This window comes from Plectropomus leopardus, chromosome 18, assembly GCF_026936395.1.
Source record: "Plectropomus leopardus strain MGB_pleo_1.0 chromosome 18, ASM2693639v1, whole genome shotgun sequence".
NCBI classification, from domain to species: Eukaryota; Metazoa; Chordata; class Actinopteri; order Perciformes; family Serranidae; genus Plectropomus; species Plectropomus leopardus.
In genome coordinates this window covers 7,623,773-7,767,951 of record NC_142193.1, presented here as the reverse complement: position 1 = coordinate 7,767,951, position 144,179 = coordinate 7,623,773, and the positions used below count along the sequence as shown (strand labels likewise).

At 39.2% G+C, this 144,179-nt stretch overlaps 1 protein-coding gene across 2 annotated transcripts; it reads left to right on the top strand.

Annotated features, from left to right (window-relative positions):
* The first annotated feature begins 47,964 nt into the window (after window positions 1–47,964).
* shisa6a (shisa family member 6a) lies at window positions 47,965–142,341 on the top strand. Of its 2 annotated transcripts, XM_042505523.2 has the most exons (9): window positions 47,965–48,081; window positions 48,598–49,517; window positions 54,808–54,965; window positions 66,488–66,583; window positions 67,013–67,081; window positions 128,024–128,086; window positions 129,080–129,100; window positions 131,030–131,158; window positions 138,033–142,341. In XM_042505523.2, the coding sequence occupies exons 2-9, from the start codon at window positions 48,958–48,960 to the stop codon at window positions 138,635–138,637; spliced, it is 1,701 nt and encodes a 566-aa protein (XP_042361457.1). In that variant the 5' UTR covers window positions 47,965–48,081; window positions 48,598–48,957; the 3' UTR covers window positions 138,638–142,341. The 2 variants fall into 2 exon arrangements, with proteins under 2 accessions (XP_042361457.1, XP_087925386.1); XM_088069260.1 differs by lacking the exon at window positions 129,080–129,100.
* The last annotated feature ends 1,838 nt before the right edge of the window (window positions 142,342–144,179 follow it).

Below are 144,179 nucleotides of genomic sequence, written 5' to 3'. Positions count from 1 at the left end.
ATGACCCACTCTACCTCTGAGCCATAGCTTATAAAAGTACCGGGTTTGTCCAACATATCCACCTCCTCTCCCAACTACCCTATAGGCACCCTCATGCCCCTTAAGGGCAGCATTTCAACCTGACGCTGTCCTGCTGCGTTTGAATGCATGAGACAGGTTCTGTCTGGCTGTTAACTGGATAACCACAGTGAATATTTTTGTTCAGTTATGCATGTCGGTCAGCTTCTGGGTGCGGACTAACAAAATAAAGCCCTACAAAGGCCAAAAAATCCAGAGGCCGGTGACTTTTTGGCCCATGTTTTGCTGGTTTTTTTTAGACAGGCATAAATGATAAGATATTCACAACTTAAGTTTGAATATCTAAGTTCAATGTAAGCCCATGCAGCCAATCAAGCAAGGCAAAATTTAAATGTGGTAGGCAAAGTGAGACAAAGACAAAGTCAGTCAAAGGCTGGTATTAGCTGTAATTATTTACAATGAAGGTCACCCCATTATTCAAATACTAATCGGCAAATGCATGCACAGATTTGTGTGAGCAGACAGGTGAGAGTCTGTGAGGGGGAAGGGGAATTCATATCTCATGTCATGATCGTTTCATGTAGGCTACTGTTGTTAGAGAGGAGAGAGAAAGAAAAAGAGAGAGAGAGCAAGATTCCCCTACAACACAAAGGGCCTACAGCAGGTTGTCTATCTGGCCCTGTTGCTGCACATTCGCAGGACGCAGTGGTTTCTATAGTATTGACTGGTTTATGCTCAGCCTGGGTGTATGACCTCTGTCAGACTGCCATCTGATGCAGAGTTCATAGGACATCAGTCAGACGTCTCTACTGAAACATATCCTTGGTCTGGTGTGTAGGGTGTCTTCCTGGAGAATGTCATTCATAATGCTGTCGTGTAACTACACAAAGCAAGCCATGACGGCTGTGGATCTGACAAATGGTCTAATTAAGCAGAAATGCACACTGTATGGCTTTGGCGGATAAATAGATCCATTGGCAATTAATATCCCAAAATCTGACATTTTGGCCATTGATATTTCCATTTGCTGGACAACTACACGTGATACTGGCCAAAAGCTGGCATGTAACATAAACTTTGATGCAGAGGAGATTCCAGCTGGCAACCAAAGCAATACACAGGCTATTCTCACAAATGGATCATACGTTTTTTCTACCAAAAAAAAAAAGCACTGAAATTTGTGCTTATCCAACGCATTTTGAAAGGCTGTGATCACATGACCAATGAGCTGACAGGAGTAAACAAGGAAGTAGTCCTGAGCAACCATGAGGCATGCTGCTTCATGGTTGCAGTGGTAGATCAGTTACGAAACACCAACGTTACTTTGTGTCATTTTAAGGTACATTATTGTCATGTTACTTTTCCTAAACCTGACCATAGTGACTGCACTATGGTCATCCCTAATTACATAACTGTACATTAAGGACATGACGTCATTCATGGGGTGCTAATTTGTATGATGAACTGTTGTGCATCCATTTTCGTAGGATATCATACAAACTGATCTATGAAAATATGTTACAATACATAACAGATATTGGGCCTTTGAGAAAAGGAGCTGCTAGGAATAAAACATCTTGAAGCTGCTATTTAGGAATTGAAAGAAATGATCCTGTGTGGCTAGGGGCCCAATCCTAAACCTATGAAAGTCTTAAATAAAAAAAGCTTTATGTAAATAAAATTTAGCTCTGAGTTGATCTTATAAGGCAAAAACATCGGTCCAGATCCTCACTCCAGACCAAGAAGAAGCTCATCACAGATTTGACTTAGCATTTTCCATTTAAAGTCTGCAAGTTCTTTAAGACAGCAGACACATATTTAATTTAGCAGAAACCTCAAAGGAGCTGTTAGGACTGAAGAAGAAAAGGTGTTTGTTTACACATGCTGAGACTGAAACGGTTGTTTGTCAACTAAATCACAGTGTCAGGAAACACTGACGACCTAATTCAAATAAAGAAGAGGCAAATTAAGCTAATGTAATTTCAATAGCTCAACTGCTCCACGTCTTAGTTGCTTTTCGATAAATTCCCGACCCTGCTGAAATAACATGAGCCCCATTTAAAAAAATCGAGCTAAATTAGCTTTTTAGAATAGCCATTCATCACTGAGTTAATTAGCAAACATTACATCCGCTTCCACTTTGAAAGGAGCAGTTGGTGAACTATTTATTATCAAATGATTCAATCCAGTGAAATTAAAGAGACTCAAAAAGGGGCTTGTACTCTTCCACAGACTTTGAGATAGATTTGCACAAAACAAGACAGGAATTTCATACATTAGAATAAAAAGATTCTTTAAAAACTTTTCTCCAGCACTCCAGTAGATCCATGCCTCAAAACTGAGCCACAAAAACATGTTTCAGTGCAGCTAAAATAGTCTGTTGGCATCAGATATTTGGGTTTTGCTGCCCTGCCGTTGATTGCATCTCTGTTTTTTGGTTTCACAACGTGCTCCCGCTCTGATGTTTCTCAGGCCGCCTGCTGTGCATCCTGCTCTGATTTGTTATCTCTGAGAGAGGATCCCGAAATTACAAGAGCTGTTATTTATTTATTTATCTAGCCCTTCTTCCATACTGTTGCTTTGTTTCCCAAACTGACAAACATATTAGAGCTAATTGTATACGACCCGCTGACAGCTGTCTGAAATAATGAAGCCTCTTTTCCTCACATTTTCTCCCCCAGGATGGCCTCTCACTCCTGCACTTCGGTCCACATCAAAGTGCCTTATCAGTGCAGAATCTGGGGCTGAAGGAATTATTGATCACACTGAGAGCCCGCGCCTCCATATTTACCGCTCCTGCATTGAGGGGGAGATGGTATTATGGAGCCAAAAGCCATGCTTTCAGAGTCAGGAGACAATGGTCGGACACTGGATGAGGTTTTCTGGGTTTGTTTTTTTATGTTATTTTAGATATTTTTTTACAAAATGTCAAGGTACATGAAAGAGTGAAATATGGCCGTAATGGACTATATGTATGACATGATTGCTTGTAAATATGTTTGATTATTTGGTTCCTAAATAGCCCAGACCGAGTTAATAATTTGTTTCAAGTCATGGCCAAAATGACTGAGTTGACTTTTAATTTCATTCTGAGGAAACACATAACATATAATGTCAAAAGTTTTTGATTTTTACTTTTGAACCACCTGCAGCAAGAAATAATGACAGCTCTCTCAGTAAAATTAGTTGATTTAGAAATAATTTTATTCAGTACTGATGTTCTTGATCCCCAGAGGATGATTTATAAGATGTTTTCCTACGAGCCCAGTTTAGACTGCTTTCATCATGCTGTGCTTTGCCTGTTATCCCCCAGCAGTGCTGTCGATTGATAGGTCCACCATATTTACTAAAATATCTCAACTAGTATGAAATAGATGCCATTAATTTTTTTTTTACAGATGTTCATGCTCACCACAGGATAAATCCATCTGAATGGTGATCCCCTGACTCGTCCTCTAGCGCAACCACAAGGTTGACATTTGTGATTTTTAGTGAAATATCTGGACCAATATTGGATGGACTGCAATGAATTTGGTACAGACATTCATGTCCCCTTTTGGATGAATTGTGACAACTTTGATGATCGCTAAATCATCAGGACAGAATTTCATTAGTTCAATATTTTGCTTCATGATCAGATATCTAATTTCAAACAGCCTCATTTGCACTTTGCTACATGTGCTATTTAGCAAATGTTTGCATCCCACCTCACTGGACAAAAACCCGATAACATTTGGCTTTTTTGTATTAATGGAATGAATACACATACTAATTTTGGTTAAAAAAGGGTATAACATTGTCATCATGGTATATTCTACTTGCTAAACATCAGAATATTAGCATTGTCATTGCGATCATGTTAGCATTTGGCTTAAAGCCTCTCTTTGCCTGAATACAGCCTCCAACCTTTTGTTGACCATCTGACCTGTTGTCTGTGGCCACTATTAGTTAACAAATTTTCACCCACATAGACCAAGGAAATCCAAATTAAACAGGCAAATAGTGATGAAATATAACAAGGACATTCATGCTTCCCAGAGGATAAAAAACTTTCAGTTGTGAACATTCATTGTGATTCCTCATTAACACAACCTAACCTAACCTCTAACCCAGATTGATAAATTAATTTCTGTGTGAGCAGCCCGTTAAGGCATGATGACCTCCACCTGTTCAGTGGCAGGTGCACTGGGGATATAAACTGCCTTTGAATGTGGATTTAATTTGCAGAATGTGTAAATGGAAAAATTCAAATACTGTAATTGTAGTATTTCATGGCAGGTTTATTGAGTTGTGGTCTTACAGAAACCTAACACTTTGTATGCGTCATATTCAATACAGGTACTATTTGTCTTTTATTTAGCCAAAGTTTGTCTTAATGGTCTTGAATTAACTCAACACACCCCACAGCTTTAACCCCGGGGTCAGTGATCTGTCCAAACACTGTGGTTCACCCATATATTTATAATGAAGCTGACTGATGCTTCCATGTGTGTGCTGGATTAATGCGGCCCAGTGTCATTTGTTTATAAATGGAGATTGGCAGAAGAGGCCCTTGACATCTTACACAGTAATGAAAATGTAAATCTGTAGATGATTAGCCATAGAGTTGGCTGACAAGGTATTATAATGGCCTTCAGATTATAATGAGGTTATGTTAATAGACTGCGGTACAGCAGTGATATACCTTACCCTTGCTGTATGATGAGAGATTGATTTCAGGCAGTTCCCAGTGTACTGCAGATATTCCATATGTAGGTTGTGGCTTACAGATCTTTTGGTATAAAAATCTGTTTATATCACAATGTTTGGTTATTTCTTCAACAGTCTGGCATTACAAATAGGCCCGATAGGACAATTACTGTTTGAGAACTACTTGCTCATGTTTGTGTCATTTTTGTAGAGGAGCATGCATTAGGATCGGTAGCAGTCCAAATCATTGCTAGTTTATTTGATGCATGAAACCACAGTTTTTGGTTAAAATGCCAGAAATTAAACAGTCAAACAAAGACTGTGGAATGATCATATGTCGGGACAACTGTCAAATTCTATTCTAACTGTTAAATTCTGACAATGTACCACAGATACATTCACAATAAATCTATGGGTTTACCCAGATGAATGGGCTAGCTCTCTGGACCAGTGTTTATTACATAAACATACATTGTTGACCAACACATTTTTATCCCAAGTCATCACATATCGTTGCTTTGTTAGTGTACTTTTACGTATGCATATTACACTCTAGGTATCCTCCTGCGTCTGTTGCTCCAGGACACTGCAAGATGCCGGAATGTGAACAAAAGCACATGGGCGGGATTGGGCTACAAATGACCAGGTGGTTCCATTTCAACAAAAACAGGTGTTTAGGGTTAGGAAAAAACATCATGGTTTGGCTTTACAATCATACTGTCATACTGGAAGAGAACACAGGGCTCCCGGGTCAAAGTCTGGTGTTAGTTGGACCCATCCACCACTGCTCCCACCACAACCCATAGGGACCTTCCAGCTCATTATATTACCTTGTTACTGGCAGCCTTTCAACCTGTTGGTCTTTGCTGTTGCATTGTATCATATGGCTGCAACTCCTAAAACCTAAGTTCTGTCCGGCTTCTTTATCAACTTACATTCTCTTTCCATGTAATATACTGCGGCGCCAGGCTAGGCGGTGGCATATCATATCAACACCACAAAAGGTTTTGTCCAGCCACATTACAAACAGACACCTCCCATTGGCGTATGAATGCTGCAAGAGGTGGCTTCTTGCGTTGAGATCTTAAAATCGAAATCACTTACGATTCATCAGGTGCTCTTTTCTGAACTTGACATCTATATTTTCTCTGTGTAAGAGCTGATGTAGCTTAGAAACCTTGACATGCCAGCTAGTCAAGAAGCAGGGTTGGTAACAGAGAAGGTTTGGGGTAAAATGCTGTCTGCATCTGTAAATAGTCTCATTTTTAACTAGAAAAGTGTAGTCAGTAGGGTGCAGATCTCTGCCAGGTGGTTGCCTAATTCTTGTAATTCCATCACACTGCAGTGCATTTCAGAGGTATTCCAGAAGCATCCCAGAAGCGAATAAAAATACCTGCCTCGTCTATTTTTGATGGAGCTACAGCGCTTTGCAAACAGCAGATCAATTTCTCCTCCTAACAGGCATGCTATGTGAGACAGAGATAGCCTACAATGTTATCATGAGGATAAATGTATTTTTAATAACTAAAACGCAGATAGAAATCTTTAATCCATGGTGTTGATAGATGAACCCTAACAATATTAACTATGTCTGTAGGTCACAACACAACAAAGTAGGAAATAAAAAAATAAACACAATCAAAACATAAAACATATAAACAAAAACAACCATTTTACTACAAAATCTGCTTACTTACTTACTTACTTATAGTAGAAGCACATTTTTCAAGAGAAAGAAATCAACAAAATCTGTGAGTCCTGTTACAGTATGATGCAGTGTGGATTACCTGCTGCTTAAAAGGAATGTTGACTTGTCTTAAAAGAGACAATGAAACTACAAGCGGTCCTTGAGCATACAGTCATAAATAATAATAATAATAATAATAATAATAATAATAATAATAATAATAATAATAATGCATTTTATTTATAGGCCCCTTTCAAAGTGCTGAAGGACACATTAACAAGCAGATATACATCCATACATCATAAAGGCAAACAATCATTAATAAACAATAGTACGTTAAAAAATAATTACTACACAAAACCTGAAAAAATTGGGTATAAAATTATCATCACAAGTCTTCATCGGTGCAAATATCAATGTGTGTGTCACCATTAAATAAGGCCACATATGCAAGCTAGAAAAGATGTGTTTTCAAAAGGGATTTGAAGGTGCAAAGTTTGTCAATTTTGCAAATGTCTTGTGGCAGAGAGTGTCTAAGGCGGGGGGGGCAGAATGGCTGAAGGCTGTAGAACTCCTGGTAGTCAAGCAGGCAGATGGTGAAGTGAGTTGAACTGCAGAAGAAGATCTGAGAGTACAGCAGGGCATGTAGATATGAAGGACTTCATAGAGATAGAAAGGGGCCAAGTTTTTATGGAGCCTTAAAGGTGAGAAGCAGAATCTTGGAATTGATATTATATTTAATAGAAAGCCAGTGAAGTTGCTGTAGCTAAAATCTGGACCAACTGGGGTTTATGAAGACACTTGAGAGGAAGAGGACGGAAATGCTATATTCAATAGGGGTTGAAACCAAAGTGTGAAAGAGAATAATAGCGTTGTTTGGTGGAGGCGACGGGCAACGATTAATAATATTAAGTAGATGAAAGTATGCAGACCAAGTAACATGTGTGCCTTAATGGACAATGTACTGTCCCTGTTAACTTGAGGAGAAGGAGCTGTCAATGGTCAGAGCAAAGCTATGCAGTTAAGCCAAAGTAGTTATATTACCCCTGTACACACAAAAAGTATTAGGTGAATGGTCCAGTGAGAGGGGCGGCATGGTGGCGTTGTGGTTAGCACTGTTGCCTTACAACGAGAGGGTCCCTGTGCGGAGTTTGCATGTTCTCCCCGTGTCTGCGTGGGTTCTCTCCGGGGTCTCCAGCTTCCTCCCACAGTCCAAAGACATGCAGTGCAGGTTGATTGGTGACTCTAAATTGCCCTTAGGTGTGACTGTGAGCGTGTATGGTTGTCTGTCTATATGTGTCAGCCCTGCGATCGTCTGGCGACCTGTCCAGGGTGCACCCCGCCTTCCGCCCAATGACAGTCCCCCCCCCCTCTCCGCAACCCTTACAAGGACAAGTGGTTGCAGAAAATGACTGACTGACTGGTCCAGTGAGATTAACAGAAAGACAGTCAGATACAATCACTTACACACAACCAAAAACATAACACATTCTTTCTCCAAACTCGTCACATGGTGCCATTTCTCAGTGAAGTTCCACGTATATCTATGATGTTTTAGGTATCCTTCTGTGTGTCAGCTGTTTAGGATTTGGGATGCCGTTACTGGGATGTTAACAAATGCACATGTGGTGGGATGAAGCAGCATGTTCCCAATGTTAAAACAGCAGCTGTCATGATGGTTGGGATCAGGCAACAAGGTCAGGGATGGTTAGATTTAGGCTAAAGAGACACATGGTAAAGTGTAGAACACACACAAACACACACTCATCTACACAGGAAGCGAGCTCAGAACTTCTGCACAATAGTCATTAGGGTAAGGGTTAGCAGCCATCTACTTCCCCACGCACTTGCCCTGTGAGTCCTGTAAATATAAGGACTCACAGTCCTTATATTTCGTGATTGAAGGCAGCGTTATTACTTGATGCTGTCCTTCAGCGGTTCATGTGCGGCCAACTGGTTTCATCTGGCCATATTGTCAAGTGACACCGCCCCTGCGGATGCACCCACAGTCCACCAGTGTATGATAACAACACCACCGGTTCTATCCAACTGCTTTCTCATCTGACGCCGTCCGTGCATGCAGACACGGAAGGTGGCTTTTGGCGTCACACTCGTACGCCGAAAGCAGTGACAAAGTGGCATTATTTGACAATTTCAGAATGAAAACGGGTCAAAATACATGGTCCCCTTCAGGATTTACACCTGGTGAAACAAAAACATTTTTCTTAGAATTCAACCAAAAACCAACAAACTTTTATGTTCTTGGTGATATTTACATACAGCTTAAGCACATTTATTCATATTTACATTTATTAATGCATTTAGTAATTTGTGCATCAGGATTTTATTCATGTACAGTATTTCAGTGGGAAATTATTAATTGATCAATTTGTTTACTAGTTTTTAGTTTTTTTTCTTTCTCTGTCTTGCATCATTGTGTGTTACTGTATATTCTATTGACCTTTCACCATAAGGGTTTAATATATTTGTGAAAATACATCTACATGCCATCCATCCCTCTGCCCCGTTGTCTCCACAGACTCAGTTTCAACCTCGCTGTTTCACTGCCAAACCTACCTGTCTAACTGAGCTTTCTCTCACTTTCTGTGGACCGAACATGTATTTGCATTTTAAGATGTGCTTAGTCCATAAAAGATTCATGAGTCCAGACTGACTATTCACACAGAATTCAGGAGGAATCTGGCTCAGACACAGTGTTATAGTCCCAGACATTTTGTCCATATACCGCGTCTTTTAATAAGGGAAGAGACCCAAATTGGAAACTGTGGATTCAGAGTTCGAAGTATAGTATAATGATAAAGAAAAAAAAGTCTTTAGAAGTTATAGAGAAAATGTCATGCTCTTTCCCTCCCCTGTATTGTGTGGAAGTGTATTATTTATAGGTACTCAGGGCAAGAGAAAAGAAATACAACCCCATTCATTACCTGTAAAAGTTGAGAAATGTCCCTGCCACGCTGCAGAAATACCCTGCAGAGTGTGAACAGTGTCAGAATGAACAGCAGACTGTTTCTCACATGGGGCATTTTCAAAGCACTGTATCTTACTTTATTGATTTACAATACGACAAATCATTAGACAATCAAGCTGACAGTCCGCTGCCTTCATGCCTCGTGTACCCAATAGGACAAATCTCTCATCAATCCAGATACTCTTCAAAAATATCCTCATTCTCTTGTTGTAACTCACTTTTACTGAGATGATTTTCCTCCTCTCAGAAGATAACTTGAGCGAAAAGGAAAGCAGGGAGGCATTCTCTGAAGTACATGTCTGCAAACATGGCAGTGAACTTTAAAAGTAATTTATTCAGCAGACAGGAGCTGAGAAAGATTGATGTTCATATTTCATCCATCAATGGTTTTCATAATTCACTAGCCTGGTGGATGGGTGCTAGTCAGAGCTTGTCAAGAAAGCTGTGGCAAGTACATTCTCCATTCAGCGGCCTTATTGATAATCAAATCTTACCAGTGAGCATGTCTCGTGGTACATTATGATCGGAGGAAATGGTGGTATCTGGGGACAGTCGGAGGGAGAGGCAGCGATGCCAACAATGCAGTCACTGACTCCTCTACAGTCTGATACCCCACAAACTGCCATGATGTCACGTCCTAGTGACAAATGTTACCAATGTTCAGTTAAAAGTCTAATTGAATACATAAAAAATTAACACTGTCAATTAAATAATTCAACGTGATTAAAAAATTGCTCCCAACATTTCCTAATATTTGGCCAAGGATACCTCAAAGGTAACAGGCAGTAGGTGGGTTTCCATTATAGATTTGCACAAAAATTAAGTGATATTTTCAAAATGTCGATAAAACACAATTGCAAGATGACTGCATTTCCATTGAGGGATATTATGCAACTTTTCTCACAATGTTATGCACTTCTCCTTTCGTGATAACATTCCAAGAAGCATAGCGATGGATTTTCAAAACATTAGCAGGTTTATTTCTTTTGCAACCACCACGCTAGCCATTATTATTTCCAATCAAAGGCGACGTAGGCATGTTATGTGAGCAATAATGGAAAGAAAAGCCCCTTACACGTGGGAATGGCCATGTATGACGGATTTCTTGGAGGTGATAGTCCACGATTTCACAGAGGAATTGTGGATTCAAAACTTCCAGATGATTCACTTAACTATTGAAAAGTTATGTCATTCAGTAACACCTCTTGTAGTGCCTGCTGCATCATGCCAAAAGGAGCCACTTCCTACCAACAAGCACATAATGTGACCTATAAAAGCATGCAAAGTGTCGTCATCGCAGACTAGCAAAATATTGCTTTTTCAAATTGCCTAAAATACCACCTCATGCGAGCGTAAAACTTTTTTTTTTTTCAAAATTGACGTGTTTCAATTAGGCCTATTTTGTATTTGCAATTACAATTTCTGCAATTTGAGGATTATTGGAAACCCACCAAATGTAAGTCTATGATCTGACCTGAAGGTGAAGATTAACTTCTAGTTTTTACCAAAAATAAAAAGTTGTAGGGTCACAGAAACCAAAAATAAGGTTGCATTGCCATTACAGGGCTGAATTCTTAATTGTGATTATCTCCCAATCTTTCTGCCGTGTTTATCACCCATATCTGACATCTGAGTGCAAGGATCTCTTCCCTGAAATGTATCACATTGAACAAAAAACAGCACATATATGTATGCTGACCAAAATATAAAAATCTCATAGTTGCAAAACAGGCATTTAAGGGAGAAGGAGTTAGGGTTTGTTTAAAACATTTTAGTGCAAGCTTCATCTACAGAATGATCGCCACATCAGACAGGTCCAAGCTGTGCCATATGGGGCCCATTTTTCAGCCCAGCATTTCTTGCTCACAGCACTGTACTGGCTGTAAGTGCAGCCTCATAGAGCTGCTTGAGTGGCTGCAGACTTTTGTTTAATGATCAACACATTCATTTTGATGTAGTCAAAATGTGGTATTACACAAACAAAACCAATCTTAGCAAACAAGTATTTCTCATTATCAAACAGAAAATGAGTAAGAAAACTGAAAAATTTTGCATGGAAAAATGGGGGTGAAACAAGAAAACATAGAACTTGAGAATTCTACAATCCATATAAATTATTGAATTCACTCTTTTTATTTATTTACTTCACTATTTATGTATTCAGTTATATGTTTGACTATTCAGACTGCCTATTAGTGTCACCTCTGGGACTCCATACCTCACCTACAGGGAGCAGTCATCCCTGTTGCCACTTGTAGGTAAAGCATAATTCTGGCCCACATATCAGTTAGTATCAGAAATGTCTAATTTCAGGTGAATTATGGAACAATTACAATTCAGAAAACATCTAATTAGTTGTTTTCCTGCTTTTCAATTTGTATCAGTTGAAATGCTCATATTGACATTCTACAGACTTTCTTAACCTGCCATAAATAATTATATAAAAAAACAATCATCAAAATGCAAGGAAGCCCAGGACTGTCAGTTAATATTTAATGAGCAATATGCAGTTTGCGGAGAGGAAAATGGAATTACTGATGGAATTGTTTTCTCCCCTCTTAATTTCATAAAGGGCACAGAAAGCCGTCAGGAGATGACGCTTTCCTCAGCTAAACCCGGATGTTGTGAAAATGAGAAAACTTTGCAAGGAAAGTTATACTTTTTCTCACGTCTCAGAGACAATCAGAGGTCAACGTTCAGACCGGAGCTGTTGTTGACTTGGCGCTGCTGCCACACAAGCTGCCTGGGTTTGAGTTTCATATGTTCACCAGCAGCCTGTTAGTTACAATCAGCAGGTTTCCAGCTACCTGGGGATTCTCATACATAAAGCTGCCTTAATGCAATTCCCTTTGACGTTATATGACTAATTGCTTTCCGAATGTTCTGCCCAGACGCTTGTTACAATTTGTAACAGAGCAGATAAATTCTCTATGTATGGTAAGCTCAGACAGTGCACTACCTCTAGATGACCACGGCTGACAGCTTATCATGGCCCACAAGTTTTGTTTTCCTCGTTGTTCACAGTTTTGACAGGGATGGATGTCTCACTAAGGCATGGAAGACAAATGATGACAAATCCTATCCACAACACTGAATATCCTGCAAACTGCCAAAGATTCTTTGGATATCCTTCTGAGGTATTTTATTTTCTGCTTCATTTTATCTCTTGTTCTCAATGTACCTTACTTTTGAGAGGATAGATGAAGATGACAGCTTTTAATGATATCTTTTAACAATAATAGGAGAGGTATTCATATCCAAGTCCACTGTATACCATTTGACAGGAATCATTGTGTTTTTGTTATCTTAGATTTCTTTCTACATGCAGAACAGTTCCTCCCCCACAGAGTCCGCCATATTATTCTGTAATAGCCCTAAACCTTACCATGTGCCTCTTTTGCCTAAACGCAATCACCCGTGACTTTGTTGCCTAATCCTGACCATCATGACGGTTGCATTGGTTGCCATGTGCTTATTTTGTGTAAACATAAAGACTGCTGCTTCATCCCTCCATGTGCATTTGTTGACATTATGGTAACGGCACCCTGGAGCATAATAAGCTCACATAGAGGGATACCTAAAATGTCAAAAGTAGACGCAAAATCAGAAAGTCACTGACAGAGTACTTTGGTGAAGCTCCACGCAACTGCTGAAGTAAAAAAAAAAAAAAAGCAAGAAAATCTGTGTAGGGCCAGTGAATGGGTCAAACAAACTCGAAAGACTGCTGTCCATCTCCTGTATAAAACAAAAATCAATCATGGTATTTCAAAAATGCTGTAGTCTGCTAGCATGTCTTGCACACTATGCTGGTGACATGTGTCATGTGACATTGCATCATGTTAATAACAAATAAAGTTATTCTAGGCCATGGTGTTTTTCTCTATATCTCACCACCTGCTTTCATTGCCTTAACCTATGGAAGTAAACCTAAAAGTAATGTTTTTTAACCTTCATTCTGAGTTTATTATTTATATGCATATAAAGAGCAGAAACTGTACATTTCCTGTGAAAATTGAAGTTTATTTTTAAAGAGGCAATGCATGTAACAAGCACAAATTTACAGGCTGTCACTAAGCATCCAATACTGATGCAGGAACCCCTCCTAGCATGTCATATTTTGACATGATGGGCCACTGACCAAGTATCAGTATCTGAGGAGTTGAGAGTGAGAATAAGTTGTAAGAAGAGGCAAAAAAATCACTGGCACTAGATTTTGTGTTGATCATTGAAGTTCTGCTGCATGTTTTACGCATTGGAGACGTTCAGTCCTGCAACCTTATAGTTAAATGTCACTAAACCTTCCAAACTTGACCTTTGAGACCTTGCCCTGCAGAAAGTCTGATAGACATACATGCTATGACAAGAAAGAAACAAAAATCAGGCACACTGTTGATACATTTGGGGACTAAAGCATTGCAAACAAAATTAGTTCTTTCAAGGTAAAAGGGCTGTGTTCCTCATACTTTGTCTTTCATTTCTGGCACTGGAAAAGCATGTGTAACTTCATCAAAATCACCACTCTTGAATACCAAAAGCACACCACCTACATGTTTAAGTTGTTTACGATGGTAAACAAAAACTGCATTTATTTTTACACAGCTTTAATCATCTTCACCTCTAAATCTTCCACCGGCCGGCTGTGATAACAAAGCAGTTTCGGCTGAAGGCATGATGGGCTCCAGCTGCAGTGTGATTGTGCTCCTTATGGACAGAGAGCCTCTCTTACAATGCAGCCCAGACCATTATACATTAGACCTGTGAAAGAGGCCTACAGCTACTTCTCAAAGCTTAATTTGCACATTAATTCTTGCTGACAAGCGTACAGATAGCCGGCGTGAAATGGCTCAGAAAATGAACCCGGTGAATTTCTTAATAGGCCCCCAGCATGTAAAAATATTACAAGTTAATGGAACATCGTTGCTGTTTATTTGTCCCTTTCAGGCATCCTACACACTTTGGTGCAAATATTAGGATGCAGATAAGGGATGTTCAGGATTCTGGTGGTTTATAATGTGGGTAAATGTGGAAATAGTAGATCTTGTGTGTTTCTGTGACATATTTATTTAAATTTGATTGTTGGTGAAAACTGGAGAGACTTATTTTTCCAACGTTTTCACACGTTTGGTATGCATGTCCCCACCACAAAAACAGAACAGATGATAATCTGGCATAGCAGAAAACCTGAATGAGTCATTTTTTAACTGTAATGATATATGAATAATGTATAAATAATGTGCATAGCTACTGTCACGTGATTTGTGGACGGCTGTTTTAAAGACTAGAGACGTCTGGTATTACTACTGTCGCCAACTTGAGTTCTTGAAACCAGATGTGACCATATTTTGTGACCACAAAGGACAGACAGTCTGTCACTATGGTTAAGTTAAATGGTTGAGTTATTAAAAAAAGTAAATTCTCCCCAACACCTCAGCCTCAAGAGACCAGTCAGTGAACTGCAGTTTTTTGCATTTCTAATCATTTTGGACAAGACCAACAAACAAACTAGCATTTTCTGTAACTTCCTGTTGTGCTTAATTTGGCTAAACATATCCATATCTTTCCAGTGGTGCACCCTAGGGAAGGCCAGAGGGGCCATGCTTTGGCAAAACCTAGGTACTTTAACACTTTAACAGCGTAAAGAAATTCCTGAAATTCAGTTATGGTTTTGGCTTTTGGTGGGGTACCCTCATATTTCCAGAGGCCTCATCTGTCCACCCATATGAAAAAATAAAAAATAAATAAACAAAAGCAAAGAATGACGAACCAACATCATGCAAACAGCGCCTTTTGAATGTCATCATGGCTCCAACACATTAGATGGAGTTTATAATTGAGCTTATGGTGATTGGGGGAAATAGTTTAATGACATCTTACCACATTCTCAGTCACTTCTAATCACTAGTCTTCAACATTAGATGGTATGAAGCAGTTTAGCACCCTGGCGTCAATATTGTGTGCTGTTGTTCTTATGCAAAGTGACACATAAACTTAAGTTAATGTTGACATTACTTGAGCACACTATAGCCATGAAATGGAGCGTAGTTGTTCAAGTCGATGGACAGTTCAGATATGTTTTTTAATGCTTATTCAGTCTTTGTTTGATAAAAGAGTCTTTGCTTTCATTTGTTTCCCCTCATGTTCTCAGTTTGGACAGAGATGTGTTCTCATAGCTGATTCTAATTCAGTTACAAGTTCTTAACTGAACACTCCAATTCTAACAAATCACTAATTGAAATATTTTATTTAATCTTCTTTTAGAGTCAAGAGTTTCAATTCAGTGAATATGAAATTATTTTTTAAAGTTGTTAATTGACAAAACTAATTTGGCTGCATTCAGATTTGATAAACCGACTCTGAACCCTCAGCATCTACATTTGCACATGCTTTTGAACTCCACGTCTGTTTTCATAGCTTAAACCAATGAAAGTTCAACCTGTGACCTGAAGCAATATAATGTAATCATTGCTTCATAATTAAAGTGTAATGTGGTGTGTTTCACCCTGTTCTTTTTAAACCAGCTTCTAATTTATACACAGAGGCACAAATTGTGCAAAGAGCCATTATATTAGCCATGCTTATTACGCCCACACATAGCTCATTCATAATTAAGCTGCATATCTTAATAGCTCCAGTTGAATTGTCTCACTTTACTGTGTAGATGTTTTATGGGAGAGGGGGTGGAGGTTGAGTGGGTCTTCCCTTTATGTTTCATTAATATTTGCACATTTGATGACTTCTGGTAGTTTGAACACGGGTGAAGAATTAAACTGTTAACAAAATGTCAAAAAAAAAGACAAAGGCTGAGGAAATGAGGAAGAAATCAGCATGCCAGAACATGACAAATAAATAATTCTGGTTATTCAAAACAAAAATCTTCCTTCTGTTGAGTGATGCTGCTAAATAAATCAATGTGTTTTCCTGCCTGATGCTCTGGGGTCTAAACCAAACCTCTAAAACAAAACCTCCATTATAATTAAGAGATGTTTGCAACCAGCCCATGTATTCCCTCTGATTAAAAATGTATCCGATTCTTGTTTGTGCATCTACCTGCAAAGTCACACTAAAAAGGCTCTTCCTCAGCCTGGCAGCCTGGAGATGCATCAAGGCAGCAGCGGCCCCGTACATGAATACTATGAATGAAGTTGGGAATGGAGTAATGGTGTAGGAGGAAGGGAGCAGCCTCTGGGCCTCATCCCGGAATTCATCTCTCTGCTATCAGTCTGAGGAAGTTGCCCTTCAAAGCTCTCAGGGGGTGAAGCTGAGAAGACACGCCGATAGATAAAGCCAGCAGCTCTATTGCACCTGTCATCCGACGCCCATCACCGCGCGCTTCCTGGAGCAGCGATAAAGATGGATGAGGCTGCCATGCAAGATCCCAGCCAGCCAAATCACTAGTCAGAACGACGCTGATGGAGAGCTTGTTGAAGAAGATAGGAGTGCTGTCTATCTCACACAGGTGTGTTTACACCCCCCTGTTCTCCATATGGATCCTTTACCAGACTGACATCAGTACCTTGTTTGCAGAAGCTCTTTCATATGAAGGGTCTTTAAGTTGGGTGTGATCAATATACAGCAGTGGGTACCAGTAATATGTTATCCAAACACACAAAATAAAAGTTGGCACTGTACGTTTCTTAACACAACGGATGTGTTTACTTTGTACGTTATTTTGTAGCGGATAGATTGAACCAACACTGTGGTCAAAACTGGAAACCTGACGCAACATTCACTTGTGCTCAGGTGCTTTTCACAAGTATTTAAACTTTTGAACCCTGAGAAAATTGACTGGATTTATTTGAAAATGTGGAGAAAAGGCAGAAAAAGTCTGGCAGATTGGAAGCAATTCATAGATTTAAAAAATTGTATTTTAAAAGGCTAAAAAAAAAGATATGTATAATTATTGTAATTATACAATTATAACTGAGTAAACTGTTACTTCTAAGCAGTTTTTCAAACAGTTCACTTGTATGTTTCTTTTTAATTTCCTTTTCATTGTTAATTTCTTCTCAAGTTGCTAACTGCCTTCGAATGTGTTTCTGTTGTTGTGTTGTTTTTTTTTCAAGACATCAAGCCAGTTTGCTCAGATTTTAAATTGTTAAAGTTTGGCCAGGAATAGGCACAAAATCCTTTTGGTTACAGTTGGGGAAAGATCATGTTTTGGCTTGAAACATACACTTGTGGGAGCACAATCCTAACTGGAAACACAGCAATGTCTTGGTGAAAAACAACTGCTTTTCATGGCACTATTGTTACAGCCTGGCTTTGTAACAAATAAAGGGAACACATATGGAGTTAAGACAAAAGCAAGGGGTTTAATTTAACAAAACTTTTAGAAATGCAACTATCTTAAAACTAACAAAGGGAGCTGACCGATACCCATTCTGTCAGATACACTGAAATAATAGATAAGGAACTAAAATGCAGCAGAGGAGAATTTCAAAAGCAACATGACAAAGTGCCAGGGAGAAGGAGTCTGTCAACAGAAGTCCAGGACGGGAGGGGCTTTATGGAAACCTACAGATAGTGACCAGCTGCCTCCCGTTCCCTTGATTAACCTCCAGCCAGGAACCAAGGAGGGTGAAAAGGAGAAGTCATAGTCTCAATCGCGGCCTTATTGGTTGATTGCCCACAACTGCAGACCAGATTTCATTGCACATGCGCTGTACCCCAATTGTGTGATGTAATTTGAAACCTCTCCTCTTTTGACCCTCCTTGCCAGGAACCAGGAACACTTAGTGTGTTAACATGCACAAATAGTCTAGTTTTTGCCCTCATTCTGAAGAAGATAATATTCCTGCTAGGCTGTTTACATGGGCAATGAAAAAGAATATTCCACCATGCATACTCCTATAATACATGTCCTGACATGTCATTTATTACGTGAAAATATGGAAAAGTATAACAGCTGAAGCTGCTTGTCATTTTGCTTCTTTTCTTCCCCTATTGGTTTTTTTTGCTACTGTGGAGGACTTGTCAGACCATACAAGCTCAGCCTCCTCTTTACTTCCTTGAACAACTGTCTTGAAAAGATCCAGCCTGTTCTAATTACAAACTCATAAAATAGCACAACTCTGTATCAACAATGTCGAGTAAGAACCCAGCCAGACAGAAGCAGTTTCAGTGTTATTATTTAGAAGTGGACAGCCAGACGGCACCTGCAACTCCCGCCCAATCTGCGCATGGGCAGCGTCACTTGACAATGTCAGATAAACCCTGGGGCTGTTACACCATCACGGCTGGAAATGCAGCAATAAAAAAACAAGTGTGTTATGGTAGTATCTTTATTGGAAACATTGCAACGGGTTGCTCAATAACTTCACTTTCACTGAAAACAGTGAAAAAAATGCAAAAACAAGAACAAACCATGTTTGGTGGCTGCGAAGATGCCTGAAGATGCAGCAATTATTTATTTAAAAGGTTTTGCTGTTTGTTGGTGTTGAAAAGTGTTCTGCAGATGTCTGTAGCTTAGCAGGTGTCTATATAAATTGTATTTCCAGTCTGGTAAAAATTGCTATGAAAGTGATAAATGAGACAGAACTACAACCTCATCAACAATACTGTAGTTAAGCTGGCACACAGGATTTTAAAGGACCTGATGCATATTCTGTATGATGAATATGAACTTTTACCATTTTAGGACAAGCAGATACAAAAATAACTGTTTTAAGTACTCTTTTATCCCAACATGCATAACATTAAATGAACAACTAGTTAAATCTTAACTGTGGAGTGTTTTAGAATGCAGGGTAAGGAGGTCCAGGAAAATGACTGCCTGTTTTGTTTTTTTTTAAATAGTTTTATAGCTTACAGGTTTTTTTTTTTTTTATATAGTTTTACAGTTATTCATTCTCTTATATGCCCATCCCCTTACTTTAACTAAAGAGCAATCTTCTTCATAAAATGCCTTCAGGATTTTTTTTTTTTTATAGGGTACGTGCAATCTCCTCATTTTCTATTTTAATTGTTTATCTATCCTTCTTTTATCTCTACTGTCGATGTGTATATTTTTTGTCTTTTTGGTTTATGTTTTATCATGTACTCTGCTGCTGCACCAAACAATTTTGCCTAAGACAAATTCCTTTTGGGACAAAAAAGTTTATCTTATCTTATCCCCTCCACCTCCTGATAACAAAGTCAACTCATACACTACGTCACTTAAGAAACGCTGATGTGATATGAGTGAAACACACAAATCTAATGTCTTAGTGGTTTGCATGTATAATGCCAACATTTTCTTCTCATGACTAAGCTGAAAAATGTCATTTTTGCCCGTTTTAAAGACTCATCTATGCCAAAAAGGCAAATCTACGTGACCTCAATACGGGAAACAAGATGTGGCTCTCTGCTGCGGCTCCAGTTTGAGGTATAGCTTCACATAAACATCTGACATTTTGCACCTGAAACTGATCACAGTATGCTTTTAGGCATAAAATAGGTGTTTAGATTTTAATTTCGTCAGTTCGCTATGATATGTAACTCAAGTTGCAGAGACAAACACTCAGGTGAAATCAGAAATACATCATAATCAACATCACATCTGCAACACAAACATCTTTCAATAAGCAATATTGTTTTACTAATTTGTTTTGGATGAATCAAGTCTTAAAACCTGCACAAACTGATTATTTGAGGCAAGATAGTTTACATTCCACACAGCAAACATACTGTTACTCTTCCTCAGCCTCTCAATTTACTTGTTAGTCAGCGGGATGATTAACTGAGATGTACTGGCAGTAATTTGCCACTTCATCACTGTCACATCGGTAATATGAATTCTTGTTAAATCCCTCTCAGGTTATTTTCATGCTGCACATATAACATGAGGCTGAATTATAATCAAACTAGTTTTAACTCAAACAGCTGGCTGGACCCAGAATAACTAAAAGTCTGATTGAGATCATTAGAACAACAATTTTAGAGCATGCTTTTGGTGGTAGGGGCTTGCATAAGTGGTTTTCATAACTGGCCTCAAGCCAGCAGTTGTTACTATTACAACTGTGACTCGAAATGAATTTTGGGTCAACGGACCTGCCCAGAATTGTTTTATGTCTGCTTTGTATCAACAAATTAGTTCAAATGATTCTTCTCACTTTGTTGTGTCAAAAGCAGTCATGCACAATGACCTGAGCAGCTGTTTCCTCAGGAGTAAAGTTTGCTAATTGGATTTAGATGATTTATCAAAGCTGTTTTTGTAAATATTAAAACTGAACAACGATACTTTAATAAAAGTTGAGAATGGCCTTGTGTGTGTGTGTGTGTGTGTGTGTGTGTGTGTGTGTGTGTGTGTGTGTGTGTGTGTGTACACATCCCTGCCTAATAATGTGAATGCAGCACCATTGATAAGCTGCTTTCTGTCTACAGAACATCTGGCCTGACCTTGTATTGCAGAGCCGACTAAATAAGACTGAATGATAATGATGTTTTCACTGGCCCCAGCGCCCACATTAATCTCTATGAGCAGGTGCTCACACAGGCAGGCCTGTGTTTACCTTCGGTTTGTTAGCATTGTGCTAGTCATCTAACTGCTGTCTTGGGGCAGCGCTGTTTATTCTCCTCACATAATACACTGTGTAAGCTGCACCGTGGCACTATGGAGCGAGCAGAATTGCAGACCAATATTTGAGTCACATTAGAAAAGGTAATAGAAAGATGATGCACATTCCTGTCTTCTATGCAAGCATTTGTACAGTAACACATGTACCTGTAAACAAATCTTAAAAAAAAAAAAAAAATCCTTAAAAATAGTATTTTGTTCCATTAATGTGTGGATCTCTGGGTAAAGAAATCCAATACCATTGATAGTGAATCTTTTAGGTGAATGCATATGTAAGATGGCTGCAGTTCTACAATGTATAATACTGCTGCCTTCAAACAGGGTTATATTGTGCACTGTTGCGTTATCGCACCGTGTGCATTTGTTGACATCATGGCATTCCAGAGCGTAAGCAGCTGATGCAGAAGGATGGCTAAAATGTCATAGGAAGACAGGGAAGGTCATTGACAGAGTGGCACCATGTGACGAGTTGGGGTGAGAACATGTTGGTGGAAATCAAACCTTACTTTATGACATTTTTATTACCAGGTTATGAGAGCGTTGCTTCTCAATATTGCCCAAGATCTCAGTTTGTTTAACTTTGCTCCACTCTACTTTTAAAAGCTCAGCAAAAGAAGTGTGTAGGCGAGGCTACACATCAGTACAGACCTAAAATGATTCAATTCAGGTAGATATGTTGGTCTCTAGTGATTGGCTAAGGAAATTGAATCCCCTTCCCCCATGGAAATCAGTTACACAATGGAAGGAATGTCAGGCTTAAGATGTTAATGGAGTGTAACGAGTTCACAGTTCTCATATAAGGCGAGTGTCTCTTTACATATAACCACAAAATCCAAATGTTGTCATTCATAGTTTTGCTTGTTGTTTTTGTGTTGTCACAGTGACTGTAGATCCATAAAGTTGCAGTGGATGGAGAATAGAGGGCAGGGTGGAACTCTGCGCCTGTCCTGGTTCTGCCAGCTCACTGTGACAAGGAGCCACATTAATCAACCCCATCCAGTAGACAAGGGGAGAGTCCAAAATTAACGTGTCACCAGATTTAGCCCATTTTGACGACAGAGAGGTTATACCCCACCCTCTGCAGGAATACCCTGGCCCAAATATCCATCCGTGGCTCAGAAATCCTTCACTGGTGTTAAAGGTTAAGGTAATTTGAAAATAATTGGACTCTATCACCAGACTTGTTTGGATAATGTTAGACATAAAATATATTGCTGAGCATGTACGAATTTAGGAAGGTCAAATTAATTTATTACGGAAAGCTAATTAAACAGACATTAATCTATTAGAGCTCCTAGTTTGACTGGCTGATTGCTGCAGGCAGATAAGGTCCAGACACCTTTGCAGGAGACAGCCTCTTTTCACACAGGGAGACAATGGAGCTCGCTGTATTGATTCTGTATAGATTCAAAGTTCAAGACATAGAAAGATCTCCGCCCTTAGCTGCATACTTGTTTTGGGGGAGAGAGCATTGCAGCAAACTAGATAAGATTGTTAGAGAGTGAAATGGAACCCAGTTAGGCTGCAGCAGGAAGGGGTTTTGCGCTGGTGATGCTGTGGTTTGGCTCTTGTCCGCAGACCCCGGCTCTCATCCCACAGGCCGATACAAGATGTAATTTTGTCACACCAGATTGAGCACCTCTCCGTTGACCCTATAGGCGGGCGGCACTCTGTTAGTTAGAGAGTGCAGCCATTTATCAGCCCAGGCGATTTCTTAAATGAGGACATATTGGCAGGTGCCCAAGCACTGTGAGACGGGGATGAAGGCTTCACGACAGCTAAGAGGTGACAGCAGAGATCTCCTCTGATTTTCTTTCAGGAAAGAGGATAACAATTTGTAGCTGAAGTCTGTAAATGTATGTGTTCAGGAATTTGCATTCAATGCACTGTCGCAACACTATGCCGAATGCATTTTAATTAAAAAATGAGGCCCTGAGAAATACACATTGTAGAAATACAAATGAAGGACTGTCATGTCATAGGCTGTCTGTTCAAATATGATAACAAGAGATTTCTTCTGTATACATCAATAAAGTCGCCCTGATATCAATTATAATTCTTTTTGCTAAGGATGCAGTATAGCTGCAGTCAAACAACACCGCCCAGGCAGTATAATGAGAGATGGGACAAGCTCACCGATTAATTTATAACAAAAGAGTCAACAAAAGAAAGAGCATTGTATATCACCTGCTGCAGACAAGATAAGTACAGGGTCTAAATTATATTTGTTGAGATACAAACATAGATGGATTACCTCTCTTCCCAAACAGTGAATTAAAATGCAGCATATTCACCTCAGCAGTCGCCTCCTCCTGCTGCAAAAACTTTTTTCTTCTCCTTTAATTTATTTGCTTATTTATTTATTTATTTTCATTTAAGCAGGCAGCAGGATGGAATAATAAATCGTCCTCTTTGGTGGTTGGTTAAGACTCATTAAAAATCTCTATAAAGCATTGGAGCCAACCGAGACTGTGTACCATGTGAATAGCCTGCAAAATAAATATTGTGCCTCAGCCATATTTTCTTTCAGGGATTTACATTAATAAGATAGTGGGTGTGCAGTAATCAGCTAATGGCAAGCCTTGGCCAGGGAGAGCTAATAGCAGTGAGGTTGTGCTACAATTAGTAGGCGATTGCAGGCAACAGCTGAGATGCTGGGTTACTTCAGAGGAGGATTGAGAGACTGTAATGAGAAACCATTTTTAAGGATTGCTTTGTTTAAAATCTAACACTTGCCGCAATTTGTAAGCAACATGCAGCCCAAGATATTTGCAAATTGCACACCTGTTATCTCTGACATCTGTGGCTGTATTAACAAACACTCTGAGAATACTCACAGAGGACTCCTAACTTAGCCTAAACATTTTTAGCAAGGGGTAATTTGGGAAAATTCTCACAGCAACTCTGAAACTCTGAGCAAGGAGGGAACAGCAACTTGTATCTTAGTGAGGAGGTGTGGTTGACCCTGTTGCGATGATAAGTTTGTGTAACAGATGTGATAGGCTGTCACAGACACACTCTTCTGTGAGCCAGCAAGGTGTGGATACCCAGTGGAAATGGAATGAGCCAACACGTTTTCATTCTGAACATGTTAAATATCACCACAGTGATTTTTGGCGTAACATTATGATGCCAAAAGCCACCTTTTGCATTTTCATTGCAATGTAAGGTGCATGAGGTTGCCTTTGGAGGAGGCTGGAGAGTGGTGGATGGGTCAAACAAAGCCCAAACTTTCATGAAGTCTGTGGTTTGCTTCCTGTTTGAATGTTTTTTTTTTTCTACACCTTGCCTAGTGCCTCCTACCCTAATCCTATACATCTGTGCCAGCATGTGCTTTTCTTGACACCCAGCATTCGTTGCCAAATGCTGTTCTAGCCTTAACACAACCACATGGAGCATTATCCCACCATGTGTTTGTGTTGACATCACAATAGCGGCTGGAACATAAACAGAAGACGCAGAAGGATACCTAGGGTGTAATATATAGACGCAGAAGTCACAAAGCAAAGCGGCGATATTTGACAACTTGAAATGGGAAGGTGTTGAAAATTCTTAGAGCAACTCTAAGCAACGAAGGGACAAAAACTTCTATCTTAGTGAAGAGGTGTGGTTGACAAGGTATGATGCATTCTTTCACCAGATGTGATTGGTTGTCACAGACATGCTTTTCTGTGAGCCTGCAAAGTGTGGACACCCGGTGGAAATGAAACAAGCTGCACTACAAGACTTTTAAAGTGCTGTTTGTGTGATCACTTTATTTCTGGTGTTATACTGTTTTTGCGTTGGGTGGGAAATGTGTAAGTATCCCTCATAAGACCATTTGGCTTTTGGAGAATATTTCTCCGACCTCTTTGTCTTTCTGCCATTTTCTCCTCTGATTAAGAAACTATTAAGCCTCATGAAAGTCCTCCTCTCTACTCCAAACAGTTTTTCACCTTAGGAGCTTTGTTATGTTCTAAAATGCTTTATGAATAACTTCTATCTTTACCAGGATCTAGTCTCAACTTTAAGGGCAAATTCTTAGAAAATGTCATAATTCTAAAAATTTTGTCACTATGAGCAACTCTGTACTAGGATGCTTTGTAAGTGCAGCCCCTGGATAGCGATAACATATCCTGACTGAGACTAAGACTGCACACTAAGTGCACTATGATCTCAATTTCCTTTAGTTTGGTGTATTTTGCACTAAAGAAAAGGTTCTTCGTTTTCAGACCGGTCACATAATTCCAGCCCATCCAACCTTTTTAATACAGGAGTTAAACAAAGAACCCAACTGTGAGCAGAGGACCTGACCTCTATTCAAAAGGACACCATGTAAGCCCTTGCAATAGAACAGCGTGTAAAAATAGCAGCCTCCTGGCCCTCCTAACTAATCCCACATTGCTGCGTTTCTCTAACATTTCTGCACTTGCTAGTTGGTGGATGAAGGAGAAAAAGAATAACCAAAGTGAAGATTTTACTCTGACCCAATATTGCAGTTGTTTAATCATTAATGTACTACAGGCATTCAGAATCTGATCAGATTTTGATCATGTTGCCAATGCTTAGGTGGACACCAAGTGGCCACCAGTAGCACAAACTGGTAGACAGTAACAGTATGTACATTTACTTAAGTACTGTACTAATGTACAGTTTTTATGCATCTGTACTTTACTTGAGTATTATTATTATTATTATTATTATTATTTTTAAAATCGCATTACTTTGACTCCAGTAACTTTCTATGAAGACTAAAGTTACTTGTTACATTTGCTTTTTTTCCTTTTCTAAAATGCAAAAGTCCATAAACTGTGATCCTGCAGATCTGCAAGTAGTTTTCCAATTGGTGTTCCTGTACCTACACCTCATGGATGCGCTACTGAGATTGGGCAGCTCATCAGTACAGACAGGTAGAGAGGAGAGGTCATCAAAGAAAGGTATTTTAAGCTGTGTCTGTAAATATTACTTTTTTGTCTGTTTGCTTGCTTGTATAATCATTTCTTTCTTTTATACATGTTCGAAATTAAATTAAAGTCAATTTGATTAAACGCAGCTACCGTCACTGCTGAGGCCTGTTAATGTGGATGTTTTAATGAGTTTTATGAACAAACTGTACAGATTCCGATGAAAATTTTTACAATTTTATGCAAACTGTGTTTGGAAAAAACAAGTCAGTTGCAATGAATTTTTGAATGACACACTAAGTTGAAGCATTCGACCAGTCTTGGAAAATATTTGCAAGTGAATGATGATCAGAAGATTTTTATTTTTTATTTTTTAAATGTAAGACATGATCATGATCATGATCATGTAAGTCATGATCATGACCTTTGTTTGGAACTTAATTGAAATGAAAATTGCGAACTATGAATGTGCTAATTTAAATCTGCGTGAACTGAATTTCGAGGTAGCTCTTACTAAGTGTGAACATGCACAATGCTGTCAACAACTACAGTATTGGTTGGATCAGTTTTGATCAAGATATGAATATCCTCCAGAGGATGAATCCTAATGACATTTTGGTCCTCTCTTTAACTTTAGAGCCACCGTGAGGTTGACATTTTTGATTTTGGTGAAATGTCTTGACAACTATCAGATGTGTTGCCATGAAATTTGATACAAAGATCCATGTTGCCCTCAGGTAGACTTCTAATAACTGCAATCAAGTCAAATAGCAAATCAATTTGATCAATACTTTAGTTTAAGACAAAAACACCTGCTAAATAAATAACATGCCCCATCAGCACAAATTTGAGTCTTAATAAGCAGTTGTTAGCATGCAAAACTGGTCAACTAAGACTGTGAGGATCATAAACATTAAATCTGCTTGTTATGGACTTGTTAGTGTACTGGCTTTTGCTTTTAACTCACTCTTAAAAATATGGTTATTTGTGATGTAATTGTCATGTTTCAATGCAGTACCTACTTTTGCACTTATCGAGCTCATAGCAAGATCTACCTGAATATACATTAGCTGATCCTTCTGCATTAACTGCATTTTTCTTCTAAACACTAACAGTCCATCCTGCTGATGGAAGCCTCGTGAAAAGTTTATTTCCTTTTGCCTTCAAGTCTCCAGGCTCATGTAAGCTTGTATGTGTTTGTTTATTAAAAACCCCAGTGGCTACACAGCATGTAATACCTACACTCTCTGGGTACCACACTATAAAAAACAGTACATGAACCAAATCAGGGCCTGCCAGTGTTAAAAGAGTGGCCACGGGAAAAGTAGAGACGAATTTAAAGAGAAAACAGTAGAAAGAACTACGTGTTTTCCTTCCTTTTCATCAATCTAAGCTGGTGCAAAGACGGAACAACAGGTTGCTACCTTCAGTCAGCAGGGAGGGAAACTGATTCCCTTATTTCCCAAATCTTCAACTTGGCTTTTAGGACCTTTTGGACCTGACCTCCTTAGACCACAAAATTAATGCTTATCATGAAGACTGCTTAAAAACCTTTGCAGGTATGTGGTCACTCTTTTGATTTAGCCATTAATACAATGAGCGCATAAGAGCGTGTCTTAATGACAATCGGAGCCAACAGAGTTATAGATTATACAAATTTATAACTTGGGCATCTGCGTCACTTCAGCTCAGATTGGGTGATCTTTATTCCCGACGGTAATTGAGGGCAAGACAAAGTCATTTAATGTCAGACCTCCAACTCACCAGAGTGGAGGCTAGAAGGGAATTAAATCTGTTAGCTTTGCATACATAAATTATTAAATGGTAAAGTTCACTTTGTGATGTTTGAGTTTGCATTATGTACTTTTAGGTTTTTCTCCCTTTATATCAAATACAGATCTCTTAAAAATTCTGTCACTTGATTTGGGTGGATGTGCAGCAGAAGTCTGCTGCTTCCAGTGATGAATGAGGACACAAAGCAGGGTTAGGAACCACTAACACTCAGAGCTTTGCCTTTGCTCTCTCCTGGAGGGCTATCAAGGACATTTCAAAGATGTTGTTTTGTTATTATTCCTCATCTCTAGACTGTGTATTCTAGTTTTTCTCGATCTCCAGAGGGCCATATCAAGGTGGCAGAGGTACAAGCCGTGGTGCCATACATCCGTCTCACATTAAAATACAGAGAGACATTGCCTTTCCTTCCCCATCCCCTTTATGGTGGATTAATGATTTATTGCTCTGGCTTCTCGCTCTTCTCATCTTACTTGGAGGGGGGGCAGTTTAACAAGCACGCTCATTTTCTCCCCCGGCCTTCAGATAGTCCTCACTCACAGAGAAATGTGCCATGGTGCCACTGTGCGCAGCACAGCTGTGACCCAGTTCAGAGACTTTTTCACCAGAACAGCCTCAGCGGGGGAGCAGAGAGTTCCAGCAAGAAAACCAAACCCAATGGGCACAACTCGCACGGCACGCCGACCCAAAACCACAGTCCTGCTGCTCTCCATGATGCTCTGCCACGTGCACCACAGCATGCTGATACTCACACCCAGTGGACAAAATAATGTAAACGCTTCACGAAAAAGGATATTGCATCAATATAATTACCAAACACTCTAATATTGTGTAAGTTGGGTCATGTAAGGTTACGTGTTTACTCACCCTGTGTTTGGCTGATATAGGCTGCTCCATGATGTGGAGATACAATGTTTCTTATGTGCAATCTTCAGAATCAATAATTTTCTTACCTGTTATCCAGCAGCAGGATGCATCTTCAAAACAACTTCCAAGATTCTACTGATGTGTGTCTGCCCAGAATGATAAAATGTTTGCTCGGGGCATAAACCAATGTCTAAATCCAACATTTCCATAGACTGAACCATTCAATCACCCAGCAAGCGATCCATTGCCAGGGGGGATTTCGGTTAGCTTCAACTTGACCACTGTTCCTGTTTGTTCAAACTAGACTCCAGACCTTGTCCATTGCCATATCAAATATAATCCATTGTTTCCAATGCTTCTGCAGTTTGGGCGTAGATTTTACGCTCAGTCGATTATCTCCTGTAGCCTCAGGTGAAAACAGTTTTTCAAGAACTGGTCAATTTTGCAATTTTGGCCTTTCTGCCTTCATAGCATCTTCTTTTAAACTAGTGCAGCATTTCCAAAGCCTCTTCTTGAGTACCACTAGTCCTGTATGTTTTAGGTCTCTTCATGCTGCCACACAGCTGAGCTAAATTATGTCATCAAGCAGCTTTAGGAGTTCCTAGCAAGTTAATCATATGAATCAGCTGTGTTGGACCAGGGGGAGATCTAAACAGACAAGTGAAGAGAGGTTTTGGAAACACTGGATTAGTGGAAAGAAAATGTCAAAAATACACATCCATGCATTTGTTTTAGTTCAGATTTCTGTTTTGCAATTGTATGCAAAAAGTGCATTTTAATTGGATAATGCATCATTTGTATTTTTCAACATAAATTTTCAGAGAACTTGTAATACAAAAGCCTATTGTATTAATGTAAGTAAACAACTGGGGAAGTTGCATAACAATATCTATTAGTTGCCTGTAAGCAAACTGTTCATTTCACTACCATAAGATATCTCTAATGATGCTTGTGTGTTGGCAGTACATCCAAACATCACAAATGTGTCGAGTGCAGCTTTAAATACTTACTAAGTCTACCTTGCTTGAACTGTTGTGCTATTCAACCTAAACAAAGCTGTTATATTCACAGGCGGTTAAAGTACTGATTGATTGTTAAAATGCATTTTTTTTTGTGCTGATCAGATTCATATTAAGATTAAAACCAACCAACAAATTCAGCGGATACCTTTAGGATACCCTTTCACTCCGTACCAGCTTGCCTTTATTTTTATGACATATACTTTTGGCTTTATTTTTTAGGTTCACTACTCAGAAGAAAACTTTTCAGAGTGCACATAGACTTTTGCAGCCATTGTATTAAACTGCAATAACCTTCAGGATGTTCTCGGTGATTATGGGTACTTTGGTGCTGCACCAACATCATAGCCATAATCCCAGGCAAGAACATCCTCCTGGGTATTTTTGCTGGAGGCAAAAACAAACTCATAATCAATACAGTTTGAGTGTACACCACTTATTTGCCTGTCAGGCAACCATAGAAGAAAAAAAATGTGTATCTGCTTTAGATATGGTGACTCTATCTCCGTCTTGCTTCTACTGCCAACGTGCCATATTTATACTTTGATATGATCTCTGTATGCATGTATGCATGACATTTATATTCCTGTCTATCATACTATCTCTTGAATAGCATGTAATTTCAATGTAAACACAGCAATCATCTGCCGAGTGACAGGTGTATCTTGACAGAGACATGAGACTGGAATGAGCAATGTGACCTTTACAAGAATATTAAAGAGCAGCATTTGTATAAACCAGTACTGTATTTCTTTCTGTTTTTATAGTTACATTGATGTGGTACAAAAATAAATATATATATATATATATATAAATATATATATATATATATATATATATATATATATATATATATATGTTCTATCAAACCTTATTATAACCATTTAGAACTTTGCCAAACATTTTAAAATATTTGAGGGTGCCCATGGCAGAGGCTGATAACCATCATAATCCGCCGCTATCATACGATCTTAATCAATTAGTTTTAAATGAGCAACCCTCCATTCCTTTGCAAAGCAGTGGGTCTTTTTACTCTCCTGGGTATTTCACTCGCACTTTCTCTCTCTTTTTAGGCATACAGATGGGTTTTCCTTCACTAATTTATGGTCTGCAGTGCTCGAGTCTCTGAAATAGCTGTGAAATGGCTTTTTATTAACTCATTTTATTCACAGCTTTATCTTTTCAACCTGCACAATAACCTTCAATCTCTACTGAGTGCAATCACCATAGATCTAGTGAGTGACATGAAGAGTGAGATACGCCTGATCAAAGTTTCTATTTTATCTTTGTGAACTAAAGCAGTGGTTTCCAACCTAAATTAAGCAATGTTAAGTTGTGATCCACCATCACAGGTTGAATATGAGTTGTGGGCAGTGTGAACTGTTTTGTTTGTTAATTTGTATCTGCAAGATTAAGAGGTCTATCCTTACAATTCTAGGTTGAAAAAAAGTTTTGAGTAGCTTTTTCTTGAGTTTTTCTTCTCTTCTCTCTCATTAGTCATCTTGCCACCTGTCAGCTTGTTTTGACACCTACACCTACACCTAAGTTAGTAATTCACTGGACAGTTTTGGAGGGTTTATGAATTAGCAGCAGCACTGGACCTATATATGGTAGCTGAGTGGTGATGAATTGTCTAAAAAAGGACCAAAATAATAAGCATTTTGAAGCTCAATAAGTTTCTATGTGATAGCTTTTTAAAAGAAGAAACTGAATAAATATGTAGAGCAGGACACAAACTCAACACAAAGTAGCAGAGGACTTCTACTGACAAAAGTGGAGGCATTACCACCACAAACTGATGCAGAAAAGGCAGACAGACCACTGTTCCCGGCTGAAAAAAGCAAGCAGTTCCAGACCATAGACTGTTGATTTACATACTGTACATCTACATTACTGTAGATTAACAAAAAGATGGACATAGCTACCACGATGTCACCCACTGGTTTTTGGGTACACCTGTCACTCAAATGGCCCTGGCCATAAATCTACATAACTTCAAGCTAATAAAATGAAAACTTTTTTGTATGTTTGTTTATTTTTTGTTTGTTTGTTGTAAACGTGTATTTCTGCAATGAAGTTGGGCATTTTAAGTGTCTATGAAGAGTGACTCGCTTCTGGAGCCAGTCTCAAGTGACCATCAGAGGAACTGCAATTTTGGCACACATTGGTTTCTTGTTTGTGTGTTTTTTTTGTTTGTTTGTTTGTTTTGTCATTTTTCAGCCCTGGAGGTTGCTTGTTTGGGAAATCTCCAGCCATGGTTGGATTCCTATTGAAAATTAAAATGTAAAGATATATAAATTCTCAGCATAGTTGCTACATATAAAACATACAAATGTTGCTAGTCTATAGTTGGCAGAAATGTAACATTCCTACATTTATCCTGGTGATTTTGATCGGAAACCACTAACCTAAAATCTAAAAACAAGGACAGTGGTATTCATGTTAACACTGTCCTTGTATTCGTAAACCAAAGTTTTCATCAGATTCTATAGAGCTACTGTCTGCTTCAGCTTTGAACAAACAGCAATTTTACCATTTGACAGACCATTGTACCAGAAGTTAGCATATTTTCATGACAAGTGATCAATATATTTCTGGGTTAGTTTTAAGCCTTTCTAATAATCACTGATGAACCCTGTCACAAAACTGATCCAACCATTTTTCAGTGATAAAATTGATGTTATCAAAAGTTATAAATGTATGTCAAGTGAATAAAATAAGGTCCAGGTTGAAAAACAAACCTGTATTTAACTTTAAAAACCAAGCATGGTGTTTTTGCTAACCCTGCCTGATTTTTTCTCTTTTTGGCCTGGCGTTATTCCACCAGGACTGTTAGCTCATCTGAACCAAGCTGGTCAAACACAAAAAGAAAAGGCCTCCCCGAGATAATAGACCTGTTTATGTGATTGTCACACGTAGCCAGCCCACCTGGGAACGATGCCATCAGCGTGGGATGTCCTGGTTAGGATTCTTGTTCAATCACTGCTCTTGGCTGCTGCTCGTGTTGCCTGTGGCATTTTGATCGAATGTTTTCTATTCACACACAGAGCTCCCTTTAATGGCCCTTTTTCATGTGACAGTGATCTATATGCAGGTAATTACAATTGGCTATGATGGATAGTGCCGTCCGATTTACAATGATTATCCTGAGATTAAACATGTTTCAGAAATCCAAAATGTCAAAAACTATTACAAGGTCACAGGACGAGTTGGTTCCACTGTTCTAAAGATCATAATATAGTTAAAAAGATATGACTGCACTGCTAACCAAAAGTATATTAATGTCTCTTTGATGTTACAGTTTAGATCATTTGATGTTTGTGAACAGCAATGCTCCACGTGCCATAAAATTCAGACAGTATGTACCTTATAAACCATGTGTGCCTTGTTTATGATGATTAAATCTCTCAGCATGGCTGTCACACTGTGGAGTGTGAAAACACACTCATTTGATGTTTAGTCAGACAGGTTTCACAGGCCTGTCTGACTGACTGAAGGCTGCCAGAACAGCGATGGATGCTTTATAGATATGATGCCAAAGCCAGCGAGTCTTCTGTCAGTGTCTGCAGGGGAGACAAAATTGAGAAAATGGATAAAATATTGCCAAATGCCCTTTTCTGTTAGCTAGTTAATTTTCCCATTGGCATACACTCTCAGAAAAACAAATGCAACTAGAACCATATAAGGTTCTTATGCTAGTGTCCATAAGAGAATGTTTTTGGTCCCATCCAGAGCCGTTTCAGAGAGTCCTACAAAGAACCTTTCTCTGGTGTAATGAGGCCACCCAGAACCCTATCTCACCTCTTTTCCACCAGATTTGCTCTGGCTCTTGAACTGGTTTGATTCAGGATTCTTGGAACCTTAGTGGTATCTGGCAAACCAGCAGGCTTTTCCACCAGTTTTGCATGAAACCAGTGTAATCAAGGATGTGTCATCAACGAAGGGCAATGCAGAATATACAACAGAAGTAAACAGTAGTAGCAAGATGATGGATCACCTTGTTCATCTGCGAAACTTGTTCTTTCATTACAGAAATTTTTTTTACCAAAAAAACAATCACAGACCAGTAACTCAGTAATGAGAATGCTGCATGCTGTTTTTGTCTGACAATATCGCACTTGACTTCTCAATTGATGCCTTCTCGTCATCCTGTTTCCAAATACGACACATCCACTGATGTCCCGGTTCTCACCCACTCAAGAAAAACCTGCTACATTTTGGATCTGGATGAGGACCAACAGGTATGGGACCTAGGATGGAACTGGTTCCCTATTGGTGAAAGAGGAGTATCTGGAGGCTTTATGTAGAATTTTTCACCTACTAAGGGCGCTAATTAGAACCTACCACCAAGGTTTTCATCGAGAACCTACTGGGGTGATGGAGAAGTCAAATGCAAAAAATTTTCAGACAAATAACCCAAAACCGGCTACCCATAAAATAAATCGACATTAGCAGAAATCCCAGATACATCTATATTTAAAAAGTTTCATTTAACCACATTAAAAACATTTGAATTTTAGAGTGAGGATCTATTGGCACTCGTGCTTTTGACATTTTTTGAAGAAACCAAAACAGTAATCACAAACTGTTGCACAGCTATTGCACCCAAGTTTGTACATACGCCATGCATTTTAAAAGGCTATGATCACGTGACCAGTGTGCCAATGGGAGTAAAAAGAAAGAAGGACGCAGTCATGAGCTGTCTTGAGGCAGGTTGGGGTGGTGAATGGGTCACAAAAATCCAGACTTTCCCCAAGACTTTCACCTGGAGATGCGTGTTTGGAACTGTGTGAACTTTAAATGAATTTTAAAATAAGTGTTTGCTATACTTATTTTCTAAAACCTGACATGAGTAACTGTTTATTGCCTAAACCTAGCCTGCGTAACTGTACGTTAATTACACAACTGTATGTAAAGGGCGTCACTGTCGTGCTAGCATTTTAATAGGATATCATATGACCTATTTTATGAAAATACATTGGATTTTTTGAGTAAAAAGGTTTTTAATGAAGCCCATAGTCTTTCGTAGAACCCTTAAAGAAACCTTTCTTCAAAAAATAATTTTCCAGGATTGGGAACCTTTATTTCTTAGAGTGATACAACCCCTGTTGTGTATTTTTTGTCTCCTTTTTAGACCCTCTAGAGGCATTTATCTAAACTGTCATAGTACAATTTATTCTAAATTGACCTCCCTTGTTAAATTAAGGTTATGTAGAAAATAAAAATAAAAATATTCTCAAGGTTGTTCTCTGAAAGCCTGGCTGGGTTCGTGCCAGCCAGGCAGGAGGAAGCCAAAGAGTTTCCTGAACTAAGAGGACACCCGCCAGAGAGACAAGGCCTTAAAGTCTAATTGGTCTGATTAGAGGGACTCCTAAGCCAGCACTTCTGATTAAGTGGAGTGATGGAGGTGATAAAGGCTGACTGGCAGGTGGCGCTGGACCATTAAGTGTGCAAAATGAAGCAAAGTTCACTCCCGGCTGGATGGAGATTCTGTCTTATATTTTATCCTCCGGGAGCGGTGAGATGTGACCATATCAGTCATCATCTTTTGCTCCGTGCGTCCTCCTGCTACAGCCATTCATAGACTGACACATGCTCAAAGTGTGAACAGAAGCAAGGGCAGAGACAGGAACATTTCTGCTCCAAGAGCTACACAGTTTCCTCCTCAGCCAGAGTTTAATCACCTCATTCTTTTTCATTCTTTTGTGTTTACGCTGCTGGACCCAAACATTTTTCCCCCGCACCTTCTGCAATATGCACAATTCAATATTTGTACTTACTGTATATAATAAGCAGATTAGATTTCATTTTCCTTTGGAGACACACCAACAAGTTAAAATTCAGTTTAAAAACAATAACTGCAAGAAAGGAGAAAGCAGAGACACCCATGTAGCTCTGCAGGGCGTGAGCTTTAACTGAGTTTACAAAACGCAAAAAAAGTTGCTCCTTTCTTCAAACTCTGATGACGTATGGCTGTTTTCTGTTCTTTAGCTTTAACAGATGTGCCTCAGCGTGTTCAAAGTTCCCTCTGGCGTCATGGAAGAACACTCTTTACAAGTCTCCACACTCTGTGCACACTACACAGAACACAAAATATGAAAAATAAAAAGTATTATACACATTGTAAAACACAAGGGGCATATTTTTTTGTTAAAAGCTCATGCCCCAGCACTGCCAGACTTGCAGTGTAATTTAGAGACACAGGTCTTGATAAGGAATTAGGTCGTTTGTGCTGGGTAAGTAGAAGGCAGCATATGCATGGAAAAGAGAATATTATAACTGCAGAGAAAACGTTATGCTAATCCTCACTCCTAAACAGCACGACATTGGATATATTAGTATGGACAAGTGGAAATAGCATGCTTCAGCAGGTGATTCAACAATAAACATCATGTAGATTTGCACACAAATGTAAAGGATGTGATAAAACCAATCATTTTTAAATCTGTTTTGGGTGACATAACAATAAACTTCTGAAAAGGTGGATGTGGAGATGGAACTTTTGAAAAGCTACTGTACGTGAGCAGCATCGGGGGCAGAAAGTGTTTGCAGAAATATTTAGGTAGAGCTTGCAAATAAGAGGTGACGCAGCACCACAACAGGGCAAAACATTGAGCAGAGCACTGAACACCAAATAGGCCCTGTTCATTGACTTAATACTTACTAGTGGACATAGCTACCGTGATGTCACCATTGCTTTGGAGAGGTTGGAGCTGTTTGTGAGTGAAGGGGAGGTCTGACTCATTAAGCATAGCACTGCCTAACTGACAGCCTGTCACCTCAAATACGCATATCTTTGGGCCTCAATAAAATACAAACAGGTGAGTTTTATAAAAAATTCATTTCACATAGAGTTGTCATGGATGTTGCAATTAGCTATAGAGACCATCCTATACCTTCCCGTGTTTTTTTGAAAAAAATCAAGCCAGTTTGTACAGGATTAGAGGGCTAAATGTTCTGTATTACAAAAGCAAGACAAAAAACACCCTGTGATCTAAGCTAGTATAAGGACATTTTGATGGGCTCACAAAATCTTCACCATTTACCTGGCAGCCCTGACGTCTAAACTTGCCTGACTCGACAGCAGACCTGCATTATTGCGAGACAATATCCCAAAAACCAAGTTACACAGCTGCACTGTTCTGCAGCCCGATCGCCTGGATACAATATCTCTGAATGAAGTCAAACTCCAATCTTGTTTGGAATGAGCATCAGCCCTTTCTCCTCTTTTTAACAAACACTGTCCACTAACCATGAAGAGGCGGAAGAAGGCTTAAGAGATTCCTCTTCTCATAATACACGTCAAGTCCTTATTGCCTTTGGGTTATTAAAAGTAAATGTTATATTGACATTTCAATCACACGGCCTTATTGCTTTCTCCGAGACACTGACTGTGAACGCTTGTATCTGAGGACTTTTTCTTTGGTCCTCTGTTTCAGTTACATGCAAAGCTTATGCTGCCAGAGCAAAGGTCATCTATAGAGTCTCGGAGTGTTTCTGTAGCCTGCCTTTACTCCAGATAATTAGGTTTTTATATATGGAACTCACAGTTTAGAGTCTCTGGGGAGAATGGCTACACACATAGCGTGGAGAAAACTTTATGTGCAGTGGATTTTCCTATTTTCTGCGTCTGCAATGCAAGCAAAAGATGAGAGTCTAATTGGAAATCTGTCATTTTTTTTAAAGCAAGAATGTGTGTTTACGAAACCCTCAGCGTCTACTCCATCCTTAATAGACCAGCGGTTCCTCTTAGTCTCTGCCCAGTGACAGTTTCCAAAGCTGTGACATTTATTTCCAAATGGTAATTGATTCAGAGGAAGCTGTTAGTATGCAGCTACAATTTAACAACTCCCCTCTTGCGGGGGTTGGGGGAGGGGGAGGGATCAAGCCCTGGAAAGAGACACGTTTTTCTTTTTTTTGTTGTTGTTTTGCTGTTGTTTTCAAGGCAACCCCCTGTCTCTCGAGATGGGAGACAAGAATGAAAAAAAAAGAGAGGTGGCTTGTTTTCTACGTTTTGCTTCAGACACACACACACACACACACACACACACACACACACACACACACACATAGTGCGGAGGGATGCTGCTGAGGCTGTTATTGATTGGATGCCACTGACAGAATGGACTTTGTCACAGGCAGTACTCTCCACTCAGGCTGCAGGCTGTGTTTACTGGTGCGTCTTACCTGCGAAGTCGAAGCACCAACACCAACAACAACAACACGAGGGAGCGACAGGCAGCAGTAATCCTCCCCAGATGCTGTCAGGCCTGCTGAACAGAAATAATGGCATTGCATCCAGCGCGCCGACTGCACGCAGGCCTCGCAAAATTGCCAGGGTTGTCACTCATGATTAGCACTCGTGAGCACTGGCCACAGAGCGTTACAATTATGACACACTTAAGGAGAACAAATGAAGCGATGATTGGCCATATAATGTGACCTCAAGCGACTGTCATCAGGGTTCATTCTACGTACTCCGCTGTGCGTTTCCCTTCAACAGCTGCTAACGCGGATGAAGGTAATCACTTATGGTGAAAAGCGCTATTAAGAAAACACACCAGACAACCTGAGCAGAAAAAGAGCAATCGTTGCGTCCAAGGATTACTCCTTTCATTAGAGCAATCTAAGGCTCATCTTGAAAACAAACAATCGCCCCAGCATTCAATTTGAAGATGGCGCTGGAGCAGAGGTGAAATGAGTTTAGCACCACAATCTTAGCTAAACAAGACAAATGCAGTGTTTTCTACAGTTTGCACCCTTTAATCTAGTCTCCCCTCCCTGATCATTAGTGCTGCACAAGTGATGAAAAGGAAGAAATCATCAGCTCTCAAGGCCTCTGTTTCCTCTGGTGTCTTTCATTACACTCCATTTTCTCTCGGAATCATGCAAACCAGCATGATACAGATGCACGATCATGGCCAGAAGTTTCTCCTTTACTATGATAATAACATTTTTTATTATTCGATTTTTGACGTGTGGAGCAGAAATATATCATTCTGCTACCATCTCCTGCTTAAAGACTCGAGAGCTCGCTCTTTAAACTGCACTTTATTCGCCCACCAACTCTGACGGCCAGATGTCTTCTCATAAATGCGTGTTTGTTCGTCACAAAACACCTGTGATGGTGTGATGCACTCAACACACACACACAAACACACACGGTCTGCTCCTCGTCTTCTGTTTCAATATTTACTTGAAATCATTGATCTCCTCTGAGAAAATCTCAGCAATTTTCACCTCCTTCTTTCCTGCACTGTGGTTGTGTACTTAAAGTTCACGCCCCGCTTTAATGCAACATCTCAAAAAGAGACATTTCAGACAAACAGAGACACTAAAAGTTTTAATTTCCCCCGACCCTCCTTTGCATTCTTTAGGAATTCATTAAGTATTCTTTAAGGTGTGATTCATCCAGTCACTCAGGTCCAAATTAGAAGTTTAACTGTATCTTACAATCCCCCTCTATGCATTGCAAAGCAGTGAGGTGTGTCAAAGAAAGACGAATTACAGGAATCAGTGCACCAACAGGTCCTCTCTGGCTGCTCAGCTTTACCCAGTTTGATGAAAAGACAGAGATGAGTGCCTGAAACTTTCTTTTTTATCTGTCTGGTGTGATGGCTGCTCCTGATCCCCTCAGACTGAATTACAGGAACAAAACTTCTGTGAAGATGTTCAGTTTGTTCTGTTCTGCCCATAGGATGCTATCATTATGTAGGACATTCACACACTGCTAGGATGCAGACAAAATATTATGAAAAGGCTGCTCTACAAAACAGTTTGTCCATTTTCTTCAAAAAATAAAGCACCCAAATTCGTACATATCCCACATATTTTGAAAGGTTGCGATCAAGTGACTTTGAGTCGTTTTAAACTTTTTTCTTCGCCATGTTTCTTTTTCTAACTGTAACCACAGCAACTTTTGTTGCCTCAACCTAATGTCTGTAATTGTACACAAATTACGTAACTGTACATTAACAATGTAACATCATTCTTTGGGCACATTTTTGTAGCATTTTATATGAATTGTTCTATGAGAACGTGTTTAAAAAGAACAGGTAATACATGGGTTGAGAAATTAGACCCTTGTCAATTTGGTGAATTTGGTCATTTTCCGAAAGAAAACCTACAAAACCTTGAAAAATATAATGTCCCCCAATCTTCAAAGCATTGTGGCTGTCAAACATTGTAATGTATCCTTGAAAACTTTTCATTTGAACTCATAATAAGGATCTAATGCTCAAAAGTATTCCATTTGTTTTAATCAACATGGAGCATCTCCAAAATGTTCAAACTCTAAAAATGCTTATCGGTGCAATATATAATGCTTGGCCACATGCTCAACCCAAATCAACCCAAACTGTTTCTGTATGTCTCTGTAAAAGACAAGCTATGGCTCCTTAACAGACACACGTTTGGTGCCTAAAACCTGCTAAAAACACAGCAGTGACTTGCTAAAAAACATGTTTTTTGTTGTTTGTTGGTCTCAAACAGTAGTCTGCAGCTTGGCAGGTGTCTTATCAAGGCTACAGCGAGATAATGAGGGCCAGGTGACAGCAGCCTGATGAACAGGTGAAACAAATCAGGGCGGGGCAGGCCATCACCATGGTGGGAAAATACACAAATAGGGGAAGTAAAACAAGACACATGAGGAGAGAACCTACAAAATTAAACAGGAATAAGACTACACATGAATGAGTATCATGGAATAAGGAAAAGCACAGTCAGAAAACCCAGAAAGCAAAGTCCTAAAGATATGACTACAAAGAAAAATCCCATGATAATGACCTGTATCAGGAAAACAGTCACATATGAACCATATATTGACTCTATTTGGAATGTTTTACAGAAATGTTTGTGTTGTCATTGGTGGAATAAAAATACATTTAGCAAAATAGCCAACGTAAGATGTTACCAGTCTTGTAGAAACATTATGAGTTCAGTCCTTTCTTGCCAGGAACAAGTGGATGGAATGGTGATGAAGGTCGAGTTTCGGCCATTTTTTGCATTCTAAAAAGTTTTGTCTTTTAAAACAAAAATGCATTAGTATGGATGTAGCCTTTGTGTTTATTGTGCCACTAACATGGGTTATAAATTACACATTATTGGCATGCCCTCGAAGCAGCTCTGCTTCTTCATTCTCTAACGTTGTAACATGATCTCATCCTTAATTGTCATATTTTAGCTCTTGGGCTAAAATATTTGAATAAGTCAAGAGTCTTGTCAATGAATGTTGGCTTTACAAATACCCCTAACCTTGCCGCTAATCTGTTTTGGATCTTCCTTGACCTTTGCAGGTACTGTCCTTAACCTTCCACACTCGAAGCCTAACTTGAGCTTGGATCGTCCCTTTAGGGGATATCTTAGCGCAAAGTTTGTGCATTATTAGACAATAAGTGGTTCAAAGTGCATTTAGTCTCACTTTGTCAGAACCCAAAAATGTTTATAGTTATTCCATGCGATCGTGCCAGAATGTGAAATAAAAAGCCAGTCGTAGGTGATGGAGGTTGGTGAGGATGCAGTTTTGTTTAAAATCAGGATAACGGCACACATTTCTTTAAGAAAAAGTCGCTCCTGGAGGATATTTATAGTGTTACACTTGGTTCTTCAGCTGGAAAGTGACAGAAATAGTTATGTCAAGAACGGAAAAAGATACCTTGAGAGAGAAGGTCAAATCTTGGCTCTTTACTCACCTATGCACATCTGTTTAAAGTGAGTGTGAATAACATATTGTTGGCTTCTAAAATTTACAGAAATTGTTGGTTTCCGCTGCTATTTAAACAATCTGATGGTTATTTACATGTTTATATAGCATGTTTCAGGGGTTTTTTTTTAGGTACACCAAGAAAACTTCAGCATCAGTTTTCTCAAGGATCATTCTCTAAAAAAAAAAAGGTCAACAAATTTGAGCTTTTTCCTTATTTACATAGTACTTGGTAAATAATTCATCAGATCTTCAGGGGCTCCTTCACATGGGAATAAAAGTCTTGGTGACAGGTGATTCGGTATAGTTGAACACGCTCAGTTCGAGTGAACTGCCACCCTGTCAACACTTTCCATATTATCTTTTTACTGCAATGTTTTGTTCTGCCTCAAGAGATTCTAGTAATTAATAAATAACATTTTGCAAGTAAAATTGTCAATCAAAACTTTTTCTCTCTCTCTCAAAACCAAGTAAAAAAAAAGCAAAACAAGTAAAAAGCTCTTGTGACTCTGGAGTAATTGTACAGATTTAATGGAAGAAGTCATCGCTGACATAAATATGTTCCAGGCTTCTTTTTAAGTGAACTGCAAAATGCTTATAAAATAAATAAACCACAGGTAAATAGTGCATAAATATACTGAACAAAAATTTAAATGCTTGCTTTTGCTCCCATGTTTCACAGGTTTAAGTTAAAGATGTAAGAGTCTTTCCATGCACTCAATTGATTTATGTATCTTAAAGTTTGGTTGCAAATTTGTTCAAATCCGTGTTAGTGAACACTTCTTTTCCAAAATAGCCTCTTCACCTGACAAGTCAGGCATATTAAGATACTGATTAAACGGCATTATTGCTATATGCCATGGAATGGTCATTATAAAAGGACCGTATTAAATGTGCCGTCCGTCACGCAATACAACAAAAGTCATACATATTCAACATATTATCAGCATTATACCTTTAATAAATCTTATTGTGACAATAGAGTTTTTTTAAATATCATTTTTATTTTGTGATAGAAATATGCTTATGCAAAAGTATTTCAACTGGGCTGAAAACCTGGTAGCAGTATGCTACCAGTAGTGAAGAGGTGAGAAGTCGTGACAGAACCACTGCCATGAAAAGTGATAATATGAAATAAAAGTTGCTACAAGTGTGATGGGGAAAATGCCTTTATGAAATGAAAACAGACTTTCCCAAAAGGGCATTCTGAAATAATAAAGAATGAAATGAAAGTCCAATAAAACTGAAAATAATTGGAATAACATTTGACATCAGTGAGTCCAATTTTAATCACTTTTTAAAGAACTTCAAAAGAATCATTTTATTTCTGCAATTACAACAATTTGAAGGTATTTATTTATTTTTTATTGTTAGTTATTCATTTATTTAATGTTAAACACATTGGGTCCCCTGCCTTTTATGTCCCCGCATTAACCTCCCACTTATCATTCTCTTTGTCTCTTGCTTGTACCTTCAACAAGCTTTAAAATATGCTGATAACTTCAAAATGCTGGATAACTCTGCAGACCTATGTGCTTGATGTAAAGTAAAGCCTATTATGGGTCCACTTGAAGTCAAGAGGCGCAGTATGGAGGATCAGTCCCTACAAGGTCGACGGGATATGAGCAGCTTGGCCCCTTTAGTGATACACAGTCACACCAAAAGGGTGTTAATATTCACTTTGCATCGAGTGTTGAGCTTTTGAAACATATCGAGACTGCCTGGCTCATTAACAAAGGCGACGGAGCGGACCCTTGAACAGGGCCAGTGTCAGAGGATAGCAATTCCCCTCTGCACCAGAACTGGGGCAGACATTTTGGTTGGTGCTCTGAGCTAAGCCAAATCAAGACCCACATAAAATCCCTGATTGAAAGACAAAATATAGACCATCTAGATACTAGAGAGAGAATGTGGGGCAAATATCCGTGATACTAATCAACGTGACAATTACAAGGCAAGTGCTTTCAAGAGCCTTCCCACAGTGATGTAAAGAGCTGTATTACTTTCCTTACGTGACTGTTTGGCGCCATTGCCATGGAAAGCCGCCTGCGAGATCTTGTTGTGTCATTCATTATTTAATTCTTCTGTGGAAATATGGTCTCATTATTCTTCAGCCAATGTCGACCCCGTCGTTACCTGTCAGCGCGTTTTGCTGAGGCCAGCTTTGCGCACTCAGAGCTGTTAAACACTAATGGACAATCGCTCTTCCCTTTGTGCTCAACATGCCATCTGATGTGCCATTTTGACTGACAGAGGAATGGAGGGCCAATTTGCAAATGCTGACTTCTAGAGCATCTAGTGTGGAAAGACATTCATCAAAAGCTCCGTGCCCTTTTTCTTGTCTCCCTGTCATATTATCTGTACGGTGCTGTCAGGGGCACCACCGAGTTGATCACACTTTATTTCTAAGGCCTGGATGAGTGGATGGTGTAAAGTATTGGCGGGCAATTAATATCCACTTCCTCTCGTGTCTGGGATATGAAATTAGCAGTACAGTCCAGAAGTAGAACCAAAGTCCAGAAGTACAAGTAAAAATAAGCCAAGAATCATTATTGAAATAACTTTTCAATTCAGCTATATAAAGTTCCCCAGGGATGACGTTTTTCTGTAGGCCAACACAGAGGTTAGCTTCACCCCAATTCCCTCTTCAAAATTCCTATGGAATATGTGACAAACTAAAATTTATGAAACTTACAAATTTTGTTCAGCAAGATAATCTTCACAAATTAACACCACTTTTAGGATTTGTGGGGCTTAAATACAATTCCCAGAAGTAAAAAACTAATGGTAGGCTACAAATGAACCATGACTGCATAACTTTACATTTTCATCATAATGAAGCTATAAAACTGTGTTCAGCGCGGTATAGCGTGATGATACTCTGTAGCCTCATTTAGCCACTTGTTTGCAACCATCCTTTTTAAGACGCATAAAAGCTTCAAATTTTGTTAAGTATTCACCGAAGTATTTTATGTAATAGAATAAAGTATTAAATTCTTTTAAGTTTGTGTAATATCAGGCATCTAACCAAAAACCCATTAAAATCTGCTGGCTTTGGGGGAATTAGAGATGCTGAAATGCTAACTTCCAAAATTCCCAGATTTTGGAAGTCATTACCAGGGCATTCAATAATACAAAGAATGCAGAAACCTGTGGTATCATGTGTTTTCCTGACTTATTCAAGAAACTCCAATCTTTCTTACATCTAGAGAATTTCACCTAAGGATATATTAGCTACAAAGATGCTAGGACAATGTTTTTTTTGTGACCCTCTCATTTCAAAATATAAAGTCAAGTCATAACTTCTAATGAAAGGAAACTGTTATTTTATGAATTGTAAGAACTTCAAGCTCAAAACAGGGATCTTTGATTACTTGATTTAATGTTTTGTCGAGACCCAAGGAGGTAAAAATATTGAATATTGTACAATGGGTAAAAGGATACATGCCTTGAAAGAGAGAAACTACTTAATGTAGCAGAAAAAAAAGTTTCATTCTCCTGTTTTCCTTGTTCATCATCTACTTATGATTCATCAATGTCCATCAATTTCCTATGTGTAGAGTAATTTAGCTTAAGATTTATTAGCTATAAAGACACTTAGACAAGAGCTCCCAATTGTTTTGGGGGAAATGGTTGAAAAAAAGGTTTCCCTTTGATACCAAAATACAAAATCAACTCACATCTCCTAATAAAAATTAACATATTCCTAAAAGCTATGAGAACTTTGAGCTAGAAAGAGGGTTTTTATGACTTGTTTTAATGCTTTATAGAGACCCAAAGAGATTAAAAATAGCCAATATTTTACAAGAGCTAAAAAGATAAATGTTTTAAAAGAAAGAAACTACTTTACCCTTACTTTACTTTCCCCCCAGAATTCTAGTGCAGAAACAAAAGATTCCAAAGATACCAAAAATAGCAGGGCCAATTTGAGGGAAATGGGTTTAAATTTATACACAAGACATCTAGAAAATGTCTTATGTTGGAATAATGCAGCCATAAAAAACATTAAGCCTTAGGTTTCAATATTTCACTTTCACTTTAAAGCAGAGTAAAACTGAATATATGTAACACGTCCAGACAGTGTGAAATAAGGTGGATTTAACAACTGTAAAGCTACTGAAGAGGAAAAGATATGTACAGCGTGTACTACAGTACATATCGAGGTGTCAAGTAGCGATAAAACGTCTTTTAGCCAATCACGAGCAAATTCTACAACTGCTACCAGATTTTGTTGTTGTCAGGTTCGGCAACTTTTCATTTAATGGGGCAAGTAAAATTTCTTTGGCTTGTTGTGCTCATTTGAGCTACTTTTTGTAGCATTGGGCAGTTTTAACTCATGAAAAATTAGACTACATTCTGGTGTGATAACTTCAATAAAGTTAAATGTTGCGGGGAACAATAAATATGATCACCTTGCCCCACTGGGGGCTACATGATACCTCTCTGCTATAAAGGTAATAACAGCAGACCTTGGTCAAACAGCATTCACCTTGATCAAATAGCACTCAGGCTGGCTAAGACAAATAAATCTTGGCAGTGGTTTTAGTCTGCACACCAGATGGATGAGCTTTGACATGCTGGATAATAACTGAGTGAATGAGGACGGTGGAGTTGAGGCAATGACAGCAAAGTATTTGAAAGTCAATTTGATATGGTTTCCTCTCGCTGTCAAATTACCTGTCTGGGATGTTTTAATGTGCTCATTTTTACCATCTGGTACGGCCAGATTTACCAGATTCAAACACATTTGTGAATACGATTAAACCTCCATCAAAATGAAAAGACTATACCTTATTAATATCTGTCTTCCACTCCCAATTTTCTCCTTGTAATGCCTTTGTGGAGATGGACTGTTGCAATATGGAAGGAACTGATAAATTAATTGATTTATAAATGAGCTGAATGTTGATGGGGGATGAAACAAGAGGGTGTGTTTAATGTGCCTCTCAAAGACACCCAGTCTGTGGAGCAGCGTAAGGCCTCAGAGGGCTGACTTATTTTTTTTTTTGTCACATCAATTATTCTGTTATCAGACTCAAAATTTTGAGAATACCACCAATATTCTAAGATGAAAGTGTTGGAGTTTTAGAGAATGTGAAGAAAATAATAGAACAAAGTCACTAAAAAATTGCCTACGATATAAATCAGAATCAAACATTCCAAAAGAATTCCAAAAGTGAAGTAAATCCTGACAAAAAAAAAAGTATTTTTTCAGATGAACTTCTAAAAATAGAACATCAGAGAATAAAGTTACAATTTTGATGCTAAAGTCAAATTTAAAAAAAAAAAAAAAACATGTAATAATTTCAGATTAAAGTCAGTGTGATATTTTTCTTTGGCTTTTGAATGCACTTCATTTATTTTCTATTGCAAGATAGAGGACAGAACACTGACAAAACAAAACAAAACAAGAACTACAGGTCAGATAACAAAAATTCCACAAGGAAGAAGCATGTTGATTTTGGTTTTTTGGTTGGTTTTTTTTGTGCGTGCGTGTGTGTGTGTGTGTGTGTGTGTGTGTGTAGCTAATGGGGGGTTATGTCCTTGACTATGTATAACTGTCCAAGAATTTAAAGTTTGTCCACAGTGAAGAGTGACATTTTTTTGCAGCTGGGGTGAATTTGTTTGCATTTATTTCTGCTGGATATTGATCATTGTGTCCAAAGTCTGTTCCTTTCAGCTGCCTGTCCTGATATTAAACGTGTTGGTTTTGTTTGGAATGTTCGCGGTGGAATGTGATGTTGTTGACTGTTTCAGGTAGTTTGAGCCATTGTATCATGATGTCCTTGGCCATTTTTTCCCATGTCCTGGTTGTTTCGGAATGCTGGCTAAAGTATGATTGTTCCTCATGCTGTGTGCCTAAAATCTAGGATTGTCTCTTTCATGGTTTTGTGTTCAGCAGTAGCAGGGTAAACTAGGTGGTAACTGTGTTGATTGAGTGTTATAGTGATTTATTTTCCTGTGTGAGTGTATCAATCTGGTCCTGACTCTTTTCGAAGTCAGCATGATTTTGAGGGTTAAGTGATTTTCGAGGGGAAACGTTGGATAAAGTAATACAAAAACATTACAAAATTTCTTTATAAAAAAAAATCACTTAAAAGATTCAAAAGTCTGCCATTATTAATAATTTTCAGAATTCTGACCAAAGAAGAACAAAAATCATTGTTAACTATATAATAAAAAAACCCAGAAAGGTCAAATCAGATTTTTTTTTTTTTTAATAACGGCATCTACACTGAATAATACTCACTTTTACTTTGAAAGTCAGATAGAAAAAAAGAAATCCCAATTGGCACCAGACACTTTAAGCAACCAAATCCTTTTCCTTTTCACTTCCACTTGCATGGCATTTGATTTGTAATTCTAAAGTAAACCAGCTCGGGCATGTTTAACATTTGCGTGATCCCCCACCACACACACACACACACACACACACACACACACACACACACAAACACACACACTACAACACAGTGGACGTGATTGGTGACTTGTGAGTGGATGCAGCTTGTGTGCGCACTGATGCGTAAATGTACACCAACAGCAGCGCCTCGCCTCTTACAGAAAACTTCTAATACACTGTTATCTCTCAGTTTTTTCCACCTCCACGAATTATCGAGTGAAGCCTGGAGGCATATGACCAAAGCACGGGATGGTGGGGCGAGATGCCGATTGATAATTAACTGAGGTACCTGAATCGGTGACGTGGGTGGAGGGTAGGGGGTGACGAGAGTGAAAACGAGAGAGAGAAAGAGAGGAGGAGAGAGAGAGGTGGAGGGAGGCGGGCCGGAGAGGAGAGAGAGGTCTTGGCTCTTGTCTTGCTGAGGCTCTTTGATTCAGTGGCAGTGGCTGAGACAACCCCGTTACCGGCCACCGTTAACCGGTAAGTCCTCCTCATCCTCTCCCTCTCTTTTTCTATTTTTAATTTTCAAAAAGTCTCCATTTTGATCTTTCTTAAGAAAAAATAGAACTTAACGCCTCGTTTCAACGCAAGAAGCCGGATAAAGGAAAGTTTATGCGTAAAATAAAGGCAAATGAGGCGGAAAAAAATGCTCCACAGCGGATTTTTTTAATCCATGTGCAGTTCAGGACAAGGGATCTATTCTCACGTTAAACCAGTTTTATGTTAGAAGTGAGATCAAAATATATAAAAGGTCGAACCTTTTCACTTTTTGACGCGGACGCGCTCCAAACACCCAAATGGAAACTTGGGCGCTGTCCATGGTGCTGAAAGAGTTCGTAGGTTTCCATTCAGTCCAGTTACTGCGAATTTTTGACCCGAAATGTCTTTTCTATGATGTTTTCTCAATATTTAAGTTTCTCATGAATACTTAGCCTAACATAAAGTAGACGTTTTACCGATGTAATACTTCTGTACATGCCTTTCTTTTTTCCACAGTATAACTACGTGCTTCGATCACACTCAAGATCAACACCTCACGGTAAAGATTTCCTTTGAGGACATCGTGAATTTTTCACGTCACTGCAGCCGAAATCCAAGAGGACATTTGGCCAAAGTGAACTTTTATGAGAAAACATATGTATTCTGCATGACAGTAAAGTCAGAAGATGCTTTGTGTGTCTAATGAGCGCAAAATCTGCCACTCAAAGTCCGTCAGCTTGGCACATAAAGGAGTACCTGCGATGAAGAAACCCGCAAGAAGCTCCACGCGGTAAGAAGTGGAAGAGTGCTATCTAAGAGAGAAAGATTAGACAGAAGAGAGTGGAGGCCAAAGAACAAACACCAGCGCGTCCTCAAATGATGGGGATAAAGCACCTTCTGCTGCTTTTGATTTACTTAGACCCACTGAATGTCCTGTGCGCCGCCACCGCCAACAAAAAAGGCAAAATCCTGCCGAAGAGGATCCCAAAGTTGAAGGAGGTCAACGGCAGCACCACCGCGGTCCCGCTGGCCGCTGCCGTCCCGGGGAAGATCACCCAGGTCCAGGCTCCCACGGTGCAGCACGACACCTGCCTGGGCTACTACGACGTGAGCGGGCAGTACGACAAAGAGTTCAGCTGCAACAACACCGACCACCGCTTCTGCTGCGGCAGCTGCTTCCTGCGCTTCTGCTGCGCGGACCGGGGAAAGCGGCTGGAGCAGAAGAGCTGCACCAACTACAACACGCCGGACTGGATCAAAACCCAGCCCCCCTCACCGGCGCCAACAGGTGATACCTACGACCCGGAGCTAGACCAGACCAACACCACGGTGTACATCAGCTGCGGGGTCGTAGCGCTCATCATTGCCATTGGGATTTCTGCTAAAGTTGCCTATGATAAAGCCACAAAGCCCCCTCAGGAAATGAATGTGCATAGGTAAGATTTTTCCTTTTCATAGATGATGAAACATTTGAAAAAACAATATTTGTGCAGAGCAGACTTCACACTTAAGTAAACAGCATGCCAGCCTTAAGTTGGCAAGCAGATTTGGGGCATAAACACACCCATATATGTTGTGTTTGAAGTGTGCTCACTGCATTTCTGGCTGAACTACAGGTTGAATTATTATTCAGATTGTCCATACTCTGTTAAAAACTGTAGAAAAATGCTATCACATCACACTGCATATATCTCCTGTCTGGCACTCATCTGAACACCTTTTTCTATGTATGTGTGGACTGTAAAATTGACTGTTGTTTCCCTCCTTTGGCCCTAAAGTGAGAATCTCTCCTGGTGACTCACTTGAATTACAGCAGCCTACATAACTTATAGCCTCAATATCATGGGTTCGGACATACTCGTGACCTTTAACACGTGCCATTATTCTCCTCCCCAGAGCCTCCCTGTCAAAAAATGTCAAGATTGTATACCTTTCTTTGGTACACATCCAATTCTGTGTCAGTCCCAGGAGGGGGAGCGGGTGGTATTCTGTGTCCGTTCAACCCCAGAGGGATAGAATAAATGCCACTGAAAGCCATTATGAGTGATCATGTTCATCCTGATGGGAGTTGTCTCTTCTACAATGACTATATTTTTTTTAATGCTCAAGGCACCAGCGATGGTCACTGAATTGTTCGATGAGCGTTAAGGCAACACAAAAACGCATCCTGTGGCCATTTCAGTCACCAGATGAACAAATTGCTATAAAGTGATGTTGGGAAGAAGGCAACATTTTTATCACCATCATCAAAAGACCAATTGGTTTTGTAATGCATATATATATATATATATATATATATATATATATATATATATATATATATATATATGTGTGTGTGTGTGTGTATATATGTATAACTACTGTTATCTGCACTTAGATAAACCTCCCAGGGAATCTTAGATGTACTGCATCTCATTTTGCTACAAAATCAACTCATATTTTCAATTTAAGGGCAAAATTTGGCTTTTGAAAGAGTGCTGGAGATAAGCTACGTGGTAGTGTAGAGTATGCTCTACAGTACAAATGGTTCCAGTCTCGTCAGAGTGACATGAGCTTAGTGGTGCATTTAGAAAACATTTATAAACTATACTTGGTTTTCTGGATTGTGTTAAATATTCATAATAATAAGTTGATGTGTCTTTAGGAGTGTTTGGCTGTGTTTTGATCAGATTTGACTGAATATTCCCTGAGAAGGGAAGGCAAATAACCTAATTACTGTCAGAAGATTTTTTTTCAAATTGTACCAAATTTTGATTGGTCTACAAGTATGTGACATCACCTTTTGTGACTGAGCCCCGCCCACTTCAAACCAGTGAGACAAGCACAGCAAAAAACAAGAAAAAAACATGGCATGGAGCTTAACTCAGCTTTTAAAAGGTAGATGAATCTTGTAGCTACAGCTGGAATCATTCAAAGATTACTTGATTAATAGAAAATCTATTTAATCACTGATTGACTGTCATTCTTAAACCCCCAAAAAAACAAAAAAAAAACAAAAAACAATCGTTTAGTGGCTCTAGCTTCTCACATTTTAGGATGTGAAGCTTTTTCTTGTCTTTCATTACAATAAAATGAACATTTTGGGGGGTTTGGACTGCTAAACTGACAAAGCAAGCAATTTACAGATTTCAACTTGTGCTGTAGGAGTCTGTTATGGATAACAACTTTACATCACATAGACCAAATGCTTAATCAATAATAAAAATAGTCATTAGTTGCAGCTCCACTGATAGCACTTCTGACATTAAGTTTAGCTTAGTGTATTGTGTGGAAAAGCCTGAGGCAAGATGTGAGTGTGGTTTTTATTCCTTTTACTTATTGGGGATCGATACATTTTCAGGGTGGCTCAGGATGCATGTTTTCATCCTGGTCACTTGGGTTTTCTCCCTCAGTTCAATCACAACAAGCTGTCTCTTTGTGGTACACTAGTCTGGAATTTAACTGTCCAGGCTGTCTTGTGTGATGCATGTTGGGGTACCCTCCAACCCCACTGGAGCAGGTACTGAAATTGTATAAAAAATTATAAATGGGTTTTTAATTGGGGTTAGGTCTGACTAAAATGCACGCATGTTTTCCACCCACCTGTAACCAAAGAAATCACAGTTACTTAGTCATTGCTCTTATCCAAGAGTCACTTGAGTCACCTGCCATTAACTGGAGACCGTTCTGGACAGAGCAGAGGAGGACGTTTTGCGTTGATTTAACGATATGAAAATAACAGAGCATTGTTATGCCTCTGTCATGGAACTTTGGCACCTGCTGCTTTGAAAATGTCAAAGGAGATTACTCAGCTTTCAGAGAAATACATCAGAGACAAGTTCTTGATTATGAAAAATGTCCAAATTCAAGCTCTGACAACACAAAGGAGCTTTTTCAGTAGATCACTTATATATTAAAGTTAAGCTCCAGTGATTGTAAGTGCCTTTTCAGAAGCTGGCACAGTCAGCTTTTAATATCCATAAGGACTCATGAGACTTTATAATGTAGTGTTTCATTTGAAAAAACACAAAGAACAACAAAGTTCATGATGCAGCACTTTTTCCATATCTGCTCCGAGATGGTGGAGTTTATGTCTTCTTACTGCGCTGCTATCCTAGCCATGGGGTGTACTTTCAAGTGGATCTGCTTAATGCCACCACTTCAATGTGAGCGAGGCCATGAGAGTTTAGCGAGAGGTCGATTAAATGAGGAGGCATGGCTTGCTGGGTGCTCAATAGTGTTTTTTTCCGTCTTTTTATGATTTGTTTATTTTCACTGACCATTTGGCACATAGAGCTGTCGTAATGATGTCTGCTGGAATAGACCTCAGAGGCTGGCAGCAGACATTCATGCTGACAGGCGTGACCAAAAAGAAGTAGTGGAACATGGGATTAGCTTTATATTTGGCAAGGGTCTGCTCTTAAAAAGTGGGTGCTTCTCTAATGTAATTTAGACTCCTACCTCTGTTACTGAGGGGAGGACTGTGAGCAGAATACTGAGCTGTTGGCAGACCTTTGCTGTTTGGTCTGTGACCTTCACCGAAACACAAGAAATGCAGAGTGAGAGCTAAAGCCAGTGGTTTGAACAGGGTGTATTGATCACCTTCTGCGGGGCGAACCGAGATGCAATTTATGTGGGCTAGGTGGTGAGAATAATGCTTTGTTCTGCGATTGCAGGAATAAGAAACTGAGTTAAAAGGCATGGGTAAAAATAGCAGTGGAAAACTGAAACTTCAATACAAAAGGGACAAAAAAAAATCTCAAAGTTTGTATAAGAAGTCTACTCTGAGGATTTACTATTAGCCGATCTAAGCTTATCAAAGAAACACTGGTATCATCAAATATGTTGGACAATAAAACACAAGGGTTTGCACAGAAATGCCAAAGATATGTTCAAGGTTTTCAGTGTCATGAAATAGTTTGACCACTAGAGAACAATCGTGAATGATGACAGTTTTAGTTTTGTTGTGCTTTTGATTAGACCTATTACTCCAACAAGTACCCCAACCCATTGGACCATAAAAGGCGTATGTTCAAACCTCAGAATACGACCCACAAGAGAATATCCTAAATTAGCACAACCACTAGTTGGTAACAGACTAGCTCATTCGACCATATGGGTAATGTTAAGAAATGGTCGAGGTTGCACCAAAACTTTGTAGTAAGGTTTAGGCAACAAAACTTGTTGGTGATGGTTAGAAAAAAATCTCGTTTGGGCTTAAAATGAGTATATCTGTCAATGTAACATAATGTAATGTGATGGAACGCAACATGATGACGTACATTACTTGAAATCACCAAAAGGACATTTGTGACATGACTTACATCAGTGCATATATTTTATTTTTACAATAACTCTGGTGTCACGCGGCACATGAACAGTTTTTTTTTTTTTGGATGAAACTCCGATGCTTATTTAACCCATCTGTCTCCCCTCCCTCCAACCCTAAGCGGACTTTTGCACTCTTAATGCTACGCCACCTGACACTAGAGGTCACCGACTAACATCCACGTAAATATGGGTTGTAATCTCTGCTGGTCGTATTATATATTTTTGTGTGAGTCCACCTCTGGCAGAATTTCTTATTTTGTCTGTGGCCCACAGGCCAATTTTAAGTTCCCCCCAAGAATAAAAAGTGACAGTATAAAAATATACAATATTGCTATCCTGCTGTTAAAGATTAGTATTTTAAAAGTGTTATGGTCATTCCTCTTAGAGGACAGAACTTCATGTGGAAATAGCAGACTTATGTTTCTCTGTAAGTCAATTTAAATATGGCATTCCCCTAGGGTCCATTCTTGGCCCATTGTTGTTTTCACTCTACATGCACCTTATCACAAGGGTTTTATGATATATAGAGTATAAAAAAGAATGATCACTGGCCAATATATTTTTAACAGATGTTTTAAACTCTCAAATAATGCTTTTAGTATCAACCCCAAATGCATGATTTATCAGGCTCATTAGGATTCTAAACAGTCACAGCTTTTCTGACAAATAGCAGTGCAGTTTCCACAAGACTTGACAAAAGTCAAAAGTATTTTGTACTTCTGTTGTTTGTTTTCTAGATCTTTTATTATCTTTTATTAAAACATATGTTAAAAGTCTGTTCCCTTCTTGCAAACTGCTGCAGCTCCTGCAGTACACGACATAGCAGCCAACTGGGACAATGCAAAATCAGGTCGCCTCTGTCTGCGAAAAAGAAACGGCGAAAGTGTGCTCATCCTGGAAGGGAAATGCTATTAATATACTGTATATCTCCCAAAGTCACAGAGTTATGGAAAAGTGGAATGTGTGGTTGCTTTAGGTTGACATTGACACAGTTAAATTGCCCTTTCATTTCCTTTAAGGAAACGCAGAGCCGGCACTCCATCTCACAGGCTGACACTGTGCCTCCAAAAGTTGGAAATTGGTGTTGGTGAAATATTGTTTTTATTTTGTGGCTTCAAAGAACACACACTGACTTAACTCTTAATAAATGTGCCTTGAGCTCGAGTCCAGCACACATAATAGTTCCTGTCTGTACCTTGTGTACTGTGCTATTGAAAGTCTAAGTCCCTTGTGACTCAAGGTGTAATTAGAATTTCCTCTATGCCTTCCTCCATACCTTTATGATTCAAATTGGAGCGGCTAAATAAATAAGGAGGACCTTTAGGGGTATGGCAAGGAGAATAAAGCAAGTGTTTGTTAATTGGGAAACATTTCAATTGTAACATTTGTTTTTCCATTGGTGTGATTTCTTTCCAGAGCCCTGGCAGACATTCTGAGGCAACAAGGACCAGTTCCAATATCTCAGTATGAACATGAAAACATTGCAGCGATTGATGGGTCACCCAAAGACGAGACGCCGGTCAGAACCTCGAAGAATCACTACACACCTGTCCACACCAAGGCATCAAACCATGGTATGTAACACTACTTTGCTTTTATAAAGATCAATAGCTCCAATTGTAAAATAGAGCAAGGTCTAGTATCATATGTGTAGCATTCTATTCATGCCCATTTAAAAATCCAACTTTATGTTATTACGATGGTAAGGACCCCCATCCTTAATCTGTCACATTCTTTGATTGACATCCACTGAAATAGATGGACGGGCTGTGAATCTTAAGCTCTTCCCCTCAATCTTTCTTAAGAGGAAACACATAAGGAAATATATAGCGAATTAAATGCAAGGCTCTGGCTGAATTCTCATCTCCCTCACACTGCGGTCCCATAAGCCTACTCAGCATTGGCTCAAAATTGAGATGCAAAGTATCATCTTCTGCGGGAGACGCAAGCTTTTTGTCCAGAGATAATTCTGTCGTGCTACGCTGTTCCTCCTACTTTTATCCGGTCGGTCTCCAGATCCCTGCTCCAGGGATCAGCTCGTTTGCTAACTGCCCTAGTATGGTGTCCCAGATTCAACAGTGTTGTGTTTCACTCTTGTGTCACCCTGCCTCCACCCTCCTCTCCGACACCACCACCACCACCCAACATGGAGGGAATGTGTCAGAGCAGAGCTGATACAGACTGTACTCAACTGCAAGATGTGAGCAACTTCTCTCACTTTCTTGCAGCAGAATGACTTTTTAAACCCATGTGAACAAGCTGCCCAGATATTAGAAGAAGATGCTTTTGCTTTGTTTTTATTCTACCAAAGAAAAGTAGATTACTCTATACTTGGTCAGCAATCCGGTCTGAAACAATCTCTTAAATTCATGTCTGCATTATACAAAGAGTATCATTTTTATGAAAATAATGCTTTGTTCTCTACTCTCTATTGGTAAATCTAACTGCTGATGTCTGAAGACTTTAAACTTTTTCAAGTCTCAAACATAAACTAAGAAAATATTAACATTTTGGTGGTTTTATTGTATGATAAACCAAAGCAGAGGTCAGGTCAGTTGTGCCAGTATCCATTGTTTATAGAATAGTAATTCAGCCTTCAAATAACATTATTTATGGGATTGACTGACTGAGTGACAAGACTGTTCAGAAAGTCACAGAATCCTGGAAGTTAAGGTTTGTTTGCAATAGAGAGCCCAAGGGATGGTGATTTTCTGCAAGCTGATGGGGAAGTTTGCATTGCCCTGGTTCCCTCATCAAAAAACCTATGGGAATTTTCCATTGGATTTTGGATAAAAGCAGAAAATAAGATCTGTGGCAAACAACTGTGTCTGATACTTACAGGTTTTGTTCAGTAAAGCATCTTCACAATTTAACACTGCATTTTTTATTTCTGAAGTCTAAATGTAATTGCCAGAAGTAAAAAGCTAAGGTTGAGCAATGAGCAAAGTACATTATGGTCTCATGGCCACCACAACAAGCTGTAAAGGAGTATGTGGCAGCATTTGGTGTGATGACTTTCTCTAATGTAATTTAGCCAATCGTTAGCAACTGCCTTTCTTAAGACACACAGCAGACTCAAAGTTTATAAGTGGGATATTTACTGACATATATTATGTTGTAGAACAAAATTTAAAAATCTCTTTAACTTGAGTTAACCACAGATCTTATTTCAGGCATCTAACTAAAATCCCATTCAAGAAAACATTGACTTCAAGACAAGGAAACCAGGAGTGCTGAAAAGCTAACTAATTTCTAGGTTTTTTGGTTCATTCCTGGGGCTCTCTAAGAAGAAGAGGGCTAGCCAGAAAGGTAAAAACCACTATGTCTGAAAATAAAGAGGTCCCACCTCTGTAGAGTGGATTATTAACTGCAAAAAATGGGCAAATGGGCAGCTGCCCTGAGGCCCCCAAACCATCAGTTCATTAATTCAGAGATGATTTAATTTTCTTCTGATTTTGTTTGATAATCTTGCATGCACCACTAAAGCACATAGTGAACTAAAATGATAGGGACCTATGATATGCAATACCTGCTGTAGTAGCTGTTGTTAAGGGTCCATCTTTTAGGCTAAAGAAGAGCTGAGTAACACACAGGGAGTGCAGAATTATTAGACAAGTTGTATTTTTGAGGATTAATTTTATTATTGAACAACAACCATGTTCTTAATGAACCCAAAAGACTCATTAATATCAAAGCTGAATATTTTTGGAAGTTGGAGTGGGGCTTTTTTAGTTTTAGCTATTTTAGGAGGATATCTGTGTGTGCAGGTGACTATTACTGTGCATAATTATTAGGCAACTTAACAAAAAACAAATATATACCCATTTCAATTATTTATTTTCACCAGGGAAACCAATATAACAGCTCAACATTCACAATGATACATTTCTGACATTCAAAAACAAATCAGTGACCAATATAGCCACCTTTCTTTGCAAGGACACTCAAAAGCCTGCCATCCATGGATTCTGTCAGTGTTTTGATCTGTTCACGATCAACATTGCGTGCAGCAGCAACCACAGCCTCCCAGACACTGTTCAGAGAGGTGTACTGTTTTCCCTCCTTGTAAATCTCACATTTGATGAGGGACCACAGGTTCTCTATGGGGTTCAGCTCAGGTGAACAAGGAGGCCATGTCATTAGTTTTTCTTCTTTTAGACCCTTTCTTGCCAGCCACGCTGTGGAGTACTTGGATGCGTGTGATGGAGCATTGTCCTGCATGAAAATCATGTTTTTCTTGAAAGATGCTGACTTCTTCCTGTACCACTGCTTGAAGAAGGTGTCTTCCAGAAACTGGCAGTAGGACTGGGAGTTGAGCTTGACTCCATCCTCAACCCGAAAAGGCCCCACAAGCTCATCTTTGATGATACCAGCCCATACCAGTACCCCACCTCCACCTTGCTGGCGTCTGAGTCGGACTGGAGCTCTCTGCCCTTTACCGATCCAGCCACGGGCCCATCCATCTGGCCCATCAAGACTCACTCTCATTTCATCAGTCCATAAAACCTTAGAAAAATCAGTCTTGAGATGTTTCTTGGCCCAGTCTTAACGTTTCAGCTTGTGTGTCTTGTTCAGTGGTGGTCGTTTTTCAGCCTTTCTTACCTTGGCCATGTCTCTGAGTATTGCACACCTTGTGCTTTTGGGCACTCCAGTGATGTTGCAGCTCTGAAATATGGCAAAACTGGTGGCAAGTGGCATCTTGGCAGCTGCACGCTTGACTTTTCTCAGTTCATGGGCAGTTATTTTGCGCCTTGGTTTTTCCACACGCTTCTTGCGCCCCTGTTGACTATTTTGAATGAAACGCTTGATTGTTCGATGATCACGCTTCAGAAGCTTGGCAATTTTAAGAGTGCTGCATCCCTCTGCAAGATATCTCACTATTTTTGACTTTTCGGAGCCTGTCAAGTCCCTCTTCTGACCCATTTTGCCAAAGGAAAGGAAGTTGCCTAATAATTATGCACACCTGATATAGGGTGTTGATGTCATTAGACCACACCCCTTCTCATTACAGAGATGCACATCACCTGATATGCTTAATTGGTAGTGGGCTTTCGAGCCTATACAGCTTGGAGTAAGACAACATGCATAAAGAGGATGATGTGGTCAAAATACTCATTTGCCTAATAATTCTGCACTCACTGTAGTCTAAATTACTTCATTTTGAACATATATATCGTGCTTAAATGTGTGTCTCACAAAATACATTGTACTAAAACATGTTACCACAATCTAATTTTTGCTAAATAACAATAAGTAGCTACTAGGATGAGAATGGGGAGGTCATTGAGAGCCCACAGTTAAACTGTTCCTCAGGGGCCCCATAGATTGTCAATTTAGCACCACCTAAAGGAAAACAAGGAAGATGATGTCAGCATACTAGCCAGACTGATTGGCAGCTGATTGCTGAGCTGTGATTGTAGACAACATCTAAATAACCAATATACCAAATCATGTACAACCAGTTTTGAATTCCACCCCTTCAAATCATCCATATACAACCGTGTTTGAAATACATATTTTTTTATTCCTTTGTCCAGTGTCTGTAATGTGTCTGCTTGATTTATTCATTCATTTTTTCCCATTTTTCTGAAGTGATGTAGCAATTTTATTGGCAGCAGCAGCAAAGTGTCTGAACTTTGAGCACATCTCTGAGGATGTATGGGATATACAGAATGGAATTCTTATTCAAACTCATTACATGGCCTTTCAGATTTGAAATAGTAAATAGTACTTTTGTCCTTGTTCTAATTTCTTTGCAGTCACATTTTGTAAACTTAATATTTTGGTCATTGGCTGCCAAGAGAGAAAGCAACATTCCTCTGTGTGATTCATTAAGCCACACATTATTATTTTGTTCATAATACAAAGTGCCCATTGCCCACAGAAAATATGTCTTACTCGTCCAACCTGTGTCATAGCAGCCTGCTTTTGTTTGCTGCGTGAGTAGCAGTATGTCATCACATTGCAGGGGTGAATGCTTTTGAAAGTAGACGGCATCAGAGAGGAGGGTGCAGGGTGTCCAATAGGGGATGGAGGCACTCCAGGGAAGACATGACTCAGATTTTATGACAAATTCATGACGGTGGTGTGGATTTAAAATAGATGACTTTGTTCATTTTTCAGTGTAGAAATGGTCAAAGCTCATTATAGTTATAATTCAGCTTTTGGATATTATATATCTAGCTCAAGCTGTTGGAATTTATAGTGTCCATACTGAAATTTTCCTGGATGAACATCCGACTGCAACAGAGTATGTGAATGTGGTGCAGGTGTGTGTCTGTGGTTTTTGTACAAATGCATCTATTATAGGGTCTGCTTGTATGAATTAAAGGTTAGACTGCAAGAATAAGGACAGTTTTGAACATTTTGTTCTAAATCCTTTAAGTGACTATTCAAGGGTTAAAACTTGGTTTTAACGCTAAAGTTAGGATTAAGGTTAGATTAAAGAAAAAGTTAAGACTTATGACAAAAGACAGAAATGCTGAGGTTCATATCATTTGAAAACTTCTGCCATACACAAAGCTAAAGAGTTATCTATTGAGGAAAAAAAATCACTCAAATCAAATCAAATCAAATCAAATCAATATATTAACACATTAAGGAATAAATAAATAAATACAGGAATAAACAGATCTATAAATAAATACAGACTTAAGTAAATGTATGTGTAACTAAAAAAATGACAGAATATATACATGCAGAAAAAATAAATGCATAGACAAAAGAATAAATGCATTGATAAATGTTAAAATACAATTTGAAATAAATAGTCAAAAGTGGAAAATTTAACAGGATATGTTAACATCTTAATTTATTTCTATATTTGTACAACCACAATTTCTATTTCTGTATTACTCTGTATGTTAATGAGGTAACGTCTGCATGTCAGTCTTATTTTTGCATCCCTTTCAGCATTTATTTATTCTTCCATTTATTTATTCATTGATACTTAAGGCCCTTTTTATCCCCCAGTCCCCCTTTTTAAATGATTAAAGGGAGTTAACAATATGCAGATAACATCTGTATTTATAAAAGTTAGTATTTTGTAAAAGCAGAAAATAAGGAAAGCACAGTTGAGACCTGAGTTGTTTATTATAAATGCTTTCTTTTTATACTTTTTTGTAGCACATGTTTTTTTTTTTATTTTAATTTTTTATTTCAGCTACATAAATGATAGACAACTGGCCACTTAAAAAATCTTAGTATGACGTTTTGTAATTGAAGACACCATGGTTAAATCAAGGTGACACGCTTTCAGTATTTGCTCTGCCCTTGAGGTGTTCATAAATAGACAATTTAGGTAAATAAAACGCTTTGCATGAAAAACACATTTTCAATCAATAAACATCTCTAAATCCCTCTTGTGAAGGGTGCAGTTCACCTCACTGGAAGCAGTGGGCATGTTTTCTTTACAAGTTCTTTTTTCAGGGTTCGTACTGAGGTGAAGGATAAATAGTTGGGAAAAAATGTTCTATGAATCACATCTATTTTATAAGATGGCCCTTATAAAGGAAACCAGCAGCTGCAGCGATTCTCTGGTCTGAAACGATTTCCTGGGTCAGAGCGACGGATCAGAGTTAACGAGAATAAGGATAAATCTGAACAGATTTTTGATGTAGCAGCATAAAGGAGTTTAAAATATATCAGTGCTGTCAGTAGCCACGCTCACTTGATGGTGTCAAATGCATGTAGCTCATTCTCTCTTTGCAGTCCTTTTCATCACTCATTTTTATATGCTTTGTAAGTGATAAAATAATAATTACAATTAAGCCAAAGAGAGCAATTTTATAGCATTTCTACGGAAAAGGAAAGCATTAGCCCAAGGGGAAAAAACAATAAAAAGAGGCTGATGGCATGCAGCAATGGTGGATTTCTGGATCTGAACCCAAAGCATCAGCAATATACAATGCGAACCATTCCCACTCGATGTTCCAGAAGAGAGATTATACCTAGATGAGATGCTGATGAAGTGTGTCTTGGGGTATGGATAGTACTTCTCCAGAACTGTCCTTGAGTGGACATTATCACTTCAATTTCCCAGAGTTCTGTTCTCTCATTTTTGTGCTCTAAAGTTTCTATGGTGCTGTGAAAATAGGCGACAAATGCCTTCCACACTTTGCAGACAGAGAAGGGAATAGTCTCTGTAGGACACTCACGGCAGCTGGGTTCATTTTGAGTTCCAAAACCCTGCAGAAGTTGAGAATGAAATGACAGCACACCAACTTTTATATTTTCAAAGAATGACGTCATGTTGCATATGACAGTGAGCCTGGATGTCTCGGTCTGCCTGTACAGTCACGATTATAGACTGTGTTTGTCTTGATTTACCTGAAACCAGTTATAACCATTTACACTCTGCAAATCATCTAACTCAGCAATAAAGGGAAGATGCATTTTGTTACCCAGGATGTCAGACTGTTGTTCAAAGATTTCCCTTTTCTGGGTCTAAGTGGCCCCAGCCATGAAAAACAGGCCCAACCAAAAGAACAAAAAAGTATGTTGAAAGCAACGTGTCCACACACAACAGTTAATATGACACCTAACCAACAAGCTCCCCACAAACAACATTTAGTTTTTAACATAAAGTTATGTAGGTTGGGTTTAGACAAGTCCAATTAAATTGGTTAGGTTTATGAAAAGAAACATGGTGACTATTCACCTTAACTTGAAGTTTACTCAGTTTCACATGACCATGAACAACAGTTTCCTGGGGGAAAGTCCTGTGTTGTTGGACCCATTCACCAATCCAAGCCTTCTCCTCCTATGAATGTTAGGGCTTAATACTACTTCCTTCTCTAATCCAAGTCCCCAGGAACAGCACTGAGCTTTGAAAACAATTTTATATAGTGGCCAAAAGTGCAATTACACCATCTGCATCCATCGTGTAGTGCTATAGGGGCCAAAAATACTTTTTCCGCATTGACTTATACTGTCTTTTAACTGGCACACGTAAGCACGAGCACGAGCACGAGCACATTTCCCCCATTTTAGCCTCACTTCACTGGTTGCCCATACATTTTAGGATCAGCTTTAAAATTCTTTTATTTACTTTTAAATCCCTAAATGGTCTCACTCCCCCCTACCTCTCCGAACTGCTGCAGCCTTACACACCCCTCCGCTCTCTCAGGTCAGCTGATTAGCTGCTCCTGAGTGTACCTAAAACTAAGCGTAAGCTCAGAGGTGACCGTGCTTTTGCTGTAGCAGCTCCTAAACTATGGAATGATCTGCTTCTACACATCAGACAGGCCTCCTCTCTGTCTGTTTTTAAATCCCATCTTAAAACACATCTCTTCTCCCTGGCTTTTTAACATCATGTGAGATGTTTAATGTATTGTTATTTTACTTTATTGCTCATTTTATTTATTTATATGTATGTATATATATGTATATATGTATATATATATATTTGTATATATATATATATATATATATATATATATATATATGTGTGTGTATATATGTATATATATGTATATGTATGTGTATGTATGTGCACGTGTGTATATATATATTTGTTCTTGTTTTATGTCTTTTAATCTGTCTTGTATTTTACTTCTGTACAGCACTTTGGTCCACTGTGGTTGTTTTAAAGTGCTTTATAAATAAAGTTGGTATAGTATGGTATGGTAAAAGAGACGTCTGTAAATCATTAGATATGTTTTTTTAAGTGCCACAACCCCTGTAACATGACTCTTTTCACTATGGGGATTTGATCCATTTGGCTCGATATCATTTCCAAAGTCTAGAATAGCTGCACGATTAAAATCTTTTTTCCCCACTGAAGTTAGCAGACTGCTAAACCTGAATAAAAAATGCTATATGGGCCCCACAATGCAAAAGTTGCAGAGAAAGGGATTTTTTTGGCTTCATCTGCTACTGAGCAACTTTCTTAGGAGTGAACGGGGGCCAGCCACCAATGCTGTATCTAGGTCTCTTAATAAATTCATGCTTCAATCCCGTCATCACATTGGTGATGTGTTCATAGCTATCCTGATTACATGGGTTACAAAATAGTGGCTAATCAATATGTGGGTTACATAGTAAGTGTGGTGCATTACTTTTTTTAGGTATACATATATACCTATGAACAGTGCATGAGAACAGCCTGGTTAAGAGGGATGTATTTTTCCATAATGCCATCTATGGAAGAAGACTGAAATGTGGCTAAAAGCTTTCAAAAAAGTACAATTAGTAGACCTTAACAGTTGTTCAAGATAAACCCTGTTTTTAATACATGACCCCCTTTGACATTAACTCCTACCCTGTATGAATGGAGTGCAGAGCACTTGGGTCACTAATTTAATGACTGTTTACATTTTCCTAAAGGCCAATTCAAATATTACTTTGTAAATTTTACTTTAATCAGGAAATTTGAGTTTTTATCTCTGAAATAAAATAGTTCCTCCTACATGAATACAGTGATGAAAAACTTCAATATTGTGGTTATTTCCTAAAAGAACAGACATATCTTTCTCATTATGTAGTGAAGATAAGGCAATTTTGAGGAACATTTCCAGAGATAATAAGGGACTATAGGTTTGTATTACCACATGGGAGCAATTTATATCACAGTCAGTGTCTCCACTACCTGCTTTAGCTCCATGGTGCTGTCCTTGGAGCATGTGGAGGTTATGAATCATCAGCATTTCACCGTGGGGGACATTACACAGATATACGCTACTGTATCATCTACATGGACAAAACACTGTGTTTGTAAAAGCACTAAATGCAGGGAAAGATAGAGCATCAGTAATCAGTTTAAAGTCATCCTCTGGGTTTGATAAAAAGAAACAAATGTCTCAGGCTTGAGTGTCAAACTTTGGTGCATGCAGGATCCTTGGAGAAAGAGGCATTTAACTGTTTGGCAGTTAATGTGGAAAAAGGGAAGAGAGGAGAGGGTTGATAAAAACAACTTTTTTTGTTCTTTTTGCTGTGTTCGTCAACACGGCATTCTTCTGTTTCTTCCTAAGACTTGTATGTGATCGACAGGACAATCGAAAGCTGTCAGGGTGTTAGCAGGCACCTTGTTTTGCTCCTTTGTGTTCAGGCCGCACTCTCATTTACAGCACTGGTTCGGAGCAGAGTTAACACTGATGTGGTACAAATTGCATTACAGAGTGGTCTTTTAACACAGGGGAAATCCAAAAGGGTGGATACCAGGGGTGTGCTGGCATCCTCAAAGATGGGAATTTTAAATCCTTTCTAAAATCAAGTGTGTCCAACCCCAATCACCTTCCCTCTGAGGATCCAAAAGCACCACAATTGTATCTTAGATTAAATGTAATATTTCACTTAAGGTTTGATAAATGGGTGATAGAAAAGTTGTGAAACCTGCAGAGTGCATCTCTGGCATCCTTAAGCAATACATATTGATGAGCGGATGATCCCACCTGAGAGTCATCTGTGCCATTTTAGCCGTGTTTAGTATTCTTGTCATCTGTGGCTACTCCTTTATTAAATGGCAGATATGACTGGGGGAATGAATACAGATCCTCCTTTGTGTTAAGGCCCAGTCACATCAGCATTTAAACTGATTGTATTTTGCAGTGAATTTGGATGGAGCTGCCACAATCAGTGGGTTTACTAGTGGGGGCAAAGGAAATACATGCTTGCTTTGAATTCAACTTTGTGCTGTTGACCATTAGCAAACTGTCTTCTTGACAGTGTTGACCTTTGAGGCAACGGAGAGCTAGATACTCTTAAATGGCACACGCTATTGTAGTTTATGGAGTTGTGTAGCTGCTTGCTCCTAGAGTGATTCCTCCCATTCTGTGTCACTATCTAAGTTTTGACTGCATTTTTGAGAAATCGTGTTTTGTCCATCATTTTGATATGAAGGATGGGTCAAATACGACTTTGCCTGACCAACTTTGGCCATGGAGAGGGAATGTGAATAAGTTGCATTAGCAAATGAAATTATCGTAATTGAATTTGTGAAAAACATGGCATCACAATTGCTGAATTCATACAAAATTGACCTAGAATCTAAAAGCAAATAATTTGAGCTACAGATTGTACTGTCAGTTCATTTCAGCACCAAGGTCATCACCTTTGACCCGCCATTAGCAGCTTATGCCACAGAATTTTACTCTGTGACAGAATGTGTCTGTCTGAAATGCACCTTGAATGTCATAGTTAACCTCAAGGAATAAACAGCCAAGTACTGAGAAGATAAAAAGAATCAATGTCAATCATTAGGCAAAAGTGTTACTTTGTTCCTACTATGTTTACGGTATCCAAGCTGTTGGCTTGCCAGTGATAGAAACCCAATAACTGGTGCAATCCCAATGTTGTCAGTCCAAATTCCAATGCCCCATTAGTCTGAAAAATGTCCCATTGGACCAAAAGCCCATTTCTCCAAAAATACCCCCGTGCTACTAGTTTCAGTTTCCCAGCAGCATTCAAGCCACCGATCTCGGGTGTTTCTTTACCAGCTTTTTGCAGCTTTTCGTAGCCGCATTCTAGGTACCAATCCTGGGTGTTTTTAACCAAGCTGTCCCTGCTTTTTCAGTAGATTTTGTGCCACCAAACGTCTGTGGCGGTTTTAGGGCAAAACATGATCTTTTTCTAACTATAAACAAGTGTTTTTTTACACCTAAACATAACCTTGTACATTCACCACAGCATTGTTAAGAAATATAAAGTTACAATGGATCCACTACAAAATAATGTACAAATATAAGCTGTAAATGTATCTTGGGTTTAAAGAAATGTACAATTTAAACATTATTTATGGCAATTGGTTTGTCTAACTGCAAGGAGTGTGTACTTTTGGAGAAACGGGACACAGGAGCAAAGAATGTTTTCTGGATGATGGTGCTGTTGAAGAAATGGGCTTTTTGTCAGATTGGACATTTTCAGACTAATTTGTCAGATTGGACATTATCAGACATTTTCAGACAGTCCACCAATTACTAGCTCTGCTAGTAGTGTGCATTACCAAGCCTCTAGCATCACCTATTTCAAAACACACCAATGAAATTCACTCCACGACTTTCTGGTGTGACTACACATTTATGCAAAGAGAACGACAAGCCCTACTGCCCTCAGATATTTTGCTGTAATATTATTTTCCCACAATTTCTTGTCTCACTAGGGCACTATGGCAAGGAAAACCTGCGCAGCGGAGGCCAAGACATGCACAACTTCATCTCCTCTGGGTTTGTGACACTCGGACGTGGCCACTTGAAAGGTAATGTCCATCCTCGTTATGTGTTTTCCGCTTCACAGTCTCCTGAAAAACAAGCTCAGAATAATAATCATTGCACTGACAAAGCTACTGTGTCATGCTGTCGTCGTCTTGCTGCCAAACAAGTATGCACAGGACTGTGCAGTAAAAAAACAAATAATGTGCTTGTGCTTGTTTTCAGCTCAGTGGAAGTTGGACAGTACAACACGTAATGGCTTGAAGTGACATCTTGCAAAGTCCACACACACATTCATTAACTGTGATTAAATCCACACTTCCAATGACAAAGTAACACTTCTGCCAGTGTGAGTGCAGCACGGCACAGTAGTAGATTCCCCTGCCATTGTCCTCCTTTGGAGTTTTAATGAATCCGAAGCAGTGTTGGAGTGAGAATGAGCCGTAAACAAGTGGCCCATTGTCGTGTTTTTACAGCGCAGCACTCCATAGACGAATCGGGGCAGATGTCCTGGCAGGGCGATCTGGACATCCCCATCGCGTACGGTATGTTTTCCAAATGTTCCGCTTTCTGTCGGAGTAAAAGCCACACACCTGCTTTCTGCTCGCACCTGATAAGAAAAGTCATTCACACACACACATTTACACACACAAAACAGTCGAGTGCCCTTGGCCGATAATCACAGCTCAGTCATTGGGTGCAGAGTGCTAGAGTCGTGATATTTTATTTATTTTGTTCTGTTGGTGGTTTTGTGAGCCAAACGAGTTCCACTGGTGGTTGTTTAGCGAGAGCTTTGAATGAATGCAATGGCCATACAATTTATTTTGGGGACTTTAATTGACAGGTGAGGGTGTCAGACATTGATACAGCAACTGTCATTAACAGTGTGAGTCTTGACAACTGATAAAACACATTTTGGTGTCTGCAAGGTAAGTGAAAGTTTGATTTAGTGTCTGTATGATTGAGTTTTATGTATTCATATTATGTGTTTTCTGTGATATCTTTATTCACAGAGTTTGGTTGATTTTATCTTCATGATATTTGAGCATACAGTTTTTGTTCAGCCATGTGTGACAGTGCTCATTCTTCTGTTTGTTGTTTAGGCTTTAACTTGAGTAAGAAAGCAATCAGGATCCAGATTTAACACACATTCATCACCCAAAAGCACTCCATGGACTGAAAAAGCCATAGATGTGTCTGAGTGACATGCCCTGGATCTCCCTTTTTTGTAAATTAATCTATGCAGTTTTTGTAGCTTCGCTTTCAGATCAGGTTCATTATTTTGGACCCATGAAGACTTCTAGTTTATTGCACACAAGTTACTTTACTGTTGCTGCTGGAAGTGACAAATATCCAGAGAACTTCATGCTGAAAGCTGTGTCTCCTTAAGAGGTCTATTTTATTGAACCAATGATTGTAACCTGACAGCTTTATTTTGGAGTCTTTGTGATATAGAGCGACAATTTCTGTGAGTAGAAATTTTGCAGCGGAAATGGGTTTGCTAGATCATAAAATATGTCTGCTGTTTCTGAAAAGGACTTCTAAGCCTTTTTTTTTTCAACTTTCTCAATGTTCTTTCAACTATCAGCAATCTCCACCAGCATGCATAACCTGACGTGGTGAACACGAGCAGTTCAAAGTGACCACACACAGTTCTTGTGGTTTTCACCCCTACATACTCTAACATTTACATGTATTTCTGCTTTGTTGCCACATTGCAACAACACACAAATGCTGCCTGTATCTACCCCAAAACAGGTTAGAAGGGCTCTTGGTTAAAAATCAGGTTATTTATAGATAATGATTCATTTGCTTGGGACTCGTATTATTTCTCGACCTCTGGTAATTTGTACTAATTGTGGAGGTTACGTGTCATTTTAAGTTTATGTCACAGAAATCTACCATGTCACTAACTTGTCAAGTGAAAATTTCTTTGAATATGACCCACCATGTTGGGCCAAACACAGACTCGTGATAATAGCTGTGTGTGAATCGGCACGAGCCATGTTAAATGTTATCACGACCTGGCTCTTCAGCTGGACAAAAAAAATCAGGAGAAACACATAAAGACTAACAAATAAAGTAATCCATTAACCAAAGAAAATGGATTAAAACAAGTTAACAGGTCACACAAGTAAGTATGAAAATTCTGTAGCGTGAGTATTGTATGGAGTGGATGCTTTAAGGGTGTAAATGTATTTATTTTTTTTTAAAAAAGGAAGCAAAGACACAAAGCAGAGAGGTGCTGAGGATACCTTCCAGCATGGACGGACTGCTGGTTTGTCTTATGTGTGCTGGGAGCTCAGTGGGCCCAGGTGTGTCTCATGCCACTGATTGCACTCAATCAAGTCTGCTGCTCTGGAATGAGAAAACTCAGCACAAGCAGAGGAACCCAGCAGAGGGGCCATCACATCACTCAGTTAAATAGGAATTAGAAGTGTTTATCAGCATTATAAATATTGGTTAGATTGGGGCTTCTGCCAAACTGACTACTGTTTTTAGAATGTCTCAATCAGCTTTTAAAAGTTGTTCACAAAACTTTAATTTTCTTACATTTCAGTGGTTAACAACAGTGTTATTGTTAGTTGGTCTTAAATAGTCATATGCAGCAGTTTGCAGCCTGGAAACTGTCTGATCAAAATGTCATGCCATGCAGGCGAGGCATCTATGTTGCAGCATAAATAATAACACAGATGTTTAATACTCGATAATGGCTTTCTGGACATACCTTACCCTGTTAACATCTATAAATGGCAGTTTAATAGAGTGATAATGTTCAAACCTGGTGATCAGCATCTCAGTTATTTATGCTCTGTCGTTTGCAAGGTTTTTTGTTTTGCTATGCTATGTTAAGCCTTGACTTCCAGGTGATAATGTCAGTAAATTTAAATAAAAAGAAAAGGGGAGGTCCTCTCTAAATCATATGAAGCCCCCCTGCTGATTCTAGTCCTGTCACTTATTTTAACTAGTCCTGTTGTTCATTTAAAGGGCAATAAAAATGTAGCATGTAATTGTAAACAAGACTCAATATTTGTCAAGAAGTAATGTTCTTAAGTGGCCCTAGAAGACTTTCCATGAGGCAAATCTGAGGACACCTATCTTCCTAAAAATACCCGCTATGCTGCCAGTGATGAATTGACTGATATTCATTGTTGGTGACATATTATAATGACTCAACCCCGAAGCCAAATGACTACCACATACTGAAAAAAGCCTAACTGAAACGTCTGTGTATATTCAACTGAGATGAAAATTGAAACTGAAAAGAAAAAATAAAGAAAATTAGAAACACTTCTTGTACTTACCCGATTAATGCCAAAAACTGAACAAACTAAATTTGGGCAGCAAAGAAACCAGCTGGTGAAAAATGAAAGTATGTTAAGGGAGCAGGTTTGTCTTATCTTTATTATTTCAATTATCAAAGGAGATAATATGTTTGGACTAAACACTAATCTAAAACTAATCTTTCTAAGGACCACATTGGTGTTTAAACAGCTTTAACTGAAGACAAATATTTTAAAAAAGGGCGTCTGAGGCAGCGACCCTTGCCTGACTGTGCCCGTCACCCTCTTGCTGCACCTATTAGGTGACACGCTTTAGCGGCCTGATGGCGGTAGCTGTCACTTCAAAGCGGAGGTCCTGTCAGCCTCCGTCGTACATGTCGTAGTTTAACAGCTGGCTGTCAGCAGGCTCTCTGCCCCCCCCCCAAACACACACACACACACACACACACACACACACACAAATTCATACCTCCTGTTAGGGGGAAGCAGACTGACAGATGTGCACCATGTCACCGCTGACTGCATCCTGCCCCCACTCCGACGCTGCCGTACAGATGCCTCATATTCCATTTCTCCGATAGATAACATCCATAGCAAACAAATCTGCACAGGTCATCTGACTCACCTGCCCCCCGAGTTCATCATTCTGCTTTTATGTGGAGAGGTGGAAAATGGCTAACTGCTATACCATACTTGAGTAAATGTACTTTTGCAAATCCATTATGTCCAAGCTTTCCTCTTGTCTTAAGTACCATTTTGAGGTACTTTGTTTGAGTATTTTGATTTTAAGGGAAATCTTGTACTTTGTACACACTTAATACCATTTTTACTTATTTATTTACTTCTGTCTTTCTCTTTTCCATCTTTACTTATTTTACTTTTGTTCTTTTATCGGTTCCTTTTTCTTTATAGTTGTGCTTTTCACTATCTGATGGCTGACAACTTTCATCTTATGCCTGTCCCTTTTTCTTGGCATTCTATCATTTTTGCCTTATTCCTTCATTTCCTTCCCTTCTTTGCCCACTCCCCTCTTTTTTTCCTTTGTTCGTTGACTTCTCTTCCTTCTTTCTCTTTTTATGATTCATCTTTTCTTCCTTTCCCCCCCTCTCTCACCACCTCTCTCAAGAGGATTACTTCTGTCTTTTTAACCCCCCCATTTCTTTTTTGCATACCTTTCTTATTTTATCTATGCATTCTTGCCTCTTTTTTTGTTCCTTTATTTACTCCTTTCTTTCTTCCTTCCTTCCATCTCCCATCTCCTGTTCTGTTCATCATTTATACCTTCAGTCCCTCATGTTTTTCCTTATTGTCTTTCTTAGCCTTTATTTGACTATGCATTCTTATATTGTTTGTTCCTTCCTTCATTCGTACATTCCTTCCTTCCCTCTCCCCTTTTGTTTATTCTGTATCCTTTCTGTCCTTCATACCTCCTTTTCTTGTTTGTCTATACATTATTATGTCTTTTCTTTGTTCTTTCCTTTGTTCATTCCTTCCTTCCATCTTCATTCTTTCTTTCCCTTCCTTTTCTTTTTTAACTGCTCAGGAACATACAAAACATCCCGAAAAACGAAAGATACAAGTGTTTTTCACCCAACAGCAGAACCAGACCACACTCTTAATCATCAACACTTTTATTTAGGCCTGGAGAACCTTATACTGCCTATATTTGTTAATTAAATATTTGAATTCATGACTTGAATTTGTAAAACAGTATTTTCAAATTGTTGTACATGTGCTTACATTAAAAGCTTTGAGTGGCAGCCTGCTCTAGCTGCGCTTATTTGCATTTCAAATGCTGGACGCCTCAGACAAACAAAACATTTACAATAATTCCTCCAAAATCCACTGGTTTTTAAGAGAAAGCACGTCTGAACATCAGTGGCTATGACCTCTCATTCAACCACGGGTGTAGCATGTCATTGTTTGCGTGGGAGTGCCATAGTGAAAGGAACAGTACAAACAGTACAGAATCGAAGGTACGTCAGAGCCAACAAGCTGCTAAACAAAGCTCCAAGTAATGTTGTCATTAATATTCATGCACCCGTGATATAACACGGCACTATGAGCTTTGTGTGCATTGACGTAGGCACACAAGCACCACTGGTCTACCTGCTCGAGTGTTGGCGTGTGTGAGGCCACTGCCAAGGCTATGACGGATGGATTTATGTCTGATATCAGTGAGTGTTGGGGAAGAATGGTGTGTTCACTGGCCCTGTCTGTCTGTCTCTATTCACTGTGATGGATTGTCTGCACTGATGCAGCCATTTAACAGCTCTGGACCGCAGCGAGTTTATTCTGATGGAAGACAAGTGGCTGTCTAACAGTAGATGTTCAAACATAGCGAAATTCCTCAACCTGAATGACAGACTTTGCATTGATCTAAAGTTGGTAAGATGCTTTATGCCTGAGATTCATTTCTACCCTCTGATCTGGCAAAAAAAGGAAAAATTCTTTTCGACACAAGACCCTGCAAGCTCTATATCTTTTTTTCCTGGAGGTTTACTGGCAATGAAAAAGCAGTCAGGGAATTTGCTGTCGAGTTGCCAATTTGATACACCAAATTCAACCTGACATGTTTGCCAATCAACAAATTTCCAAGTTAAAATCATCCTTTACTACAATAGTAGTATACCCATATACTGTCTCATGGTAAATGCATTCAAATGGCTCAGATCAAGCAGATGGGCAGGTACATTTGCAATTCCAAGGACGGCAAAGGAATGACCTCCTTTACTCTCCCTATAGTACTTTGGCAAGAGGAGTGGGATTGTTAGTGTAGTTGTTTTGTTAAGTAGCAATGATGTGTGGAAGATGAAGAAACCTCCGCGGACACCGACTCGGTTGCATAATAATCAATTTATTGCAGCAAAGTTCAGCATCCACCAGGCCCCATGGTTTGCCTGGGAGAGGATTCAGGACCAATGCGAATCTCTCTCTTTCAGCTCATGCAAAACTCTTAAATACGTACAGGCATCAATACATTTGTCCGTAAAGCAACTCTTCACCTGCTGTGAACAATCACAAAACCCCACAATTATCTCCTTATTTGGAAGGAGCCTTATTCCATGTTACTTCTAGCCTGGCGCAAGTATTCTACACACTTGTCTTCCAGGCCTAAACATCCCTAGACCTCTAACCTCGAGGCCTCCTTGCCTGACCAAAAAAGGAACTTTAAGAAACTGAGCATAATACACCACATTAGGGTAAGAGGTTAGGGTAAGAATGTCAGGGTAAGCCAAACAGAGCCGGAATGAGGCAGAGGAAGGTGGGCCATTTCTTCAATATGTAGTTGACTATCAAAAGTTGTTGAAAATAGAAAAACTATTGACTGATCGTTTCCAAAAACAAGCACACCGCATACCCAAGAATGTCCGAGGTTAAATGATTCCGTTGTGTGCATTTAGCGAACATCTCCCAGATATGTTGTGTACAAACATTCCCCTCGTCCTCAGGGCTTATTCATCTCTCTCCTTGCCTTCTCCGCCTGTGGCATCCACTGATGTGCATCCTGCTTAATTACTTTTTCATGAGTTGCTCCCTGTTTTTGTCCTGAGGGAATTGCTTTTTCCCCTCATCCCAATCCACTTAAGGTGACCTTGTCTTATTGGGACGCACTGCTGCAGTACTCCCACCTCCCTGTGCTGTAATTCCTCCAGGCCTACAGTGTGTCTGTGCATGGGTGTGTGCGCGGCCGCTTAGCTGAGCGCGAGTGCCAAGTAGGTATCACTTGCCCAGTTTGCCTCCATTACCGAATCCTTATATGCCTCGGTATTTAAAGCTGCTGTTAGTGGCTCTAAACTTGAGCAGGCAGTAACCGAAAACTTTGAACTTGAGAGTCATAGATCAATAAATCATGTAATGTGACATCATCGGAGCACTGCACAGGCATGTTTACCAACCTGACTATGATGCTTTAAATTGATTCAGAGAAATCGAACGGTGGTGAGTCAAGCTTTTCCTGGATCAAGTGCGTGCTCACTGCTGCTGCTCAAAATCCACTCCAAAGTTGTGTATCATCGAGTGTAGACACACTCCAGGTAAAATCTCTTGCCTAGCAGATGTCACCATGAAACTTCCCCAGTTGGTTATTTACATTTAGATATGCAAGTGATGTATTGTGTACATTTCCAGAAGAGAAATCTGAGCGTTAGATAAAGCCATGTTCAACATTTTTTGTTTCATTTTGTTGACACGGAAGTCAAAGGCTTTTACATATAGATTATAAAATACTTTTATCAGACATTACAAAAAATAATTTTCACCATGTTTTAAGGAATAAAAAGTTATATAAATCAGGCTATGGATGATATGTGGGGGAATTTATCTGTAAAAAAAAATCTTCTGAATACAGACATGAATAACACTGAAAAGTTTATTTACTAAAGTGGAAATTTCTGATTCAGTGTGTAAGAAAAAAAAAAAAGGGCCATTACCTAAATAAATGTGCATTTTTAGCATACATTTCCAGAGCAGAAATCTCAATTAAATCTGAAAGGCATGTTATGGAGGCAAAATAGTCACACACACACACAAAAAAAGCAAAACCTTTGTTTTCACTTAAATGTTTCGCCCCCTGGGTCTGCTATAGAGTCTCATTTCTGGGTACATTGAATTCTCCTTCCCTTTGCAACCCCTTTTTATAATTTGAGCTGATACATTATAATTATTTTTAATATGTGGTTTTGTACAGCGTCATGCTGCTTTCATTGTATTGCTGAAATTTTAACTGGTGTTTTAGTCTTTGTGTTATATATTGACGGAGGCAGCTGTGGCTCAGCAGGTAGAGCAGCTCACTCACTAATCTCTGGGTTGGTGCTTCGATCTGTGGCTCCTCCCGTCCACGTCTTGCTCCTTGGGCAAGATACTGAATCCTAATGCTCTCGATGTATGAGCCAGCTCATTACACGGTTGCTCCGTTGTCATTGGTGTTTGTGAATGTGCGAATGAATGTGTGAGAGCGCTTTGTCTGATAGAAAACCACCAGTCCATTTACCATTTATATCAGTAAGATTTCTGCTTTTGTGCTTGATTAAAAGCTGTTGAATGACCAGCGAACGCAGAGGGCTGAACTGGCCTGTAACTAAAGAAAATAATAGACAAAACCACCTACCAATCATGACAATAAGTCTATCTGTGCATTAGTGCACACTTTTTCTGTATTTTTAATGGGTAAAGTTGATTGTTGGGCTGGATAATGACTGTAGATGGACTCAAAGTGAAGTCTAGACACAACCAGGCAGACCAGCTAATGAAGTAAAGATTGTATAAGAGCTGTGTCGAATTTAAAAGCCCAGTATCCCCAGGAACTACGCCCATTAAACACCTCAAGCGTGGTGTCCAGTGTCGATGCAGGAATTAGTGTTCCCTGCAGTGATCAGAAAGTAGAGGGACAATGATGCTGGTGTTATTTTTGTTTTGAACAGGTCTCATTTTTCACATGTTCAGCCCTACTGGACCGTTACTGCTTATGAACCCCAGCTCATCTCACGGCTGGCCACATCCATACAGCACAACTTTTATACCAAAGAAAAATGGGAGACATGGGATCCAGCTTTATGTCTTAAGACGATCAAAGCATTCACAGGGCTGAGACTCAAAGACAAGGCATCAGACAGAGCGAAACAGCAGTGAAAGCTTTACCCCCTCAGCTTCCTGTCACCGAGCTGTGAACTTTTCATCCTGGTGATTTGTGTGACAGTGGAAGCTTGCAGCGGCCCACGCTGGGCCAGATATGAACCCAGACACGCAAATCTTGAAAAAGCTGGGCATTTTTGACCAAACGACATGACTCTCAGACGAACAACAGTCAAAGTTGCTTTTTTTTCTCCAAAAAGGTTGAAAAACAAGCAATGGAAACTTAAATATTTATCAAGTTGTCAGGGTCACACAGCAGAGGAGATAAAAGGAACAGGTGATGACAAGGTTGAATGAGACAATTTTTGCTTTTTTTTGCCATTGCACAAAAATTAATGTATATTTATTCCAAACACTAATTGGTGCATTTGCATAAAGTTGATGGGGCAACCATGGAATTACATTTTCATAGAAAATCCAATTTTAAAACATGAACCCATTAAAAACATGTCTCTGAGCAAAAGTCGCCCCTGAATAAGCAGCATTACCCTCAAGCTGCCAAAACTTAGCCAGAAACAACTTAAAGAGTGAATTATTTTCACTCACAAACAGTTAATGAATAAATGCATCAAAGTTCTACATTTATAGGGTTCCATTTGGTCCTTGAAATCCTTGAAAGTTTGTTAATTACAAGGAAAAAATAAGGACTTTTCATTAAAGTTTTTGAAAACAGACATAAAATGACAATGGACATTTAACATACTTGAATTTAAATAGCTCCTTTGATGTGTGCCATCACTGCAGCACAACACAATTATTCAGAAGTGTACACACATTCAAGCCTCTCTCTCTCTCTTTTTAATTGTTGACTGTTTCTGTAAAGCCTGCTACTTCTCATAAATATTTTCAGTGTTAAACCAGCAATTAACCTTGATCCGTGTCCCAAACTTTGCTGGACTGGGTCCTTGAATTTGAGGAAAATGGGCTTGAAGAGGCCATAAAAAGTCATTGAATGTGATGTTTGAGAGTGTTCAGTAACCCTGATGTCAGTGTTGGCTAAAGGGATAAAAAAAAGTGAATCAGTGGGTCAAATTTGGATTGAGAATAATTGAAAGCTAGAAGGTCATGTTGTTACAGGGCTTACAGATACTGCTGAGGCTTTTTTTTTTCTTTTTTACAAAATTAATTTATTAAAATATGGCAAATGTATATCTAAAATTCCATTTACATAAATATGAATGTCTTATCAACTGTGATCCATTATTATATGTCCATGCAGGTCTGCGCACACCTGCACAGTTGTTTTCAGTTATATCTGAATAGTGGTCTAAACATGCTAAGCTAGTGGGTGTTTGCAATCTGCAGTCTTAACAGACACTGACAAATCTCCTCAAATCTTACACACTGTTCCTTTAAAGTATAATTTTCAACTATATGTGATCATTGGCTGATTGAGACAATATGCCGCCCCTCAGCATAGATATGTAAAAGGTCCCATCTCTTCTACTGCGCACAGCAAGGCCCCTTGTGGTAGCTTTGCCTCTTTTTTCTGTTTTTTGCTCTCATGCATCTTTTTGTGGTTTTGTATCTCTGTGGTCATTAAGTGTTTTATTGTGGTCATTTTGTGTCTCTTTGGGGTATTTTGTGTCGGCCTGATGTCATTTTGTGTACTTATTTGGTTATTACTTACTTATTATTGTAGTCATTTTGTGTCTCTGAGTTTTGGTCTTTTTGTGTCTCTTTGAGGTCATTTTGTGTTTTTTCTTGGTCATTTGGAGTGTTATTGTGGTCATTCGGTGCCTCTGAGAATTTGTGTGGTTATTTTGTGTCTCCTTGTGGTCTTTCTGTGTCTCTTTATGGTCATTTGATGTTTCTTTGTTGTCTTTTTGTGTCCTTTGTTGTCATTTTGTGTTTTTTGTTGGTCATTTGGGATTTTATTGTAGTCATTTGATGTCTCTGAGGGGTTTTTTTTGTTTATTTGTGGTTATTTTATGTCTCTTTGTGGTCTCTCTGTATCTCCTTGAGGTCATTTTGTGTACTTTTTTTGATCACTTCTTGTCTCTTTGTGGTTATTTGATGCTAATGTTTGTTGTTGTCTTTTTGTACCGTTTGTGAGTGATTTTGAGTCTTCCTGGTCAGTCCATGTAAATTTGAGCAACATTTTTGCAGGTGTAGTCAAGGGTACCCCTAACCCCTTGGGTCCCTAGGCTTGGTAGGCCCGTTCAATAATCCATCCATGCATTTAATCACATTGTAATACCACTGAAAGTTGATGTTTATATAGTGACAGACAAAAATTAAGAGACCAGTGTTTGGAGAAATGTAAGAACGGAGACAAACAGGATGCAAAGGTTAAACACAACAAAATTACTTCAGCCAGGAAACTGAAGGCATGAATTAGGTCTTTATTTCTTACCCACGTCATTCCATTCAGAGGCAAATTATGGGCACAAGTTCCTCGATTTGAGTCAGAGACTTTACTTCTCACTCACAGTCATTGTGTACACTTCCACTGATGTGATTTATGGTTTATGTATCCTAGAGACTAACGTAGAGTTTTTGTTTTAAAACTGAGATAAGAAGTTTTATCTAATATGTGAAGTTAAGCTGTTTGGAAATCCATGAAAACTCAAAACCTTCACTCTGTCACCAGGCAGTTTTCAGGCAGCATCAGGGCTCTGATTGGTCTTTATCAGGTCATTTTCAGTCAGCACAGCGTTCACCGGAGTGGTAATTTCCGCTTCTTTCTCAATGAGCATGATTTGGAGCAGCGGGGAGACCGTCCTCTCGGTGCGCACAGATCTGTGACCGCCAAATGCACAATATGAATTGATTCCTCTCCTTATCTCGCCTGTCCATTAAATAGGAGGCTAATGAACCTGATTAGGTTGGTGAGATGAAACTCACACTCTGAGAATCCCACAAGCCTTCCGACCACATGGCCGAGAGTGAACACTGAGATTTATACTTCACTTCCTGACACATACAAACACACACACAAACACACACACATATACACAGATAGCCTCGTAACACCTCTCCTGATCCAGCCTCTCCTCATGCATTATGTAGTGCATGTTTGTACACTGAAATCACATCTGAAGAGCTGACCGGATGGAACGTCAGTCTACGCTATCTCACATTAAAGCACCACTTACCTTTTCCAAACATTCTTTATCTCAAATTGGAAATATATATCGTCCGTCTTCCGTTTTCATATCAAGGCTACCACATATAGTATCTGTTTATATTTGTGTCAGGCATTTCAGAATATATTTGAATATTCCCCTGAATTCAAATATCAGGTGTAGCTGGTAAATATGATTTGACTTTGGACTTAAGTGTTAAAAGCTGGAAATAAATGTTCTATGTAACCTGCAAGATTCTGGTGTGCATTCTACTCAAGAGGTCACTCACCAGTCTGGACAATACTGATCCATCTCCATCTTCAGACTTTGTGGTGTCATTTTTTTTATGTCGCTGCATTCTTCACTGAACAGCATCTCTCTGATGTAATGTAAGAAAGAAAACATAACAGTCAAATGCAAATTTATTTATATTGCACAAGCTGCTCAGGTGAGTGTGGAGGTCAGGTCAGAAAACACAGAGGATAACTAATTCTGAAATGGCAGGAGGTACAGCATTAGTAACTGGCATGCTGGCAGCAAAGCAAACAAGGCATAACATTTTATGAACGAATTGGCTGTTGCTGTAAAATCCATAAATTTGGGGTACTCACAGGAGACAGATTAGAGAAGGAATGATCAGAATTTTTACAACAGAAGCCAAAGATATCCTGCCTTTTAGTCCCTTGTATTGATCAAACTCCTTACCACTGGATCCTACAATTCCCATAATGCTCCCACCAATCTGAGTCTTTGGTTAGAGCCGTTCTGCCGGGTAAATGCCATATTTGTAAGCTCCACACTCCTAACTTGTAAGACAGACCTTTTAATACTTTTTTTCAGGTTTCTGTCCTCCCATTCTCATGAATGCAGTATCTCAAGAATGGGATTTCTTTACATTTGGCACAAATGTCCACTTAAACTTGAACTGATTAGATTTTGGTGGTCATAGGCCAAGGTCACTGTGACTTTATCTGTCTTATTCTTGTGAATATGATATCTCAGGAACACAGAGGAACATTTTTCAAATTTGGAACAAACGTCCACTTGGACTCATTGATGAACTAATTTGAATTTGTTTGTCAAAGGTCAAGGTTACTGTGACCTCGCATCTGTCTCTTTGAATGCAGTACCACAAGTAGGCCTTTGGGGAATTTCCTCAAATTTGGCACGTCCACTTGGACTCAAGAACGAACTGATTATAATTTGGTGGTTGAAGATCACAGGTCAAGGTCACTGTGACCTTAGGAAACATGTTTTAAGTAAATATTACAACAGAAATATATCATTTTTAGCCCTCTTGTTTGTTAACTAAATCAATTAGTAAGTGATATATGTATTTTTCATCATGCTCAGTCCAAGAAGCATCACCTACTCAGCTCAGACAGTAAACCTGTGAATGAGTCAGGCTCCACTTTCACATCCTTCCCTCTAAAGGCCGTGGGCTGTGCCACCGTGAAACACTATTAGCGGCATAACAAAGTTGTGAATTAAATGCGGCAGCGATGAGAAAGCGCTATATGACATGTGAAATCCTGTTAGGATGCAGATTAACGTTATCTGTGCTGCACCTGTCAATATCTATTATGAGCGTAGGGCAAGGACAGGGCAGAGCTGGACATGGAAATGCCTCTGTCAGCACAGCAGCCACAACCGAATACCAATACGTAAAAGAGGACGGCTTGTATTGGTATGCAAAGAATTAGCTCTGATACAGTGGGCAGGCCGGCCCAAGGCAGCGTTGTTTTATCATAGAGGAGGTATTCTCCCTTTACAATGAGGCGCGATTGCATTCAAACCAGAAAGCTGCCAGAACCATGGAATAATTCAAGAGAAAAAGCTGACAACCAAGGACGAATGACAAGAAGAGGCTGAGTGTTAATGGCTGTGTTGTGAAGGACAATGTCCTCATTTGGAAAACAAATAGTGATAAATTTCAAAATGCTTGCACTTGCATAAACACTAAACTGAATGACAAACAAACACACACACACACACACACACACACACATTTAAATCTAAAACACAGGAAAAGGTTCACACCCAAGAAAAGACAGCAGAACTCTTTTAAGAGCAACTGAACACCCTGCTTTAGTGTAAACCAACCCATTCTCATTCCAAACTCATCAAAGAGCACTGCTCTGTCAGTGCTTTTAGCGTCCAAGTGTGATGCCAAAAACCACCTTCCGTGTCCACATGCAACGTGTGGACGCAGAAGGTGGACTCAAGAGCAGACTTGACGAAACAGGTCTTGGAATTACATAAATGAACACATGACAAACACTGGATTTGGAAATGGTGATTAATAAAGACTTTATTGATTTGTTCGCTCATGATTTGATCTCATAATTTAGTTTGCAATCAATGTTTGATTTTACTTTTTTCTAATCATTCGCTGAAGGGCATCTTTTTTTTTCCTTTCCTTGCTTTTCTTTTCTTTTTTTGTTTGTTTTAAGTGATTGAAATATTTTTTTCTCTGTGTTTTAAAAAGATAATTGACTTGTCCTTTTTTGCTTTGTCATCATATTGAGTCTATGTATACAAAACAGAGTATGCCCCTGATGGGTCTATAACACTGGATTTGGAAATGGTTGTTAGAGACTCAGTCATTACAAGTCTAATTGCCAAGAGCTCATCTGAAAATGCCTGTGTTGGTTTTAGAGCTGAGGGTCAGTGTGTGCTGGTGCTGGTTAACTGCTGTATTTACAGTATATGTCAGGGTCTGAATGTGACATTGCTTAATACATTCAAGTTGAAATGTCCTGGGCATGTCATTAGATTTTTCACTACTTTTCTTGAAGGTCAAGCACACAGAATCACAGGATTTTCTCTGGAGAAGGGGAAATAGCTTTTGTTGTAATACTGTACGCACAAATAGTCTGAGGAATCCCAATTTGATTTTTTATTTTCCGAATTACAAAAGATCAAATGTCCTTCATGAATTGAGAAAACTCTACTCCTTAGACAAAATAAACCATTTTAAAACACACTAGATTGTCTGGAAAATACATACAACTTTTGTTGACTGTAGTGTGTATATGAAAAGACAATGATCTAATCTAGAGTGTTCACACATCCACAATCAGAATACTCTTATACACACCACACAAAGGGACCCGATAAAGGCACAATGAGCTCATCAGAGAGACAGCAAACTGCCGTACAAACAAATCAGCGCCCAGTTGGGGAGAGATGTAATTTTTGTTCCACATCAAACCTCCCACTCTCTCCCACTCCTCTTCATACAGCTCTGCTGCTGCCGCTGCTCAAGTGTCAAATTGCGAGCGGCGGCAAGCTCTCACTCCAGGCACAAATGGCTGGTAATTGTATGTAAAATGGCATCAGAAATTACAGTTGCAACTCATCGGCAGGTTGACGACACCACTGGAGTCTTCTCCTCCATATGCTTCGTTAGTCACTGCCCCCAATTTTTTTCTGTGAATGGGAGAAGCCGAGTTCCACCAGCTGACACCCACTAGTTTCCTGTGACCCTTCGAGCAAAGCTGCAATCGCTTGAGTAATGCATTGTACACACAACGGGCTTCATTCATAAATCTAGCTCTTTTATAAAGCACAGATGTGAAGGAGCCCTCGCCTGTACCAATGTGAAAAATTCAGCATCTGTACAGCACCATGCTGCAGCAGAAAGATCAAGGATTGCAGGCTCACTGCTGTGCAAATCTGTGGAGTTAGACATAGGTGTAAGAGCTCAGAGTGGGTAGGAGTGATCCTCTGATTAGCTCACTCCCTTGTGTGTTATCCTGGAAAAGCAACCAGCACGCTTTGCCCTGCCTGACAGAGTGGCAAAGAGAGGATAGGGAAAAGTGAGAAGAGAAAAGCAAAGGGGCGCTGGTTGAATTGAGGAGATTTGGATATTCTAATGGGGGCCTTTTTCGACCGTAATGTGAAACATCTATCAGAGATGTTTCAACAAGCAGTGTGGCCACTTTTCTTTAGCGCTCATTAAGAGTCGACACCAGCTGAGTGCCTGCAGGAATGCATGATGGTTCATTACAATATTTACCCATTTCGCTCTCATTCATCACTGGGTATAATGTGGTTTGCAGAGTGCCATCAGTATTAGGTATTATTATAAGTGCATACCGCAGAGCTGGGTGTGCAGCCCGCAGCAGCCTCACAGTTTAAAGGTTTTGAGAGTGGGTTTTTTCTGGGCTTTCTCCTGGTGCTTTAGTTTCCATCAATTGTCTGACTGCAGGTAAGATGAATCAAGACCGATGTTCGACTAGCGTCCTGTCCAAGTGCATCATGCGTCCCACCCAATGCATACTGGGATAGACTTAAGGGACATCAAATAGGACAACCAGTGTAGAAATTAAACAAATGGATGACTACAGAAAGCAGCAATTTAGATGCCATATCTGCATTTTTATACCTCTGCAATGACAATAATCGAGGCTGGAGTCATTATATTTTGGGGTTGTCCGTCCATTTGTCTCATTCTTGTGAAAGTGATCTCAAGAACGTCTTGAGAGAGTTTCTTCAAATTTTGCCATAAACATCCATTTGTACTTTAATATTAACTGAGTAGATTTTGTTGGTCATAGGTCAAAGCCAAGGTCATTGTGACTTTGTCTGTGTCACTCTTGTAAATGTGATCTCGAGAACGCCTTGAGGAAGCTTCTTAAAAGTTGCCCCAAATGTTCATTTGGACTCAACTATGAACTTATTAGAATTTGATTGTCAAAGGTCAAGGTCAATGAGATCTTGCTTTTGTCTCATTCTTATTGAGAAATCTTATCTCATTCAATATTACAGACAACACTGATTTTATGTCTCAGACAGGATGCAAACTGCTGTCTCTGGCATTTAGGTTGGACACCCGCCACCTTACCTTATGCTTTGCAAGTCAACTACTTACTGGCATGCAATCAAATGTTAGCATCAGTCACAAAACTTGCCTTGCCTTTTTATGTGTAATCCATTGGACACTTTATATTTTAATGTCCCCTTGAAAAATGAAGCAATGGCAGTTTTTTTTTTCTGTACCCTCACCATTAATGAAGTTTTGCAGCTAAATCTGATTTAACAGTTCCAAGTCTCTATTTTACAGTCTGTCTCCTTTCTTGCCTGGAGTTACTGATCATACATTTTTTGGCAGAGCAAGTATTGATACAGTGTAGACAGTGATTATGTGCAATTAAAGTTCAAATGCATTTCATAAGAGAGTTTGGACAATTCCAATCCAGACACTTGTTCAAAGATTTTTGTCTTTTGTCAATTGTTGCACTTTAGATTCCTGCGCTAAATTTGTGCCACATGCCAGGGAACATGGTGTCGTTATATTAAAATCTGTATGTGGTCAAATTTAATGATGCTGAAGGTTCCACTAAGAAAGAAAGGACTGATTGGGTTATGAATATTAAATAGGTTTACATGCACAAAATATTCCAGATAATATTCCTACTATGCAGTTTAAATGCCTAATAAAAATGAATATTCGACTAACACTCCTGTAACACAAAGCCATGCATAATCCAATTAAAGAGCCATAACGTCAAAATACGGAAAGGTTGATAGGCTGGAGCTGCCTTTTGTTTCCTTGCATCAAAAAAAGGATTTTTCTGACCATCTTCTTGAAAAGGTTGGCACTGCAACATTTGCGCATATCCAAAAATCTGTCAATATTTAAGTCTTTCAAACTGTATAAAAGTAAGTGTTTCTTATTGTGACCAGAAATGTGTACTTTTTTCCTTTGGGCATGCATCTCTACCGTTCAGCCTTGCAAACTGTTGGCGAGTTGAGTTTGTGTACAAAATATCCATGACATCACGCAGAGCTGATCGTTAACAGACAAGAGGCTGTGTGAATGCCATTAAAATCTAAATAATACCAGTACATCCCACATCTTGGAAAATTCCAAATTTGGCCATTAAAAAAAGTTCAGAATATTTTGGAATATCTTAATGGATATGCTGTGACTCGTGTCAAGATCAAAATATTTTCATATTCAGAATAATAGTGTAATATTAGTGTGTATGTAAACATACCAGTTAAGGTAGGAGACTGGTGCATGTGGGTCACAGGCACAATTCAGGTGGTAGAGCCAGTTGTCCACTTATTGGAAGATAAGTGGTTTGATCCCAGCTCCTCCTGTCTGCATGTCAAAGTACCCTTGGCAAGATATAGTGCCACTGGTTTTTTTGCGTATGAATGTTTAAAAAACTAAGTAGCAGCTGGCACCTTGTACCATAGCCTCGGCCACCAGTGTGTGAATGTATGTGTGAATGGATAAATGTAACAAGTGGCTGAAAGTGCTACACAAGTGAAAGTCCATTTAACCAGTACCATTTACTAAAGACCTATTGTACTGAATACTAGCCACCAGCTTCTGCCCTCGAAGATACCAACATACTTTTGATACAGAAAGTATCCATGAACATGAACACACACACCCTGTGCCGTGTATGAAGGGAAGTGAAAAACAGCCAAACTGCCTCAATTTGTTGAATACTATGGAGTCTACACTTTTAGTTGACATATGTTTAAGTACTTTGACCACAATAAGAAAATAGCAAAATATTAAAATTTCCAATCAGGTTTGGGAATCTCACAGACGCAGAACACAATGACGCACATTTTATTTCTGAAAATATGTAATACTTGATATCACTGAGAATCTGGAATCCAAAACCAGAAATGTTTGCATGCCAAAGATTGCAAAGTGGTGCTTTAACTTACTGTTTAAGTACACATATCTGAAGTTTTCATACAGAAGTTTTAATGTTGTAGAGTTTAGTTTAATGATGAAATGTTCTTGTACTTGTTTCTGGTGAATTCAATCAGTCATTGTAAGTCAGTCCCTCACCCACACACCTGCGGATGATTGCCTAATCAGAGGGTGATACCTCTCCTGTGGTTTCTGAGGTCTTTTCTGAGAAAATACATCAGCCTATAAAAAACAAAATGGTAAACTGAGGCCAGAGTATTGAGTTGTTTGGGGCTTTTGGAGTACTGCCATTCCACTTTATGTGTTTGAAAATGTTTGAAATTTTCATTTCACAAATAGACTGTGCCCAGAGAAGATTTTATACATTTTACTCAGTGATGTGGAGCTGAACTTGACTGCAGGTCATGTCTGAAAAGCTTACTGTTTTATTTATTTGTATTTGACAACATCAGATTTATCTGCTGACTGTCAATTAACTCAAGTCTTTAATGAAGTCAGATAAGTTGGAACATTTTCTGTTGAATGAGATGGAAAAGAGATGTCTTTATGGAGCAGTAATGATGCATGCGGCCGTGTTGTCTCTCCCTTATCATCATGATGTGAGCTTTAATATGCTGCAGAGCTGTGGCCCTATCAGATCAGATGTGGCTCCGGGCGAGTGGAGCCTTCATGGGTGGAGGGGATGGAAGCGAGGAGGGAAAGGAGCGGCTGTGGCTCCGAGTGCATCATATTCTTCCCATTTCTCTCCAGTTCCAGACAACAGGGCCCCAGCGAAATGACTGTGGGTGCCGCCAACTGTGAAATTAATTGAACTTGTGATCCGAGGGGTAGAGACCAGCATCCGGCCCGAGGAGGCGAGTGTGCATCCGCGCTTACATTAGCTCATGACAAAGGAACAGCCAAGCCCAGAGGCACTGACTGGATCCGTGGTCAGTTTCCTCGACAAGATGTCTCCGGACGTGGCTGAGCTTCACTTGACTTGCGTGACATTGCAGTAGAGTGTGTGAGACGTGCTGTCATGCTGTTGGCTCTTGTTAGAGGCATTTTTGGGACAAGTATCAGATTTGTTCACAGATCCTTCTTGTCAAGCTGGTGATAGGTCTGGAGATAATGATTCCTTCGTTAATTTTTAAAAGTAGTTTCTGTCCGTGATGATGTAACAGAGTCAAAAATGGCAAGAAACAGGATTAATTAGATTGTGCACAAACCTCCAGCTTAACCAGGTTTATGTGGAAGAGGAATTGAAAGTGAAAGGTAAATTTATCACATTTTTTCCCTAGTATTTGATCATTATTCTCATAATCCCCCATCCTTTTTCAAACTAATTTCCAGGTCATCTCCTTTTGTCTGCAACTCACTCTAAAATCATCCACAATGCTTAATAGCACGACAGATAAAATGAAAAATATGTACTTTGATTTGGGTTGAACTGTCCCTTTAAGACTGCAGTATGCGTCAAACAAAGCACTTGTTGGATCTTCTAACAGCAGCTGGAATGGATTTAAATTTGGAGGCTCTGGCAGAACATTTTTCTAATTTATGTCCGAAACAGACAATCAATCACTCACACTGGCTGCATCTCTGTGCGCTGAGGTGTGAAAGTTGGGAGGGTTTTAACTTTTCTCTCAAGCTCTCTTATAATTCTTCACACATCTATACTTCTTTGATTGAGTGCAACACCATGATCACAGTCGAGACTATCAAAACTAGTATAATAAACATGTTTGCCTTAAGACATGTAAACATACTAAAGGCCTTGGATTTCATCCTCATATTTCATAATGAAATCTAACTTCCTTAATGAAGATCAGAGTTACTCCAGGTCTAAATCAAGGTTTAAATGAAAGCCTCCTAGCAGGCATGTTTAACCTCAGATTAACGCTTAATGTCTGCCAGTGGAGTCATTGTGGATTATTTGGACTTTTTTTTAATGAAGACTTCAAAAACACCACCAGGCAGAAGAGTCCACTGGCAGAAGCTGTATGATGAAACCAGAGAATTTCCACACATTCAAAGAAAATGCAGTGGAGATCATTTGTTCCCTTGGAACACATACTTTCATCGATGCATAGTAGTTCCTAATGTACTAATTATGTTAAGGTTTGTGATAGTGTTCTTTTTGCTCCTCTAATTCCACCAAATGAGGGGCTTTTTGGGGGATTTTTTCCCCAGCTCATATAAGCAGCCTCAGGGCTGGTGCCCTGTGCATGTACTTTCACTAACGAGGACCAGCTCAGGTGGAGGGAATGAATCTCATTTAAATTAGTTTGGGACTAAAAAGAAAAAGAACTATGAAGGCCAAGGCAAGATTCATAATTAAAGCCACTTTTAAGTCAAAATTTACTATTAAAGCCTCATTTGATTAGCTCCCGATAGTGATTATTGCCAAAGAGAGTAAAGTAAATCAGTAGAAATATGGGACATTTGCAGGTTAAGCATCATCCGCCTCTGTGACTGTTGTCATCTAAAAGTCTCCGTTTGATGAAATTTAATCAGTAGGGAGTAAATGAATCTTACTTTTCTCTCATTTTCCTCTTGGCCTCAGACCAGAGGCAGAGCTGAACAGACTGGAGGCTCTCAGAGTGAACAGAGTAGGCCATCTCTATCTGCTTTAAGCAGATTGTGTCCCTGAAGTTTCCCAGCTCTGCGCTCTCCTGCCCCGTGGATACAATGCAATCTGCGCTGCCCCACATTAGATAAGTATCCTCCAGCTCTCATCCAGGTCACATTGCACCGCAGAGTGCAGCAGGGCTTCCAAGGCTCTGCTGCTGCTGCTCAGGTGAAGGAAACACTGCGTACGTGACAAAGAGCCTGTTGGTCAAATTGGTTCAGGTCAGCTGAAACATACTGTCGCTCCAAACTGATCTGAATCTGTCTACTGATAAGTGTTCAAAAGTGTATTTTTAATTGAAAACTATATAAAGGTCTGGCATAATGTCCACCTCAGATGGTACGAAGGTTATCTCCTACTTACTGTAACAGAAAGCTTGTCAGCATCTGTAAGATTTACAATAAAATGTTGCTTTTCCTTCACTTTTACAAAGTGAAAAACCATCTGAACACTTTGGGATTATAATGGTCTAGAATCAATATCACCTCTATGAAATTAAACACATTTTAAAATTCAGAATACCTAAGATTACTACAAAAATCCAAGACTTCCTCTTCCATGTGCCAGTTATTTAAGCTACTCTCTATGAACAGCAGAGTTCCCAGGCTCATGGAAACCAGGAAAAGTTAGGCAATTTAACAATCACATGTTCCAGGCCTGGAAAAGTCATGAAATCAGTAAAACTTTTGGAAAGTTTTGGAAAAGTCATGGAATTTTGTTGTGTTTAATGGAACTATTTCATTTATCTTTCCATGAAATGTAGCATAACACCAAATTTAATTACTGTAGCTCTCAACATAACGGTCAGCTCTAATATGTGATAATATTTTGTTTATCATCCATACAGTTTCTTCATTTACTCCCTGAGTTTTATCTTTCCCTTCATGCGTGCCAGCTTGCTGAAGTTATGTTTGAATAGTTTCAAAATGTTTGAAGCCGGCGGGCAACTGGGAAAAGATTGGTCAATATTATTCAGAATATAAATGGACTACAAAAGGAAACCAGAATGTTTGCATTTCCAAACGGTTTTCTCTTTGCCTACAAAGTCTGCATTCATACGCAGATATCTGCTTATGCTGATGACTCCCTCCTTATGTCCTTGAAGACAAGTCACAAATCCAGTCCAGTCAAGTCTCAAGTCCTGTCTGTCTGTCCAAATCAAGTCTTAAGTTATGTCCAAGTCAAGTCTTCCATCAGAAAAAGAAAAAATCTTTCAGGTTTCTAAATGTTGACCACTAAAATGACATAACATTTTAACATTTTTCTTTAAAAACTGTGCTTTACATATAGCCAAGACCAAGTCCATCCAATGCAATTACTTAATATTTTAATGTTTAGTTTCTTAAGGTTTTGTCTTATCTATCCTTTTGGGAATTTAGATGATTGAGTCTAACCCTTACCCCAAACTCTAAACTAAAAACATCGAACTAGAATTGGAGTGTTGCATCACAACATCATGAATGTCACACAGAAAGGCTATAAATCTCATTTAACTTAAATATAACTTTTACAAGAGCGAGACATAATGTTTGTTGCATTAAGAGTGAGGCACTTAACAAGGGTCTGTGATTTATGTTAAAAGCCAATAATCTTCCACAGTTTGTGATCGAAGGCTGTTTTAAAATCCCAATATAGCTGCTGCATTGATCTCTCCAGAAATCTTTTTGACTGCTTTTCTAAACATTGTCAATAAATTCCTGCTCTGAATTTCTTCTTTTTTTCAGCTGCAATGGAACAACATGTTGCTGTTTGCTTGAACCCTCAGCGTGACGCTCATTTATTTATAGAAGGCAAAGTATAGTGATATTTAATTAGAACTCTTTGAATATGCTGTTGAAATATCACAACCTTTAAGAAACCAGCCTTCTTTGTTGCAAAGCGCCATGGCTGCCTGCTTGCCTTAATCAATTAAACGCGTAAGCTTTTAAGCTCATTCCTCTTGATATCTGTGATATGCATAATAATGACCTCATTACTGGAGGCGTCGGCATTGTGTTGGAGAGATTGGATGCAAAACACACTTTTATCATTTGTAATTTATCCTTCAGAGGGGCTGAGGAGAAAAGGAAACAAATAGTGGAAGCAGACTGAAAGACTGCCACAGAGAAACCAGACACTGCGCGAAATTGAAACCAGCCTGAGTTATTCCAGGCATGAACGCATATCCAACCATATGTGGCACCAGTATTATCTGCCCATGGTCAACTTCAAGGTGTAGGAAAAGTCCATTTTTCAGACACATGTTCACCCTTTACGTATAAAACATGTCATCCACTGTCTTTTGACAAAGCCAGCTGCCAAGTGGAAAAAGAAAAAATGACCTTTATTCAACAGAGATCAGACCTCGGATGCGTTCTCTTTCAAGCTGTGCTGTTTCTTTAGACTCAGTTTTCAAGGTGTCTCTCTGCTGTCAAGGTTTCAGTGTGAGGTTTATCTGTTAAAGGACAATGTTCCTGTTTTTATTTGATAATTGGATGGCTCGCTGGCCCGAGCACACCCTTGAACAAGTTGCAGCTCAGAGTGCTCGGCTTGTTTTTTTATCCCAGAGATGTATCCAAATCTCTTCACAATGATTCAGAAAAAAATGAGTAGTTTCATACAAAAAAGGGCTCTTTGTGTCATAAAAGGAATTACTTCTGAAATCTATAGAGCTCGTCTTGCATTTGAAGGCATTTTTTAGATGACTAATTCTTGCTTTTTGTTATTTTTCTCATGCCAGCAGACTGTCTGAATGTCAAACAGGGGTGTGAAAAGCACTGAGAACGGAGTAGATTGAAAAAAAACAGTTCACACTATAATGCTAATGACCCAGCATGCTCTCATATGTGTAAGAACAGGCTGATCTCACGCACTGTTTGTACATATATCAGCAAAAGGTAATGCACCAGAATTTGCATGTAACCCATGTAATTATGAAAACGTTATCTGGAAGACTGCCATGTGCTGACATAAGTAATAAAATAACTAGTATAAAGACCAAAAAAGTCCATATAAGGAAGCAGACTTAAGTCAAACAAACACAGGACTTTCCTTCAGGAGACCGCTGTTCAAACCAAGTGAACTTTTAATTATTTTAATGTATTTTGTCACATTGTGATGCTCAACTGTGAAAATCTGTGAAAACCTAACCACCCAACTTGCCTAAACCAAAACCCATTCGGCACTTTGCTGCTCCTTCTACCCATGTCTAGAGTGCGCTCTGACACAGCCTGATTGCGGTGCTCTGGATTAACGAACAGTTATTCTAACAGCTCTTTGAATTTATCAACGGTTCGGTTTGTGTGCTCTGGCACTGTTTTCGAATGCCCCCTATTGAAATGAGCGTTGAGGAATTTCACTTTGGTACGTTAAATTAGTATCATCTGACAGCTGACTTTGAATTTTTGATTAACTTTATCCATATTACATGATATGAATCGAGGATAACCACACACAAATCAACCCAGTTTTAGGAAACAATGAAAAAATTAAAATGACAGTATTTCAAATTTGGATTGAGGCAAATGTCTGATCAATTTTTGGTGCCTTTTATTTTGCATGTAAGACCCTAAATTCTGAGTTAAGAAAGTTTTTGGTGATTTGGGTTCCCAGAGGCTAACCTATGTAAATTTACATGCCTTAATCTAATCTGTGTAATTTCACTTGCTTTAGGCTAACCCCGTATCATTATGTGAAGTATGTAACATGACAACAGCATTTGTAGGTCACTAATTTCCTTAATACCATACAAACCAGTGTAGGAGAATACACCACAATGAACCTATGAAGACATTGTAACTGCTAGAGATTTGTAGTTGTTTATTTCCTCTTGTGATGATCTCATGTTTTCATTTATTAATTAACATTTGTGCTTAGTGTATATTTTGAGGGAAATGCAGTAGCACCTGGATTCTGTTTCATATCAGTATATGAGACAAAATGTTATTCTGAAAGGAGGTCGCAAAGGAGTTATATGACACACATCTACAAAATAATATTTCTTTTCTGTTTCTTCTGAACATTTTCAACTTAAGACAACTAAATTACTGCAATGGCCTGGCGAACTGTCCAGGGTGTACCCCACCTTCCGCCCGATGACAGCTGGGATTGGCTAGGACAAGCGGTTACAAAAAATGACTGACTGACTAACTGACAACTAAGTTAATACAACTTAAGCAAACATAAGTAAAAACGACCAAATACCAGTACTAACTTACAATGTGAGATGGGATATTAGAGTGGGTCTCTTTTGCCAAATGCAGCATGTCTTTTTTTTCTACCTTTCTTTTTTATTTTACAGTTTGTCCTCTTTTAAGTCCAATATGTGTGCTTGATGTGATCCATACTAGCTTGCAGCCTCTGGACAGCGCCATGTGCAGCTACTCTCACTAACGAGGACCAACACAGGTGTTTGAGATTAATCTCGTTTAACTTGGTTGAGAACTCCTTTGTCAAGACAAGTTTATTCATACAGCCCAAAGCCATTCTGCAGAGTTTTCACCGTCTGTGTGTGTGACACCTCCTGCCATTTGACTCTTGAAACAAATGTTAATCAGTACAAAATGTGAGAAGAGATCCCTCTTCAAAGATTCTCCCAATGTAGAGAAGAAAGAAGTATTACAGCGCTGCAGTACAAAACAGAATTACAGAGGATTAAGAATGTAGAACAGAAAATCATTTATGCAACAAAGAACTGCAAAATAGTGAAGTTGAAGCTAATTACATGTATGTTTTAATGCTGCTTAAGCACAGATTTTTGTGAGTGGTGTTCAAAATCAAGACAAAACATTTATCTTAATAAGATTTAAAAATGTTAGTTCTTCTAAAAATGCCGCTTTTTCAAACTCAATGCTGTCTTCACTGTCAGCCTCTATTGTCACCCAGCAGGGAATGTAACACCTTTGACACGTATTTTGGACAGGCACATCCCTGTGAATTGTTTGTACAGAGAGGATACAGAGAAGCTGAGCTATAACCTCAGTGGCCCCTGGTCACAGAGGGGCAGCATCACAACGTTGACACGTTAATAGCCGCCTTTAAAGCTCATCAGGTTTTCCCACTGAGATCATTAGCAAGCTGTCACTCCACACAGCAGCAATAACTCCTCCTCGGAGGGTTTTCACAGCCCTTTAATCAACAAGAGATTGAACCAAGAGAAGTTGGACCTAAAATGTGACAGCGCGTTCGGCAACAGAATCAACTTTGTTTATTGGTTTGGGGAACTCTATTAAATGCTCATGCGAAGGCTTGAGCAGAATGCATGTTCAGGATCTGTGGAGGTGATTTTGGTGCTTTTTCTGACATGATGAGGCTTTCCTCTTGTTGTTTATTCCTGTTATTTTGACATAAGTCTGTCTCTCAGTTGAACCAAATTCCTGTTTTGTATTCCTCGCACTGTTGTTGAAGAAGAAGCATATTCATTTGTTTTTCATCTCCCCAGGACAAAATCTGCATAATCTGTGTGTCAACACATGATCTCAGACACAGATGCATATATCATTGCACTTTTGTGGCATTTCTGACAATGCAGTCGAATAATATTTCTTTACCTTTTTGTCTGCATAACATGAGGTACAGCTGCTCAAATAATGATTAAATTTAATTTGTCATTATGTCTCTCTCTGATGTATTTCTGCATTTGTAGAAAGATACCGCATCATTAGTTCAATGAGGATACGTATTCCAATTGAAAGAATATTTATTTAAATGTTGAGGGAAGGATGAAAATGTGAATAGTCTTTTGCGTTGTGATGTCTTTTTCAGGGATGGGGTGACTGAAGGTGGATAGGTTGGAGAGGGTGCGTCAATTGCCTAAATTGATTGCTGACCGCAGCAATGTGATTGGCTGATAGATAGTATGGTGAAATTTGTGAACATTCATAATCTGCTGATTAGGAAGAAGCGGGTGGAGTGTGATATACAGAGGGATTTGTGAGTGAATGAAGCATAAAGATAGTTTTCCTGATTGAACTTACATGAGCTTCTTAAACATCATTTAATCCTGAAATGAAGAGGTGAACTATTTCTGAAAGATTTCTAATTTATTTAGAATCTGTCAAACAGCACAGCGAATCTTATTATTCCATAAAATGAATCACATCTTTCAATATGAGCTGTGAGATTAAATCTGATTTGGGCTTTTGAAAAATATCTCTATTTATTTTCTGTGTGGTGCATCATTCAGAAGTTTTCGTGGCTGTCATGAATACTTGAACAAAATTTATGATCTCATGTGGCTTTGTTTGCTGCAGTGCATTTATGCCTCCGCGCTGGCAAAAGCCTAGGCTAGAGGCATATGTGTTTAGGTTGTTCTTTTCTCTGTATGTATTTCGGCATGTACATACATCCCATTCCAGTGAATGCCATATCTCAGCAAGGGATTTTCTTTCATCCACTTGGACTCAACGATGAATTAGTTAGATTTAGTCGGTCATAGGTCAAAGGCACTGTGGTCCGTCTCACGAATGCAACATCTCAAAAAACACCTTTAGGGAATTAAATTAAATTTGGCACAAATGTCCACTTGGACTCAACTATGAACTGATCAGGGCTAAGATATATATGAACCATTCATGTTTTCACATGCTGCAAACTTCAACTTGACTGTGCAGAGGCATACAACCGCCAGGGGTTAATCTTAGCTTTAATTTCCCTTTATTTTTTTTTCCAATACTTAATGCTAAAACTCCTGGGGAAATCTGTCATTGGCGCCACCATCCAAACATGTCATCACATGAGTTCTCTTCAGAGCATTGGGTTCAAAGGGTATCCCAAATATTGCAGATTTACCTCTTACATAAAATAAAAATAAAGTGCAACCCGCAAATCCTACAGTGTTTTCCCCACACTGTTGTTGCTAGCACTGGTTGCTTCATATATGTAAATCAGATTCTTCTTCCACTGTTACATGCATTGTTCTTGTGGTTAAAGAATGTAAATGTCCTGATCTGACGATCTCTCTGAGCACCCCACCAGTCCTGACAGATTCGACTGCTGTGCACAGATGGTGTTTCCTCTCTGACACGTCAGGGATCCTTGTTGGCTTGAAAAACGTGTTTGTTGGTGTGATAATGAAAATATACGTTGCACCTGCTCTCATGCTGCAGCCTGACTGGTTCAATGCAGATGAACATTGTGTCTCCTTATTAACCTCGGCCTTTAAATTCTCTTCAGTCACAGAGAAGAGAATCCTGGGCTGATGAGGGGCAACACACTGGTTAATGAGTGTTTTTAAAAGAAGCGTGAAGTGATGTCTTGAGCTTTACCAACTTTTAACTAGAGACCAGGGGAAACTTTGGTGACAAGTTTAAACTTCTGGAATATAAGTACTGCTGTTGCTTATACCATAGCATAGTGTTGAATGTGTAGTGTTGAAGTTGAAAAAGTATGTGGAGTACAGCAAAAACAACCCTGTTTTTGTGTGTGTGTGTGTGTGTGTGTTTTTAATCTTATATACTAGCCTTAAATGCTTACCTTATGTTCTGTCACATGTTACACTGTCAGAAGTTCATATTAAATGTGGCAGAAGTTTCAAATAATGAGGTAAAAGTAAGTAATCCCTATGAGCAACAACCTCACACTTCAGCTGTTCAAAACACTGTTTCCAGCTGCTTTTTTCTTACTTTTGAAATGAGTATCAACTTCTTACAGATTTCTTTTATGTGGTTACTTGCTCCAGACATGCTCCTGCAGGTGTTTACATGACGTAGCCTACTGCCACATGTGGCAACATGTGTCGAGGAAGGATGTGATTTTGCTTGCCAACATTGTAAATTTCTCCCTGATTTTGCATTGTATTCCTGCTGGACCATATCCTGTGCTGAAGATTTGGCTTTATAAGCTTTTATTCACAGTAGAAAGTGCAGCTATGCAGAGATGCGACCGTGCATATGCAGAAAACCCAGAATTGCTGATCAGAGCAGCATGAGCTTTTTGAAAGTGGGTTTCAGGTGCTAAAACACAGTGTTTCAAGAAAGAGGGTGTTTGATTTAGGTAGAATTAAGCTCAATTCTGGCAAATAGGGGAAAAAAGTTTTTTAACACTCAAGAAATTATTTTTCCAGTAATGCAATATGAGATTAGTGAAAAGCAACACAATAATGCATTTAGAGTTTAATTCCCACAAAGTGTGATTACTCTCTGTATATTAAAAAAGACTCTCTGAAGAAGGAGGCGATGAAGGTTTTGTGTTCCTGGTAGCCATGTGAACAGGAGCTTTCTTCTTTTTCTCATAATTATACATATAATGAAGCAAACTGCCCCACTCACCACTTTGTGTAAAATAACATGGGAATTTAAAGTAGTAGATGCAATACTTGGTTACTTAATCAAGTGTCAATCATGGCAAAATGTTTATTTTTCAAATGAGATGAAATGTTGTACACTGAAGAAAACTACTGAACAGTGTCCTCCATTATATGAGACAGTGAGGACAATCCAGACACTCAGAACCATAAATAGACTCTTTAACAAGGAGCATTACTTCCTCAACAAGACGAAAGATTGGAAATGAGTAAAGTGTTTATGACCTTTTAATTAAACTGTATGACACATTTTATATTTACATTGAGGTCAGTTGTTTTCTGCTCAATGACGTACACCAGCCTACATCTTCACAGTGCATCTTCACATTATCGCCTTCCTGCTGTTAGAAAGTGGCAGATCTTCCTATAGGCGACATAGGTGGCCACACAATGGCTACTCCCACCCCCCATCCCACCCTGCCCACACCCACACCCACACACACACACACACACACACACACACATGCACACACATGCACACACACCACACACACGCAATGTTTTTTCCTTTTACATAAAAAGGAACATACTGGAAATGGTTGTGAAAACCATGACAGCAAAAGGAATTGAAAAAGCAAGCAAAAATAAGGAGACGAAATTTGCAAATTTGGACATAATAATAAATATGATACAAATAGAAGATAATAAAAATATTAATAATAACTTGGGGGGGCAGAAGGGGTAACTTGCCCAGGGCGCTGAATATGCTAGGTCCGTCACTGCTGCTAGATGTGCATTTTTACACCTCACCAGATTTAAATGAAATGTAAAGTGGTTTCAGTCTTTGTGATGATCACAGTATTCCTAAACACTTCATCAAAAACATCTTAAAAAAAAAAAATCGTAAAAAACTCTAGGTTTCCTTAACCAACACTTGTCACTCTTGGAGATTTAGTCCTTTTTGTAGAAGACGTGTTCTCATGGAGCGAGATGCAATTAGCAGTCAACAGTCAACAGGGATCGCAATGAAAAGTCACATTTCTGATGAGTTCATGAAGCTTAACAAAACAAAACTGGCACAGAGTGATTAAAATATATTTGATGAGGGATTAGAGAAGGTTAACAGATGCTCCTGTGGGTTTTTACAAAATCAGCCAAGCACTTTATTTTTCGTTAGAGACTCTCACATGTATGCACTTGTCCAAGAGAAAAATGGCCTCTGTATGTGCAGCTTTTAATTGGCTTTCACTCCTTTTACTGTTTGAAGATAAAACCTGCTGTAATGTCACCATTCATTCATACTAAGTTGATGAACGACTTTGATGTTCTTGCGTCATGATTTAAATGAATTGTGATGATCTGCTAACTGATGTTGCACTGGCAATATTTTTCCTCGGCAGCTACTGTGGCAATTAAAATGTCACGAGAAGAAGGAGTAAAAAAGGGCTTAAGAATACAGACAGGCAGCACGATGCCGAGAAGATCATAGAGAGGAAGAGAGGAAATGAAATGCACTCAGAGAGACAGCATATTTAACACTTGACCCCATTATGGAGAGTAAGCACAGAGGTGTGTCTCTGCTTTGCTGGCCTTTGCACTGACAATGTTCATTTCAGAAAATTACACGATCTTTGGTTGGGATTCATGGCCTACTTTCTGCGGTGATATCCACACTGTCAAGATCAGACACTAAATTATTAACTCAAATACTTATTAAACCGCTACCCTCCACTTTCTTCTTTGTGAAAATGTTTTATTTTCAGTAACATATTCTTTTCCAAGATTATTTCTAAATGTAGCCTTAACTTTAAAGAACTTCTTACTGCTTTAAACCCTTTACTGATCTCCTGAGAGGAACTCATTGATTTAAAAAGATTAAGAAAAAAGAAACATGTGAAGGAAAAAACATAAACATTAACTTGAGATATTCTCCTTTACTTTATGAAAAATAATCAGTCACAATTTATAAAGCCAACACTAAGCCAAGAAGATAAGGTGTTAAAAACTAAAATTAAGACTTTATGTTAATACGTTTTCCATTAGATTTGAATGTTTGTGATCAGTGTCGATGAGTAACTTGTGAGATATAACATTATTAAATTATAAAGTAAATGTAACTGCAATCTGCTACAGTTATTTAGAAAAAATAACTGTAGCAGTAATTATAATTACTAATCAAAGTTTACTAACTTTACGAACATTCATCGTGTGTGTCCCTTTTTATCATTCTCTGTCCCCTCTCTAAATCCAGACATTTTTGCAGGTCTATGAACACAGCGTAGGCAGAACTTATGATGAGGGGTTTTTTGTTTGTTTGTTTGTTTTTATGAGCAGCAGTTTGAGGAGTTTGGGTTCGTGGGGTGGATGATTGATCAGTCGATCTGGTCAGAGCTGATTGGATCGATGGATGAGAGGAGCAAAAAAGAAAACATTTAGACCTAGCACAATGAACAGTTACGCTAAGTTCACTGCTCCTGGTGTTCTGCTGCTCCGTCTGTGCCCAGAGGATGCTCTGCACTCTGGTGTGTCTATATATACTGGAATAGTGCTCCTAATGATGGTCCAGCTCCAAAAATATAAAATCAATATGTGGCAACAGATATTCAAATCGCAATGGGCCGCCATAAATGAATGAATATGTGGGGAAAGTTATGTACATGGTGTACAGAATGTTTCTATGAAAAAGCTGTTTGCTGCTGGAAAGAAGTGTAATGAGTGGTCATAGTGAACCAAACTACTAAAGATGGGGACCAAAACAATCTGCTAAAAGGAACTAAAATGCCCTGTAGAGCTGAGGGAAACCACAGAGTGGAGTGGTGATTACCTGTGGGTTCGTTTTCATGAGCGGCCCTTTTCACATTGGTCATTTGATCTACTTTGATATTAAAATATTGATGTATGTGGTTTTAAATGATATTTATGAATGTGTGAATATGTGATAACGTCAGGATTGTAGATCACAATGATTTAAATAATCAGATGCAGTATATTACTTTATGCACTGGGCATGCTGGTCTATATATGGTAGCCATGGCAACATAGCTTTTGTAAATTGAGTTTCCTGCAGTGTGTACGGCTGAAGGGAGGTTAGATATGATGCACACTCATGGTGCGATGTGGACATAAGCTTTGCTTGTCCTGCGCATGCTAATGTCCGGCCCTGGCTGGAGATGCTGAGCGGCCCTGAGGCATTCTACCTCACTCTGTTGACAAGCCTCCTGTCATGAGTGGCTGTCAGATTCTTATGAAGCCAAAGGATTCAGGAGGTTTTTTTTTGTTTTTTTTTAAAGTGGGGAGGTGAGTGCTATGAACACTGCTGGAAAAAATAAATACTTTACAGTTTCAGGTTGTTTGTGGCTGGATTTACCTGGTCAGGAGGGGGGAGGGGAATCAAAGCTGTGTGAGTGTGAACCGCTGAGCAAGCTGTTGTCCTCCGAGGAGAGTGTAGCTGAAAGGGTTTAGTAAGTGAAAAACATTCTCATTACCTTGGGGTTAAAGCAGCATTAAATGATCTTGACTTTTAAGACCCAAGTATATTTGATTCAATACAACTCTAAATGTGGCATGTTTGCCATGATAAATGAACAAAATCTCCTGAAGTGTGCAGAAACCTCCATCGTCAATGACACCATCAAATGTGGCATTGACCAACCTCCTTTCACATGCCTGTAATAATGTGAGTGGTGCACTGTCAACATTAAGTGTTTGGAGTTTTGCTGTAAGACAAATTACAGACTAGAGGGTCAATTTTAGAGGACATAAATCCAAACAATTTCCTAAATAATCTCAACCTCCAAAAAGCTGCACTTCTGGACCTTTTCACTTTAACCCTCTGGTGCCTCCATTTCTTTTCAAACCCTCTAAATTCTAGTGGAGATCACAGTGTATCTTAAAATATCAAATATGTCAGACTGAATGTCGGAGAAATGTTTTTTTAAGTATTGCACAAGACATCCGTAATATCATCTGATGGAATGGTAAAGCCCCTAACAGAGAGTGAGCTGATACACAATAATACTGCCAGACAGTGTGGAAAAATGTGTTCTTTCAAAAGGCTTTTTTAACATGAAACTGCGGTTCCCCTCTAAATTCCCCCAGTTGCCATGGATCCACTTAGTTAGCTGTGGTACACAGTGTGAACTCTGTCTTTTTTAGCCTGTATTTGTTTACAAATTTGGCCAACTTTCACCATCAAAAGTATGCCGAGTTAGCTCTTAGGAGTTTGCTTTGCAGTGTGCACATAGATGTACTAACAACCACTACAAGGTTACTTTGATACTGAAGAAAACTTAAATGTGATTATTCACCAGTAAGTTCTGGAGCTATAAGGATTAAGTATGTCTGAATGGTCTAAAAGCTTGAGGGATGGTCTCTCTTTACTCAGAGAACCAAGGTTACAATGTAACCCAATGCCACCTTCCTGCAAGCAAACTTGCAAATCTGGGTACAGAGAAAGAATGACCCACCTTACTCTCCCTATGATTGGCTAGTACTCGTTGTCTTTGTTGGTTGGATTGGTTATGTTTAGGTGAGAATTACAGAGAAGGCCAATCAGGGGCAGAGTAAGGCTGGCTATTCCTTCGCTATCCTAGAATTCGCAAAATTTGCTTCTTGTAAATCTAGTCTAATTAAAATTGAAGTTGTTTCTGTCTGTCCTCTGATGTTCTAGAAAACGCTTGAGACTTAACATTTTCAGTAGTGAATTATGTTTAGTGTGTTGAGCAGGGAACCATGTTAACTGTTATACTGTCACGCGGCATGCTTATGCATTCAAGAACCGATGAAGACAGAGAGACCAGAGATGTTACATTTTAACAAACTCAAACATTTCAGGCATCAGTCTTGTCTTTTTAATTATTAACGGTTTTGTTTGTAGAATTAGCCTGGTTCATTTAGACAGCTGTTTCAAAAATAACATGTATACTCTAGCACTGATGCAACTATGGCAAGTGCAATTCTTAGAACCCAAGGAAGCACAGTGTGAATTGTAAAGTTGGTAACCCTGGTAATGGGTGGTCAATGGACTGGCACTTGTATAGTGCCCTCGAAGTCTTCCGTCAACTCAAAGCACTGCGAATCCATTCACACACTGGTGGCCGAGGCTACCATACAAGGTGCCACTTGCTACTCAGTTTTTAGACATTCACACACAAATTTGGGGTTCAGTATCTTGCCCAAGAAAACAGTAACATGTGGACTGGAGGACAGGTATCACACTTGATCTTCAGATTAGTGGACAACCCACTTTACCTCCTGAGCCACAGCTGCCTCCACCTGTGCAGACCTCCTTTTTCAGCACAGTCTTGGTCTTTGCAACCAAGAAGTCATAAAGAAAAGTGGTTTCTATAGGTTTCCAACATTGAAGCCAGATGAGGTTCATCGCACTATCCCTTTGTATACAGGAAGCTTTGAAAGTAAGGTCCCTTACATCTGAGAATGAATGCTTGGATCAAGAAGTCACACAGATTGTCAGCAATTTCAGTCAGTCATTGGTCCCTTTTTGAAACTTCCAGTGAAAAAAAAAGGGACACTGGTTAAGCTGAGACCTTATAATGTGTGGGAAGTATGGCCTGATGGCTATAGCCAAAGCAGGCTCCAAGTTGTCAGGCAGGCAGCCACTTATCTCCCCACAGGTGATGGGGAAGTGGGTGGTAGAGGTGGGTTTATAAAGCACATTTCAACAACAGGGCAATTCAAAGTGCTTTACATACATAGTACAAAAGAAATACATTGTTAAAGAACATCTAAATATAAGTTAAAAGAGCCAAGAGAACAGAAAACAAAATACAAAATAAAAGCCACAGTGCAGTGTTGTTGTTGTTGTTTAAATACAAGGCAGCAAACTAAAAAGTCTTCACCCTTGATTCGATAGAACTAAGAGTTGCAGCAAACCTGCGGTTGTCTGGGAGTTTGTTCCAGAAATGTGGTACAGAAAAACTGGATGCTGCTTCTCCATATTAACTCTGGGGACACAAAGCAGACCTGTCCCAGATGACCTTAGAGCTCTGGAAGGTTCATAATGCAGCAGAATATCAGAAATGTTTTTTGGCCTTAAACCATTCAGTGCTTTTATAAACCAACAGCAGTAGTTTCAAATTGATTCTCAGAGAGACTGGAAGCCGGTGTGAAGACCTCAGAACTGGAAAGAAAACGTACAAAAGAAAAATCACACAAGTAAAATAGAAATGAGAAAGAAAATCTGACAGAAAGTGCAAAGGTAAAATTATATATGAATAAAATACAACACAATATAAAGAATAATCAGTATATCAATATAAATACATATCTTCCACCCAAGTATCACTACTTAGAAGAAATAAGCACATCAAATAAATCAGTATGATGCAGAAACACAGCATTCACACAACACAGCCCTATACACTAACAAATATTTTTGCCATCAAACTGCTCTCAAGTTTATTTTTGTATTGACACAGAAACATAAAATCTGTTAAAAAGTTCTATGTCATGTTCTATTATTTCGCTCCACAGTATTTTAAACAGTACTGTCCTCTTGATGTATGATACATTGGTAGATAAAGACTTTTTTGTTGGTCTATTAGGATAACAGTTAACCTGGGAATTGTGGATTAAAAAACAAATAATTAAAATTTGCTAGTAAGTTTGCACTTCAAAAATAAAAATATTCATTTGGATAATGTTAATATCACAAATTCTTAATATAAAGTAATTGACTCGTTGTGCAGCAATGTATGTGCTTAGTGATAACCGCTAAGTAGATATATGTTTTACACATACTCATATTGATGAGGAAGACCTGCCTGTCGACTGATGCTTGGGTGTCGGTGTGGGTTCAGATGATAAAGGTTTGGGGATGTAACGGTCTCCTGAAACTCTCCGCTCTTCAGTTCAGGGGCTTCTAACCTGGTTGAGAGAATATCCTCAAAGTCCCGTATTTCATCTGCCATCAACTTCATCTTGTTATTGACAGTTTCTTCAAAGCTATGTTAAACCATTCAGTGCATTCACTGAAGGCCAGGAAGCTCCTCTAAACAAGAACTAGACAGTTCAAGAACGAGACACGTGGATAAACTAATGAATGAAGTCATTTATTAGCCACAGAATAATTGATATATATCAAATGAATAGATGTGTGGAATCTGTAAAGTCAGTAGTGTAGGGAATAGGTAAGTGAAATGTGCTACATGAGTGTTTAGCTGTTAAAACAAGAGAAAGGAACCAAAAGCCAAAAGTATGGTGAGAGGAAATCTACCCAGCTGCTGCTCTGGCTCATATGAAAGGGGCACATTAGGCTCAGGTGTATCTTATGTCGCTGATTAACCTCCACAAAGGTGTGCAGAGAGAACAGCAAAATGCAACAAGCAAAAAGCTCATCACAAACTCCAAATTGGAGCCACAGGACAGTTGGTCTCAGGAGGAATAGCTTATTTTGAAACCAAGGCTTTTTTTGAATATTTCCATTCTATGCTACTTTTACACTTACATTGTACTTACTCATACACATACATTTCACTCAAGTACATTCATTCGACATTTACAGTTACTAGTTTAAAAGAAATTTATGGGGAACTTTAAAGAGAAAATCAAGAGTTTAGGAAGTTAATTGAAGACGGGGCTAATAGACATACCTATCTTTTGTTTTCCATTGGCTGAACAAGGCTGCAGTTTTGGCAACCATTCAGTTACTGGGTGAGAACAATTCCATTTAAAGTCTCCAATTAGTTGAATTGATTCCACGCTAAGCTCAGTCACCAGAGACAACCAGCACAAATAGAAAAGGAGGTAATTTCATCTCATATTTGGGTCAGTCATGCCTCGACTTCAATACTAAATATAAAACTAAACTAATCAACCCTAACAATTTGTTAGAACTCAATTTAAGCACAATCATCTTAATCATTGTATTTCAAGTTTTCTGAAAGTAATATTAATGCCCTAACAGTGTGATACATAGAGCATCAAGTTGAAGTGATAGAGAATAGCTGGTGCTGCATTGTATAATGCAGACCATTACCTGGGTCTACCAGAGCCACAGAGACTATCATGACTCACATTAGATTAGACCAAGCTTCTTTCATTGTTCCCCAGGGCCACATTCATCTTGTGGCAGTCACCAAATATTGACTGTAATGGTGACAAATGTGGTCTGCATTGTACAACACTTTATAGCTTATATTGTGCTCCCCTGTATAAGGCCAGTTCATTACTGGAATTCATTATGAGTGCAGGACAGACTGGGTAATGCTGCGAGAATTGAAAGGCACCAATTTACTTTTAACAATATGCAAGGCTCCCCTAATCCCTCGCTATAGACCTCATCAGTGAAACGGATGGCTGTGAATTCGCAGCCCATGAATCTTTAACCACCACCGCTCCATTTGGTTGTTTTAAAACAGTTCAAGAAGTTGCTTCGTTGGCAGTGCTTAAATTCATAGTAGAAGCTCCGGAGTTAATCCCCCTCGTATGTGTGCGGTACCTGCTCAGTCATCTGAGTCGCCATGCAGCAGGTAAGGTGATGACATTTCTATCCTGATCACTCGCAGGCCCCACCGCTTCACCTTTTATCAGAACTTCCAGTTTGTGGGATCCTGCAGTGACTCACGTTGGTTTATGTAACCCGTGTCCCTGCCTGCGTGGACAGGTTCGCCATGCAGTGTGCAACACCCCGAGCCTCGTGTGCTGCCCTAGTTAAAGGGGTATTTTAAGAGTTCCCACACGGGTTCATTTGCCCTCGCCTCCTTCTCAAGTACAGCCCTTTTTCCTTCAAAAGCATCCTTTAGTGCCAGACCGGAGAGAGGAGCCCAAGACAATTGTCACACCATCGTCTTGTTACAGCGAATAAAGGTGTGCATGTATACAGTTGATACATTTATCTGTCACATAAAATCCTACAAGGTACAACTTGTGCGAAATCCACTGCTGTTAGCAACTTGAACTGTGCATTGCAAGTTCCTCCCATTTTTTGGCCTATTTCACTGCTCTGCAAACATTCTAGACTTCTGATTAATAATAATCCATGTATCCTGTAATCTCAGTCAAAAGTTTTAGGCTGGAGTGCATGTCTTTATGAGCCAGTTTACACCTGGTATCAATGTACATCTTGACTGATCCAATCACAAGTGCACAAAGTGTTCACTTCTGGCATCAGAATGCATCTTCACATGCATCGGAGTGACCACTTTTGATCGGATCTCACTTCCGTTCAAAGGCAAATAAACATATACATCATTTCTATTTCCAAAGACCAAATCTCTTGTTGTTTTTAATCGTTGGGAAGTTTGTTGTGTGCACCCCACCCCTCCAGCTCTGCATTGGGGATAGTTGGTGGGAGTCCACCTGTACACATACAATGACAGGGCTAACTGTCAGCATCACACAGCTAACATTGCCAACATCCTTCAGTGCTGCATCTAAACTTGTTCGCCAGGAGAAGAGCGCCTTCAGAGGACCACCCTTAAACACTGCATCTAACCTGTGTCACAGCAGCAACAGAAAGTTAAATCTGGAAGGGAGTCTGATAAGCAAGGATGTCATCTGAGTAGGTAGTCCTGCAATGTGGCTCAAGACGTGTGAGTGTACACACTGTAAAAGCATATGGTCATATGTGGCCCAAAACACCTCTGCATGTGGTCTAAGCAATTAGATTTAAAGATGCATTTAGGATGTATTGGGTGCATTCACGCCCATATTACAGCTGTACACTTTGGATCCAATTACCCAAGGCACATTAATACCAGCCTGTGGTATGGTTCTGTGAATCAATGGTTTCTGGTTGTGGAATGATTTAACTATAGATTTGGGCACAGTTGCTCAAAAATGCAATATACCACAGACTCCATATATTCATTGATATCTTTTAGCTCATGTGGGTTGTCTAAAGAGCAAAGTTCAATTTCACTGGAATGCTCGGTGAGGTCCTTCAGCAGCAAGGGAGCAGTCAATTGTCATTATATGTGGCTATTTAGTCACATTTACCTGATTGATGCTGCAACTCGATTATCATCATCAAAAGTTAAAAGGAGAATCACTTTAGTTTATAGAACTCATACTATAACAGACTTTACAAAATGCTTCACAATAAAAGATAAAATGAAAAGACCATTACTTGGGCCAAAAGCAGAATAGATAAAAGTGTAATAAAACCGAGCACACAATTGCCAATAAAAAATATACTTTACTGTGCTCACTTGACAACCATAATTTAAATAGCTGGAAGCACATCTGGTCTCTGGCTATAATTTCCATTTTGACTGTGCCATATCCCACTGAGAGAACTGTGGGTTCACATGGTCTAAAGTAATATGCATGAGGTGACCACCTTCTGACTGCACTTTTATTTTTAAATTATTTGGGGGGACGTTTGATGCCAGTATTACTATAGATAGCTGACAGGGAATGAGGGACGAGAGATGATGAACATGTTGGGAAAGTCTCAGGAAGCATACAGGGGACATTGTGGTTGATGGCCATATACATCTGGTTTACACTGCCAAGGAGGTTATGTTTTTGATTTGGTTTGTTTGTCTGTTCACTAAAAAACTACTAGCCCGATTCTCATGAAACTTGGTGAAAGGTGTTCGCAGGCCAAGGAAGAACCCACTTAATTCTGAAGTGGATCAGAAATACAGGGCACATGTTGAATTCACTCTTCACTCTCATTTACTTTCCAAGGTAGGACCAGGCCTGTCACATTAATTCTGTAATCGACTTACTGTATGATACATTAACATGACTTCGACCACCTTGAAATTACCGATTGTGTTAACAGGTGTGTTTGTTTACAAAGAATATCACCAAAATTTTAACCAACATACTAAGAAAACCTTTTTTCATATTCAAATTCCAGTATCTGTATATTCTTAATTAAAAGTTTATTACTCTTTGAAAGGGCATACTTAAATTATGATACTATCAGTTTAGTGTTGGCATAATATGGTCTAAAATGACAATCATGTTGTTTAATGCAATTATTCCATGGACAATATATTGTCCAATAACAGTAGTATTTGTGGCAGGTCTAAATAGGGCATGTGAAATAAATGCCATATATCTTAAAATCCAGTAGACTGTATGTTGTAGATTGAATCCAGCCAATTGTAGAAATACAATGACTCCAAATCGCAATGTAGTTATATCGCAGTATCATCCATGTAGCTACATGTTCGAAATATAGAAGGGGACATGTCCTTTGCATCTTTCTCAAAATCTTCACCTATGCACAAATCATTCTAATCTCCCCTGGTCCTCGAAGCTTTGAAATGATATCCACACGTATAATGGTTATGCTAACAGATTTGCATTTGACTGTTGGCCTTGGACTGTTGGCCTTGGACTTGTTCACGACAATATAAAGTTGTGTTCACAGACTTTGTGAATAGGCATCTATTCACACAATATTTTTTAGACCATGCACTGTGTAGAAAGTGATACATTGAGTTCTATGGAGGATAGCAGTGAAACATTGATTTAATGATGTGGCCCAGCAGTGACTCACTTTTTTTATTTTTTCTTATCACCAGTTTTATCTTTTGATGTGCTTCAGATGAATGCAATTTCAATAACGCTCCACTCAAACAGCACCCGAGTCAGTTTAATGGCTTTTGCCCGACTTTTGGAGAAATTTAATTAGCAGGATATTATTTGAAACCGTCTTTCCCGCTGCGCTATGTTATTTGTGTTTCTCTCTGTGGCCCGATGCAACGACTTTTATTCTTTTCTCAGACTGGTTTCTTTCAAACGATGATCTCCGGTCTGGTTTCATTCATCATGCTGGAAATGAATTATGAATTTGAAATGTTTGTGCTCGATTGTTTTAATCTGCCAAGGTGATGATCGGTTTCTGACTGTGTCAGCAGTAAAGGAGGTGCCCGCCACTTCATAATGGAGGCTCATTACTTCACATACTCCTGATCAGCATTTCTGGGAAGATGGTAGAGACCTTTTTGTAATTAAATTTAAATCTCCTCCTCCTTCAATTATTTGAAGAGCTTCGATCTTGATGATTTGTCAACCAGATAATTTTAAAAGTTAATCTATGACCTCTATCAACCTCTACAATACTAATTACAACATGGCTGACAGCTCCAACTAATATGAATATTTCCTAATAATACCTGGTAGAAGAATAAATTAAGTGTTTATTATACAGCAGAGAAAATCTTCTAGCAAAGAAATTACATAATTTTCAGAAAACTTAAATAAAATTTGTTGCAACATGAGATCATTACCTCGTCCTTACTTTTATGCATTTCACAAATAAATACTACACCTGCAATGTAGGCACGGACATGCAAAAGAGCTGTAGGATTTATCTGCAATTTGTGAGCAATAATGATTTGTGAAATGAGATACTTCCCACGCCATTTGCAGTTTCTTAAAATGCCCATTCCTGATATGTTAATGCTGTAACTTTAGGTGCATAACGTCATTCATGGGGTGTCAATGGCATGTATTTTGGCCAGGATAATTGTGCCATGAAATTGTTATGTTGTCCCATGCCTAGTTGGCAGAGATCTACTAGTATAAGGTATACTTATTTACGGTCTACATATTTTGGTCTGTGATGCAGCACATTGGTACCTCTTGTCCAATTTAAAAACACCAGCTAGCTTATGTTATCTAGCTGTTCTCTGCAATCCTCGAAAGCTGCTGTTTTGACATCATGTTTCCTTGCCAGGAGCGGCAGCCGACAGACAGCAGCCCATATCACTACATGGATTCCAGTCATGCAGTGCCCACTAGGATTTCATCTCCAAGCAGCCATAACCCCTGTGAACCCACAGACAGATGTGTCTGGCACCCAAAATGAACAGACACAGCGAGAGGTGGAAAAACGAGCCACTTTGAGGGCTTGTTAGTGCATTACTCTGTCTTGCGAGAAGTGCCTGGATGTTGTTTGTTCCAGGAGTCACAGAGGTGTGTTTTTTTAACTTCGCTGCACCCTGATTCCTCCAGTATTTTCATCTCTCACTTTAAACAGGGTTCAGTTTTTATTTAGTTTTCATCTATCAGGTACTAGAAGTGCAATTTCCTGTTTTTTTCTTTAATGTATATATAAAGTGCTGTCTGTGTGATCGTCACGGTGTATTAGCCACGGGCTCAGATTTGCAGTAAATACACTTTGAATTCTTGCCTCAGTTAATGCAATCTCCTTTCACATTGAATTATGTATTCCAGGTTCTGGTTAAAAAAGAAAATGCACATGAAAAGCGCTGCAGCCTCTTCCTGTGTCTAATTAAAAAGCGATGTTTGGTTTGAGGGGAAAAAAGAGTGAGAGACATGAAAGCAGAGATCAAAATGTGACTGGTGGAGGCTCACTGACAGCAGGAGTCTTCAGATGGAAGACAAGAGGTAGCAGGAACTTCATTTACTCCACCGTGTGAGACACTTGAAGGCACAACGCGTCTCCGAACAAATCTATCTCACAAATTGTTGTTTGATTTCTGCTCTTCATCTCCAACTGTAAATTAACACCCTGAGGTCTCCCAGTGTACATCCTCTACACACCGAGAAATGCAAATCACGAGTAGCTGTTTTATTTTCTTTTTCTTTTTCTTTTTTTTCAGTGCAGCCTTTGTTCAAATGTAAGGCTTTTTTGTGCCTGCATGATACCTGCAGGAAGCCTGATCCCGTGCAGCAACGCTATCAAGAGTGTTTTAGTGCTTTTTAAGGCTGAAACTTTACCTGATGTGTGGAGTCAATGGCACTTAAATTGGAGAAAGAAAGCAGCTTTTCGAAGGCGAGAGCAGTGGAGGTAGCAGGACTTGTAATGGTGTTACAAAATGTCATCACAGCAGGAGGTGTAAGTGTTGCCCGGGAAAACAAACCTTCACAGAGGGATTTGGTGTTGTTGTGATCGATCGCACAATGTTGGAGCAACTAAAAATGGAAATGGCATTGGGAGGGGTTAAAGGGAACCGTAGTTTTTAACATTTTGCATTTGTTTTAAAGGCAAGCAAATACAGTCAATCTGCATTAAGTAATGCTTTCATCTGAGGTAAACAGGTGGCCTTTTAATGAGTCAGTAAGGCAATAATAAAAATGTCAATAACAAAAAAATGTCAAAACAGTGTGCTGAAATGATCAACAGAAAATGTACAGCAGTTTTCATAATTGATTCATCATTTGTTATTAAAAAAAAAAAGGTTAACATTTATTGCTTTTGACTTCTCTACTTTGAATATTGGCTGCTATTTCCTTTCATTTAATATTGCAAGCGACCTTGCTCTGGGCGAGAAGCCATTTTCACTGTTGTGTAGACTGAAAAATAATCTATAATTGATAATTGTATTTATCAATCGTAACAGTTACTGTTCGGCATGGAAGTCCATTCTTGACCTTTTAAATCTGTAATTGATAACATGACTAGGTCAAAACATAGTATTTGGCTGGACTGTGTATGGAATGTCAGAAGGCTTTTATTTTGAAATAAGGACTTTTAGTTTGAAACAAGAAGTTGCAGCATTCGCTCACTCACAGGCAGACATTTGGGTTTATAGTGCTTTCCACACCTGCTGCAGTCAATTCAAAAATGATCTTTACTCAAGGGCCACCTTGCTTTCTTTTGCAGCCTTCTGCTCCATCAACCTCTGTGACAACTGTGCAAAACTCCATGTGCTGATAAAGACTGAAGTTTAAATCTGCAGAAAAGCTTGTCAGTTGACCATAAGTCAACATTGTTCATATCAAAATAATTGTCAGTTGCAGCCATTAAGAACAGAGCAGGAGCATTTCTTAATGTTGGGTAGAAGCAACCATCCGTGTGAGCATTTGAGGGTTATGAGTTATGTCAGCAAACATAATGTTTCAAGTAGAACTGATATAATTTACTATCTGACACAGTAACTAGAGGTCTGGGCAAGCCTGTTTTGAGTATGAACCCACTCATGAGGTAACACATGCAAAGTGGGAGATGCAAAAGAAACAGACACCACATATGGAGAAATGTACAGATTACTGAAAACTGGTACAAATTGAAAAATGGTACAAATTAATCAACCCCAATATGAAAATGTACTAACGCATTTTATGTTTTAGTCTGTTACACGATTTGTTGGCAACAAGAAAATTCTGACACTTGTACTTTAGTGAAAATAATTTTAAAATCTGACTGTGGTGTCCCAAAACATTCTCATCCCAAGTCGTTCCATATTTCCGCATTACAGTGGACCTCTATGTCTTCATATTACGCTCTGACATTTAGGGATGGCATTACCGAGACTAGGATTGCGATTAGGCAACAAGGGCATGGATGGTGAGGTTTGGGCAAAATGTACACATCTTTAGGCACATGTTTAGGTGCAGAAAAATAACCTCACATTCAAACAGGAAGCAAAAGCCAGACTCCCAGGAAAGTCCGTTGTTTGTTTGATCCATCCGCGTTCCATCCCGCCTGCCCTATTGAGACCTTTGTTCTCAACTGATGCTGACTGTCTGCTTATCATGTGGCCTGGCCAAATTTCAGCAGATGTCATCCAGCAGTGTATCACCCCAATATGGCTTTTGGCGTCCGATCTTGCGCCGAAAACACTCCAAAAGTGGCAGTATTTGATGACTTTGGAAAAAGAACGGGCTTGGTGTCCCCCACAGGTAGCAGATGGCAATGCACTTCTACACCTTCTCTCGAGGATGACTGGGCTGAAGCAACACAGGGATCGTCTCTTGAAATACACACTTTCGCTGTCCGAATATTAAGAATGATGCTGATAAAAACGTTACATGTTGGGGCTTTAAATCCTGTCCCACTCGGCTCAGTGTTTAAGTGTCGGCGTGTACGTTTGGGAAATACGACGTGGCATTTTGAAACACCCTTTGGTAATTCATTCATTCAAGCCATGACCTTATCTTACCGAATATGTTTGAGTTTTTTTTACTTGCTGTTCACCATCACTACCCCTTTGATGTTGTTCAGGTCAGAGAATGTCTCGCATCCCTCTGGGGGTTTGCATCCATCCTCCGCTCTCACCTGTGTTTCTCGTTCTCTTTGTTTGGCAGTGTGGGATTTCTTCACCTGTGCGTATATGACAGACCACCTATTCTACTCTTATCTGCTCACTGACCCCTCCTTTTGTATGAACCAGACGGCTCTTCAAAAGCTCAGATACAAAAGCCCGACAATCACTTCACTGTTTCATACGCATTCATTCTCTTTCATCTCCAGCCTCTCACCTGCTCTTTATCTCCCTTTGTTTCCTTTGAATCAGAAAGGTTGAGATCAGATAGGAAGCAACTATTCAGATTTTGGAAGTATTTTCTTGATTTCTTATGTAGTCAGGAATGTCCCCAAAAGCACATCTCGCTTGTCATGTTAATCTGATCTCACCTCACTTTTTTGCTGGTATGCTATGTGAAACGTCACAGCATCAAATCAGGCTTCATTTCTGTCATATCTTCAACACACACCTGCTTTAAGACAATATCTTTCATGTAGAATATCACACATGAGAAAAGCAACAAAAAGAAGCTTCTGTAAGCCAGAAATTCTCCAAGTTGCAGCAAGTAAGTTGTATTTTCACAGTATGCTCCCCTGCTGTTGTATAATTAGTGGTCACTCCTGGAGTCAGGATCGGGGGGGGGGCTTTGAGCTCCGGGGAGACAACCAACAATTGTGGACACAAAGTGAGTACAAAAAGATCTCCCTGAGAAACGAGTCAATTAACTTGCTCCCTAAAAGGACTGCCGTGTGGTTTCCTGTCGCTATGAATGTTCTCCTTTTGTTCATTTTATACATATGTTACCTTTAGTAGTGGGAAAAAGTAACACTGAGTATGGTGAGGAAAGGGCATGTAGGTGTTTGCATAATGGCATCATAATGAGAGTTTATGCCACCACCAGTGCATGTTGTCTTACTGTAAGGAGGTCATTAAACTGATCCACAATATTAATTTCATTCAGGATTAACTCCAAAAATGTGGATTTCAAATGTGACCTGGGGAAACTTGAGACTGAACTGCCACAAAGACTTCAAGAGCAAAAGCATTCAAGTCTCAAGTTTTGACTCTTACAATCCCAGGAGAATAAAAAACACATGTAAATAAGACAGGGAGCATACAGACCTTTCATAGCCTTTGACCTTGCGTATTTAATTTTGGGCCTTTGAAAGGACTTGGTCTCTACAATGTCAAAAACACTTTGAAGGAAAACTGCCCTTTTTTATTAAATCTGCAGCATTCAGAGAACAGAAAGACTTCAAGGTGCTTTGGTTGTCACTCTACACAAGGTTGGACAAGAAAATGCACGCTGTGGTCCTTCGGCTCTAGTGCTGCTGTCTGTCTCCATTTGAAGTAAGAAGGTTGGGTGCTATGCTTATGCAACAATGACGTTCGAACACCATTATCAGCAGTATTTACCAAATGGGTGCAGAGTAGAGCGATGGCAATAAGCTAGCTGGTGATACACAAACAGGGACTCAAATGCACAAACATGCATGCCAAACATGCATGCTCGGCCAGACAATTTACCACAACGAACACAGTCACTCTGTTTACAACACACATACACACACACAGAGTGGAACTTCATTCTCTGCTCAAGATGCCATTACTCCACTATATCTTTCCCTAGCAAATAGTCGTTTCTACTTTTATAATACTCTGAATGTTGTGGACGGCTCCTTTAAATTTAAAATTCATAAGTACCCAATAGGAAGCAACAGGACAGCAGCACTAAAAGACAACAATGAATCCTGTTTGTCAAGCCAAAATTCATTATCAGCTCTTTGGACAAAGAGACTCCTCAACAATTACAAAAAAACACAACAATTCAATCTTTCTGTTTTGTTGAAGTGAATTAAGATGCTGTTTACTGGAACACAAGAGTATGTGATGTCACCTGTGCAATAATGAAACTCCTGACTATAAGAAAGCATATAAACACTGAGAACAGCATGGGGCCAAGGACGGACGTGTAAGGGACAGCAGGTGTCCACGTCCTGTTAGATAGTGCAGCTGGAACCACTGTGAGGTGACATCCAACCCAGTTCATCAGAAGTGAGGAGAAGGTCATTGCTTCTTAAATTAGAACAGCTTCTGTTCTTGTTTTGAGATGTTTACTCCCAATAAATGTTGCTGCTGTCACAATTTTGTTTTCAGGTTTTAAACCAATGCAGCCAACCTTCATGTTCCTGACAAGCCGCCTCTCTGGGTCACGCAAGTGTGTCACAATGATTACGGTTGTTATTGCTGTATTGTTATTGCTGTTGCCACTTTTGAGAGAACGTGCCATTTGGCATGGTGACTGCAGGAACGTCCACCAGAGCTTGTGAACTAAATGTTTATTTTACTCCAAAAGATATTTCAAGTCTGTGAATTTGGCAGTACATCCAATCGGCCCCACAACACTTTCATCTGCAAGATCATCTGAGACCAGCTCCTCAAACAGCTGATTCAGCAAAAGTCCAGAGATTGCTGGACCCATTCAACGCCCCTCTTGCTCGGCCCATAGGGACTTTCCAGCTTTCTACTATGTTGTTGTTGCTACTATGTTGTCCAGTTGTGTATATTTATTGCTACAACAGGTGCGGTCTGGCCGACTGGAAGCATATGGCAGGCCCCTTAAAAACTTGTGAGATTTGTGGCATTTTGACTGCACATTTATGAGTGGCCTTTCATTGTGACCATCTCAGGCACACCTGTGTAGTAGTGATGCTGTTCAATCAACATCTTGATTTGCAACACCTGCCTGGTGGATGGGTAAATCTGGAAAAGGAAAAAAGCTCACTAACATGATTTTTTTTTTCAATGACCAAAAATTTAGAGAAATATTTCTGAGTGCATGAAATTGATCTTTGACTTAAATCTGTGAAATATGGGGGGAAAAAAACAAGTGTTCAGTGTCTAGGCATCACTTCTAGTAGACTGTGTTGCACTGTGACATGTGGCACTTCTGAAAAGGTCATTCTATATGAGTGAAAGTTCCCAAGTGTGTCAGGATTATTACAGCATGTCAAAGGAAATGGAGGCTCAGTTTGACCCGGGGTCAAACCTCCAACCAGACACCTTTTGGCAAACACTTTGCACCTGCAGCCCACCAGCAAGCTGCAGGCACGTTACCAGTTCAAAAGAAACCCAGAGGCTCTTTGGGCTTGAAGCCAACGTTTTAATAAGCAGTCTGACTGTGTACCTGTTGAGGCGTAACCTGACTAGAGGGCATGTTTGACACACGGCTACACAGGGTGAGCAAATGTTCTTAACACTTTAAGTAAGTAAGTAAGTAAGTAAGTAAGTAAGTAAGTAAGTAAATTTTATTTATATAGCACCTTTCATAGATAGAAATCACAAAGTGCTTTACAGTAAAAACACAGTGCTTCACAAACAGAATAAACAGTGATTTACAAAGGATAAAATACAACACAGTTCTTCGAAATAAGGCAAAAGAAAATACAATATAAACACCAAGTTAATAAAAGAGGTTAATTAAAAGCTTGTCTGTATAAAAGTGTCTTTAGCTGCATTTTAAAGGACCAAGGGCTTCAGGCAGGGCCAATAAAAATTAAAAAGCACAGCAGGGAGAGGGAACAGAAACTTGATTGTATCTTAAATGTATGAATACACAATCAAGACATTGTTAGTAGTTGTTATGAAAATGGGATCCGTGGCATCTATTTAAAAAGGTCCTCCTGTTTGGAAACCATTTAGGTCTGTCTTGACATTTCAAAAAGTCCCACTGCGCTCGAATTTTAACGAGTGCTGGCATTATCACTGGAGTGTTCATTTGAGATTCTTATGAGGGCGGTTGGATATTGTAGATGACAGCACCTAATCAATTAAACCCGCGGCCTTTTAGACAGAGTGCGACGCCGCTGTCACTCCATCCCTGCTCCTGGGAAAAACAGACCTCACTCCGTCTCTTTTATAAAGTCGTGTTAATCTTAAGTCTCCTAATAAACACCATTAGACGAAGGCAACAGTGGCGTCTCTCGACACGTACCGCCTCACAGTGTTCAGCCATCATTAATTAGCATCATCATCCCCAATTGTTTACTTGTGGCGAATGATCATTTAATTAGGTAACTTCAGATGGAGGATCCAAATATTATGGATAGATTATAACAAGATCAGTGGCAAACAGCTCCTGCAGCGGCTTAAGGAAGCTTAACTCTGTAGGACAAGTATCAATCACATTTATATGTAAATAGATGTAATTATCTGTACTAATCATCACACATTACTCATGAGGCAGGGAAGAGAAGGGCGCTTGTTGCTTTGATTCTGTGAAAGTGGCAGAAGTGTGAAGGAGACAAAGCCACTCAAAGACATGCAGCAGCGAGCCAAGAAATGCTCCACTGACGGAGACGGCTGTAAAATAACACCCACTTACTCAGAAGGCTCCCGATAAAAGATTCTCTGAGTAGGCACTATATGGCAAGACATTGATGCCATTTCTTTTTTGTTTTTCAAGATCACCAAGGTTAGGTTAGCCTGATTTACAAAAAATACAAAAAAAAAAAAAAAACAACTAACATGTGCAGAGACAGTCTCCTGCTAGAATTTCATATTTGTGACAGACTCAGTCGGCAGCACTTAATATTCTGTTTGCTCACCATTATTTAAATAAACTTGCGGTCTCCAGTATTTTATCATCTACCCATATCACCAATTTTATCTAATCTCATGTAGTCTCTTTGCATTTTGAAAACTTGTCATTTTTCTCAAAACAAGTGAAAACATTCACCACTTAGCAGGCATACACCTTACAATCAGTGTTTTTAAGACTTTATTTGATGTTTTTGGCACCAAATCCTTCACTTTTTGGGGGGGCATTTAACATGTCGTCATTGAATGTGATGCAATTGAGCATCAGCAACAAAATCAGTTTGACTGTCTTATTTTATGTTGGAATGTCCGAACTGGCCACTAGCAATGCAGAGCAACGTGATGCAGCATTTTGAGCTCATCTGTTTTCAGATGTCCTATTGTATTTTTATTTATCACTTTTACATTTCTGCTGAAGCCATAACTGATTTGTGATGCTAAAATAAGGGGTTATCTATACAATACCTGGTTTGATGGATTTAGTGTGGACAGAGAGCATCCAAAGTGACTCGAAGTGATGCGATGGACACTTGCTTGCTGTTAGGACACATCTGTGCTTAGGATTTATGATCAGCTTATTTGAACTCATCACAGGCATATAAAGATGCATTAATATATATCAAAATATCAAATAATTAGTGATGAACTCACAGAGAATTATCACCCAACTCCACAGCGCCCCTCAGATCTACAGAGCATTTCTTCTTTCAGCTCATCATTTTGGTTTTCTTACCCACAACTTTCAACCTAGTTTCCAGCAGCAAAAACAGAAATTAGTTAAAAAAAAAACAAACTCTAATACTGCTCATCACCAATTAGCACACAGACAAAGTTACAAACTAGCTGGTGATCTTTCTGAACCACTTTTAGCAGCTAAAGAGACAGACATGTCCTTCAAGAGTTGGTGGAGACCAAAATCAGAGCTAAAAGAATAACATTAACCAGGTGGACAAAAAACAGTGTTAATGTTACTTTGTAACTTCTGTGTTTGTGAATAGACAACCATTTAACAAAACTATTAACAAGCTCATATCAACTATATCGACTTTTAGTCATAACTTGTTTACAACTTGTTACAATGCCCCTTATTGGTAGAAAAATAGACTAATGCAGCTCTAAATTTGACTGTTTTATCTGCAAACATTAAAGGAATTTAGAATTCAGAATTCATGTCTTATTCATCCCTGTTTCAACATTTAATTGAGTTGATTTCTAAAGACACAGTTTTAAAGATTCCTACTGCACTGACAGTTTAAGGTTTTGGACTCTAATGCAACTTTGACCACGAGTTTCAAAGCCTTTTCCAAAATATCACAAATAATATGCTGGGAAAAAGATAGTGAAACCTTTTGTCCTAAAACAAGGCATATTAAATAACTGAGTCAAAAGTGTTCTATCACCTATGAAATACAAATTACAAAATAAAAGGAGAAATGATCTGTGTTCTCAATGGTGGCCACAACTCTGGATAAGATGAATATATTTTACAGCGTATATATTTCAAAAATGCGATTTTTTTCTCTCCTTGCCCATCTATGCTCATTTACCGCTGCTCCTTTGGCCTTCGAGCTCTGGAGAGCTGAAGAGTTTGTCTGCAGGAATTTTGTATTTCTGTTAAGAAGTCGCAAGGTCAGCCTGAGGGGGAAAAACAACTGGCTGTGCCTTCTCTTGCCTGGAAAAAGCATGTCAGGAGCACATGATGCGCCCAAGAGCTGCGACACACAATCCCTAATCAATAAAGGAGGAACAAAGATCCTGGGCCTCAGGGGCCCCGAGTGGGAAGTCGTCATGAGTAATGCCAAGCCGGTTGCTTCACTTCTTCTGTCTCTGTTCTTTTCAGAGAGGAGGGAGGACCGTCTGAGCCACACAGACACACAATGATCTGTCAGAATTATAGATGGGACTGAAAGGGTGGCACAGAGATGGTGACAGACTCATGGAAACAGCCTCCTCTCTCCTCCACTTCTGAGGTGTTGAAGTGCACATCGGAAGCTATAGAACAAGTATTCTTGAGTTATTTGTTCAGGGTGACTTTCTAGTTCACCCTGAATTGTACATGATGCATGACTGCGCAATCGTGTCTGATCAACGTGTAAACTCGCGTGAACTCAAATTAGCCTCATCTCAACTGAAACGCTTCCCTAAATTAAAGTGAAAGATGTAAACATTTAGATTTAGCATTCTGTACACTCTGTTAAATGCCAGGAGCCGAGCTCAGCTCATAATTGCAAAGTCATTAAATGATCTCAGTTGTAATTTTCCAGTTTGTGGTGTCTTCACAAAGCCTGCCTTTTCTCCTTCATTTAATCATTTCATCAGCCTGCTTATCAACAGTTGCTTTGTGCCAAACTACCAACGTAATTACTGGAAAACATGGAGCGTAATTATGGAAAATAACTTAGTGGATAATTCATTTTTTGGAATACTCTGCTGCCTCTTCTTTACACCAAACCTGATAAGAGAGTCTGAAAATGCTTGGTGTGTCTTCACTTAATTACTTCTGACATATATTGTCTTGTGTTTTTGCCATGAGTCTTATTAAATTCTGCTTTTTAGCTTTGAACCATCAAAGTTTCATTGTGAAACTATTTCCAACAAGAGCTCCAGTTTGTAGATGTTCTCTAAGTGCAATTGCAAGCAAAAAAAAAAAAAGAATTTCACTCTGAGTTGAATGCAGAGAAAAGGAGCTGGAGGTTTTCTTTAATGACTTCAAAAATGGATTTAGCATCAGTGTCATTTTAAAAATCTCTCTCTCAAGGATACCTTTCCATTTTCTGGATGGTTAAAGTTAGTTAAAGATTACGGTTATGGTTAATCGTTAGGAAGCACTTGGTTACAATTAGGAAATTATCATTGTTAGATATGGGTAATGGGTATATTCAGGTTGGCATCACTGCGCACAAAAATGCACATACAATCATTAATTTGATTTCTAACCCCAACAGGTTAGGTTATAGGTTAGGTTTAGGAAAAGAGTCATGGTTTGGCATGATCATGTTATGTAATTTAACATAAAACTATCTACTTGACATAAAGTTACAAAGGTTGGTTTTAATAAATTATCATGGTTGGGTGTTGTCATTACGTACTTGATATAAAGTCATGTAGATTGGGTTTAGGACAATAAAGTTAAAAGTTAAGTTGAGGAAAACAATCATCAGGCATTGTCACTCTACATACTTACACTTTATATACATGTAAAGTTACTTAACGTGGTATTGGGTACCTTAAAATAACCTAGATTTCACTTGGTTTCACATGGGAACCAAACAGTGGTCCCCTTGGGGAAAGTCCTGTGTTTGTTTGACCCATCCATCCGTATACTTTTTCTCTTTATACTACTTTCTTCTTTACTTTCATCAGTGCATTCATTACGTGATAGCTTAATGGTTATGTTGGTTGTATACGAATTCCAGTGCATTACTTTTTGTAGGCATACACACAGTGTGTTGTCCCTCCCCATGCTGTTCTCAAGCAAACTGTTGCAGCAAAGTTTGAAGTGCTCTATTAGCATTACATTAAGGGAATTTAATACAAAAAACATACAATCTCCCAATTATTGTAAAGTGTACCATCAAATGTATGAGCAAAGTTGTTTGTGTTACAATTCAGAATCTACTTTTTAGCAGATACCCATTACAGTACAGGATTTTTTTTCACGACTCTGAGACATCATTGTCATCAGCTGTGTATCCTTCAGTTTCCTCTTTTTTTCAGCCTCTTACTTCATGGAGTCCTATTTTCCACGGCAAGGATAACGGCAGCTTTGTGTGATGTTACTTCTGACATATCGGAGAAGACATCAGATAAATCTGTGCTTATCCTTGTTAGTAATTCACAGACTCCTCAAGACGTCGCTGGTCGAACTCATGGCACTGTACGGGTAAGGCTGAAGAGACTTCTGTGTCCATGTGGCCCAATGCTTTCTGTTGTACACATCCAAAAATGTACTAATATTTATATATATATATATATATATATATATATATATATATATATATAAAATGCTCTTGCAGCAGTAAATAAGCAACGGAGAGTGACTGCTTCACAGCTGCAGCTTGTGAGATGGAAAATTAACTGATTTGTCATCAGCAAAGGATGTTACTGGAAAAAAGCCCAGTCTGTACAAGATGTGATGATTTCAGGAAGTTCACTAAAAGACAGAATTAAGATCCATTCATGTGCAGAGAGGAATACCGTAATTGAGTGAAGTGTACAAAGTGGAAAATGCTACTAGGGAAGTGTATATATATTTTTTTTAAAAACCCAGTATATTGAGATGTGCTATTAAGAGGCTGTGGGGTGTTTCATTGATGAAAAGATGACAGATGTGGTGTCAACAAGATGCCAACATGTTATCAAAGATGAGTTACAGCCAATAGATTAAAGCATCAGCTGCATGAATGATGTGCATTCAGCTCTTGTTACATTGCTTCAGCCGTAGAGCTCTTTGCCACTTGAAAACATCCACAACAAATGCCACTAATGCCTTGTTGCTGTTTGTATCAAATATTAGCCATGTGGATAGAAACTGTGCTTATTAATCAAGTGCTTTTCTGTGCTCTTGTTTTCAATTTGAGCGTAAAAAACCTCAGCAGAAATGTCAAAATCGAGATGGGATTTCTTTCAAAATGTCCAAAAAGGGGTTTCACACTTGACCATGGTGGAGAGGTTTCTGCATTGATCAAATAAATCAATGTGTCATGATCATGGGTTTTGTTATATTGTGGACTTTATTTTGGCTGTTTTTCTGTTTGTGTTTTAGTTGTTTCTTGTTAGTCATGTCCTATTTCCTGTTTTATTTTGTATTATCACACCACATTTGTTGTGTCTGGTTTTACTCCCTGTCTCTAGTGTTTCCCTGATTAGTTTCACCTGTCTTTAAAAGTCTGGTTTGTTCCTCCTTGTTGGTCTTTCCTGAACACCTGTTCTGTTTTAATCTCGTTTGCTCCACCCTTGTGTTCCCAGTCACAATCCCTGTGTTTCCCTCCTGTTCCCTGTGTCCACCCACCTAAGCAGTGTATCGCTGTCTTGATTAGTTTCCTGTGTGTGTATCCTCCCTGCTGCTTCCATCATGTTTGGTCCTGTCTCCACCTGTATTCTTCCGTATTATCATGTTGTTGTTTTTTTCAGCTTAGTTTTTGATTTGTCTTTTAATTGAACTTTGTGTTTTGGTCACTTGTTTGAATTGTGGACATTTCTTTGCATTTAAGTTCGCTGTTTGTTTGTACACCTGGCTGCTCATTTCTGTTCTTCATTTGGGTCCTCACCTGAACTCCCCTGGTTCACAATCTGCTGAAATATGATAATCAAAATGAAATAAAGTGCATTAGAAACAGATGTCACAAATGAATTAGAATGCTGAAGCATCTGCAGCCTGGTCTCATAAAAATACATGAAATTGACACAAATTCTGAATAAAGTTTATGTGGTTGCATTACAATTAGATGCTGGCAACATGAAAATGCCAATGCCAAGTCAATGAGGATAATTTAGTGGTGGTGGACAAACAAATTAAGCATAAAGAGTGAGAAAGACTGCATATGTGGTGGATTGGTCAAACAGACATGGACTTTCAACCAGGAAACTGCTGTTTGTGTTCTGTGTCCATGTTGTTACATGATTTTTTGGACTTTACATAACTTTGCAATGTTCTTTACATACATTCTTTACCAAGTTAACGTCATGTATGTCTAAAATCTTTTTCCCAAACTTAATCAAGTGTTTTAGAACAAAACGTCGACTGTTGGCATAGTTTACGTGTTGCCTGGAGACTGTGATGAAAGATTGTAACCTCCCTCACAACAATACATGAAACAAAAATGGCAGTCTTGGATTTACAGGATTTTGTATCAAAGTGGTGAAGTAGTTGGATTTTTCAGATGTTCACTTGAATACCCATTTAAGCGTTAGAAAACGTACACTAAATTGTGCATTTTAATCAGTTCAGATCAGTTTAAAATTCGCCATTCTGGAGAATCAGTAGAAATCCGAAAAACAAATACACTGAAGAAACTTACATTTTCTGAGTAGGCCCTGACATGTAGTCTCTGGGGCTGTTTCAGGGACTGTTTAGTTTGATTCTATAAAAGGTTTTTGGTTAAGGTGTCACTTCTCAAAATGATGATAAATTGTAGCTGTTGCCAAGTGCACTAAATCTGGACAGATTAAACTGCCTATATGTCATATATAGATTGTAAATTGTTTTGATTCCACTGTAACTTCTTTAGATTTGGGTATTTGGGGTTTGCTGCCTATCACAGGTCCATTAGACTTTAACGTTCTGAGTACTGCAAAGGTGAAGACATTTGAAATGAAAGCTCTCATCTTTCTCTCTCACTCTCCTTCGTGTCACTTTGCCACTCCATCACACACATACATACATATTCACAAGGGCAAAACGAGGTGATCTGTCGCACCAGGTCCACATGGTACTTCACACTCTGCCAGCATAATGACATAGCATGGGCTCTCTCCGCAGCCAGCGTCTGTCCATCAGCTTCCCCAGAGCGAGCCGTTTAAAATGGATCTGGGTCACAGTGGGATCCCCTCTGTCCACCCGCTGGAACCTGGAAGCATTCGATTCATTTGTGACAGAGCCGCCTGCATTACTACCGCCAATCCATGTGACACACTTTACTGGCAGTGAGAGCTGCTGCATTATGTATTAACACTTAGCAGGTATGTTCTCTTCTATACACTTAACAAAAGTGCTGAGCTCCGTGTCAGCTGGATTTGCTTCAGTGTGAATGATAAAACTGATATCTAGAAGAAGAATTCCCCTGACATTTGCTCCACTTTATAAATCAGTCATGGTAATACTGCAGCAGCAACAGTTTAAACCCTCGAAAGGAGCATCATGCAAGATTTGGTATTTTTGTGATTCGGCACCCCTGCTGGTACACCACTGTTATAAATACAAATGGCGAACAGGTTTCAAACTGTTTGCTGTCCTGACATAAGCTGTAGTGATCTGTCTCATGGTTAATGAGAAAATAAAGACAGTTGAACAGCAGAGTCTACATTGGAACCCATCAGCTGTTTTCTGACAATAGTATAGCCTCTGGGGGCACTTTCAGCGTTTCTCACAAATTCATTCATTTGTTGCGGCCCACCATGCTTAAAAGATGTGCTGCCACATATTTCTTTTATATTTTTGGAATTGGACTGTTTATTAGGAGCACTAGTTGGAATATATATACCGTTTGGTTATTAATTGCACCAAACTCTTGGGGTCCATAGAGAAATGTTTTCCCTCGTGCCCTGTTTGCTGCATGTCATAGCCTCCTTTCTCTTTACTGTCAACCATTAAAACAAGGTAAAAATGCCCAAAAATATTCCTAAAAAGAGAAAAAAAATGGATTCCCAAACTCAGACATGACTGGCCTGCAAAGAGCCTTGACATCAACTCCATCCAACACCTTTGGGATGAACTGGATCACCGACTGTGAGCCAGACCTTATCTCCCTACATCAGTGTTAGACCTCAGTGATGCTCTCTTGGCTGAATGGGAGCAAATCCCTACAGCCAGGTTCGAACATCTGGTGAAAAACATGAAACCAATGGAGCGGAGGTTGTTATAGCAGCTCATTAAAGCCCATGGTTTTGGCATGACATATTTAATAATCACCTGTGGCTGCAATGTTTTGGTGTCCACATACTTTTTAACATACAGTATTTAATGTTTTGTTCCTTCTTGGTTTTTACATCATGAATTTACTGTTTAAATTCATTGAAATCTACAGTGTGCCCTCTCAGAATATCAGCATGTGAGGTCTTAAGGTGCAGCTGGAGAGCGACAAAGAGGGAGAGAGACTCTATCCACAGCTGTTGCAACATACTGTAGTTTTTATTGCACCTACGGCGCACTCAGTTTCTTTTTTTTGTCAATTTTTGTTCGATGATCTACTGTTCCCCCAGCATCAAAACACTACAACACTTGAGCAAACATTACTACATTTCACAAAACATTGAAGCATTTCAGAAAACAAAACATTCCCCCAAAAATACATTTCTCAAAACACTACATCTCCAAAAACACACAGAAAATGCTACAATATTACCAAAATGCTACAACATTACTCAAAGCAATTTTTTTCCAATGCACTTCAGAATTTGAGAAAACACTACATTTATCAAAACACTACATCTAACAAAACACTATAACATTTACCACATTACTACATTTCAGAAAACAGAACATTTCACAAAACGTTTCAGAAAACACTACGCACTGTTTAAAAAAAATTGTTTTGTTTTGTGAAATGTTGGTGTGTTTTCTAATATGTTGCTTTGTTTTCTGAAATACTGCCATGTTTTTTCACCCCCAGGGCCTCCACAGGAAGACAGTGTCTAAACACATTAGATACTACTAGCTGTGACTTCAAGTTTGCATGATGAACTTGTTTTTGTCTTTGGTATAATTTTTCTGTCTCGGAAGTTACAGAACAAAGAAACATGAATAGCATCAGCATACCCTCAACAGGCTCAGTATGGGTGTGCTCTCCTCACACCCATACTGAGCCTGTTGAAGGGTCTTTTAGTTGTTCACATCACTGCAGTTTACTTGAGGACACAGACTCACATTTTCAGACATCTTTGCTGCAGTTTTTCAGTTAACGCTGTTCTCCAATGACCAAAGTAAACTAAAGCAACAAACACTTGAGCCTCAGAAATAACTCTATTTGCTGCGAATGCATTCCCTCTGACTGCTCTGTGTCGTGTGATTTGCCCACTTTCCTGAGGGCTGATTCATGCCTGGCTACATCTATCAAGTGCCGGGACCAGACTTTTCTGTGAAATCCACCCTCCTCATAAACAAATTAATAGTTTCTTTTTCGCAATGTGTGCTCAGTTTAGTTGCTACACAATAGTAGCAATAACAGTCAAATATCTCCCATAAAAGGGATAATTGGATCACACACATGTAAACCCTGAACCGGAGAATACCTCAAAGAAAAACCATCCTCGCTGGGTGATAAACTTTTGAACCCTGGCTAAACACTCGTTGTACATTTTAATGTACAAAATTCATGTGGCAGACGGTTTTCTCTCTGCTGTGGTGGAAAAACAGTATCTGCAATTACACAGATAGTAAAAGGTTGTTATTTATTTGGTGGAAAACTGCTTTCATTTCAAGTTCATAGCTGGGTAATTTAGCTGAGCGCTCTGTAGCTGCTATAATTGGTCCCTTGATCAAACCTGTGAGATTGGAAAGCAGCTGCAGGGAGAACGGACCAAAGACTTGTTTCATAATTATGGTACACAACTACTTTAAACCATTTAACCAGAGTCTTTACATTTCCTCTTTTGCTGAACTGAATATCAATTTCAGTTGAGATAAACAAGAAATACCAGCACCACATTGAAATCTGAACAATTCATCTTTACGCTGGTTTGATCTTAGCAAAAGTCAAATAACATCTGTCAGAAATGTCATATCCAGCCGCTGGGGAAAGCATTATCTTTGAAATACAGGCACTGATCTTTAACAAAAGCAGAACACAATCCCCCTGTCGTCACTTCAGAGCTTGCTAAAGAGCTCGTATGTGTAGGTTTAAGCTATCAGAGGCAGGTTTTTATTGTCTTTAACACTCGTATGGGATGATAGATGAACATATTTAAATGCAAATGAGGTACAACTATCATAGATCCGTGTTTTGTTTGCTTTGCTATTCAGCAGCATAAAGCGTAATTGAATAAAGGCAATATTTTCACTCTGAAATTATTTGAACTCCCATCGCTGCTCAGTGATGGAGGTCTCAGATGATGTTGCTTTGTTCTTTAACCACTTGAACAACACATAACGATATTACCGCAACATCAAATAAGTCGCTTACAGCAAAGATGGATCACCATGAGGTGTAGCTGCTTCCATGTTGCCGAATAAAGAGGGTGTAATCAATCATTTTTTTGGCAAAGCAGTGGTTCACTGTGGATTCTGTCAAATGGAAGAAACACTCACAGTCCCATAACTGAGCCGTGACAGTTTACCGCTCACTTGAGACAAGCTGAACAAATCAGAGCTCTCATATCAGAAGAAACGTCAAACACTGACTGGACGGGATGGAAAAGCCATCTGATACTCGGTCGAACAGGATGATAACATTTGTCAGACAGCTTGCTGTGTTTAACTCACAAAGGGACTTTGTTTATAAAGGGCTAGTTTACCAAAATCACCCACTGTGGTTCTCAAACTTATTTTGATTAATGTACCCCTGCTGAAATATTTTTTCAGCCAATTACCCTCAGACAAAACATTTTTGGTAAAAATAAACATAAACTTGACCATAAATGCATCTGTTTCAGAACTTGAAAATAGGAATATTAAATGGACAATAGGTTTTATCAGACATAAAATAATTGTTTAAGGAATTATGCATGATTGATATTTGAGAATCATTTTTAAAAGAATTCTCATGTACCCCCATGCAGTACCAGAAGCAATGATCATCTACAAGGTATTCGTATTATCAGCAAGACAAGGTTATTTAAATAGCATATTGTAGTACTTCATAATGGCCAGTTTGAAGTCCTTGCATAATGAATTGACAAGTAGCCTGTAGACACTGTAAGGCTTTTCCATTGGCATTTTTGGCCGTGCCCATATTATAAAATAATGGATGTAGCTACAGTGATGTCAACCACTGGTTTTTGGTATCCTGCTTTGAAGTGTCAAATTTTATCTGTTGCCATCTTGGTTGTTTGGAGCTAGAAGTGACTGTATTTGGACAAGAGCGTATAGCTTTGCAGGACCAACGGATGGATCTGATTAAGAACCCAAAGACACTATCCGCAAACAGCCTGTTACCAAAAGAGGCCATGTCCTCAATTAAGCATATCTTTAAGCCTTAATGTAACATAAAAGTTATATAAAAATTCCCCTGCAGTACGGATGTCATGAATGTTGAAATAAGCTATAGCATCCAAAAACAGTTCTGTACCAGGTTGTTTATTTGTGCTGTAAAGATGGGAATTTTAACGTGGGGACTGTCTCACTTCTGGAGCCAGCCTCAAAGGTGGCCACTAGAGAAATTATTTTATGGCAAATGTTGCTGTTTGCCTGACCAGGTGAAACCATGCCACATTCATTTGTGTTTCCATTACCAGTGTTAATGTGCTGAGTTGCACCCAGGATGGACTGTCTCCGCAGTTGGGCCAAAGTGCGCCCCACCACATCCAAATGGGTGCTGGGCTGATGCATCGAGTCAACCTTAGTCAAGCAAAGCCAACACGTGTATGGAAAAGCAATAATCGTCTACAGCCATGCTATCCAAAACATTGCAACTGAAAAGAGACATTGTTAAAATTTTTGCGCCTCAATTGATATTTAAAATATGAAAATGGTTTATTTCTGGTGAGATTATTGCAATTACCCTTTAACATTAAGGGTGAGGACTAAACAGTTCTTCTTGTTATTTAAACCTGCCATGTTGACATTGATCATTAACTCTATGTTCTTCTTACCATAGGAAACCACCACCATGACTACCAGCACAGCCACCTGGATCTGACTGCACTCACACCTAAACTGGGTAAGTCAACACACTAATGTAGTATAGTCCTTAACTGGAGATGTGATGTGACATATAGTGCAAAACGTCACTGTATAAATCTGCACTGAAAATGTTAATGTGGAATTCATGCCAGAAAAGTAACCCAATGTCACCTTGCTGTATCTTTTCAATGCTAAAATAAAGTTCTGTGTAGTCTGCTCTGGCTTTAAGCAGCGGTTATTGACCCGACGAGACATTCCCAAATGATATGCATTATTGTATTTCTCTAAATGAAAGTACTCCAAACAACTCTTGTGATTTCCAATTTCAAGGACAAAAGTTTATCTTTCACAGGGAAATTAAAATCTGAGAAACTGATAAAGAAGTCCTCAGAGAAAATGAAAAGCAAAAGAGTGTATGATAATCAAAGGATCATCTGTGCAGTTTGCTGCAGTTATTGAAAACTCAATTACTGTTATTGCATTCCATCTATTTCTCTAAATGTGATTTGGTGTGAAAGGAGAGCAGGTTTAAGTGTGGAGTTACTGAATGCTCCTGCATCTAAACGGCAATGAAATGAAACACGGTGTAATTAAAGAGGGAATCTGGCTTTACCCGTAATAAAAAATCTCCTGTATGATATTATGAAAACTGCAGAGGCACAGCTTGTGTCAGTGTCGTTGATACATTATACAAACTTTTCCGCCATTAATGGAGTGCAGCAGTCCACATTCTGCATGTGCTCGTCTGCCTCTTAAACAGGACTGCCTTTTCACTGGGAAAATGGGTTTCAAAAGTACTTTCAGCACCAAATAAAACTCTTCAAACTGCGCTTTGGAAGTCTATTTAGCTTCTGATGAGGATGGTAGCTCTTATGCATTATTCCCGATTTGCTGGTTTAGACTCTGTTTAACCCTTGGCAACCTCCTTACAATATTGGCTTTCAGCAACCTATGCTATAAGAGGTTTGGTTGCAACATACTGTGCACATTTATTGTTATTGATCCTTTCTTTCTCACTTGGATTTGTTAGCCCACAGACAAATGAGATACGGTAAGTAATACACATACACGTGGTGTTTATGTGTATTTTTCTTCACTTTTTCTTCCACATATATCATGTAGAGATCAAAATTCTTTACCTGCACACTGGGGGTCATTTTTTTATTATCCTTTTTCTTTCTGTCTTTTTTTTTTCAGCGCTTGTGTATTTTTTGCTATCACAAAGTTTCACGCCGCTGCATTGCAACCCATGACCTTTGGTCCGATCTCGAAATCTCTACTTCACACATTTTTCTTACTGTTTCACTCCACCTAACCGGCTCTATCTTCCCTACAAACCCACACACATGCCGGCGCACTCTTTTTCCAACTCAGTGAATGTCTCCCCTCTACACCATATGTTCCTTGGTGTTCTGTGTCCCTGTCCTCCTTGCCGCAGTAGCCACCCAGTCCTATTTTTAAATCCAGCACCAGAGTCCCTGACGGTATCCCAGCCCTCCCCACCCACTGCGCCTCCTGACCCATGACTGGGCGTCCCAAATACTGAAGCCACAGGAGCTCCGCACAGTGCAGGGAGCCTTCATGGTGCCACACATATCACTGATACCCAAAACTGTTGAAGGAATTTTACAATGTGTCACTTGAGCTGCTTAGACACAGTTAACAGATTTGCAGTTTGCTCAGAATGTGTGACGGGAAAGAAGCAGAGATTAGTACATTTTATTGATGCTATAAGTCGTCAACACTTAGTAAACCATGACCTTGAAAAGCTCAAAGGGAAAGTCACCAGACTCTCTTTACATATCGAGGAGTTCAGTTTGCCTCAATAAGCAATTAACCCTATTTTCTAAAATTCTGTCTATAACCACATTTTAATTATTAGGGTGTTCCCTGTGAATATTTCAGTGGATGAAAGTTTTGCTTCAGTTTTTTATGTTTTACAAGTACATGTATGTTAAGTTTTCTTTTAATTATATTTTTTAATGTATATCTTAGTAAAAACGTGCATAGAGCATTGACCCCCCCCCCCAACAAAAAGAAGTCAGTGTAAGACATGGATCCCAATGCTGTTTATGTGGCACTTTTCTTTGCAGACGACTCCATTTCATGTATGTAAAAACAAAGGAAGAAAATGACAATAGAAAACAGAAGAAAAAAGAAACAAGATTATTAAATTACCCTCCAGACACATTATGAAGTATGTAAAAATACTTTGCTACGATAAATAAATTGTTAAAAAGGATGTTCCAACATAAAAAAAAAAAGAAAAGAAAAGAAAAAAACCCAAAAACCTCTGAAAAGGGACCTACCTGACAGGACCTTCTCTTTCTCCCTCATTGATAAATTCAGAATCTGACATCCACCCTGTTCACTATCAATGCTTTAGCTTTCCGCTCTCTCCAGCCCTGCCATAGCGCTACAAGTGCTAGGTTGACTTGCGAAAGAGCTTTGTTTTATCAAGGTCAAACATTTTAGGGGACATAAACATAAGATAAATACATTTCTTGGGTCTTTTAGTCCTTTTAAAGCACATAGTTACTCCCAACTAGCTAACTACAGCTGGCATATGTTCTGTCAGTGCTATGGCTGGTTGCACCAATTAAACACAGTCTTGTGCTCAAATATAGTGAAGAAAATATTCACTTCACATTTGGACTGTATGCACCTCTATTGTTAATGCAGCGGCTCCCTGCCTGCAGCCGTGGCTGTAATAACACAACACGAAATTATTGATTGTGGAGCAAATAGGGTCAGGCAAAATCACACTGACGTACATCTCGAAATGCAAACAGACCTTTTCAACCCTCCTTCCCAAAAGCTAACGACCTCCAGTACAAGTCTTTCTCAATCCGCACATGCTGCTACATCACACCTTGCCCTCTCTATCTCTCCTCCAGTAAAGACTCCCGGTGTATAACCCATCTTTCTGACTGACTGTACTCTGACTGCACCGCACTGCTTCCTCCTCTGTCCCCTGTAGAGAGACCCCAGCGGATGAACAACATTCTGACCTCAGCCACGGAGCCCTACGACCTGTCCCTGTCCAGATCCTTCCAGAACCTCAGCCATCTGCCGCCCTCCTACGAGCTGGCCCTCAAGTCTGACTTAAGTAAATACTCCTCCTCTCTCCACAGATTAAGTCGGCGGTCCTTCATTTGTCCTCCATCGCTGTATTTTTGCCTTATGCATTTAAAAAAAAAAAAGCAAGAATGATGTCACCCTCATACCCTGTAAAATAAAGGGTTGCCACACTCACCGTGTCTGGCCTGATGAAACATCTGAATGTCCATTACAGAGACATGCATCATGATAAGTATCTCCAGATGTTTGGTGGCTCATCCTGCGGATAATTTTCTCACTTTTTCACCTTTTTAGGGAAATAAACTTCTTAAAATGCATGACAGTGCGCAAGAGCCACCATACTCATTCCCATCGACTCATCTATCGGCCCCATCGACTGACATCTAATTGGCATGTAATTTGGCTCCATCTGCAGCCCATGTCATGTTGCTAATGTCTCTTAATGACATATTAAGAGCATTTTTTCAGTTGAATGGCTTTTATACGCCAAAAAGATGGCGCCTTAATGTCTACGCAAAGCTGGATAATGACGTGGATGCAACCTCATGACCACCACTTATCTGTTGCATGTTTGCTGTATACATCTGGATTTTCTTTGGCTGTTTCAACCTTTATTAAACCAAGGAGTCTATTCGGATACATTTTTGCCTCAGAGGGCTTTACAGTGTACGACATCCCTCTGCCCTTAGACCCTCACATCGCCCAAGGAAAAACTCCCAAAAAAGAAACCCTGTACCGGGGGAAAAAAAAAAAAAAGGAAGGGATCCCTCTTCCAGGACAGACAGACGAGCAATAGATGTCGTAAATAACAAATGAAATACAATCATGGCAAAAAAGGAAAGAGAAAGAGAGAGGGGAGGAGAGGGGGAGAGAGGGGGAGAGAGGGGCAGAGAGGCACGGCAATAATAGAAACAGATGCATGTCATATTACAATAACGGTAGGTGTGAAATTATTAATTGCACTCTATGATGATGTTGAGGGTGATGATAACAGTCTCATGCATATGTTGATAGGGAGGTGTCCAAAGGCAAGATCACAACATCGGCGCAACCAGGACCAGACCACAATCAGGGCGAGCGGGGGGCATAGTATCAGTATCGAGCACAACCAAAGGCAGGGTCACAGCATCAGCACAGCTATCACCACGGTCAGGGACAGCCAAGGTTACAGCCAGGATCCAGGAAAACTAGGAAACAAGGGAGCAAGAATACTCCCGAGAGGCAACAGGATTAGCGTAGTGCAATTCAACAGACCCAGGCTCTGTGATCGCGAACCCCAGGTAGTGAGAGTATCACGTGGCTATCACAGATGTAAGGCTAAGCTAAACTACTGAGGCTAAGCTAAGCTTGCAAATGGCAATGCAGTTAACAGACATGCATGATTTTCCGATGGCGGCATTGAGAGAAGGAAAAGGAGCTCAGCGTATCAGAGGAAGTCCCCCGGCAGGTTAAACCTATGTCAGCTTAACTATGGGCTGGTCCAGGCAACCTGAGCCAGCCCTAATTATAAGCTTTATCAAAGAGGAAGGTCTTAAGTCTACCCTTAAAAGTTGGGGTAGTACTTGTGTAAGTACATGTGATGTACTTACATCACATGTATGAAATGTATGAAAGTCAATGCTGTTTGAACACAGCTGTTTGAACACAGTATTACACAACTTACGTATGTACGTCTTGCGGGAAAGGGCAGACCATGATCTTTTCCTAAACTTATCCAAGGAGTTTTGTTTCAGAGTCCAACTGTTACCAAACATTAACCACGCACTGGAACGTGTTTCAGCTGTGCATAGAGACTAAAGGGAGCCTTGTGATTTGTCACTATGAGATTCTTAAGGATGTGACAAAGTGTATTTGATGACCTGGAAATAAGACAAGGGTTGGTAGCAGTCAAGCTAAATTTTTTTAAAGATATATATGAAATATCTGTTTTTTTGTATACATTGTGCATAAGGGGATTGGGATTGTAAATTTACTTTTGGGGCATTCAAGGTTAGATTTCAATGATAAAACAATTGCCAATAGTTGCACTGGGCCTAAAGTTCTGTTGTAGCCTGGTTTACAGTGTAATGGAGTGAAAATGTACAAACTATTTCTTTAATTTGAATGTTTTGTTTAGATAATCCCAAGCTGTATTAAAAGCAGAATTGTGGTTGCATTTATCTCTCCTCTGTTTCAAAGTGATGCAGAGCTCTGGAGAATTTTGCAAACGCAGTTCAAACAGAACCTTTAAAGCATCAGGAACAAAAACATCTTGTAAAATCTCCCATATTTAGTCGCCTACTTACACTTCAGATCCTCCACTTGAGACCATCCATTTTTCATGCGTCACTTTGAGATAAACCGCTTTCAGATGAGCTAAAAATGTTGAATTAAAGCGACAAGATCATCGGAGGGGGACGCTCTGGTCACAGCTGGACTCGTCTCATCTGAGCATGAAAATTACTTTAAGTCAGTGAACTCATCGAACAGCACATTTTTTGGTAGCGGCTTTCACCTTGTCTTCCTTTAATACACTCAAGTAAACAGACAGTGAATATGTGCTGCTAAGTGTGCCATCATGTTCCCTATTTGTCAGTCGATTGATTCAAGCACAACACACTGTATGCTTGCTGGTGTGCTGTGCTGTGAGTTATCGCATTTAACCGATTTGTTGACAGTTAATCTTTTCTAAAAACATTTCCTTTGGGCTCAAGAAGGTACTCTATGTTTACAGTGATTTATCAGTGAAAACATTGCAGAGCGTTAGAGAGTACTTGTGCTGTACTTTTCCCTTCAAAGCATTATTTGCAGGAACAAATTTTAATGCATAGCAGATCTTCAAATTGCTCTGCAGTTGTACCGCACACATGTGAATGCACCATTCACTGTCCTTGAATCTTAGGAGACGTTACACACTCAGAGAAAGCCATTTAAATGTGTCATTGGGTTGTGTAATAGAAAAACATGCATTGGTGCAATCTCCTTTCAGCCCTGTTCAACGTTCGTCTTTTATACATTTGCTTTCTCTCTCCCTTATCAACTCTGGGCTTTGCTCTTATCTCGCCGGAGCCTTGTACACACACACGGAAAACCACGGAGATGAATCACGCCAAACGACAAAGAGGCTTTTCGAATTTGAGACAGGAGCCCTGCAGAATTTGTCAAATGAGCAAGCAAAGTCGTCCCTTCAAGAAAGCCCGACCGCTACAAAAAGAATTAAATTGTGGGTTCAAGCATGTGTGAGGTCTTTGGAAACAAGCCTAAAAGTAATATAATTAGTTGGTATTTTAATTAAACCATCTGGAGAGATGATGATGACTAAATTAAATCAGTACGGTTTATTTGCAATTTTATACATGTGTGTGCTTGTGCTTGTGTGTGTGGCTGCTCTTCCATCCACTTGTCCTTCAGTCATGTCAACAAGGCAGGGATTGAGGATGCTGCTCTAAAGTGACCTACGCAGCTTCTCCAAGGAGGCTACAAAAAGGAGGAGAAATCTTGTTTGGCTTTGTTGTCTTTCACCTTAATCACCCTAAAAGGGATTAAAACACCTTTAAGAACAAACAAGCCACCTTTAATCCGCCCACAAAGAAAAAAAATAATTAAATTGCTGCATGTCCCCTTTTTAATTTCACCGCTTATGCTCCAAACCTCTCTAAAAATCACTTTATAATTGATGTTCCACCAGTTTCACGAGTGTTAGTGCATTATATGATTACAGTCTTCTGTGATCAATAGCTGACACATAAATATACTGCTTATATTGAATCTAATCTCGCAGAGTGGGAGCTGGGGTTTAATTAGCCGTTGTTAGCTATTTCCTGTTTGCAGCTCCACTCCACGTTTGGGACCCTTTAGCCTCTCGCAATCATGTTAATTTTAAAGTGCTGCATTTTATAGGTGCCGCAGAGATGAGATGGAGCAATATGCATCACCCCCCCTTAAATCATTCCAGTCATTTAAAGTGTAAACGGTGTAACGTGTGTACGCTTATGAAAAAGGAGGTCTTAAATCAAGTGCGGGGAAAAGGCAGTTTTCGAGAAAGAAGAGGTGCATTTGTAGTCAGGTGTTTTTAGGCAGCGGAGAAGCCTTCTACTGAAATTAATGTTTCAGTGAATTCTCAAGTCTTCATTAACCTCAATTGTAGAGAGAGAGGCTTAAATTCTCTGAGCATATTATATATTATATTTTTATAAGAAGTCTTTCTGTTGATGCTGACTACTGCAAAATCAACACTGCCTCCATGTTTACATGTTGCCATAATAAATTCGCAATATACATTTCCACAACACCAATCCAATCAGTACAACAATCAACATTCATGTGATACTCACCACTCTTTGGCTCAGAGTTTCTTCTCTAAAAAGAAATACCTTTGCATTCACTAATTATTTCAAATTGCTTCTGTTTTATTAGTCAACCTCGGCAAGGTGACAATCAATGGATATGAACACGTTCAGCAGCTTTTACATTAAAAGCTTTGCAGGAAATAAATAAGATCCCCTCCTGCTGCCGCCCATACAGAAATGTAACATATATACTTATACTTCAGTATACTTGAACTTTCATTTATGAAAAACATAGTGTGCACATTGCTGGAATTTTATTTCCAGCAATGTGCACACTATGTTTTTCATAAATGCCCGAAAGCTTGCCAGAATATCAAGATGCAAAGTTTCTATTAACCATGTTTTTGGGAGCCAAATATGTGAACAAGGACGGGGCGCAAAAGTGTGCAGACTGCCTCTCCTTTTCTTTTATATGCTGCCTTTGTCATGCAACAGCGCACAGCTTGGATACTTGATATTTTCAGAAAAAGTTCTATTGAAGGTTAATTAAACAGCTTTTGGGAAATGTCAGAATAAAAGGAAACTGGAAATTGCTAGTGAACAAAAACTGAATTTCAATTAAAAAGAAAGAGTAGTGGAGTGTGACTATGTCATGACCAACCACCCCAAATGGTTTATATTTCATCTTTATTTGTTGGTGTCTTCCCAGGCCTTGGCTATTACCTGAAACTCACCTTTTATTTGAGAATTAATGTTGCATCTTTTCTCATCATAGCAGGACATAATACACTCCTGCCACATTAACATTTAAGTGTATAATCACTACAGATCTCACACAGTGACTGGAGTTTGACCTATTGATGCAGCTATGGGCCACAGCTTCTCGACTGTGTGTATACTTGTACCCTCTGGTTGAGTTTGGTGACATTTTCTGCCATAATGTCACATCCAAACCAAGCCTTCAGGGAAAAATGCTGAAGTGCATCGCCACAGGCCAAAGTTGGGCCTCTTTCATTGAGAATGCACAGAGCAGTGGACATGAAACCCCTCATGGAGAGGCAATAAGGTGACCTTCTGTATCCAGGCATGACATCTCTCCCAGAGAGCTGAGCATTCGCACAAACAATTCCCATCATCCCTCTTCTCCACGACTCTGTGAAGCGTGGTATGGTCCTAAAACGGCCATTCGACCTCTGTGTTCTGCAATAATTAACTACTGCAGAGGTAACGACCCCTCAGCCGCAACAGTTAATCAGAGAGCTTGTGTGGTAGTGTCCCCCTGTGAGCCATCGCTGCCAAAAACAGGTAGATAAAAGTCTGCCAAGAGCTGAATGCCGCCTGTGGTTAATACATCTGTAAATGACTTCAACATTAGGAGCACCCAGCGGAGAGACCAACCTGCTTTCTGGCAGGGGATCAACTGGTTGCCCATTCAGGCAAAACCAGCTCATGATCTGTTGTGTATTGTGGCATGCTGATGAGTCCTCTCCACGCTGAAGGACAACTTCTGCTGTCGTTCTGTTTTTTTCACAAAGAAAAAGGACGAAACCATTCAAAACAGGTTAAATAGGACTCTTTAACAACTGCGTGATTACTTTTATCATCTCATCCCTTCAACAGCAGTCACAAGGTGTAGGACAAATATAACAGAGACTAAATGTGCCAACATATTCCTCATGCTTTTCAACCATTCTTGGCCCTTATGGTCCTAGTGCCTGTTTCACGAAAGTGATTTTTTTAGCCATGCTTACGTGCAGATTTCAAACAGTGATGCATCACAATTCATTGGTGCTTGCAAACTGCAGATAAATGTGCATATGTTGCAATAATTCAAGTCAAAATTAACAGAAGAGGAAATTATTTTACACTGTAAATTGCAATTACAAGCTTGTTGCAAAGACCTTTTCAGACTAAATGCCAATAATTTGTGGGGATTATTCGCAACTGAATCTATATTGGCCTTGGTGTAAAAGGTTTCAGAGTGAAAAATTGTCAGTGTATTGTCAGTCTAATAGATACATTTGTGGTGAAGAATGGGAATCAAAATTCCAAATCAAAATCAAAATTGTGCAAGGGTGGAAACACCAGAAATATTCAGAAACATCTTTCTATAAAACATGGGTTCAAATTCCAGGAATGCCGTGTATTTTACACTCTGTGAATGCATGCCACTGCTTCCTATACCCCTTTTCCATCCAATTACCTCTGGTTCTTGGACTGGTGCCAATCAGGGATCTTGGATCTTTGGTGCTATCTAGTGAACCAGTTCCATGTTGGTAGGAAAGGGACACTAATTGAGTTGTTTTAATAATACACTATGTTCCTAGACAGAGATAATAAAACCTGTGCAGGCCTTTTTTGACCACACGGAAAACTGATCAGGAATCAAGGGAGTCCATGAAGAATTGAACCGATAAACAGAACCGATAATGGTATCAATAAAATCTTATAGTTTTGTTTTGAGTGACCCAGGGTTGTTGGTCTGCTTGAATGGCCTTCTATGAAGTGTTAGACTCACTAACTTGATTAGAATGAACATTCATATTGTTCAAGCATCCAGCGGTGCATTTATTCAGAGCAAGGTCAGTGGTCTTGATTCTGTTGTCTGATTAACTTTATCTTCTCACTCCTCAGGTGATAAGGACATAGATGAGTACTATGCGAGGAAGCATCATCATCCTGAATTCGGTGGCCGGGGACCGACCCACATGGTGAAGCTAAATGCAGATCCCCAGCAGCACCAGCAGCGGCAGCGTCCCCGCCGAGTCCAGAGGGCCATGTCCCAGGACCACGTCCTTTCTCCCCCAAGGACGCCACGTCGCGGAGACTATGGCTTATCTTCATACGGCGGGATGGCAGCTGCTGCATACAGCAGCAGTCGGCACCTCTCAGAGGAGCAGCTTCTGTCAGCAGACCGCCTCCACTCCCAGGATCCCTTGCTGCTGTCCCCAGCAATGAGGCGCGACAAGTTCCGGGAGAAGGCGATGGCTCGGGCGATGTCTCACGCCGACATGCTGATGCCCGTCACGCCAGTCATGGACCGCCACAAGATGACCAAGATGCACTCTCAACCCAGTGCCTCTAACGACTACAACACGCTGACGGTCAACCACCAAGCGACCACGTCTAAGAGGCAGGCATTTGCCAACAGACGAACACACACGGTGGACCACCTACAGTACATTCCTGGCCACCACCACACATACCGCACTGCCAGTAAGAACGAGGTAACTGTTTAACTGCAAAGTGGTTAGCTGAAGGATTCCTGAGTCATACCACTGACATCAACAGAAATCTCCAAAATCAGCAAGTCTCCTCAGCAGAGGTGTTCTGTCCTCTGCTTAAAACAATCTCCTACATTAAAACTCCTCCTGCTTTTTAGCACAAGCTTCCTGTGTCATCCAGAATCAACCCCCGGCAAAGACATCTCTTTCTTAGAGCATCATAAGGGCTTTGCGCTTTGACACAGAGGGATCCTTCATGCCAGACATTTGACAGCCTGAAGAAGAATATTTTTTAAACTGGACATGGGACCGGAAGGGAATTGTATTAACTTTATAAATATATAAATATACTATATTTACTATTTGTATTTTCAGTCCTTGTTATAGCTTTAGAGATTCTCATTGACTGATGTAAGCACTTCAAGTGGTGCCTCTTGAAATTGTCCCATTTCAATGATGAAGTGGATTTGTGGGTTAAAAAGCACAATTAATGAATTCCCTTTTTTGGTTTGGTTTATTTTACTCTTCTTCTTTGGTAAACGGCCAGGACATATCAGCTTATTAGTGAAAACAGAGGCAATTTCTGTTGCAAGCAATAGACGATTGTAAATAGGCTATGTTAGCAGCATTAAAAGAAGAAAAGCTGGCCCTTTGACTTTTTTGTTTTGTTTCCTCCCACCTGGAATCTATCATGGATTCTCAATTAATAATTTTAATTTTAGATAAGGCAAAGATCCCAAATCAATATTATTTCCACAGATGTCTGCAAAATATGTGGATGTAATATGTATATGGGGAGTATTTGTTTTTCTTTTTTTAACTGTGCTTGTAGCATAGAATGATTGTGTATGAAACAACCTCTTACCACCGTCAACTGGCAGCTTCAGTCTGCAGACTTAAACCCACAGGTGAAACTGGAGCCTGATGGTTGTTTTAATTAGCTTAATTTCTGTTGACATCTTCTTTGCTTGTCATCCATGAGGATGACCCTCCCCCGCCCTCTTCGCTCAGTTTGCGATTGGCCAGCTGCTTCCATTTCTACATATCAGGTACTCATTGTGTTGAAGCTTGGGGGGCATAGGTTGAGTTGTAGTTTTGTGTTCATGTGTCGACTGAAACAATCAGTACTGAAGAGGACGTCGTTACCGCTAGTCAGTCAAGCATTATTTAAAACTGTGAACAGTTTGTCCAGATGTTTTCATTAAAGCAATGCCTTATAGTATGGAATTCCATGTGCTCTTAATTGAACAATCATGCTTTTGTCACATGTCTTGTTGTCTTAGCTTTTTGTGCAATACTATTAATTATAGTTTACCAGCAGAACCAGCAGTAAAAATCTGTACAGTGATAGATGATACAGTACATATACCTCAAAAAGACTAAATTTAATTAATGGAGTCTCAAACTTTAAAAGTAAAACAATCAGTACATACCAGAGGGTTCTATTGGAAATTTGTTAAACTAATCACATTACCAGAATTAGCTTTGTTTAAAGTTCATGGACTCATAAGTGTGTATACAGTGCTTTTGTTCTCAGCTGTTCAGTCAGATGTACCAGAGAGTAGAGGTCCTTATGGGTTTACTTGGCTTCTCATCAAAGCCTCATTTTCAGCAAGCAGTCTGGTTCAGTCTAGTTTGTTACACATTTGAGGACTTATTTCTACATTTCCATTGTCAAAAGTTGTGGATGGTACCAATACCACCGTTACAATCTTTTCTGTTTTTTATCACCACTTTGTTGGGGTACCAACTGCTGATCTGATACTAAAAGGTGGAGCGAGAAACATTTTAGCCTATTGATTGGTCAATAGAGAATCCTCACTTGTACAATGTACAAATGTACTGTTTTTAAATACCACATTGATTGCAACAGGGACTCTAAACACTTACTCCTGTTCTTTTTTGTTCTGAAAATGACCCCATTATGTGGACAATCAGCACGGTGCTGATGTTCCTCTACATGGCCGATGAGGAGGAAATTGTGATACTGCTATGAATATCATTTAAAAGTACTGTCTGTGGTACATGTCCATCTGGGTTACTTACCGGTTCTAAGAGTACTATACCAAAAAGTGTTTGTTGGAAACACGGCTTTAAGATACAAACCAGGACCACTTTTGGGTAGGGTCAAGAATTTTTTCAAAATGCTTGATTCTAGAGCTGATCCAAATATGATAAAAGGGTGGCTCATAATCATTGCAGGAGAAAAATGCATTTTCAAGGTCGATGGATAGTGTGAACTGCAAAGAAAAAGTTAAATGGCACCCCTCCCTGTTATTGTCATCCACAACTGTGAGTTAATTGATGGATCACCATGCCATTCTTTGGACAGTCACAAGTATGTCTCAAGTCTTGGCAATGGATACTGATTTAAGTCCCAAATCAAGATTATGCTAATTGTGCCATCTTGACCAGGACTACCTGAAAGAAGAGATCTTATATCTCAAGGGGAATTTCCTGGCAAAATATAGGATTGATAGATACATAAATAAAGGAAAAATCAAATAAAATCCCAAATTAAAAAAAAAATATGTTCCATGTCCAGAAAAGTAAGTCTCAATTTAATCTGGTTTGGAGAGGTTTTCCACCGGCCCATTTCCAATTATTTCAACATATTGACCCATGAAGACCTCTACTGAACAGCCCAAAAGTCTTGACAATATGTTTTCTGTCAAACAGTTTGAGGGTCACAAAGAGTTGTCAGTATGAAAATATTTTTTAGTTTCCGTAGACTTGCACTGTTCATTCCGAAAAATTGCAAGAATTCTGGTTGTCTCTTAGCGATAACATTAATCAGATTACAACTTGAACTTATTGTACAAGTAAAACATCAGGAACATTGCTGTTTCTATTATCAGATATTTGAGTTGTGCGCTAATGTATATAAAGACTTGTTATGATGTTATTTGTGATTGGAACTGTCTTTGTTTTCAATGGCAGGAAAGCAGTGTCTCATTACTCATAAATCAATGTTTATGTTGAAAATAAGCTCATGTCACATTTTTCTTAAGTTGGCTGTCTTTTCTTTTTCAAATGATTGATGACCTTGAAGCTATGTGGAAAGTTGGCCAAATGAGTTTAACAAATTAATTTATTTAACTTAATTTAAAATTAATGTGCTTCTTTCTGTTTTTATGCCAGGTCTGTATTAAATGATGTCAATTAGAAATTGTTCTTTTTTTTGGAAACATATTGTCTTTGTACATATGGTATGATTTTTTTCCCTTTTCTTGGAGAGTATTCGCAGGTAATGAAGTATATGTGATAGCTATGGGTGAGGGAGGTGTTAATTGATCAGTAGACTGCTTCAGAAAAATATCTGTACCCACCTCACTCATCTAATTTTCACGAACTTCTTTTCACTTAATTAATAATGATGTCATCCCAAGAGCCTTTTTATCTATGTGCAATATTTCCTATTCATACGGCATAACTCTATAGCCACTTTTAAAATGTTGTGAGGTTCATTTGCTGCCGTAAAAGCTGTGTTGTCCTTTTCATTTAGGGCTAGTTGTCTGTCATAGTCATTGAGAAGGTTTTTTGTTTGTTTGTTTGTTTTCTTATAATACAGCTAAATGTGGAATGAATGAAGCAGGTGACTGTGTAATTGCACAAATAACTGGAGACTAATTTAAAGGCTTCAAAACAACAAAATATGACTGTTCTTGTGCATTTTCGGTTTGTTTACAAACTATTAAAAGCACATCATGTGTGTTGTACACATTGTTTTTATCACTTTCATATAAGTGGTATCACAAATAGACATTTATTTTTTAAGATATCATCACAAGAATTTGAAATTTCATGACTTTTTCCCAGTGATCATTTGGTGTTTCTCGATGATCATGACTAGAAAGGCTAGAAAGGCAGTTTTGGGGGGTTTGACTGAATGTTTAGATTTTTCATTATTATTATTATTATTATAGAAGTGAAATGTAACAAAGAAAATAACAATAACAATAACAATAAATAAGTAATAAAATAAGTATGTACATAGAGGAAATAAGGTATGTACACATAATAATAATTAAGTAATAGAATAGTATGTACACAAAAGATGGATTATTTTTAGTAATTTTTAGTTAGTATTTTTATATTATTATTATTATTTTAATTGTTTTACAATCACTGTATTTATCTTTGACAGAAGTTAAATCTGCTAACATACCTTTTCCCAACCTCTTAACACCTATATGTTTGCCTTAAACTAATTTGTGTCAATTAGCCTGCTAAATTGTAGCCTGCTAAATTGTACGTGCAAGTGCTACTTGCACGTAAGAAAGCTAAAGTCAGATTAAACAAATTCAAGAGCTGTTAAAAAATGTCACCGGCAGGGATGGAGCACTGGGTGGCCCTGAAAGCTTTCTCAAAACAATTTATGTTATTCCCTAAAGAAATTTAATATAATTAAGTAAACGTTAATCTTGTGGAGATTAGTGGTACTTAGCAATGTTAGGGATCCTTGATTTGCACTTGAAAAAGCTCAGATTATTATGGCATGGATTCAAACGTTGCAGACTTGTCAACTAAACAGTATCTTAAATATAGGTTTCAACACCAGCAATGCTGTCAAATTCCTACCCTACCATATGTTATGTAACTTAAAAATAATAGCATCAAATGATTTTGCCACTTTTTAGGTGGCCAGAGTAAAAATCTGTCAACCTCAACATTTGGTCTTTTATGGTTTCAGAATGATAAAGACAATTGGAAACAAATTTGACACAAATTGATGTGGGATCTCCAGGCTTATTTTTTTTTTCCTTGGCAGCTTTCATGTTTTTCGCAAATGAAATACAGACTTCGGGCATTCTATTATCCCAAATGGCTTTTAAAATAGTGCATATAGCTGCTGTAAATAATGAAAATGTTCCCAGGGGAGCATGCCCCTAGAACCCCCTCGGTTTGGGCTGAGCCCTGCATGTTTACATCATCTGGTTCCGCCCCATGGTGTGCAGGATGAATAATGGTAGGGTGACATTATTCGCATAAGACAGAGACAGCTAGCGACCCAGGAGAGGTTCCAGTTATTTTCTCAAAAACAAACTGACTACAGACCTAGTTTCATGAAGACCTAATTTTTTCAGCTGGCATGTACTCATTATCTTTGTTCCATTTAATTATGATGTGTTAAAATGGCAATGTGCCATACAGTTGGAAAATATAGAAGCTTAATTTCTTGGCAATGTTGCTTTCTACTAGAGTATCTTATGTGATGCTGGGACACATTACCATTAGCACTAGCTGGCTAGCTAGCATAACTCTTCATCCAAGACTGAAGACATCATAGTGGGCACTCTCAATACATAAGAGTTTGGTAAAACGCTTCAAATGCGATCTGTGACTTTGATATAAGTAAAGTTAGAGTTGTTGCAAATGACAATGAGATTTTGAATGATGGTTTCTCACTTCTGGAACAGAAACCTGATATTCCAGTTTCACATCTTTTCTCATGATATTGAACCTTTGAAATAAGTTTAACTCACTGGTAAAACAGTTCCTTTAGCTTGTGGAAGTCTATCCATCAAGAGGAGACATTGGTTCCCTGTGGCCTCAG

Coding starts and splice junctions, on each gene's coding strand:
- shisa6a (XM_042505523.2), top strand. CDS start 48,958: ATGATGGGGATAAAGCACCTTCTGCTGCTTTTGATTTACTTAGACCCA. Junction 67,082..128,023: donor GGACATCCCCATCGCGTACG/GTATGTTTTCCA, acceptor TTCTTACCATAG/GAAACCACCACCATGACTAC. Junction 128,087..129,079: donor TGCACTCACACCTAAACTGG/GTAAGTCAACAC, acceptor TGGATTTGTTAG/CCCACAGACAAATGAGATAC.